Here is a 141,027-nt window from a genome sequence, read left to right on the forward strand (position 1 = left end):
AACCTTTTCATGCTTTTGTTGTGATTGACAACACAAAAGAGTTTTGTGTTTCTTGCCTGCTTGGACAAAGGTCAGTACTTCTACTGTCCTCCAAGAAATGTGCATACAGTTCATTAAAATTTCAGATGCAAGTATTTTATTAATGAGTATAGCATGAACAGCAAATTATTTCTAACAGTGATTTATAGTAGCACCAATATGATATATATACAAATGTGCACCACAGTAGTCCCCTCTTCTCTGCAGTTCTGGTTACCATAGTCAACTGCAGTCCAAACATCTTAGATGGAAAATTCCAGGCATCATTTGCTTCTGACATCCAATCATCGACATTGCCATGGCTCAGTTATCTAGGATCAATCAAAGTGGATGACTCTTCTTCTGACATACTGTCAGAAGGTCAATGGTGGCCTAACATGGCATCACAACACCTATGCTATTCCCTCACTTCATCTTAGCCCATAGGCATTTCATCATCTCCTGTCATCACATGAAGAACCACAGGATAATAAGATGTGAGGTGGGTGAAGAGAGACAGATCACATTCATATCACTTTTATAATTGTTATAATTGTTAGATTTCATCATTTAGTTAATTGTTCATCTCTTACTGTGCCTAATTTATAAATTAAACTTTCTCTATAGATAGGAGAAACATCGTGTGTGTTGGGTTCGGTACTATCTGAGGTTTCAGGCATCCACTGGGGGTCCTGGAATGTAGCCCCATGAGTAAAGGAAGGGGACTGCTGTATATTTTTTACCTTCCCCTCCATCTTTAATGGTGTTTGATGCATGCTAGGTTCTTAATCAATATTTGTTTTGATGAATTATTCTTCCAGGGTGAGTGCTTGTGATTCACACCATCTATAGGCTGAATTTGTCATTGTAGGTAGAAATTATTGGTTTGGCTCATCGGCATAGAGTTTACAGATCCTACAGTTGTAATATAATAGCCATAATATTTTTTTATTTCAGATTAATGTGAGGGTACAAACACATGAGGGAGATTGGTGTGCTCTCGCTGTGCCCATTAGGTGAGAGTACACCAATCTCCCTCTGTTCTCCCCCAACTCCCCACAGTCATAATTTTTTAATTAAATATTTATTGTGAGACTGTAATGTAGCAGTCATAAGACAAAATTCGCTGTAGTCCTTTTTCAAAGGACTATTCTCATTTGCTTGGAAGACTACCAATATAGACCATTAAATTAAATGAAGAAAATTCAGTAGCAATACCAAGACTGAACATGTGAAGTGTATGTATTTCTTTCATAGGTCTGTGGGCAAGAACAAACCTAAACACTGTCTGATAGAAGTAGAATCTATTTTGGTAAATGTTTTCTCAATTTCTTTTACCCCATCTCACAAATGCATGTCAAGTTAACTTTCCAAATTTTAAAGCTTTTGTTTGCATGGGGTCACAAGACTTATGTATCAAGATTTAAATGTCTGCCTTAGATAAGGACTACCATCCTCGCAGGATAGCACGTGGCAAAAATTACTTAGTAGAATATTAGTCTTCAGCCTCCCGATGTGCATTGAAAGAGTAGTGAATGAACAAGGAGAAACCAGTGAGGTTCTTGGAGCCTATTTCAGGGGGCAACAGTTATTCACCTGAAACTGAACCACTTATGCAAGCTTCTATTTTACCTATACTTAACCTGGCCTTTCCCACATGGTACCTCTTGCTACATTTTACTAAATTTACCAAGAAAGGTTGCTTGATGAGTCATTGGCAAAAGATATCCAACTATCGTTCCCAGAAAATGAAAACAGAAGCCTCAATAATAAGAGCTCTTTAAAAGGCCACATTCCTGCCACCAAAATGTAATCACTCTATGTCATTTAAAGCTGAAAGCTAATTTCACTTCCTCTTTAAGGATACATGAAACTGATGAGAAAGGATTTTTTTAATACTTGTGCTTTCCTAAAATCTCTTCTCTATTCCGCAGCAAGAGCAAAACATAAATCAGATCACATCTGTCCCCAGCATAAAAATCTCCAGCAGTTTTCCATCACACTTAGAATAAAATTCAAAAGAATTCTTACTGTGGCGTATAGGCAGCCTTGCCTACATCACACTCTCCCTCCATCAGCAGGTCCAGACATCCCAGGATTCTGTCTATTCCTGGACATGCCAAGCTCATTTCCATCCCAGGCACACGCTTGGGACGCAATTCCCCCAGATCTTCCAAAACTCTCCTGTTACTCAGAGCTACCCAGCTGCCCCTCACCTACAGCTTTCTCTGACCAATCCCTCTCAAACTCTCCTTTAGCCCCTCTCCCACCCTGGCTGCCCAGGTCATACTTGGGCCTTACATTTACAGAGTATATCCCTCTGCATTGACCCTGTTTGTTTTCCGTTGACCCCAGGTAAACTCCATGAAAATGACCTCTTTTCTTCAGCACAGACTCTCCAGCATCTACATCAGGTAAGACATATTTCAGGGGCTTGAAACCTATTGATTAAATAAAATGCTTGGTGAATCAAGTTCTGTAATGTAAAATTATAAATACTGTAGCATATGAAATATAGAAGTAGAGCTTGGGATCCTTCTTTTGATGGACTATAAGAAGAACAATCTGGAGTTTAGATTCAGAACCAAACAGTCCCCTTTGGTGAAGACGGTATACAGAAGAAAACACACAAGAAGGGTTGCCTGGTTGGGGAGGCAGAACTTTACAGCAGAGGATCCTCATCTCCCCTCAGCTCTTTCTAGATCATGTGTACATTCCCATAGACTCTCATGAAGCTGAAGGACTAGAAGTTAAAATAGATCTTGAAAAGAATGATTTTGCTCCTGTTAGCTGGCAGCTCTAGGGTGGACCTACACGATTGCATAGAGCATTGAGCAGATAGTGTCAAATCATTTACAGTACGTTCTTATTAAAAATACACTGCGTACTTAAAAGTAACAGTAGCATTTTCTTGTGCATCTACACACTGTAATATCAGGCAATACGGTACGTACCTCATGTGGAGGATTCAGGGATTTTTTGTTTGTGTAAGGCGGGTGATTATTCCCTGTTCCAGAGGAGAAAACCAAGTCTGAGAGAGGTTAAATAACTATTTCACAGCCTAGACAGGGCAGAGATGGCATTTGAACTTATTTGATCCATTGCAGTGGTCAAGGGGTATCCTCTTTGACTCCAGTATATTTAAAATGTTTAAAATTTATTATTGTTTTGGATGGCTTCAAATGAAACAAACATGCTCTTCCTCTCCATAGTTCCCACCGATCCCTGACGTGCTACACCCAGCCTGACCTAACATTTATACTAACATTACCAGCCTGGCAACTACGCAGGTGCTTAAGTTGTCGGTTTGTGTTGCTGACCTGAATCCTTTACACTCCCTGCTGCTCATTACAAAGAGGCCCCTGTCGTATTTGTACCTCTGGCAGGATGACATACGGACATTGGGTTGGGGTGTCGACAGATGTTGTGTTAGCTTTTGTCTCACATGGGATTTTTAAAGAGAAAAGAAAAAGAAAGGAGAGGATTGAGGGGAGGCAGGACGGAGTCTTCCTTACCAGAGGCAGAGAATGGGGAAGTGGCAGCTGGAAGCAGAACTCTAGGAAAAGAAACCACAAGTTTATAAGGAGCTTAGGAAAGATTTTGCTGTAATGTGTACTGTAACTCCTTCCTATCTCCCAAAGGTTTTGGGATTTTTGTTTTTTGATGGAACAAGACATTGAAAAAGGCCTCAAGGTGAAAGCAAGTCATCTCAAGAAACTTGTTGCATCTTCAGCAACAGAAACAGTAAGAATCTTGGAATCAGATGTCCTAGGTTTGCAAAAAGAGCTCTTTTTCACAGTCTTAGTCCCCACCCCCCTACACCCTTATATAATGGAGGGCAGGAGAATAAATAATATTTTATTTGCAAAGCTAGTGTGAGAATCAAGAGAACACTCACAAGGGGTCTTGTACGCAGCTTGGCTCATTCCCAGCAGAGTTCTTTTCCCCGTCTTTACAGTGAACTCAGTTATCTTCTCTGTAATTGCCATGAGTTGACTCCAGTTCTACTCTTCAGAACATTAAGTGATTCTGTAATCTTCCCTATGTGAAAGCACTCTAGTGTGTCTAGATCCTTCAAAAGAGAAAATGCATATTTACCATTTCCACATCTAACTGCTTTTGAGCTTAAAATGATTGTGTCAATTATTGCTTTTTCCAGCCATTAGAAAACACTTTTAGGGGAAAAAAAAAAAAAAAGATAAAGATTAGAAAGTTAAGCTAATTACTAAAAACATCCCTTAAGTATTCAAGAATAATACCAGTACACATCTGACCATGACAGCTTTTTTAAAGACAAAAGGTCTGATTTGGTGATTAACTTACCACGCTGAGTACTCTCTAGTGTCAAGGACTGACATAGTTCTACTGTATTTGGATGGTTTTAGCTACAAATAACCAAATACAAAAGTAAAAGTGGATTTGACAATGAGGAACATTTATTATCTCTCCTAAAAATAAGTTTCCAAGACAGGGATGGTCCAATGGTTCCATAATGTGAAAGGTCCAGCTTCTTTCTCACTTTCCGCCTTCCCCCATCACCTTAGTTCTTTGCAAGGTGGCCTGAAATTCCAGGCTCCCATTCAGACATGACAACATGTGGCTGAAAGGGACATTTTCTCTCCTGTGATTCTTTTCATTAGGAAGAAAATCTCTCCCAGACAAAAACCCTCAAGATATCTTCCAAGTCTCATTGTCTAGAATTAGGTCACATGTCCATTCCCTATGTCACTGCTTCCCAATTGTCTCACATCATGACACAGATAGAAAGATAATGTTTTTAGGACAGGAAAGAGTAAGGACCCAGGTCAGTTTACCAGAGGGCACCCTCCCAGGATTTCAGCAGCTCAGCATCACTTGAATGTCCCAAGGGCTTAAGGGATCAATCAACACCTTGTCACATCTATGACCCCCTTGAGACATACCAGTGCGTGCTGGTGTGTAGATTGTATACTCTGCTCTAAGCTGTAAGGGAGTGAGAAAGCCTGGATCCAGGTACCAGCTCCAGGGAGAGGAGGGTCTGCCAATGAGGAGGAAGCAGCGCGGTGGGGGGTGGGGGCAGCCAGCAATGTCAGTCATATTTTCAAGGGGGCCTTATCTATGCTAATTCTCATGATACATTCCAGGAGAAAGTATTTTGTGGAGGATAAAACTGAGGCTAATATTTTTCCTTTTTTTGAGACAAGATCTCATTGTCACTCAGGTTAGAGTCACAGAACCAGTAAGTGGCTCAGTTGGCTCAGCAGATAGAGTAGTGACCCAAACGTAGCTCACTGCAACCTCAAACTCCTGGGCTCAGGTGACCCTCCCATATCAGCCTCCCAAGTAGTTAGGACTCCAGGCACACATCATCGGGCCTGGCTAATTTTTTACAGAGAAGGGGTTTGCCATGTTGCCCAGGTTGGTCTCATACTACTAGCCTTAAGCAGTCTTCCTCTCTCAGTGTCCCAAAGTGCTGGGACTACAGGCATAAGCCACCACACTTGGCCTGAGGCTAATGATTTAGGTGACTTGCTTGAGGTCATGGAACCAGTAAGTGCCTCAGTTAGCACTTCAGTTGCAGATCCAGTGTTGTGCTGATGAATGCTTAGCAGCCACCTCTCCAAATGTAATTCTGACACAGCTGTTGGTTAACATTTTAAGATAAAAATAAACAATAGATACGTATCTTAAAACTTATTTGTCAATGATGTGACTTTGTTGCTGAATTGGATGTTTTTGTGCCATTCAACATGTAATAGACACAACATGCTTTTTAAGCTTAATCTGCGTTTATTTTCTCTGTCACTTAAATTTAGACCATCAACAATGTGGGATGGTCAGTCCTATTTTGTGGAGTTTGCTGATCAAGCTATCAAAATCGATGTGGCATTAGGAAGATGTTTAATAATACATTGAAGAGAATTTCCACCACATAGATGTGATATTTGCAAATTACCTAAAGATCATAGATAATAATAAAATGGATTAAAATAATTTGGAAGTAATATGTTTTTATCAAAGATTACCTTTAAAATTTATTTAATTAGAAATTTATGTAGTCTAATTTTTAATGACAGTTGTATTTAACAAACAGCTGAAAAAATTCCTGAAAATTTAACAATCTGTTCTGAGAAATCAGTACAAATCAACTCTGACTGCACATGACTGTCTGAAGCTAAGTCCAGCTCTCTTTCCACTCTCTGCTCCCTTTATTACTGCATGTAAAAGCTCGTGGTGCTCAGTATTATACAGGGGAAACGTGGGCACCTGCCATCACTTTCTGTGACCCTGGGTAGGTACCACCTCTCTGACACTCAGTTTTCTCTTCCCTAAAGGATGAGAATAATGGTCCTTGCCCCATCTACTCAAAAGGATTAAGACTAACCATTGAGACTATTAGCCTATGTGGCAATGCTTTGTAAACTGCAGAGACAGCGTAGATAAAAGGCTTTATTGTGATGACCATTTCATCATTGGTCTTCAACCTGGCCACCATTGTTAAGGATGCAAAGTGTGTTGCTGCTTTCAAAGGTATGGTTTAGTTTGAGAACTATTTTTTCAAAGCTTATAGTTTACTCTTTTCTTTTTTCTTTTCTTATTTTTGAGACCCTGGGTAGAGTGCCATGGTGTTATCATTGCTCACAGGCACCTCAAACTCCTCGGCTCAAACAATCCTCTTGCCTCAGAGTTTCTATTTTTAGTAGAGACAAGGTCTGGCACTTGCTCAGGCTGGTCTTCGAACTCCTGAGCTCAGGCAATCCACCCGCCTTGGCCTCCCAGAGTGCTGGGATTACAGATGTGAGCCACTGCACCTGGCCTGGTTTGCTCTTTTCTAGCTGTTGGATTGATCTGATGGGGCCTCTCTCTGGGGTTGCAGAATGCTTCTCAATTTCAATAGTTGAATAAAGGTACTTTTATTTTTAATTTTGATTTTTTTTTTTTCTTTTGGCCTGGGCCGGGTTTGAACCCGCCACCTCCGGCATATGGGACCGGCGCCCTACTCCTTGAGCCACAGGCGCTGCCCTAATTTTGATTTTTTAAAGTTACTTTGCTATTTGGGCCAGATCAACTCACTCAGTTATTTTCCATGGATTTTATATTATACCTCTACTAAGGCAGTTTTCTAAATATAGAGTAAATATCCCAAATATCCAAGTTGAAACACTATTTAAACTTGAACGACTTGAGTTTGCTGAACTTCTCTTTGCGCTGTACACAACTCTTCTCTGCCAAGCTGTTTTCCACGTTGAGCCCTTTGGCCATGCTGCTCCCTCTGTCTGGAGAGCTCCTGACTCCTTGCAAAGCTGGCTCCTCTCATCCACTAGCTTGTATGCTACCTTGTTAGAGAGGCCTTTCCTGAGCACCTGTTTGAGGTCATCACCCCAATCTATTTCCTTTTTTATTTCCTTCACAGCACTGATCACCAGCAGCAATTCCCTTTTGGTTTGCTTACTTCTTTGTCTATGTCCCTTATTATAATGTCAGCTCCTGTGGACAGGGGACCGTCATCTAGCCCACAGCATCCAGTACAGTGCCTGGCACACAATAGCTACCTGTTGACTTATCTGACAAGATCCATCGGAGTGTCGTAGGGCTGTGGCCATATCCTCTTGAAGTGAGAACCTGCCCTAAAGACTATCCAGGACTTGGCCTGTGGTGCTCATGGTTGCACATACGAAACCTGACAATTAAGTTTGTGACAACCCTAGAAAAAGTGCCACATACTTCCTTGCCGAATATCACTATGGTCACCTTTGAAGTACTCCCCTTGGGAAGCTGTGCACTGATGCCAACCTAGTCCACCTTTCAAAGAAATTCTGGAACTCTTTTTTCTGGAATGGCCATCAAAACTGTTTCCATACAAAGATATGACAATTAAGTTTGCAAACTCATCCTCGAAAAAGTGCTTTCAAGGGTGGAGTAGGCACTGGTGTTGGTGCTTAGCTTCCCAAGAGAAGTGAGTGCTTCTAAAGAAAGTGATATTTAGTAGTGGGGCATGTGGCACTTTTTCTATGATGTGTTCACAAAAGTAATTGTCTACCTCATATTTTTCTCAGACCCTTGGAAGAGCCATAGCCATGGCATAAGACTGTCGCCCCTCCCACACCCTCCAATGGGACTGTCCCAGTGATGTCACACAGGACAGGATTCTCTGATCCTTTGCATTCTGTAACTGTGCTCCGCACAGCTTGGTTTTTCATAAGATGATATGGTAATGGGGAGGGAGGAAGGAGGACCTGGGTAAGGGGGTATTGCCCCCTCCCCTGAATAAGATTAGTTTAGGGGCACTATCTGCTCACATGTTGTACTTCAGGAGAAAATGGGTAGCAGAATTTTCAATTTGGACTAAGCTAATGAAATCAGTAAAGAAAAAAATGGGCAAAAGGAAGGCAAAGAAGGTAAAACGAGAACAGAAGAAAGGCAAAAGAGAGATAAGAAGGAGAAAAACAAGAAGAGAAAGCCAAAGGAAGAGGATGTGTGTGAGGAAAAAACATCAAACAGGTAGTGAAGAGGAGGAAGGAAGAGTTGAACCCGCGTTCTGCTTGGTTTTGTAACTCTTGGGTAGTGACCGGCTTCAGTGTAAAGGGATGCATGGCTCAGGTGTTCTGTGTGTGTGGTGGGGGTTTCTCAAGTATTATCCTCCTGAAAAGTCACTTAATTTGTTGAGATAGATTTCGAGAGGCCCAGGTGAGGCCTCTCTTGGTGACTCTCCTGGATACATTCACAGCAGTAATTTAGGAATAAGAAACGTAAACTTTTTAAGTCTTGATTTGTGTAGAAAGTGGGAAAGATACTAAGCTTCAGATTCCCCACTCCAGCCCCTATCTCACCCCAAGCCTCGCAATTACTGGGCTATTTGCACACAGGATGTTCAGAACACTAAAGCCAATCTTTCAAATAAATTTCTCTTTGTTAACTTAAATATAAATATTTTTTCAAAGCAGAGTAGGATGGCTGTATATTAGACCTATAGAAATTAATAAAATACGGTCATGGCAATATATTCTTCCATTTCACAGAGACGTACCATGGACACCCCAAATACATGTAAGAGACCAAGCAAAGTCTTGCAGTTCAAAAGAAAATTTTCAATTCTCTTTTTAATGTTCTTTCTCCCTTTATAAATATTTAGTCCCCCCATAAAGGATTTAATAAGACAGAAGGGGATAAAATATCAAGTATATTTAATCAGAAAATATTAAGATATCCTTGCTGTAGATCAGGGGTGTCCAATCTATAGGGCCACATGCTGATTTTGTGAGGACTTTTTTTGCTTATTTGTGGTGTGAGATATCCCAAAATGTACAGACCTTGTGTGTGTGTGTGTATTTGATGTGTCCAAGACAACTCTTATTCTTCCATTGTGCAGCAGAGAAAAAAAGTATGACATCCCTGTTTCTAAATTTTTAAATGTTAATCTTATAACCTATGAGTTCCTACGTCATACCCAATTGTCCCTGAAAGCCATATCCAGAAATAACAAACAGTAGAAAGGTGCAGCTTTATTGGTAGTGTGTGGTACATGGTGCAGACTCCATAAAAATCTCTGTGGGTTCATATTTTCAATTTGATTATCTCTTCTGCAACAGTTGACCCAGATTCTCCTACAAGTGTAGGATACAGAGAAGGAAGGTGTGAACACCTAAAGGACAAAAGCAGAAAGATAGAAAAGACCTTTAAGTTTTCTATGGTCCTCTATGCCATCTGTGACCCAGCTTCTTCTGCCTTATGAATAAGAAAATTTGTGTTTTAAGAGCCCTCCTTATGGTGATTGCTACGCGTTTTTCTACTACACAATGTTAGTGGAGTCCACTGGCCTGCTAATCATGCTGTTGCTTGTCTGAAGTATTAAGGATTCCAATAAGGCAGAGTTTCAAAGATCTTTGATCTAATTTCCCTTTTTTGGCAGTTGTGTGGAGAATTAGGAAATGTATCTTCAGATGATACCGGGACCAAACGCATAGAGAATTTTATCTTTATTTTGTATATCTGGAAACTATCCATCTTCATCTTATTCTAACCCCAAAGATATTGAGTAGAGGGATTGGGGAGCTCCTTGAAGATTTGATCTGCCAGTGACTGGTGAATGTTTGATCCTGTTGTTAGGTTCCAAGACTAACTGTGAGGAAACCAAAGAAGTCAGGTTGAAAAAATAAGAGATGGCTTTTACAATTTTTAAAAGCAGCTAAAAAACGTATGCTGAACGGCAGAAAGAGGGAATAGGGTGCTTTTGGTCTAAGAGTTGGGGCAACAAAATGGTTTAGGAGATACAGAGTAGCAGAGTGCAAAGTGCTACAGTATGCTCTTGAGATAAAATGGAGAGGCCTTGTCAAAATTTACCGTTTTTCTGGTCAGAACTTAATTTGGCCAGTAGAACTTGCCTTCTACAATTAGGTATTTGGTTTTTCTTGTATCTACCAGAACATCATTTGAAAATACGGATTTTTCATTTAACTTCTGTTCCTGAGAATGAGGTGTAGGTCAGATCTGTGAACAGGAGGGAAAGACACCTCAGCCAATGGGAACCCGTGCTGGTGATGCACTGCTCCCCAATTCTGATTCATTGGCTGCCTGGAGTCTGTCATTCTATCCCTGGCGTCTGCAAGCAGCGTGGGTCGGGTTTTCGGTCGTCTAGCTAGCTAAACTCGATTTTGGCCGCCTGCACGTGGTTTCCATTAACTTTAGCTCATCTCCAGCTCTTAGAAGTAGCTGTTGTGTTTCTCTTTATCCTCCAGTTTGAAAAATCCTCTATTCCTTTAACTTCAATGGAGGTCGTTCGAGGTTCCCTATGACAGAATCACGTGACTGTCTAGTGCAAATAAATACAAAGTGGAATCCCCTGAGCTACCTAGGGAAAACCTGCCAGACACTGAGCACGTGTCCCGGTTGTGACTCAGTTGCCCTCGCGTGCAGGTGGGTGGCGAGCAGGGCGCGTGTGCTTCGGACTAGCGTGCGCCCCCTGGAGTGACGGGGCAGGGAGGCTGGAGCCTGCCCGGGCTGTGGCCAGACGGTGGCTGGCCACAGCAGAGGTTGAAAGCTCTGGGACACCATCTTCGCCGGGAGTGGGGTGTGCATTTGCAGGCAGGCCAGCAGGCGCGGACGCCCCAGGGCGAAGCTTTCCAAACCCAGACTAACCGAGAGCCCGGAGTAGAGAGGCTCTCGATCCACTGTGCTCCGAACACTCCCACACTCTGTCCAGGCCCCAGCCTGCGGGGCGTGAAAGCCCAGGTCCCGGCTCCGATCCGCGACCCGGACGCTCCCTTAGCCCTTCGGCCTCGGCCTGGGGCCCAGGTAGCCGGGCGGCGGCGGTTGGAGGCGCTGGGTAGGGCAGTGACGTCATATGCGGCCGCCCCTCCCCCGCCCTCCGGCCCTCGCCGCAGTTCCTGCCCAACGACATCCGGGTCTCTCCAGCTGCTCCGCCGCGCCGCAGCTGTAGCTGCGGAGCAGCCGGGGCAGCGGGGCGGGGCCAGCGGAGGAGTGGGGGAGGGGCGGCGCGGCGCCTTCGTGAGCGCGCCTGCGCGGGGCCGCGCTAAAGGCGGCGGTGGCGGTGGTGGTGGCGGCGGCGGCGCTGGGACGGGAACGCGCGCAGGAGCTAGAGAGCCTCGGTCTCCGCATTAGCCCGGCCCGCAGCTTCGGGTTCTCAGGCGGCTGCAGCTCGGGAACGGGTGTTTGGGGAGGGGGGTGGGGGGACGCCAGGCAGGCGGGACCCGAAAGCGATGAATCCTCGGCTCTTCCTCCTCCTCCTCCGGGACCCGCTCTCTGCCTGCCGCTCCAACGCCCGGATGATCTGAGCCGCGAGGGCGCCGAGAGCCGGCGGCCCGGACGCAGCCCGGCTCCTCCCCTCCTCCGCCCCCTCCCCGGCCTGACCCGGCCCGCCGCCACCGCCGCGGTGACCCCCTCTTCGCCCCCTCCCCGGCCGCCGCCGCCGCCTCGGCCGACCAGGGACCTGTCCGCCCGCGGCTGCTCCGGGTAAGCGCGGTGCTCGGGCCGAGGGCGGGAGGGCTGGTGGCGCGGGCCTGCGTGGGGGCGGCGGCGGGCAGGCCTGGGGCCTGTAAACAAGCCGGGCGTCTGCCCGGGCGCTCCCGGGAGGAGACGCGACAACTCCACCCCCTGGCCTGCCTCCTCCCCGGAGCCGGGCGGCGAAGGGTTAAGGCTCCGCGAGGGCGGGGGCGGGGTGTTTGTGGCGGCCGCGCGGGGAAGGGGCGCGACCCTCGGGCCGTCGGCAGTTCGCGGCCCGGCTGGGCGCTGTGGTGGCGCTGTGGTGGCGATGCGGGCGAGGGCCGCGGGCTGGCCCGGCCGGGCCCTAGACCGGCAGGCGGAACTTTTCCCGGGCGGGGAGGGGGCGTTGCGGCGCCCAGCGTCCCCCCCGCCCGGCCCCGGCTGTCCCGGGCTCTTACCCCGGGGCGGGGGGCGGCAGAAAGAAGGGGGGAGGGGGCTTCCTTGGAACCCGACTTCGCCTCGGAGAACCAAATTCTAGAGAATTTGCTTCAGGTTTTCTGGGGGCAGGGCAGAGAGGCTCCTCCGGAACTCAAGCCGGGGAGCGATGCCTCCGATTCATTCATTATTAAAGCGTGGAGCAAATCCATTGAAATAAACTCTACTGATTTCTCATCCTTTGGACCCTGTAAATTGGGTGAAAGTTCCTGCTGTTGGAGTTTGGTGGAGGTCTGGTTCTGTTCTACTTGTAGATTTTAAATAAACTTGTAGCCTTTTCTTGAAAGCTGGCTGTGGAGGGCCTTCTACCGACTGCAGTTTTAGATACGTTTTGAAAATCTCATCACCTGAGCTATTTTTCTTCTCTCTTCTAAGCACCAGGCGGTACTGACAAGTCCACAGAGGTCGGGCTTGGGGTGTCCAAGCTGAGGAGTCCCTGTGCCACCCCCACCTCCCCCCGGGTTTCCTGCGGATGGGAATAGCGAGCCGAATGAGGTTGAGAAAGTAGGAAGAGGATGGGAGATGAGTGTTACTTTCACAGAGTTAATTTATGTTGGCATATATTGAAAAAAAAGCATAATCTTTTCAAACATGTTGGGATTTTAAACGCAACCACCTTTTTAGATGCAGAGCACTCTGAAGTGTCAAAGGATTTATTTAAACAGTAGTCTGTGAGATTTAGGGGTTCCACCTGAGCAGGGCTTAGTCTGCAATTCCCTTTAACGGAAGCACTTCACTTTTACACTTTTTTGTTTTTACGTATCGGGCCTCTTTTTTTTGTTTTGTTTTGTTTTTTTTTTGAGACAGAGTCTCACTGTGTCACCCTGGGTAGAGTGCCATGGCATCACAGCAACCTCCCAGCTCCTGGGCTCAAGCGATTCTCCTGCCTCCACCTCCCAAGCAGCTGGGACTACAGGCGCACGCCACGACGCCCGGCTATTTTTTGTTGTTGTTGCAGTTGTCGTTGTTTAGCAGGCCCGGGCCGGGTTCGAACCCGCCACTCTGGGTGTTTGTGGCTGGTGCCATAACCCGAGCCTATCGGGCCTTTTCAAAGATTGCTTTTCTGTAACTGCTTATTTTACGGTAAAGAAAAACTGAGACTAGAGAAATGGTGACCCCCTCCCATCTTCTAATCTTAGATGTTACCTTTATTGTCAATAATGTGAAGCACAAAGTAACGTGTCTTGCCTATGTTATCGGTCTGTGTAAGGATGATTGTTTTTAACCCATAGGTATATAACAGTATTACATTATTGAAACTGTATCTCGAACTGCACGTGGAAGTTGCTTAAGACTTTTTATTTGATGTTAAACATTTTTATATCAGTGAAGTAATTATGTGAAAGGTGTGTTAAGGCTGATAACATTTGAAGTTAAGTACCTCAATAGATATTTGAGAAATGGGTCATTAAATTGCTTTTCTACATGACATGTATCTCTTTATATGTATTTATGTAGATTGTATCTTTTTATATTTTAACATAAAGGGCTGGAGTATAACCTGTTGAAGGAGCACAGCAGTAGGAGACAAGAATTGTTTAGTCATGGCTGCGCTCCAAAATATCTGTGTTCTGGGATAAGTCCTTTAATCTTTTGAGTCTCAGGTTCCAAATCAGTAAAGCTAAACAGATCATATTATGTACTGTATATATTAAACTTTATTATCAATATTGTGTGTCTGTTCAACATACATAAATATCTGTTATGTGCTAGGCACTTGTGTTTCAGCATTCTCAAGATGACTTTTTTTTCTGGGTTCTGTTTATTGAAAAGAAATTTAAGTTGTTGATTCTTCTTTAAGACAATCTATTCTTGGAGGTGACTTTTATTGATTTTTCTGTTGAAATTGGGAAGTCTGTAGAGAAACTCCTGGAAGGGAGGAGGATGGAGGTTTCTTGGGAGACAGAGTGGTTGAGATTTTAGGTTTGAACAAGCACAGGATCTTGGTGCTCCATAGTTTGTTGTGAAGGGCGTTATAAGAAGACATTATGAAGGTTATTCTGTCAGTGCTAGCTGGGTCTTAATTATTGTGTTGAACCTTTGGTTGAAAGTTTGTTCCTTAATACCTCATTTGTTTTTGAAAGAAATCTCTAGCAACATTATTTGTCATATGGTAAATATTTCTGAGCAGCTATTAAATGCCTGTAGTCTTTGAATTTGTTTACATTACACCTAAGCTGTTCATTATAATGGCTGAACGTATGTACAGCTGATTCTAGTTTAACTGTGTATGCTTATTTATAATTTTAAACCAAACACTGATGTGTCTGCAAGGAGCTGGTTATCTCTGAAGTGCTCACCTATAAGCCTAAGTCTGTGTAGAAATAATTAATTATAAGGTAATACTTTGATGATCACCTCAAATGATTTTGAATACTTTCCATCCTTGATCAAATCAAAAGGAGGAGACAGCCCTGTAATAAAATTGGCAGAGTTGTAAGAATTGAGCAAGAAGATAAAACAGGCATGGCTCTGTGAAATATATTGATGTTGGGGGAGAGGAAAAGGTGTGAGGCAACTAGGTAAAAGTTGTGTCTTATTCCTTGGCTAATAATTTTATGTCACAATATGTCCTGTCTTATATTTTAAATAACAAAAAAGTATTTTAATTCCATTGCTTCATTTATTACTTCTTTTACTAGCCAGGATATATAAATTCTTTGACCTGGGATTATTAGCCATTCTTATGTGAAAGAAGCTTAGGTTAACCTATATCAAAATCAAAAGGTTGCTTTTCTGTATTCTTTATTCCTTCGCTGTCTCACTCTTTTAAATGGCTGATGTGTATGGATACAATGCGAGTAACAATTTTATATTTCATTGTGGCTCTACAGAAATGTATTCCTTAATGATTCTGACCTCCGCATGTCCTTGCTGTGTGCCACCTTCCTGGATAATCTCTTCACCCAGCTTTCCTGTTGAGGTTGGTAGGAGGAGGTAGAGGAAGAGACAATGTTCTGTACACCTTTATCTAAAGTGTGATACGTTTAGTAAGAAAGTGGATATTATCTATCAAGAAATTAAACTGTTGATACTTTGTTAATAATATACTAAAGGTGTTTTAAGTGTTCCTTGAGTAGAATGTGTGATAAAGAAAAGGGCTTGCATTTTTATAATTTTTAACATGTTTATTTGAAATCCATTGACCAATTTTATTTATTTATTCATATTTAAGATCTGGATTGAAAGTCATTAGTTTTTGTGGCTGATATGACATGAATTGAGGCAACTACTTTGAGATACAGAAGAAAGTAAATAATGAAAACCATACTTTATTGGACATTTTTGTGTGTCAGCCTTTAATTTTTGGCCACAACCTTCTCAAATATACAGTGTTCTCCATTTTACAATTAAAGAACCGTAGCCTTACAGAAGCTAACTGACATGCCAGGATCAGACCTATGTAGATATAAAAGTATTTTCAAAATATTCCTTAGTGGATTTTCCCCAATTAGGTGAACCTTCTTGTCCTAGGAACCAGAATTTTAAAATTTCTGAATTTTAACACTTCTGATTGTTAGATTCCTGAAGTTAAGAGTCCTTGTAAATTTGTGTGGTTAAGTCTTCCTGTGCAAGAATACCTTCTAAAATATTCAAAAATTTAAGAAATTAGATTTTCTCATTTCCAAAGTTTTAGAAGTTAACACAGCTAAACATTTTATGTCTTCCATTACCATTATTTAGATTGAGGAATGGAATTAATGTTTAATTCTTTTTTTTTGGCCAGGGCTGGGTTTGAACCCACCCCCTCTGGCATATGGGGCCGGCACCCTACTCCTTTGAGCCACAGGCACCTCCCGGAATTAATGTTTAATTCTTAAATGGTTGATATACTTCATGAAGGACCTAAGAACATGTTTCTTGGTAGATATAATCAATAGAGTCACATTGAAGGCCCTAGAGGAGAGAAGGTGGTATAAATAGTCCTTGAAATTCAGAAGGGTCTGTTCTCCTACTTCCTAGTGGGGTGTTACTGAGTAAATTACTTGATTTCTCTAAACCTCAGTTTTCTGTATCTGTCAAATGGGAATACTTTTCTCATAGGGTTATTGTGAAGCCTCTAGTAATGGTGTGAAGTACTTGACATACTTTCTACTGTGAAGAAAGCGCCAAATAAATAATAGTTGCTATTACTGAGTATGTGAAATCTTGAGATACTTAAAGGAATATTGACTTGCTGTGTTCTAAAGAGCTGTCTTTTGAGTATAGCTTTTGCAATGAGCCTGGGAGCCAAACTGCAGATTGAGTAAAGCATTTATAAGAGGTTATAAAGACTGTGAGTTATATAGAACTTGCATATGGATAGACTAAGGGTTACAAGGTAATAGAAGAAAGAGAAAGTTGAATATGAGTAGATTTATTTGGCTGTATGAAGCTTGAAAGAAGTCACGGTTTGGAGTTAATGATTAGGTGAGAGTAGATGGTTAAATTGCAGATAAAGAGTAACAGTAAGAAAGCAAAGGTGAATGTTCAGACTAGAGTGATCAGTAGGTAAGGAGGGACAAGGGTTGGAATTTTGAAGAGGAGTTCTAGTTGGTGCTGAGACATCACCAACAAGATAGCATTCCTACAGGAAAAGATGTGAGCGAGAGTAAGGGAACTAAATCATTCTGATTGACTCGGTTCTTCCAGTTTGTTTTTGTTTTTTTTAATGGAGTCTTTATGATATAGGTGCTAAGGTTTATATGTGGGTTCTGGGTTATTTAAGGTTAAAAACCGTCTTGGAACAGTTGAGTTCTAGCTGCTCCTACTCCAGCTGGTGTCCCCCGCTCCAGTCTATAAACCATCCTAAAATTCTTCCTAAAATGCTGTTTTACCTCATATTTCTTTTTGTAATACTTAAATGACATCCTTTTACCTCTAGGAGATGGTTCAGAATTCTTGGTTTGGCTTTTGACACTTGCCATGAGCAGACCTCAGGACTTGATCTATTTCACCCACACCAGCACTTTTGCCATCTCTGGAAAGCACCCTTTACTTCATGGAGCTGTACAGCCTGGAATTTTTAACTTCTCTAGCTTTTGTTTTCTCTTTTATTGAAGCTCATTTCTGATATTTCTTTCTCCATAAAGTCTTCTCTGACTACCATACTGTTTGATCTCTCCTTTATCTGTACCTGTGTAGTGGTGTCTGGTGTATCATTCGTAGGCTTTAATCATACGTTTTACTTCTCGCTATTTGTGTCTTAATTATAATTGTGTTCAGTTCTGAAGGGAAAAATACGGTATTTTACCCAAAGGCTAGTGAGTACTTTGTGGATATTGGGACATTCAGATATTTGGAGAGTATTAAGGAAACTATCTGGGAATGCGAGTGATTGGTATAGGAGGAGGTAGTACAGGTAGTTATGAACTTTCTGGGGGCAGACATATTTAACTCAATTCCTGTATGTTATCTGAACATGGATATTAAGTGCGAAGATTATACAAATCTCAAGTTTGGCAGAAATATTGATATAGAAGATTAGGTTGACTTATTCTGGACCTGTAGGTTTCATTTTAATTTCCTACATTTTGGCTTTTATGATTAAAAGGTCATCCATAATCATGTATCTCTTGCCAGAGTACTTTTGATTTACAGATATTATCGTGAACTTAGTATCCTTCTAACTGGAGAGGAATTGTGGGATCACAGGAGTTAGGCAGTGTTTTAGAGAAAGAAGGTAGTATCAACTGATTTAATTTGAATCTAGCATAGGTTTAATATGTAACTAGTCTGTGGGCTTACAGACCTCTAAGCTAAACTTTGAACATTTTGATAAATGTTAAATTATTACTGTTTCTGTTTAGAAAATACACAGTAAAATTTCCTTTATTGGATTTTTAAATGGATAATTTCATGTAGTCGGTGGCTGCTTAGATCCTTTTATTGGATCGTGATGCTAATGAGACGAGAATTAAGAACTGATTCTCTGTGTGCCTCTTAATGTTTTTCTAGCCTTAACATTAGCTACTAACAGTGATAGCTAACATTGAGCACTTATGTGTCAGGAGCTATTATAAGAAATTTTTAATTGTTTCATTAAATCTTCACAACACCCCTATGAGATAGAATTATTACCTATCTCTTAACAGATGAGGAAATTGAGACAGAATGGTTATTTGCCCACAGTCTCATGGGTACCAACAAAAGCCAAATACATGCCCTTGGACTTTTCAAAAATAATTATATATGTGGGTCACTGCAGTTACATTGCTGCTGCTCAAAGAAAGTGTTGGCAGTTGTGATAGGTCAGAAAATCTCTGTTAGGAAGGTTATGACTACAGTTCTATTACATCCAAAGTGCAAATCTTACAGTGTGACTGCATTGGGATTTGAGGTGGTAATGTATAGTAAATTTGTATCTTACATGTCAGGTCAGGTCCCTTTTGTACTTTTCACCAAAATGAGCTATTAGAGTTTTAATACCAAAAAAGCATATAACATGTACCTATAAAACAGTTCCACGCGCCATACACGGTTTTTTCATATGGCTCATTTTATTCATGTTCACTCCTTTGCAACACGCTAATATAAGTTATTTCAGTGGTCATTTATTTAAATGAAATTCTTATTGAGTTTAAGAAGATAATCTGAAACACAAGCTTCCTAATTGGGTTTACAATAGAGATTATACTATAAATGAAAATTTCAATGTTATGTTTATTGAAAATAAATTTTAAATAGGTTCTTAATATATGAACATATGACAGAGAAAATTGAATGTGAGCCAGAAATATAGCAGACTGTGAGAAAGCATAGGTCATGTATAATCTGGTTTAAATTTAGGCTGGTGCTTTGTATTCAGCTATGATACGATTGTCTCAAGGATGTAGATAAACATTCTTTTTTGAGTCATGCTATATGTGGCTTAATCATTTTAGTTAAAGAATATGTTATTCAAGAACATGTTATTCTGTGCTGTGTCAAAGATTCTTTATAAGAACGTAATTCATTACTGACTTTACATCTTTTTCTTTAACATAAGTGGTAGAAAATTGCACCAAATTTGATATGGCAATAGAAGATGCAGCTTGCTTACCTTTGTTACCAAAATTCAGAAGTGAAAATATTACTGACAAAAGATGAGGTAAGGCTGTTTGTTTTGTGCTTGTTTTCCAAGCAGAATCTCAAAACTTAACCAGGCTTTCCAAGAACATCTTTGCAGTATGCAGTCGTGCTTCAGAATCACTTTTCTTCATAAAGCAGTAGTATATTATCCTTGCTGAGAGCCTGTAGGGCTGTTTTGGATGTCAGGAGGCAGATCTTAGAAGTGGCAGCTTTTGTTGTACAGTCAACCCACAGTTTACCCTGTGTCATTCCCTATCTGTCCTCTTCCTTTTCTCTGTCTGCATGCTTCCTGACAGCACAGGCAGATGCTTCAACAACTGATCAACCACCTGTGTGATCTGGTGGTGGTTTGCTGCAGTCAGCAGAATAAGGAGCTCCTTAAACGTAAATAAGATTGTTTTATATAGTAAAAACTCAAAGACTTAAGTTACTTTTGTTTAGAATGCATTGAAAGTGGATTTCCTAGCGCCCAGAAATTATTCCTCTTTGTGTCTAAATGACCTTTCTTCTCATGTAGAAAAAACTTTTTTAAAAACATTAAGCCCTCCATGGATGTTGAATCAATGAGCAGATGCATAATTAAAAAAAAAAATAGCTCAGGGAAAGAAAATGCATGGACTCTAATCTTTAGTCATAACTAGGTCTTTTCTCTTTTGTATCTTCAAATACGTTTTATGTGGCACTTTTCAATAAAGGAAGTGTATATCTAATTATGTTGGTAAACTTTTTAAAGTCATTGATAAACAGTAATCTGAAGATCAAGTTTTTGGTCGGTAAGCTGCAGCTTTGTTTTAGGGTCTAATATTTTCTTAATATTCAATTATGCTATTTTTATATGCTATTAGGAATCGATTATGCTGTTTTTGTAGAGATAAAAAATAAAACTATATATGGAAATGGTAGGACAGAGTTTGTTGGCAGGCCAGCTCTCTGGGAATACCTTTCCCTACATAGATTAGAATTGCTGTTGATGAGAAAAAAGGCAAGATGATGGCAGTCATCCATTTCCCTCCTATACATCAAGTGTCGTGTGCAACAAAAAAGGCACGATCTCTTTCCTTATGGATCTTGCGATCTAAAGTGAGAAATAATTCTTAGGGTGAGAATAATTCTTAGATTATTGCGATCTAAAGTGAGCAATAATTTCTTAGATTATTGTGATCTAAAGTGAGCAATAATTTCCCGCTATGTTAAGGGAAATATAGGATCCTGTGAGTTTATGACTGATGATAGTTCTATTTCCCAAGACAAGGTGCTAAGAAGTGACAGGAAATTAAGTTAATTTGGGGCCATCTGATTTGAGATATGGCTATTCCAGTATAGGAGGTAGTTGAATATAACATTCACTTGAAAAAAAAAATTATTCCCTCTTATTTTTCCCAGCACTCATTTCCCTACACACAAAGCACCTCCTATCACAATTTATGGACTCAGTGAATGATTCTGTTTTGGAAAGTGTTAGATTTTTACGGAAAGAAGTCTTTTAGTGGTGAACACTTTCGGTCATTTTTTCCAGCACAGGGACATTTCATATGTGTAAAATATTTGAGAATCCCTATGAATTTTGTGTGTGTATCAACCTGTTACCATCTTAAATGTTATATTTGTTTATCTTCTTTCTATTTAGGTATACAAGTTTATCTCTTACAAATGCTGTGTGTGAAGGTTTTGTTAGTTTTAATCAAAAGAGAAAAAGGATGTATTGGCTTAGGAAGTCAGTTATTGTTTTCTGGATTAATCTGAGTGTGAATCCTCAAATAATGCAGGGATTAAAAAGAAGCAAACTAGAAATTGAATCCCCTTCTTAATCTGCAGACAAGTTATCCCAAAATAAATTTGAATTATCTAACAGGCTGATCAAATTTAGTTCATAAATACTAGAACATTCATAGAAAACTTAAACATTAAATAGCTTTATGCCATCTAAATCTTTTTGAAATCTTGCTTGTACTTTAATTGCTATAGTGAAAATAGGTCAGTATCTAATTTTTATAGTCACTAGAGCCCTCAACCTAAATTTAATTATTTTAGATATGTCTCACATAGTTATATACTTTTGCAGCACATACCTTTGTAGAAATTTAAGAATGCTACCTTGTAGAATCTGTCATTCGCATCACAGCACGTGTCTGGAAGATGTGAATACCTTCAATTGAGAATCATCAAGGGAGCATCAGAAGTGGCAAGCTGTGCCTTACCTGACGGCTGTCAGTGTCTGTACAAACTATGCCTTGAATACTTACAACTTTTAATCTAATTTAGCAAAGACTATCTTTGAATAATTTGGCAGGTAGAAAAAGTCTTTTCATTGAAATGCTTTATCTGACTTATTTTGATGGGTTCAGTTTGTTAATTTTGGTTTGCTTTTTGAAATTATGGTCTTAATTTTGGGCATTTTGAATTTAACAGCAGTTAATTTGCATTATAATTTATTTGGGTGAAGTTTCTGTTGTTGGAGGAAGTTAACTAAATATTTAATTGAAAAACATGAAGTAAATATTTAGGACAGGCTGAAAAAATATTTGTCAGCCAAGAAATTTTCAGGTAACTTTCTCAGTCTTTAAAAAAAATTAATATGTATAAGTGTTTTTCATATTACTGTGTATAATCTGTAATCTTTTTATGAAAAAGAAAGAAATATAGAAAATAATATAAAGCCATAGTAATTTTTAAAATGACTTTATAACTCATAGCATAAAATTAATCATTTAAAGTTAACAGTTCAGTAGTTAGTGTATTCACAGACTTACACAACCATTATCACAATTTAATTTGAGAACATTTTCGCCAACCTGAAGAGAGACCCTGGATTGCTTGGGACTCACTCCCCATTTTCCCAGCTCTGTTCAACCACTAACTCTACTTTGTCTCTATAGATTTGTCTGTTTTGGATAGTCATGTAAATTGAACACTGGTAACTTTTTTGATCCGTGGTTTTTAACCTTACATAATACATGTCTCACACGTGTTGTGAGATAATCAGCTATGAATAAGTTAGCCTTCTTTAAATAACAAATGTTTCCTTGTCTGAGCAGGAAAAAATATTAAAAGTGTCAGCTTTTGTTTTGCAATCAATCCACGGTTTACCGTTTGTTATTTCATATCTGTCCTCTTCATTTTGGAAGACTGTAACCCAGTTTAAACCAAGAGTTAAGCTCTTTACTAGCATTGTAACTCAAAAGAACACACACCCTAAGTCCTCACTTCCAGTAGTGCTTTTCGCTGTGGACTGCTCAGCAGCTCTGGAGCTTTCCCTAAAATGACACTGTGGTGAAATTGCTATTTTTCTTCTACCTCTCCAACTCAGACTTGCATGCGTTTACTGAAATAAGTTTACCTTTGCTGCTGGCTTGTCTAGGCTCCACCTTCTTACTCTTCTGCTAAGTCCAAGAATGAGGAAGAATTAAAAACAAGAAAGGAAATATAGAAAAGATCGCTCAGGCTAAGGAAGGCACAGTAGTAAGAGCAGGATTAGAAAGGGAATATTAAAATTACAAGGCCCCTGAACTTGTGGGTAGCAGAATAAAACTCAGAGGCTGTTTAACAGCAAACAAGGCCTCACGTGAAGAAACAAAAGCCAAAAATAATACAATGTGGAAAATTAGGTGAAAAGTTTTAAATTTTCAGATCTGAATTTTGAATTTTAGTCATACCTCAGTGAAGCTCAAAAAGATAGCTCCCTTTTCTGATGAGATTGAGTACCCTTAAGATACTTTCGTTCAAGAGCTTTGTGTAGGAATCTTGAAAGTGAATCATTATCATGTGTTCCCTTTGAGTTGTTACAAGATCTTCAGGTTGGACATGGAACAGTGGGAAACCCATATCTCTTTTGGATTATTTTTCAGACATCTCTTCCATAAGATTGAATGGCACCTTCTCCCTTGGGTTTCCAGGTTGGAAGGTCAGAGTCCTTTTCTGGATGCCACCGTAATCATTGGTCCACTTTGGAGGTGTAGCGTTAGTTAGTGGAGCTAAATGAGAAATTGTAGTTGCCGGAGAAAATCTTTTTTTTTTTTTTTTCATTGTTGGGGATTCATTGAGGGTACAATAAGCCAGGTTACACTGATTGCAATTGTTAGGCAAAGTCCCTCTTGCAATCATGTCTTGCCCCCATAAAGTGTGACACACACCAAGGTCCCACCCCCCTCCCTCCGTCCCTCTTTCTGCCCCCCCAACCCCCCCCCGTAACCTTGTCATTAATTGTCCTCATATCAAAATTGAGTACATATGATTCATGCTTCATGCTGGAGAAAATCTTACCTTGGTGGGATACGTAAGGGCTTTTTGGTTTGATCAGATTTATTAGTGAGATTTTAGGAGCAGTCACTAAAAGTGCCCCAAGAGAATCAGAAACCCTCATACTAAAGTCAATAAAGTCCTGTAGTTAGCAAGCTAGAAATTTAGGGGAAATGAAATGCCAACCGTCTGGGATCCTTCCTTTTCCCTCCCTCACCTCTCTCATCTCTCTCTCCCTCCCTCATCCCTCCCTGACCCCCTTAGTAGCCACCTAATCTGGTTTGATTTCTGCCTATTTGAAAAATTCTCTCTATTCTTCTTTCCACATTTGAAGTTATTTTCAGATTTTTTTCTTCTGGATTGAATGTTTAACAATTTTTGGCTGACCATCTTAGTTTAGTTTTTCTCATGTTTTGGAGTTTGGTTTATAGTCTTAATATTAAATGGAAGTTGTTTTGTTTTCTCTCTTTTCACTCTTATCTAGTGTTTTTGCCTGTACCTACATATTGACCTTGGGGCTTCCATCTGAAACCATCTCTTTTATTGGAGGCTAGGTTTCCTAGATTCTCTGTAACATCAGGATCAGGCTTAGTGCTCCAAGAATAAGACACAGACTAAAAACGTCTGTGTTTCTTTTCATTGAACAGATAACATTATTCATAGCCCCAGGCAATAGTTAGTAATAGCTTTTTCTGGCTTCTTTCACTAGGCTGGAAGAGCCCCTCACCCCGGGCATTGGTTTCAAGTGAGTCTGAGTTCATCCCAGCCTGGCGTGGGGACCTTGTTAGTCCCTGTTACTATCCCTATAGAATGTGGTCTTCCGGCTGTTACTTGAGCCCAGAAGGCCCACAGTTTTAGCTTCAGAAACTGATTTATATATTTAGAGTTTATCCTTTGCAGTGGCTTGGACTTTAAATTTTCTGTTTTTTTAGTTAGTCTATTTTTAAAGTATGTTTGGGACAGAAGTACTATATCAAAGTGTGATACAAAACCATTTGGTTGGAAGGTGTTTTAGTCCCCTGCATGTTACTATTGCAGAAAGCCACAGTCTGGGTGATTTGTTTTTTTTTTTTTTTTTTTTGGCCGGCATATGGGACGGCGCCCTACCTGCTGAGCCACAGGCACCGCCCGGGTGATTTGTTTTTAATTTCAGATTAATAGGCGGGTACTTGGCATTAGGTTACATTGTTTGCATCTGTTGTGGTTGTGTCTTTCACCCAGGAAGCGTGCCATGTACCTGTGCGCTGTACCTTCTCCGACCTCCAGTGAATTCAATTGCATTTTTCTCTCAGGTGGGCCTATAATGGTTAATATCCTATTTTCAATTTAGTATTAAGCACATGTGATGCTTGTTTTTTCATTCTTGTGATACTTTGCTTAGGAGAATGTTCTCCAGATCCCACCACGTTGTTACGTATGGTATGAGTCCTTCTAGGTTGTTCTGTAAGATATAAAATCTTCATCTTTTTTATGGCTGAGTAGCATTCCATGGTATTCATAGTCCACAGTTTATTAATCCATTCATGTGTTGAAGAGCACTTGTGTTGCTTCCACATCTTTGCTATTGTGAATTAAACTGCCCTAAACATTTGAGTACAAATGTCCTTAAGGTAAAATGACCTTTTTTTTCTTTTGGGTAGATACCCAGTAATGGGATTACAGGATCAAATGGAATGTCTACTTTTAATTTTTTTTTTTTTTATGTAGAGACAGAGTCTTACTTTATCTCCCTCGGTAGAGTGCTGTGGCATTGCAGCTTACAGCAACCTCCAACTCCTGGGTTTAGGTGATTCTCTTGCCTCAGCCTCCCGAGTAGCTGGGACTACGGGCACCCACCACAACGCTTGGCTGGTTTTTTGTTGCAGTTTGGCCGGGGCTGGGTTTGAACCCACCACTCTCAGTACATGGGGCCGGTGCTCTACCCACTGAGCCACAGGCGCTGCCCTTCTACTTTTAATTTTTTGAGGAATCTCCATACTTTTTTCCATAAAGTCTGTTGTGGTTTGCAGTCCCACCTGTGGTGTATGAATGTCCCTTCTCTCCTCACCCATACCAGCATCTCAGCTTTGAGACCTTATGACGTGGGCCATTCTTACTGGGGTCAAGTGATAACTCACAGTGGTTTTGGTTTGCATTTCTCTGATAATTAGGGACAATAAGCATTTTTTCATGTGTTCAATGATCATTCATCTGTCCTCATGAGACAAGTCTGGTCATGTCTCTTGCCTAGTTTTTAATGGGTGGTTTGCTCTTGTCTTGTTGATTTTGCTTGGGTTCTTTATAGAGTCTGGTTATTAGTCCTTTGTCAGTTTGTGGCATGCAAATATTTTCTGCCATATTGATGATAGTCTTTGTGTGGATTATGTCTTTAGCTGTGCATAAACCAGGCGTCCTCAAACGTTTTAAACAGGGGGCCAATTCACTGTCCCTCAGACCATCGGAGGGCCGGACTATAGTTAAAAAAAAAAAAAACTATGAACAAATTCCTATGCATACTGTACATATCTTATTTTGAAGTAAAAAACAAAACAGGAACAAATACAATTCACACCACTTCTTGTGGCCCGCAGGCCACAGTTTGAGGACACCTGGCATAAACTAAGTTGATCAGGTTCCATTTATATTTATTTTTGTTGTTGCTGCAATTGCCAATGGGAACAGACTAATTTAAAAAGAGCATAGGTAAGATGCTCTTAGGGTACACCACAAAAATTTTTAAAGATCATTAAGTTGTTTTCAAGAGAAAGTAGAGTATTTTTTTTTTTTACTTTTTTTTTCTTGATCAACGTAATTTAAGTGTGCCACAGAAGTTTAGCTTTAGGTTCAAGTGTGCTATCAAATAAAAATGGTTGAAAAACACTGTAATAGAAGTGTATTTGGCTCACAGTTCTGAAGGCTAGAAAGCCCATCATCAAAAGGTTCATCTGATGAGGGCCTTCTTGCTGCAGTGTTTAATGGCAGAAGGTCAAGAGAACAGGAGAGCAAACAAGGGCAAGGGGGCCCAGACTCACTTCTACCAGGAATCCGTTCCTGAGAAACCCATTCAGTGCCCTAATGGTCTGTTCACTTCTTACCAGTGCCACCTTTTAATAACTGTCACAATGGCAGTTCAGCTTCAACATGAATTTTGGAGATGAAATTCAAACCAGAGCAGAAAATTAATGTATATCCTACATTTTCTTCAGAAAGACACCAGTTTCTTAAGATACCCAAGAGAAATGTATTTTTCACTTTTTTTTTCAATATGGGCATTATTAATTTTAAGCTTTGAAAAGGTAATGTGTAAAAACTAAATCTGTGTTTAATGACTAGTGAGGGTGATCATTGCTCCATACACTACATATTTTATCAGCTAGTTATATTCTATTATTCACTGAATGCCCTGTTCATGATCATTGCCCGTTTCTTTTACTATGTTCGTTTTTATTGTTTTGTAAGAGTCCATGATGTATTGTAGGAATGTTAACTTCTATCATATATTAATATGTGGCAAATACTTAAAAGATGTTTGCCTTTCAGGTTTAGGAGCTTTGTTTTATAGTGTGTTAAGTTTTATTCCTCGGGAATCAGTCTTTTCCTTTGTGCCATTCTTGTCATCTTCAGAAAGTCCTTCCCTATCATAAGATTATAGAAATATTTGCCTAAATGTACTAGTATGGTTTCATCAGTAGTACTTTAAACTTGAGTCTTTAATTTTTTGTTATGTATTTTAAAGTGTGGGGTAGGGATCCAGCTACCACCAACAGAGGGCAGGGGTGGAACAGGCTAGCGTCTAGCTATTCTAATACTATTTTTTAATATCAGCTATTGTAAGTTATCGTGTTTTAAAGAATGTTTTGGCTTCCCACATTTATTTGTACGTATTTTAGAGTTCTGGGAACAAAAAGGTCCAGTGCGATTATAATATATTGAATTTGTAGATTAATAAAAGGAAGATAATCATTATTACAACATTGGATCTTACTGTTTGAGAAGGAGTGTCTTGTATTCCAAAGCCCTTTTCTTAAATGTCCTGAATATTTCTTGTTATTTATTTAGATATGCATTTATTACTTTTTGCCATTAATTTTCTAAGGGATTATTATTAATAGCTTTCTCGTGATTTTTCTGTAGTCAGATAACCTTATCGAATTTTTCCGTTAATGTTTAAGTCTTCCATCGCATTAGCTATAGACAATAATTTAATCTCTTATATGCCCTACTTTTGGCTTGATTTACTGCATTGACCACTATTTCTAACCCTGTTCTTGCTTCTTTCCTCAGAATTATCCTAATCACTCTGCCTTGTCTTTGGCTTGAAATATGTATTATCATATTAAGGAACGAATTATATCAAACCCCTTATAGCATATGATGAGCAGATCATATGGAAGGTTTTCTTTTGAACTTTTAAAAAAGATGACATTAATAAGCTGCATAATGTTGACTCATAGTCATGTGCCTAAAATGAACTGTTTGATGATTTGCGATAGATATTTTACTTAGGAGCTTTGGCATCTGTATTGATGAATGAGTATATTTTGACTGTAGTTTTATTTTTAGTGCTACCTTTGTCGAATTTTGTGTAAGGTCAGTGGAAACTTTTTACATAGTTTGGGTGATTTAAGAGTTTTATGTTCCTTTAGGGCTTGAAAGATCTTGATTTTGAAATTGTCTTGGTTGATGCACTTTTATTTTTAATAGCTTTATTTTAAAAATGATCCAAACATCAAGAAAATTTGCAAATATAGTATAGTGAACTTCCATATTTATTTAAATGACCAGTCAGTAACATTTTGGCACTTTTGTCTCGTACCCCCCTTTCTTTTCCCTCTGTACTTGGATGTCCGCATGCATGTTCTCTTGGTGTGCACATACACATTTGTTATTTTGTAGTTTTGCTGAATCGTTTAAGACTAAGAACCGACATCATGAACCTTTACCCTTGAATGTTTAAACATGTATCCCTAAAGAAGAAGAACCAGGACCTTCTCTCACAGAGCCATAGTTCAGTTGTCAAATTTAGGGAATCTGACATTTATGCAATAGTGTCATCCGATACACAACCAATGGAGTTCCCCAGTGGTCCCCATAATGTCCTTTACAGTCATCCTCCCATCCCCACTTCTCACGCCTCATCCCTTCCAAGCCAGTCCACAGTCACACCTTACAGTTTGCTGTCACATCTCTTTGGGTTTTTTGGCCTTTTTTGTTTTTCATAAGTGTTTGAGTTTTTTGAGAGATAGTTTTCTTGATAATCTTATCATTTTGTCCCAGAGTTACTGATCTTTATTTTAGCACTTGAAGAAAAATGGTAATTTGTTTTCCAAGAGTCATTTTCCTCCATATTTTCAAATTTATTACAAGAGAATTATAGTATGATTTACTTTTTTAAAGTTTCTGTATATGAAGTGAGTATAGTCTGTTGCTAATTTTAAATAATTTTTTTTAGTTAGACTACTAATGGCTTACCTATTTTAATTATTTTCCTATATAACATGCTTTGCCTTAATCTTTCATAATAATATATATTAATCTTTCCTTGTATTTTGTGTGTGATTTTTTGAGGTAAATATTTTATATACTGCTAATCTTTTTAATTTTTTTACTATGTACAAGTTTTCTTAAGGTTTATAACATCTCATAGAATTTGGTAGATTTTTCTCATTGTTTCTAAATATTGTATAATTATAGAAATGCAGTTTTAATGTAAAGGGCTTAGGAGCATGCTTTTTAAAGCAATTTGTAGATGTATGAGGATAATGTGATAAGTGTCATTTCATCTTAAGTATATTTGGACAGAATATATAGTCTTGAAGTGTTTTTGGTAGGTCTCCTTTGTATTGTCTGGCATAAAAGTTTGCTTATAATTTTGGACTATATCTTTCACCAATTAGAAAATAGCTGCTGTTCTGTTTATTTCTTTAGCCCTTGGGATTTCCTTTGTCTGAAATTAAAATTGCAGTCCCTGATTTTGTTTACATTTGCCTAGTATATTTTGCCTACTCCCAAACACTTTTATTTTGACATCTTCATTTTCAAATTTCTTGGGTTTTTTTGTTTATTGAGAGACAGTAGGTCTCGCTCTGTCACCTAGGGTAGAGTACCCTGGTATGATCATAGCCTACCGAAGCCTTGAACTCCTGGACACAAGCAGTGCTACAGCCCCAGCCTCGCCAAGTAGCTAAGACTACATGTGTGTGCGCGCCACCAGGCCTGACTAATTTTTAAAATTTTTTGTAGAGATGGGGTCTCGCTATGTTGCCCACGTTTGTCTCAAATTCCTAGCCTTGAAGCTCAATTTACAATCGTCAAGAGGTGGAAACAACCTGAATGCCTATCAACTCAGGAATGTAGTAACAAATTGTGGTACATACATACCACAATTACCATTTTTATGGTAATTCAGCCATAAAAAATGATGGTGACTTCATGTCTTTTGTGATATCCTGGATGGAGTTGATACTTAAAGTATCACAAGAACGGAAAAGCAATTATCCAGTGTACTCAATACGAATATGAAGCCAGTAGGCCATCTGGTACATGCCCACATAGGAGAAAAACTCACTTCAATTCAAGTTAGGGGGAGGGGTAAAGAGAAGGGGGTGGTCTCACTGAGTGGGCACCGTGTGGGGGTGTTTGGCACGCCTTTTGTGTGGGGCATAACCACAAGATGAACTCTACCTAAAAAAATGAAATATTCTGACCTGTTTGTCATATTAACCTGAAATCAGTTATTTTTCAGAAAAAATAAATTCCTGACCTTAAGAGATCCTCCTGCCTCGGGCTCCCAAAGTGCTGGTGTTACAGGCAGATAACATGAAGTTTTGGTTGCATGAAGTTTTCTTTAAGTTGATTTTTCAGAAATGGAACATGGATAGTATTTCTTTAGTGCTGACATGTTTGGTAATGACTTTCTATTGTGTTCACAATGCTAGTGTAGAATTCTTGGAATATACATATCTCTTAATCCTGAGAGTTTATAGGCATTACTTTATGTCTGTCATCTCGTGTTGCAAACAAGTCTGAGGCCAGCCTGATAATTTTCCCATTTTTATTTATTTTGGGGGCATGTTTGTTTTGTCTGAATTGTTGTATTCTTGAAATTTATAATATTAAAGTTATGCTTTGGTGTTAGTCACTTTTTACTAAATTTATTTAGTACTGATAAACCCTTTCAACCATCAAGTTCAGTCTTTCAGTTTAGAATTAATTTCTTCTTTCATTGAAGTTTAATTTCTTTTTCATTATTTGGTTTTCACAATGTACTAATTAAACTGTTGGATCTGGATTGTTTGTACAGTCTTTTCACCAATCTACTCATTTTTGGGTTTTTTTATGCTTAGTTGCATACTGGATGATTTTTCACTTATAATAATTTTTTTTTTAAATCCATGTGTATTTTTTGCTATAGTATGGAGTCTTCCCTTGTTGCTTCTCATGCCATTTAAAATATTACAGCATTTTTTATCTCTTATTTATTTTCTTAGCTCTGTTAATGTCTTATATTCTGGTTTCTTATTTTTATCTCTTATTTCACAAATCAAGTTTCTAATTTTCTCATATGTTTAGTTTTCTTCTGTTTTTTGGGTTAAATCTTTCAGACAGTGAAGTCATGTTCTTGAGTACTTTTTAAAAATTAGTATTTCTTATTTCAGAATTTCAATATTGTTTTATATAAATTTTATTTCTGTTTCTTCTTGTTTGTCCCCAAAATAGTATGACTAGATACTCCCTTACCCTCCTTTCAGGATGCCTGGGTACCATTCATATCTGTTCTTTGGAATTTTAACTTAACAGGGTGAATCATGAAGAATTATCATACCCTGTTTCCCCGAAAATAAGACCTACTTACAGGAAAGATAAGACGTCTCCTGAAAATAAGACCTAGCGCATCTTTGGGAGCACACCTTAAAATAAGACACTTATTTTCGGGGAAACAGGGTATTAGTTGTGATGCTCAGTTGTTTAAGATAAGGAGTGATTGTGTGAAGCCTCTGGGGTGAGCACATTCCTTCCGACACCCTAACTGTGGCCCAGGAAAACCGATTTTGGACTTGTGCCCACCAGAACTATTAGAAAAGAAATCTGTATTGGTTTAAGCCACCAAGTTGGTGCTAATTTGTTAAAAACAGCCATGGAAAATACACCTGCTGGGAAAAAAAGAAAAACTGCTAAATTAGCAGAGACAGAAATCTCTGGTACTTTCAGCAAGCATTAAAAGAAACACAAATTGAGACGATGTTTCTTACCAGGAAAAGGCTAAAAGGACCAGCTCTGTATCATTTCTCTTAAGAAACTGAGTGATTAATGGCGACCGTCAGCCACATCACTTGCTTTCAGTCATATCCCTGCAGGCTTCAAGGCCAGCATCTTTAAATGTCTGTCTTCAGATCACCTCCTGGACATGTATCCAATCTTCCTCTGCCTTGCTCTTCTAAGGACATGTGAATACATTTAAAGAGCTCCAGATAATCCAGGATTCTCCCTCCACCTCAAGATTCTCAGTCATGTTTATGGTATTACGTGTTGGTCATTTATAGTATTATCACCTGGTACTTTTCAGGAGCCATTATCAAAACTACTACAGGCATCATTTTGTTTTGCTACTTTGAGGTGAGGCAGCCATGTTAGTCAAAAATCAGGTTAGAGTCTCAGAGTCTGCTGTTTGTTAAATTCAAAGGTTTTTGTTTTGTTTTGTTTTATTTTTTTTGAATCTCAAGCTGCTGTCGCCCTGGGTAGGGTGCCGTGGCATCACAGTTCACAGCAACCTCCAACTCCTGTGCTTAAGCGATTCTCTTGCCTTAGCCTCCCAAGTAGCTGGGACTACAGGCACCTGCCACAGTGCCCAGCTATTTTTGGCCGTAGTTGTCATTGTTGTTTGGCAGGCCAGGGCTGGATTCAAACCTGCCAGCTCTGGTCTATGGCTGGCACCTTAGCCAAATTTGCAGCTATTGATCTGTTAAATCAATGTTGCAAACTCAGGTGCCATAGTGAGAAAGAGGATGAAATGAGCTGGATGAAAGGAGTTGTTAACTCTGGAGAATGCATGTTGTTCAGGGGAGAGATTCTAACGACGTATGTGAAGATCAAATTCAGGTTATCAGTTTCTAGTTCTAGTTTGGAGCTGCCTTTTTTTTTTTTTTTTTCATTTCTTACAAGTTGATCTTTCTATAGTAAAATAATCTTGCATATTTCTTAAAAATCTTCATCTTGCTATTGAGAGTAAGAATTTTTTTAATGGGAATTCATCAGCATGGTTTTAGACTAAACCAAGTGATTTTCAACCCATGTGCCCCCTGGTGTGCTGTGAGAGGATCTTAGGTATGCCAAGAAAATTTTTAGAGATCATTATTTTTTAAAGAAGTAAAGCACAGTAAGTATATGCTTTTTTTTTACTCTTTTTGTTGATCAGCATAATTTAAGTATGCTATGGAAGTTTATACGTTCAAGTGTGCTGTGAGTTTAAAAAGGTTGAAAAATACTACTGTAAAATATGAATTTAGTAATGTGTAGGTATTCCTAGAATTTTGGTCTTCTCACTTATAAACTTAGACGGCTCTCAGAAGAAAGTGATTGCCATGTAATCGAAGTTACTTATTTGTTAATGAGGAAAGACATTAAGCTAAAGGAGTTATCTGATGTCACATATAATAATAGACCCATAGGTTTTTAACTTTAATCTTATGACAGATACTTCCCTTTTATTGATGGTTCATATGTGCTTTGATGTTGGTATGAAAGGAGTGTCTCCCTCGTATTAAATTGGACAAGTGGACAATTTTCTAAGCTTTTTTTCTTTATATTTGCAATTTTGTTCTTCTAGATATTGTTACTTTTAGGAATTCAGGTTACTTCTGACTTTTTCTATAGTGTTGGTGGAGAGTTAAATCAATGAAAAGGCATAGAAAAATGAAGTTGGGTTAAAATATAATTAGTTAATAAATGTTTGCTTGGCTGGAATTTTTTTTTTAAGAAAACTTTTTTTAAATAAAAAGGGTATGGGCATATTCTCTGTGTTCTTGTGTATCTTAAAATGAGTTCTACCCTCTTCCGACCCCTCACTCCAGTGTACCGCCCACACACTCAGTATGATTATGTAATTCTACGTTCATGAACCTTTTTATTCTTAGAACCCTGATTATTCTGTCTTTAGCATCCAGTTTTGCAGTTGAGATGGCTAATACCAATTTGATACTCTTTGACAATTACTCATGTTTTCTGTTCAGAATCTTACATTATTTTCTCTTTCTTTTTAGTATCTATAGTTGTGGGTTTAGGACTGTGTTTTTAGCAGTTAACCCAGTGAGTTTTTTAAGTTTGAAAGATTGCAATTGAGGAAAACTTCTTTCTTATTTTTTTGATTATAGTTTCTCTGTATTTTTCCTTCAAAAAGTCATACTTTATATATATTTACTCTCTGTTATTGAATTTCTGTTATTTGCATCTGATTTTTTTTTTTCAGTTCATTTATTCAGCAAATACTTATTGATGGCCTCCTGTATGCTCTGTGATAGGGAACTGACCTAGGGAATTCAGAGGAAGTTCTCCTGTAGAACTGATGCTTGAGTTGAGATCTGAAGAATGAGTAAGAATTGACTAACTGCAGTCCCCAACCTCCTGGCTGGGGACTGTACCAGTCATGGTATCCAGTAACAAAATGTGAGGAGCTGGGCTGCAGAGCTTTGCCTCTTGCACAGGCCCTCCATGCCCCCACCCCTTACCCTTGTCCCTGGACAAACTGACTTCTGTGAACCTTAGGAATTGGTGCGCAGCATGAGGTGAAGCGCTGGCAGTGGAGCTCAGCTTCATCTGCGCCTCCAGCTGCCAGCTGCTCCCATTGCTTGCATCCCTGCCTGAGCTTCGCCCACCATCCCCCCATAGATTGCCTTCTGTGAAACCAGTCCCTGGGGCCAAAAAGGTTGGGGACTGCTGGATTAAGAGATGAGGGGGGAGGAATAGCTGTTTAGGTAGAGGACATAGCATTTGTTCATATAGTTGGAGGAAGGAATCATGATGAAAAAGCCTTAAAGTTGAAGTAGAGAATGGAGGGGGATGAGGCTGGGGAAGGTAGGTGAGGTGACTGTTCAGGGCCTTCGTGTGAGCTATATTAAGCAGTTTGTTATCCTCCATAACAGTAATGAAAAACTTTTAGTACACTGAAAAACTTTTAGTACAGAATGATATGGTGCAATTTGTATTTTGGAAGGTTTATTACTTAGGCTGCAGTTTGGAGAATGAATAAGAGGGATGCCAGCATGTGTGTGAAGAGACAAAATGAGCTGGTATTCTATAGTGAGAATGATGGTAGCTTAGAGACTGGGATATGATAGAAAAAAGTGAACAGATTCGAAGTACTCAGGAAATAGATAATCCATAGGATTCGATGATGGATTGAAGGGAGATAAAATAGAAGTGTCAAAGATGTCCTTGTTTTCTATTTACCTTGGTAGTTGACGGTGCCATTCACTGGTAACAATATGTGCAGGAATGTCCAGGGAAGCAGCATGGAGTGGGGAGAGGGCCTAGGTGTAAGCCCCGAGTGATGCAGCATTTAATGCCTTGGAGATAAGGATAAGCGTGCAAAGGAGACAGACAATGAGGGGAAAGTTAGAGGTAAGAGGAAAGCTGGGAGGGCGCAGCATCTTGAAAACCCCAGTAGGAAGAGTGTTTGAGAAGGGAGTGTTATGCCCCTGGGAGTGAGATGAGGGATAAAAGTGTCCATTAGATTAAGTGACGTGGGTGAACTTGATTTGTTGGAATGGCCAAGACTACATTTTGGAATATCAACGTTTTTTTTTTCAAGAGTTTAACTGTAAAGAGAGGCAGGTGAGTAATCAAAGGGAAATGAGTCACATGAAGACTTATTTTTAATGAATGACATGGGAGGCACTTGAGTGTCTTTAAAAGTCACATTCCAGCTGAGAGAGGATGATAAAAGGGGGGAGGAGGACAGTAGTGTCCTCTGAATTCCTGAAAAAGACAGGTACGTTGTTTAAGATTCTTTGAAGCATTGGTGCCCAAGCTCTAGAAGAGGGATGTGTCATTGAAGAGAAAGGACAGGGGATCTGCTGCTGTAACAGAAAGGTGGAGGATAGGGTTCTAAAAGAATTTCTTTATTAATTGGTTTTTTCTGTGGTATCTAATCTGCTATTCATTATCTCTATTGCGATTTTAGGTTCAGTAATTGTTTTTCATTTCCACGAACCTATTTTCAGAGTACCTTTTGTTGTTAATTGACAGTCTGCAATTGTTTCATTTGTTCAGTGTCGCCCACCATATCTTGATAGGTAATTTCTAATTTTGAGCTAACAAATACTGAGTTTCCATTATTTTAATTTTGGACATTTTTTATGTCATGTTATTTCTCTCTGGTCATTTTTATATTATATGTAGCCCAACTACCTGAAATAGTCTTTGCTGGGAATTATAATTAGTTCACTGTTTTCTTTCAGTTAAGTCTCAGCTTTGTTCTGTGACAACCTTCCCTATCTTGTATGTTTTTAAAACCTGCATATTTAGATTTTTATTACTTTGTAAGTATACAGGACAGCAGGTGTAAGAGAGTCCAGGTGTAAGTGCAGAAACCTTAACTGCTGAACTAAATTTGTAACTTCTGGCAAATTATTTTATTTCTCTGAACCTTTTCATTTGCAAAATAGGTTTAGACAGATTGTTTCTACATTTTGGCTTTAATTATGTAAGTTATTAAAATCAAACGTTTGAATATAAATATGTGTAATCATTTTTTAAAGCAGTGATTGGTGAGAAATTTCAGACTCCCAAGTGGGAGAACAATTACCCAAAGATTCCCCCCATCCAAATTTTCTGTAATTTTGCCAATGTGCTTATTTGTCATTACCATGGATAAGATAACCTTGAGATGGCTGCCTTGGATTACAAAATATTAATATATTACTGTGTCACAACTTGAGAAGTTAAAAGTAGTTCATATGGCCTAAGTTATGCTTTACAGAGATGTGGCTGGACGGGGCATGTGTTTCTGTGTGTTTCACTGAACCCCAGCTATGCAGGTATGTTGCTTTAATATTCTATTGTTCAATAAATGTGCATGCCAGAGGTGCGCTTACCACTTGTCTTTGAGGACAAAGTCCATTCACATAGAAGCACTAGTGAGCCCTGGAAACTACAGTGTTTTGGTAATAACAGAGTTTGCATTCTGTACCCACTGCAGATAGTTGAGTCTGGCCAGGGTGTGCACTACTGCTGTGCTGTTAGCTGGGGTCCCTTTGGTTCCTACTTTCCCTAAAGGGCATCTAGTCAATATTGCTATCTGTTATTTTTCTCTCTAGATTTTCCTTCAGTCTTCAGATTTCTTGTGTCTTATGTAAGTCTACTCCTAATTTTCTTCCCACATTTTTAAACCAGACCCATCTTAGTGCTCATCAAACAAAGGTACTCTAGTTAACAGCATCCACCATCCTTGGAATGCCTGTTTAGCAGTGATCTTTAGTTATGCATCTTTTGAGCCTTACCATCCCCTACTTTATGTGATCAAAGTGCTTTTCAGAAAAAGGGCTTGCTCTAAGAATAGTTCTGGTATTATTTGCTAAGAGAGGATAATTTTCTCCACATAGTATATATGTATGTGTTTTTTTCCTCAGATTATGGAGCCCAGGGGAGCTCTATGTATCCATAGGTAAAACAGAAAAATACCTTGTGGAGTTTTATTTAGTTTTTTAAGGGCTCTGGCCCAGATTGTTGCTTGAATAACGTTTGTTTCTTTGAGGCCAATATATTGCTTAGAGATCTTAACAATAAAATGGAGCTGTTAAAATTATTTTTCTTCAGTATAATTCTGAGTGTATTAAATCAAATGACCAAGTTCAGAGTTCTTCTGTGAGATCAGCTTTGTTTAATAAAAGGCAGTGGCTGAACTTCAGTGAAGGACTTCCTGGTCCTGCCTTAGGATCTTTCAGTTTAGGAGTTGGGTTGATTCTGAGAGACACAAAATGTTCACCAGATTTTCTGATTATATCAAAGATGAATTCAGTCTCATGATTGTCATAGCATGAAGTTTAGGTTGACTGGTAATATCTGTGGTGTGATTAGACTCAGCATATAATCAATAGTAGATTTAAGACTCAGTGAGACCTAAAATTTTTCTCAGCAACTAAAACTTTCATGAGCAAAGTGCATCCTCGTGGGATTTACTTTTTATAGATACATGCCAATTTAATCATTTAACTAAATAAAACAATCTGTAGTAGTTCACTTACGGTGGTATTTTGGATAATTACATAACCAGCTGCTGTATTTACATAGCTTATAGTTGGCCATTTCACTGAGACTCTACAAATTACTCAGAACCCCAGGAGGTTTAAGATTTCTGAATTGCCTGTTTTTGCTATGTAAGAGTCTCACCACAAAATTAGTAATTTGATGATGATTGTATTTTTACAATTGCTATGGAACTAGACCTAAAATTTTATCAGATGGTTGACTTGCTCTATCACATTTTTATATTTCAGTATACTATATGTTTTCCAAAAGTCTCGGATTTGTTTTTACAAAATATACTCTATCTTCAAAGAATTATTTACTTGATAGTTTTGTATGTGTGTCTGGAAAATAACTATTGGACTTATTCCTAAAAGGCCTGTCTGGCAGTGTATATAGGAACATAGTAATAATAAACATTATCCATTTGCCGAAACTATTACTTTAGTTAAACCTGTAGCAACATCTAGAGGTAAGTGTTAATATGCCCATGGCACAGATGTGGAAATTTAGCACCTCATTATGGCTCAGTTTGTTCATCCATAAAACAGGGATCATGGATCGTGGTAGTACTTATTAAGATTGTTGTGAAGATTAAAGAAGTTAACACATGGAACTTTAGAACAGTGCTTGGCTAATGGCAATCCCTTCATAAGTGTTAGATGTTGTTATGAAGCCTGTACCCTCGTGTTGTCTCATGTTCAGTGGTAAAGATGTGGGTACAGAGAAGAAGAAGGGGAAAGCCATGCTTTTAATCCATCCAATCTAGAGGTAAATCTTAATGAAGTTTTTAAAGAATCCTATGTGCTTTAAATTTTTTCTTTCTTAGTTGCTTTTGTTTGACTCCTGGTATGGTTTTGGCTCCTTGTTTGGTTTGGTTTAGACTTCTTAGTAAAAGAAACTTTTGAAGGGAGTTCACTTTACATGAACCGAAGAAAAACTATTAGTAAAAAAGATAAAGCAGAGGTTAGGTCCAAAATTATGTCCCAAAATTCAGGAAACAGCAGTTGCAGATAAAGCTGACTCCTCTGGACCCTTCCCCGAAGGCATTCTCTTCTCTCTTTATATTCCCAGAAAGAAACAAGTCATTTGACAAATAATATTGAACTTCAGCTGTGTGTTAGGCTCTGTTCCAGGTGCTGGAGAGACACCAGTGAGTAAAATGAAAAGTCCTCCTCTCTTGGAGTATGTATTCCACCTATCCTTGCTTTTTTATTTTTACCAAATATGTTTTTATCATAGGATTGTTTTGCTGGATTATTTAGCATATTTTGAGAAATATCCGTGTTGTTTTATTAAATCTAAATAGTATTCTATTGTTTACCCATTCTCCCTTATAATCAGCAGTTTATTTCCAACATTTGCTATTACAGTTCTCCAAAACGATCAGTGAACACATCACCTTGGGCAGATGGGAGAGTTCCTTTAAGGCAGCATGCTTGAAGCTTTTGGGGTTTTTTCTTTCTTTTTTTTTAATTGAAAGGGAATCTCTCTCTCTCTCTCTCTCTCTCTCTCTCTCTCTCTCTCCCCCTCTCTCTCTCTCTCCCCCTCTCTCTCCCTCTCTCCCTCTCTCTCTAACTCTTGGGCTCAAGCAGTCCTCTTACTTCAGCCTCCCAAGTGCTGGCATTATAGGAGTATGCCAGTGAGCCTGACTCAAGCTTTTGACTGTGACCACAATCAGAAGTGTATACCGCTGTTTAGTAAGTACAAATAGACATCTGGAACAAAAAACTTCAAGAAACAGTAGTTACCTTTACTACTGAGATGTGCCCGATTTTACCTTTTTAAAATACAGGTCACACACACACACACCTCTAAATTGATTTCATCGCCCATGCCCACTGTTTGAAAACACTGCTTTAGGATATGTAATTGTAAGTGGGATTGCGAAGTAGCTAGTTATGTTCATCTTCACCTTCACTGGCTGTTGTCTATTACATTTCAGAGTAGTGGAACCTCTTTATACTCCCATCAGCAGTAAGGGGGTGTCTGTGTCCACACTTCCCAACCAACTCTTGATGTCATCAGGCATATGAGAAATGGCATTTTGTTTACATTCGCCTTCCCCTATTTACTAATGAGGTGTTTGAAGTGTGTTTTAAACTACATCATGTAGAAGGTTTTTTTATTTGTTTTTTCAAGATAGTTTCACCATGGTCACCCTCCGTATATGCCGTGCCGTCACAGCTCACAGCAGCCTCAAACTCTTGGTGTTAAGCGATTCTCTTGCCTCAGCCTCCTGAGTAACTGGGACTACAGGCGCCTGCCACAACACCCAGCTGTTTTTTGGTTGCAGTTGTCATTGTTCTATAGCGGGCCCGGACCGGGCTTGAACCCGCCAGCCTCGGTGTATGTGGCTGGTGCCCTACCCACTGAGCTATAGGCGCCAAGCCTCAGGTAGAAGTTTTTACCTTAAGGGTAGTCAAGGCTGATGACAAGAAGGGAACATTACGATGACTGAGTCCTCCCTCTGGTAGAAAAATACTGTAATAACAGTGCAATAATGCCTATCATATTACTTGTTTGTTAATGTGCTAGACACTGTACTAACTGCGTTGTGTACATGATTTCATTTAATCCTTGTAAGAGCCCTGTAAGATTAGTACCTTCTTATTTTATAGGTGGAGAGATTCAGAAGGGTTAATTAGTCACACTAAGTAGTAGAGCCCAAATTGTACTTTTGTCCTACTGGAAAATCTTAGAAGAGGAGACTTTGTCACCACTGCTCTCTTTTGTTGATTTGTCTGTTAAATATGTTTTCATTTTTGAGTTTCACTCAGATCTTTTTATTTTCTTCTCTCAAGATAGTGGAGTCTTTCCTCCTGTACGACTTCTCCTTGGTATTTCTAGCCTAGGGTTGTAGTCGTGGTCACGTTTGGGTTAATTCCTCCTCTGATGGCCTCTTCCTGCTCATCTTCTTCCTTAGACATCCCATCTGATCTTTCCCAGCAGTTTGCTACCTTGCTGTGCCTCAGAATCACATGTGAACATTTTAAAACACACGGATGCCTAGGTTTCAACTCTCCCTTGGGAATTTTGATTTGGAAATACGTATTTTTGCAAAGGCCCATAGATTTCTGTTGCATAGCTATGGTGGAAACCCACTGCATTAGTGGCGAATGATGCTTGAGGTATAGGCAGACTGATTCCTTCTAGCTTATTAGTTGAGTGATCTTGGCCAAGTTCTTTAATCTTGGCTACAGTTCTTCATCTATAAATGGGAGATAATATTATTACACAGTGATCGAGAGCATTAAACGAGATAACACTTTTAAAACAACAGAGTGATTTAGAATTATTCTTAAACATTGTCTGCTAAGAAGGTGTCATCATTTTGTTGTCCTTTCTGTAGTCAAATATTCACTCTTGCATTAATGTGTATCAACTTGGTGTCAGAAAAGTAATCTGATAAATACTACCATAAGGGATGTATGAGAGCTAGTTTTCATTTTTTACCTTCCTGTAGGGGAATTGTAGTACGGAGCACAGGAGTAGACAGGTTGTTTCATCACACCAATCACCCAGTCTTCTCTGCCTGGGTAGTTTGAACCAATGAGGAAAAAAGAAGGGGAAAGGGGTTGCTGGGAAAACAAATGTTTTTATTTCCTTCCTAGGGACTGTTTTTCTTTCCCTTTCTCTCCCAGTTTCTTCTGTGAACTTGGCATCACTTACAGTGTCAATCTCCTAGTCTCAAAACTGCACAGTGATTTACCTAGGTACTTTTTCTGACCCTTATCCTCCCTTTACCATCATTAAATCTGTTTATCATTCTATCCTTTAGCTTGCTTGTAGTTCAGTTGTAATTCATTTGATTACTTGAACCCTAAGTCTCTACATTCCTAAACTATTACTCAAATAAGGGCCAACCTAATCCTAACCAACTGTCTCCCTGCCTTGTATGACCCATTCCCAAACATGGGGTTTTAACTTTTGAGGACTGGGAAAGGCTTAGATTAACTGAGCTTTGAGGCTTGTGAGCAGAGTTGTCACTACACGGTTGGATCTTCTTTACTGTTTATACCTGATGGTAACAGAGTACAGTAGTGATATGCTTTATTACCATTAGATTAACAGATTACCTGTAGATTAATTGTATTATATTTGTATATAATACATTGTTATTTATATGTATTGACTGCTTAACAACTTAAAAATTGAGGCTAGACTATTTCAGACCATTTGTAGTAATTTCATAACTAATTGGCTTTGTCAAGGACTGAAAGACCTTATGGAAGAGATGGGATTGAACTAGACTTTAAAGGATGCATTTTTCTGTGAGTAGAAAGGAGAAGGAAGGGATGGGACAAGAGCGAAGGCTTAAAAGAAGAAGATGCAAAATTTGAACATTTCGATTTTTCAGAGGGTTCATGTATTGGGAATAAAACTAGGTACTTTGGAAGCAAACTTTAGAAATTTGGGAATGTTCAACTAAGTTGTTTTGCATTAGTAGGCTTTTGATACATCCTGTACATTCATTTACCTTTTCTTGATTGATATGCACATAACTTAGTTCTGAGATTCCCAAAAGATTGCACATGTTCAGTGTGGCCTGGTTCATTTAAGTTGCTGGTCACTGCCAGGTCTCATTTCTCTCTGCTCCTCTTTCTCCCAACTCTTTAACCTTCTCTGCCTATTGATCTGTGCTTGGTCAGCCTTTACCCTCAGTTTTTCCTTGTTAATCTCCAGATTCTAAGTCAGCAACACAATAAGAGTTGTAAATTCTTATTCAACACTTGCTGTATATCTACTTCACTCTTAAAAATAGTGTTGGGTACATATTTTGTTTATAAGAGAGTTATTGACTTGCCTGTTGCTCTTCCTTTACAGACCTCGAGGATCAAGACATAATGGGAGCATTTTTAGACAAGCCAAAGATGGAGAAGCATAATGCCCAGGGGCAGGGTAATGGGCTGCGATACGGGCTCAGCAGCATGCAGGGCTGGCGTGTTGAGATGGAGGACGCACACACAGCTGTGATCGGTTTGCCAAGTGGACTCGAGACATGGTCATTCTTTGCTGTGTATGATGGGCATGCTGGTTCTCAGGTTGCCAAATACTGCTGTGAGCATTTGTTAGATCATATTACCAATAACCAGGATTTTAAAGGGTCTGCAGGCGCACCTTCTGTGGAAAATGTAAAGAATGGAATCAGAACAGGTTTCCTGGAGATTGATGAGCACATGAGAGTTATGTCAGAGAAGAAACATGGTGCAGATAGAAGCGGGTCAACAGCTGTGGGTGTCTTAATTTCTCCCCAACATACTTATTTCATTAACTGTGGAGACTCAAGAGGTTTACTTTGTAGGAACAGGAAAGTTCACTTCTTCACGCAAGATCACAAACCAAGTAATCCGCTAGAAAAAGAACGAATTCAGAATGCAGGTGGCTCTGTAATGATTCAGCGCGTGAATGGCTCTCTGGCTGTATCAAGAGCACTTGGGGATTTTGATTACAAATGTGTCCATGGAAAAGGTCCTACAGAGCAGCTTGTCTCACCAGAGCCTGAAGTCCATGATATTGAAAGATCTGAAGAAGATGATCAGTTCATTATCCTTGCCTGTGATGGCATCTGGGATGTTATGGGAAACGAAGAGCTCTGTGATTTTGTAAGATCCAGGCTTGAAGTCACTGATGACCTTGAGAAAGTTTGCAATGAAGTAGTCGACACCTGTTTGTATAAGGTAGCTAGACTTTCTTTTTAAAAAAAAAAACCATACAATTATCTTCATTAATTATTGTAGTTTTTAATTATCATAGGACCTGTAGTTCTCAAAAACAAGTTTTTGGCACAATTAAAGAATACTTGGAATCAGTCATGGAAATAAATCATAGGAACACTTTTTAGAAGTAAATTACCCCATTACCCATCTATAATCTGAATGTTTAGTCTTTCAGTAACCATGACTATTTGAGCATTGTAATAATGTGAGGTTATCAAAGGTAAAAAGATTACATGTTTTGAAAGAAAGAAAGGTAGAGTTAGGCCTTGATGTCTATAATCAAAAGGCATTTTAGAGCTGTAGTATTTTTTACTATGTGATATGTCAGTACAGTTATGATATTCATTACTTGAAGGCCATGGTTTAATGAATCTGTATGGCTTATAAAGGGACTTCAGTGATCCTTTGGTGTGATGTTAATAGAAATAGCCTTGGACTATGACTTAGAGTAAGCTAAAAAAGGGTGAAACAGATCCTATCCCATCATGGGGTTGTTGGGAGGCCAAATTGGGATTATGAGCATAGATGAGCTAGCTCAGCCCCTTCGTTTTACAGACAAGGAAACTGAAGCTAGAGGAGACTCTGGACTTAAGAGTCAGACAGCCCTGGCATCAAGGCTGACCTCTGTTACATTTATACTCTACAGTTTTGAACAAATTGTTCAACCTCTCTCAGCTGTATAATAGTGTAATATCTTACTTACAGGACTTCTGACGAATTAATGAACTCACTGTACTTTTAATACAGAGATACCACTTACTGGGGGTCATTGCAACCATAGTAGCAGCATCAGCATTACTAGCACTAGAATATCCAGGCCCTTGACTTAGGTTTGGTATTCTTTCTACCACACTGTTCTATTTTGTTAATAATGCCATTAACTCGTTTCTTGATTTTTTTTTTTTTTATGTTGATTTTACAAAACTGAACTGAGGGTAGTATTTGATATTTTAACATCTGGAAATAAACCAACATTATATTCTTTTTTTTATTTTGAATATCAGCTTTTTTTAAAGTCTTTTGTACATAGATCATAAATGCATTTATGCCAATTTCAGTGTGTTGATTATTTGTACAAATTGGAGTGCTTACATCATACTAATCAATATAGCTTTCACCTCATTTACCCAATTATAACATTAGGACATTTGTGTTCTACACATGATGGATCCAACTTGTACTTACAATGTACTCCATAGCCAACATTATATTCTTTACAGTTTTAAATATAGCTAGCAGTGTGCATATAAAAGCTTAATTAAAATCTGATTGTACTTAGATGTCAAATTTATGTAACATCCAACACATATGTTGAAAAATCAAGAGTAACAACTTTTTAGAGCCTTCTGTCAATTTCTGAATTTTAGGAGAACTGTTTTGTATTGTTTGTTGTTTAAACTAATGGTGTAAGGTCAGCTTTTCCATATAGCTGATTTAAATGTGAAATCGCTGATAGGGAGGCCAGCACAGGTTCAAATCCAGCGGGACCTCCACGGTTGGTCACTCTCATGTCATATTCAAGTTACATGAGGCCTGGGGTACAACACACAGGATGACAAACACTCCTGGTGTATACTGAGTATCACAATCTCAGTTTAGTTGTAAAATGCGTGCACATATTTTTTTTTTGGCACCCTCTGTTCATGTATAACTGCAAGTCAGAGCTTATTGGAAAAGTTACCTCTAAAATTTCTGTCTTGCATGGAATGAACGTGTGTATATGTGTGTATTTGTGTTAGGTATCAATTCAGGTTAAGTAGAACACAAGTGAATGTTTAGCAATAGTTTTGCTTTATACAATTATAAAAAATGGCTATTATAGTGGGATTTAACCTGTAATATTTCTCTCCTGTCTGATAGAGTGTTGGTTATACTGAATTCTTTTTATATTGTGTGGGAGGTTGGGGCCAGTTGCCCCGTGCATGTATGTATTTTTTTTCCTTCTTAAAAATAACATTTTCAACAGAACATGTGTAACTAATTGGCATAGCTGTAAAGGTTCTCAATGCTTTGAAGAGCAAAAAATAAAAACCAAAATATTCTTCACCTTTTTTCTTCGCAGGGAAGTCGAGACAACATGAGTGTGATTTTGATCTGTTTTCCAAATGCACCCAAGGTATCGCCAGATGCGGTGAAGAAGGAAGCAGAGCTGGACAAGTACCTGGAAAGCAGAGTAGAAGGTGGATCCTTTAACAAAAATAAGTAGCCTTATTAAGGAAAAATCTTCAAAACAATCAACTTTAACATTTTAGCTTTTAGATCTTTACGTGCCTTTGACATCTAGCGTTTAGTGTCCAAAAGTGGGGAAGGGTATTTCTGTAGCCGCTATTTAGATGTGTACAGTTGTCCTGACACAATTATATTAGAAATAACAATTAGTGTGAAAAGTATCCTACATTCTGTTCAGGGATACTTTTGTTTTAAAAGGCTAAAATGTTTGCTTCAGAATTCCGGATGAATTCACTGGCATGAATTATTTTATGCCATAAAAATCTGATATGTGCTTTGTTTAATTACAAAGAGATTATTATGGTGGTGATAATTTGAATATCATCTTTCTATGAAATGCTGTGTATATTAATTTTGAATCTTTAGGGTTTTTTATTTTCCTGTTAACTTGAAGGTCACAGCCTGATTATTAGCAACTTTCATTTACCACAGCTTTAAAAAAATTGCTTTAAGCCAGGCAGGGTGACTCAAGCCTGTAATCCCAGCCCTCTGGGAGGCCAAGGTGGGCAGATTTGCCTGAGCTCATGCGTTTGAGACCAGCCTGAGTTAGAGCAAGACCCCACCTCTAAAACAAAATAGTCGGGCGTTGTAGCAGGCACCTGTGATGCCAGCTATTCAGGAGCTGAGACAAGAGAATCACTTGAGCCTAGGAGTCTGAGGTTGCTATGAGCTATGATGCCATGGTATGCTACTGGGAGCAGCAAAGTTAGACTCTGTCTCAAAAAAAAAAAAAAAGTTTGCTTTGAACTGTTTTAAGGCTTCTTGCCCGAACCATCAGTTGTCTCGCCTAAACAAGATAGATCCGAATAGAAGACATAATAGTTCTCTTACCTGGCAGAAATTTAAGTGCTGAGTAAGATTAAGAAATTAATTAATGAATTCCAGGAGTGTATTTTTTATAATTCTGCAAATTACTTTGAAACTGTTAGAAGGGTTCAGATCTCTCACATGTAATGCCTTTAAATAGTTGAAAAAATTTAAAATGATTTAAATTGGTATAAACATTGGCTCCCTAGAGAATTCCATTAATTGCACATATATAATGTAGTTTCTGTAAGCAGAAAAACCTGACGTAACTTTAATAGTGTTAAAATGCATTGGGGGCTTCCTTGATGTCAGTAATTTGCACGTTCAAAGACCTCTCGTGCGTGCACCTATCATGCTGTTACACCCACTGTACCTGCATTATTAAAATGAGTATTTTAATTTTGTTTCTCCCTTATTACTATTTGATATCAGTCCTAATCAATTTGATAGTAGAATCATGTTTGGTTCTGATTTTCAGTACTGTCAAGAACTGTTTTTCTGTTTTTGTTGCCCTCCTCCACTTGACAGTGACACATCTAGCATGTGCTTGTACTATTTGTATTTCATTCACTGGACATACTGTTCAGTGAGCTTATTTCCTTACTATTACCAAAGGTCTTGGGGTTTTTATATTTTTAAGCTAATCATTTCAATATAGTCAAATTTAAAAAACTATTTAGAATGCTACAATCATTGATTCAAACTATTGACTAGTGGACATGTATGAAACCACAAGAATGATATGTATAAGGATAAGTTGGTTTTTAATGCATTGGCACTTTAAAGTGACTTGGGCATACATGTTGTCTTAGTGGCTTAAAGAACTCAATACTTCAGTATTTGCTATGAAATAGGATGAAATTTTAGAAATGAATTGCTCTTTTCTCTTTAGTATGTACTCTTTAGGTTTTAGATGGCATTATGAAATATTTAGATAATTTTGTTACCATATTGTTTTATATTATTATCAAGCAGGAGATGCCATCTGGACAGAGTTTACATTAATACTTAGTATTTTTGATATGTTGAAGTGTTGTTATACTTGTACCATTTAATTAGAGATTATGTTATAAATATGGTATTTTTTACTCAGATTTGATGAGACTGCAACTAGAGGATAAATATATGCTAATTAAAACTGTTGCTATTTTAAAACAGAAAAACTGTAACTTTGTATTGTAAAAGTTGTTGTATCTCATCAGTGAAAAATCCTGCAGTTTCCAAAGTAGTCACCAAATACCTACTTCTTTTTTTTTTTTCTTTGTTCTTTTAAATAACATGCCTTCGTTATATTACTGCGGTCTACTAAGCTTCACTTTGCTTCAACATTTTTGACTCCTCTGTTCACATCATAGGAAAAGACAGAGGCTTTGCAGCTTTTCTTTTTCCTCTTACTTGTTCCCTTCTAAATACTTGGCTGTCTGGATATATGAAAAGATTCAACTCATAATTTAAACCAAATTGCTGTTAAGTTTTGTGGTCCTTCTAAACCAATTTAAGATTATGCTTATATGTGTGTGCTTTTTAAATCTTTGCTTCAGACTACCTGAGCTTTAAAGTTGATAATTTGGAGGTAACCGAGAATCCCTCAAACTTGGAAGGGAGTTGCAGGAGACCAGGATGTATTTTTATATATGTACGTGAAACATGGATCTTCTATCAAAGCATTCAGTCTTAAAGATTCTAATTAAAATGTACAGTCAAAAAACATTTAAAGGAATATTTCTTAAAATGTATTTCTTTTATTTTTTTGAAAGCAGAAAGAGGCAAGACTAGTACAGTGTTAACGGCCAGGTAGATGAAATGGCTTGTCCTAGATGGAATAGGAGATAGTAGCTGTTTTTACAGCCTTATGTTTTTAAAAAAGAATTTGTTTTCCTGTGATTTTCTTCATAGTTAAAATGGCCTAGTTTATATTTTAACAAAAGAGATATAAAATACATCAAACAGAGATGATTTAAGGTAATGTTTCTTAGACCTGAAACCGTAATTGATTGGATTGATCATCAGTGTTCATTTCTGTTGTATCTAGTTCTCTATCCACTATTTGTATTGGCTTAGCAGAGATTGTATGTTGAGAGTGTTACAGTTTTAGATTGTGATGTTGTGTAGTTTAGGTAAACATCAAATCCCTTTATTTTTGTACAGTAGATTTCCAGCATTTAGAACCATGTAGAATAAATATACTAGATGTTAAAGATTACACAATAAAAGAACTTGACAAACCAAATCTGAGATCTTTGCTTTTTGTTCAGATTTAAGACTGGTTTTTTAAAGAAGGCAAAACATAAGAGATGGTAAAATTTGGCCTTTATTCTAAAGAGGACAATTCAAACCATAGAAAGAATATTATGGGTAGCCATGTCTGTCTTAATAATTTGAGGCTTGATCAAAGGATGAAAGATCTTTATATGCAGTGTTATTTTCAAAGGTATTTAAAAACCGAGAGGTGTAATGATAATTTCTTGCCTCAGATAACAAACAAAATACCATTTCTTGCTATAAACATTGAAAAATAAAAACTGAACAAAACTTGAACGTATAACTTACAAATAGTTTTGGCTTGACTTTGCACATACAGTTAAGTGTGCTAAAATTCCAAGTGAAAGCTTCTTTTACTTAAAGTGGATAGTTTGAATTCTTTGTAAGTTTCTTCGTTCATGATTTTTTATACTCCGTGATATAAATAGCAGTGTGCATCTGCATGACCCGACTGCAGATTCTATCGCTATCCCCATCTGACAACTGGATGTTTTGAAGTTATTTTAAATGCATTTGTATGGTTTATCACATCTTTCTCTTTTAGAATTTTTGTAATGAAGTTTAGACCTTTTGTCAAGGCTTTGTTCAAGTAATCAAAGAAGGAAATGGTATATCCATACAATATATTGTTTAAAAATACTTTAGAGAAACGTTAAGCCGAGGGTGATGTTCAAGTGTATAACCTAACTGTACACACTGCTTAAGTATCATCTTGCAGATACAAATGTATACATAAAAATAATTTGGGTTACTGGATAATCGATACATTCCCCTATACTTAAGGGTTATTCTTTTCCAAATTTTGAAACATTTTTTTGTTGTTCAAATCTGTCCAATGTATTTTATAGGGCAAAGTTCAGGAAATATGTCCGTAGTCTAAAGAAAGGAGTGATCTCAGGAATAACCAGTTGACATCTTAAGAAGGGATGTTTTCACTTGTACACACATATGCCTTATTATATAATACATTGGTTTAACATGAAATACTTTTTCTTTCCCCATTTTTATCGTCATTGTTTTCATTCTCTGAAGTTAATCTTTTATGTCATTTTCTGCAGCCCTTCATCATCAATTTTGAATGGTCAACCTGATTTTTTTTTTAAGATACCACTTTAGAAAATCTCAGATGTGTTAAATGTCATCTTTAAAAACCTAAGTTATCTTTGTTTCGGTTTTCTTTTTAATTAAATTTGATAACACTTACAAAAAAAGTACTTCTGATTCCCAGAAATCATAAAGAAGCAGGGGGAAGGCGTCCCGGACTTAGTCCATGTGATGCGCACGTTAGCCAGCGAGAACATCCCCAGCCTCCCACCAGGGGGCGAACTGGCAAGCAAGTAAGTTACGTTCTGCACGTTCTTACCTTTTATGTCAGTCTATGAAAATTAGGTGTCTGTTAACCAAATGTGTGTTTACCTAATTTCTAAAATTATGTACTTACCTGTGTTATAAAAATATTTAACCTGCGACTTCAGTGTTTTTTAGTATTAGGATGTCTGATGCTTATTCAGAAGAGACATCAGAATGTCATTGTTTTAACTTAATTATATTGAGGGCTGTCATTAGTGCAAGCTTGGGCGACACTGATTTCCTCCTAGAGCAGGCATGAAATACTATAGTGAAATACTTTAAACTGAATTACACAGAACTGCAAGATTTTAAGTGTCACTAGTAACATTATAATTTGATTTTGTCCAATTCTGGAAAACATAAAACCCCAGTGATTCTCTTCTTTCATCTGGGAAATGTTCCTATATGTGATTTCCCAGCATTTTTAGTTATTGATTGCTGGTTGGTTTTTGGTGTCACAAAAGTTACAGGAGGATACATGTCTTTTCTTTTTCCATTTCCACTTACATTCATAGCCCTGGGCTGATTTGTTTTAAATATTAAGCTTACATCCCTAAACTAGAGAATTCAGGGAATTTTGTCATTCAAGGCTTAAGATGTTTTTACTTCAAATATTCATATAATTGACCTACAAGGATGTATTAGTAAATGACTTCCTTGATTCTCCACTGTTTTGCAAATACAGCCATGTTGTTTGTAATTGTTTCACTAAACAGTGTTTATTAAAAGTTCCTTTTCAAGCTTTTATCTTTGGGAAACTTTTATTCCTACGTGACTTTCAAGGAAAATGTTGATAAAACTTCTTCAAATCCATTTGGCAAGTACAGATACCTTATAAATACCACTCTAGGTTTTTTAATGAAATACTACTCAAAAACTAACTCTGAGACTGTGGGAGGTCAGGGAGGATTGAGAAAAGCAGAAACTTGGGTGGCGCCTATGGCTCAGTGGGTAGGGTGCCGGTGCCTTATGCTGAGGGTGGCAGGTTTGAACCTGGCCCCAGCCAAACTGCAATAAAAAATAGCCGGGCGTTGTGGCAGGCATCTGTAGTCCCAGCTATTTGGGAGGCTGAGGCAAGAGAATTGCCTATGCCCAGGGGTTGGAGGTTTCTGTGAGCTGGGACACTATGGCACTCTACTGAGGGCAACAAAGTGAAACTCACTCTCTAAAAAAAAAAAGAAAAGCAGAAACCTGAAATATATCTGAATTATTTTACTACAAAGATATTGAAGTTACTTCTTCAAAATTAAGATGCAACTTTTAGCTACTAATATGTATTAGTATTATATCTTAAAAACAGCATAGCTATTGCTGACTCATAACCAGTGAATGCAGTTTAAATAGAAGTAAACAATATATACTGGCCTTTTTTTAAAACCATGATTTTTAGCTTTCTGTTATCTGGGTTGATGAAATCTTAACATTCTAGAGTAAATTTACCTTTACTTTAACATTGGGACCCGAATATCTTTATATTGGGCTTACTTATTGACAGCAAGAAATAGAACTAAAATAATGTCTGAGTGTAAGATAGTTTTTGAAACTTTAATGAACACCTGGCAGTGAGTCACTAAGCAATGTTGTGCCTTCTGAAGAATTAATTTTTTGCCTTTCTTAAATTTAGGCGGAATGTAATTGAAGCCGTTTACAATAGACTGAATCCTTACAAAAATGACGACACGGTGAGTAGCATTTTCGCTCCCTCTGCTTCCCCTTCCCTCCGCTCTAAACGCGTACCCTTCCTACCTGTTTTTTTCAGAGCTGTTCACTGTACCCATTCTTTTCCATACACCCCTGATTGATTGCTCTGATCTCTGCCTGCACCCCAATTCTAGTGATTGAGGACATAATCATGGTGAGTGGCCACCTCTCTCAAAAATGGGTAAAGTCCTTCTGAATTATCACTATAGTCCATCAACTTCAGAAGCTTTCCCTCCACTAATTATTTTTTTTTAAGTTGGGGATAGTATCTCTACTCAGAATCTTGAATTATTCTGAGTTTTGTGATCAGCTGTAACTATAGAACATCAGAACGGCCGTCTCTAATAAATAGTTTTTGTGGTTGGAAATACCATTGTCAAGCATCCTGAACTAAATATACTTCATTCAAATATTAACATCAAGGATTAGGTTTATATAAATAGACATTAGAATGCCATATTTTCCAATTAAATTTTCTATTGCAGTTCTGTATGTGGTGTTTATGGAAAAGTGGTAACTTAAAATCATTTGGGCACTGCTCTGAAATATTTTATGTATTGTAGTATGAAGCTTCCTCAAATCTCATATTACCTAATCTTTTCTGGTACCATAAAAGTTTATATAAACATGGTGTTCTAAAACTAGATTATGTTTTATCAAAAAGAAAATTCCTTTTACTAGATGTATTGATTTAGCAATACATTTTCCAAAAACAAAACAATGTGTTAATTCTTTTTTTTTTTTTTTTAATTGAGACAGAGTCTCACTTTGTTGCTCTTGGTAGAGTGCTGTGGCATCATAGCTCACAGCACCCTCAAACTCTTGGGCTCAAGTGATTCTCTTGCCTCAGCCTCCATAGTAGCTGGGACTAATGGCACCCACCACAATGCCGGCATTTTTTTGTTTGTTTGTTTTAGTAGACCCAGGCAGGTTCAAACCCACCAGCCCTGGTGCATGTGGCCAGCACCCTAACCGTTAAGGTATGGGCGCCCAGCCTATGTTAATTCTTTAAACAGATTAAATATTGCTATTTCATATACACTCATACATGCTTATATACTTTTTAAAAGCATTGACCTTCTAAAAGTCAACTTTACAAAACCTTATCTTTTTGCATTATCCAGAAAGGTAGTATATTTTGGCATCTCTAAACTTTAATTTAGTTCCTTGTTTTGTTTGTCTTTTGTAAGGACTCTACATCAACTGATGATATGTGGTAAAACTGCTCATCTAGCCAAGAAGTTTACCTTCACCTCCAAAGGAGAGGACAACTCAACTTGGTTGACCTTTAACATCCATCCTCAGCTTTCAGGAAGGGGACCTGACGTGGGTGAGAGTGATGACACCAGGGAACTTCAGCAGTACAACAGCTAGCCCAGAACCGAATTTTTTTTTTTTTTTGTAAATTTGAGATTTATGTAAACGTGATTTCAAACCATAATTCATGTTGTAAATCAGACTCCAGCAATTTTTGTTGTATGATTTTGTTTTTTTGTAAAGTGTAATTGTCCTTGTACAAAATGCTCATATTTAATTATGAACTGCTTTAAATCACTATCAAAGTTACAAGAAATGTTTGGCTTGTTGTGTGATGCAACAGATACGTAGCCCTTTCAAGTCATGTTGTGTTTGGACGTGGGGTTGGGACAGGGAGAGCAGCAGCAAGCAGTTAGATGTTCAAACGTGCACGTGATTATGGAGAATAATTTCAAAATCTTACAAAACTGAACATCCAAGGAGTTACTGAAAGCTACCCTAATGTTCTGGTAGGGGATTGGCATTGTTGGCAAAGCTGGTCCCTCCGTCTAACTGTCAGGATGTTCTCTCCTTGTTGCCATGGGTATTTGCAGGTAATACGGTATATTCATAAGAATATCAATCTTGGGCAAAAAAATGCCTTGATTCTTTGCACCTCTTTTACAAGTCCTTACATTTAATTACTAATTGATAAGCAGTAGCTTCCTACCTATCAAAGGAGACTGCCACATTTTTGCTATCATGATTGGCTGGGCCTGCTGCTGTTCCTAGTAAGATATTCTGAATTACATTTTTCAATAAAGCTTGATTTAACAAACAAGAAATTTAATCATGTATGTGTAATTCCTCTTTTACCCCGGCCTTTTAAAACACCATGCCATTGTAAATGAGATGTTTCTCTTAGGGGAAAGATGTTAGTCTCTTTTAATTGGTCAACTCTGTTACTCAAGGCATAGATGGAACTGTTTCCCTTACATTAGAAAGACTAAAAGATTTAAGTTTCTGTTGTTCCTTAATCTGTTTTTCAAATAGGTTTCTTTTGGGCTGCTTATTTTTCATTAAGATGTGCATCAGCTTGAATTTGTCTACTGTTCAATTAAAATAATTGTCAAAGTTTGGCAATCTAACACTCTGTGGTAGGGGTGTGTGTGTGTGTGTGTGTGTGTGTGTGTGTGTGTGTGTGCCTTTGATTTTTAATTGACACATGTAGAATTCAAGTGGTTAAGACATATTTGTGATTTGAAATATAGCATGTTGATAATGTTTAGCTGTTGGCCTTTAAAAATAACTTTCAAAGCTTATGGAATTGTAGATATAAAAATAACCTAATTTACTTTAGGCTTAAATTTCTCTGAGTAAGCATGTGAAAGTAAGTTTTCAAATCTGTCACATTGAAAAGACTACTGTTCTGTGCCCTTCTGTATTTTTGTCTCTTTAAGTTGAATATTGTATTTATCACCGTGTAATTTTAATCATTCCGTAGGCAGAGTCCCCACTAGAAAACTACTAAAATGTAAGACTAAAATACAACATTGAATACAAAATGAAAACTTTGTGTATAAAAGCTAGTATAAGCCATTTTGTTCTATTTGTTTTTTCCCTATCTTGGAAATATACATATTTGTATATATATAGCCTTAAAACTAATGTAAAGTTAGGGAAGTAGTGGGAAAAGTAATGTGAAATGTCTCAGATTTAAGTAGTTACATACCAGCAAAATCTTTTCATTATCCCTCTTATTTGTGAGGTGATTAAATGTAATTTAATTGTATTTAATTTATATCTTAATCCAGCATGAATGAAGAAAAACTGAAGTACTATTTATATTTAGAAATTCCTATCAATTGGAATTACAGAAGCAATTCCATGCTTACAATAAATGCTTAATGTCTAAATCTGTGGTAGAGTGCAACATATGATAATGTTCTAAGTTATGGCTTTGCAAGCATCTAAATGTGCATTTAATGAATACCAGTGCTAGATTGGTTACTAGACATACTAGTACTGAAAGCTAAATCCCTATTGGTATAAGCCAGTTCCTTAATTTTTTAAGTAGCCTGAAGTTTTTAGTTCCAGAAATTTCAAAACCTCAAACTAGACTGTATAATCTTTTGAGATGCAAAACTTAAGTCACAAGTAGAATTCATATTGGAAAGCTGTATTTCAATCCGTAACAGCATATTTAGAGCCTTTTTAAATGTGAGTCATTAAACAAAAAAAAATTAAAATATTTCTCTGATAAAATTATGCTTAAAATTGAGAGAAAACTGTATTTAAGTATGATTTACGAAGACTAAATCTTTTCCACATAGTCGGCACTGACATCCATAATAAATATAATTCTTCGTTATAAAAATACAGGAAAGACGTATGCGTTGTAACAGCAGGTGTGTGTTCCTGATTCCTGGGGGCAGTGGTGGGGGAGGGGAACCAATCACTTTTTAAAGGCACTTTTGCACCTCTCTTGTGCACTTAATTTTTGTACCACTTAAATTCTTAACCCCTCACCCCCCTTTTTTGTGCAAATTAGCATCTCAGGGCAATGCCTCAAAAATGTTTGATGTGTTCTGTGTTCTTTGGAAGAAGAAAGTTCTTGTGTTACAGTGATAGAGTGTTCAGATTATACTTTCATTTAAATGTCTTATTTGCTGTTTTTAGTAGGAAATTCAGTTTTATATAGCAGGCTCTTTACTCTAACATTAAAAAATTTCATTGATCTCACTGATCTCTTACCATTTTAATGAGACAGGATCTCCTAATTTCAACTTTCTTGAGAAATATATTCTTAAAGATGACAGAAGGAGTTCTAAGTATCGACACTATCTTTAAAACATGAGTGATACTTGGCTTTATAAGTATCTCAGATGTATCTTTAATTGTAGTGGATTAACTTCAAGAATACTATGCAACTGCTGTGGCCACTTAATTTTTACATAACTTGAAGATATTTGAATGAGGCTGGGCTTGAGGGCTCACACCTATAATCCTAGCACTCTGGGAGGCCAAGGCGGGTGGTGGATTGCCTGAGCTCAGGAGCTCAAGACCAGCCTGAGCAAGAGTGAGACCCTGTTTCTACTAAAAATAGAAAATACTAGCTGGACATTGTGGTGGGCACCTATAGTCCCAGCTACTCAGGAGGCTGAGGCAGGAGGATCACTTCAGCCCAGGAGTGTGAGGTTGCTGTGAGCTATGATGCCATGGCACTCTACCCACAACAACAAAGTGAGACACTGTATCAAGAAAAGAAAAAAATTTTTTGAATTAAGGAATAAATTACATAATTCAAATATATGAATTATAGCAGTACTCTGAGTGATCATCCTTTTGACTGTGTGTTAATCCAGCTAATAACTCAGCTTTTCCATAAAAAGTTTTGAGTGTTATCTGGAAAACACTTCTAGCCTAAGCACCTTGGGACTATAAAGAGACGAATAGGTTCTTGTCTTCAAGGAGTTTACATTAGGGCTGAATTTATAATCTAGTTATGTTAATGTTGTGACTGGATTATTCATTTTAAAAAATAGTTATTGTCTACCTATTATCTGCCAGGTACTTGCCTAAATAAAGCAGGCCCCTACTCTCATTAGCCTGTTTGTACTTTATTCACTTGAAATTTTTTCTTCTGTTTATTTTCTTCTCTCCAGACTTAAAAATATCAATCAATAGAAAATTTTGCTCAGCATAAGAATAAAATTGTACTGATGAGGCTTAAGTCCGTTCATTATGCTTGATTGCCTGTAACTGACGGCCTTTACTCTTCCTGCTGACAGCAGTGATCAGAGAAATAGGGAATGGATTTCCTAGATTCTCCGACCATGGAAGGCAGGTGGGGTTGAGCTTATGTTATTTAAAAATATAAACAGCTAAATTTATTTTATTTAAGTAAAACTCTGTTCTTTATAACACACTGCCATTGTCGTATGAAATTTTAGCCAAATGATTATTATGTGTTTTAATATTTTAAAATAATTTCACTGCCCATTTTTATTGGACAAATACATTTGAGAATTCAACTTGTAATTTCTGGAAGAACTGATGAAATTAGTTACTGCTTTTTTGTGTGTTTTAATTTTTAATCTTGTGGTGTATACTTTTGGCTCATACTTTGCTATTTTGTACAGTATTATATTAGGCCAGGGTATCAGAAAAGATAATACTCCAGTGTATAAAAGTGTTTCTCATTTGAGGTTTTCCTTTGCATAAAGTTTAGTATACTTTTACTTACAGACAGGTGACCATTTTTGAGTGTCTAATCTTCTAGTTTTCCTTTTAGGCATTAGGAAGTCTTAAAATGTTAGAAGCCTAATTTTAACATATTCCCTTCAATAATGTGCCATGTGTTTGGTTTGTATTTGTTTTAAATTGTATGTTACTTTGGAAAATGCTTGAAATATTTAAGAATACATTTTCGAAATGTATAATACTATATTGTCTTGTTGATTGAAATTATAAGTCTTAGTTCAATGTTCATTATTACTGATACTTAGAATGTGCTACAGAAATGAGAGACATTGTTCTACTTCATTATCAAATGAACATGTTCCACTTTTGTTCACCTCAACACAGATTCTTTCCCTTTTACCTGTTTTTTATTCTGAGTGGCCTCTGCTGTCATTATTTTCCTATTTATATCACCATCAGGTAGGAGTGCCAATGAGGGAAACCCAGATGGTATTGAAATTGCAGTTAACAGCTTACACTTTTACAAAGGGAGAAAGATTAAGTTCATATAGCAACAAAGTGACTTTTTTTTTCCTTATTCTACGTGAAATGTTGCTCTCATTTCCTCTACTTCATTATAGTGTCTTTTTTCAGACTGAAACAGGCCAATTCCATTTTCTTGAGCAAGGAAGTTTAGTGCATTACCTCATCAAGGCCAATTAATACTGTTAATACTGTGTTAAACTGGGCTGAAAATACGAAGTCTTGGGAGATGGAAGAATGGGGAAATGGCAGTGAGACAGGCAGGGGAGGGCTACTCTTCATCCTTAAAAGCCATAGCAAAGTCTTCCTTGGACCTGGCTGTACATTTTTTTTAAACTTGTGTCACATAAACCAGCAAGAATCAACTTTTGCTGCTTCAGATAACTTGGTTTTTCTAGCAAGGAAGATAATGATAAAACTTACTGATTATTCGAAATAGAAACAACTGAGAAAAAATAAGTGTGCTGTTTCTCCGATACAGATCTGAACCTATCATTTCTTTTCATTGCTCTAAAACTCAGTTTTCTATTAATGGCTTTCTCATTAAACTAAATGTTTAGGAAATTTGGCATTTTTTTTGTTTGTTTGTTTGTTACCTTTTTCACAGTCCTCCTGATCCAGTGAAAGGCCACTTAGCTTTATGTGGTGTGTGTGTTACTATCTAAATAAATCTAGATTTGCGTGAGACTGGGCAGCTGCAGAGCAGAGCTGGTTAGATCCTGATTAGGTGCAATAAGTGGCAGAGAATCATTTTAGCAAAGTTCCTTATCCTTTTGGAGTCACTGGTCCTTTGAGACTGATGAAGCCTGGGGACTCCCTTACCCAAGAAAATGCATCTAATATACATAACTCCCCAAAATGTATAATATTGCAGTGGTTCATTGACCCCTTGGTTAAGGTCCCATTCTGAAGTATAATGGGGCATCATCTTTTGTGCAAAGCCCATATGTAGATTGCAAAGTAATAACTTGAGTTTATCTTAAGGAATAGTTCACTCTTTAAAAGATAGAGGAGGTGGATGGGGGCCTGCCCAGAATCTGATATATTAAAATATACTTTTAAAAAATACTAAATTGAGGGGAAATGAGTGATTAAAGGTAAAAAGAAACATGGTATCCAGACTAGTTTTGGAGGGTAACGTCTTTCTCTAAGATTTGCCACTTTTAAAATTCTGCAGAAAAGAAAGTAAAACAGAAATTGAACGTGTCCAGAACGCATCTCACCTCCGTGTGCACATACGCTGTGTTAACACGTTTAACTGTCAGAGCTCGCTCGGGTTTTAGCATCTGGAGCTTCCCGGTAATAAGACTTCGCTGTATGTTTAATTCATTTCAGATTCTAAAGAATTAGGTGTTTACTAATACAGAATATTAAAACAGAATCTCAGGTGGACAGCCATCAGTGTGCAAGGTTAATGATCTTTCTACTAAAGTACAAATATAATGAAAAAGTGTTGCCAAAATTCATGTTCAATTACAACTTAATTCCCATTTGTGAGAATTTTGGAACATAGAAACTATTGTTTTACCTTGTTAGCTGTTGACTGAAAATAACTTATGTGCAGGAAAATACCTTGTTTGTAGTGATATGCCCCAATACTAATTGATTTCACCTTTGAAATGATTTATTTCACTGAATTTGTATCAATGAAATGAGTGGAGAGACATGTACGTGTTAAAAGCATGTTGCATTATAGATTCCTTTTTTAAAAAACTATAAATGTCAAACTAACACAATTGCAGAAATATTTTTCTTAAACACAATGTGTAACAAAATTCTCCATATTAACTCAACCAGTTTGTAGTTTATGTGATCCAAACTTTTAAAGAAATTCCATAAGTGTGTATTTTGTATTATGTATCATTTCCTGGTCCAAAGAAAATATGTGAACTCAGTTTTGACTTTAAGAATGTACTTTTTGTTTTCAAGTCCATTGGAGAAATTGCATTCAGCCTGTCAATGGTTGGAGATTGTATTTGAAAAGTAGAAATAATTTCTAGTTTGCAAAACTGGTGTCACTAAATAAACAGGCAATTGTATAATGTATGTGTATTTATGATTGTTTGATACTGGAAGCAGTATTTTTGTTCTGCCAAGAAGCCTGGAAGTTTTGAAATCAGCTATTGGGATACTTGGAGAGCATATTCTTTTCAACTGAACTTGGTTAATTTTCTTAAGTAGATAAATCTGATGGTTACAATTTGAATCAGACTTTTCCTTTCCTAATTTTAGGACTGAAAGCAAAAATGCTTAGACTGGTGGTTATTGCCATGAAAACATTCCAGAAATAAGCCAGCGTTGTTTCTTTTTGGCAAGAACATTTCATATTTGTCTTCTAATAGATGGCATATTTCTTACTCCCTTGAAGAGCTGAGATTAGGAATTATAGTTTTGTGTGTATGTGTGTGTTTGGGGGTTATTCTTTTGAATGCTGAGGTAGGTTTTAATTGTTCATTTCAGTTATTTTTTCCCCTTAAATCATTCCTGAGAAACTAATATTGGAGTACTCTTTTCTTTTTCCTGTTATCATTTGATAGCTCAGATTAAACTTTCCATCGAGTCAAACTTGATTCTAGTTTAAAAGTACGTGTTTTTGATGAACTACCAGGAAAACTTGTTCTGCACACCCTCGAGAGAGCTTTGGTTGCTTGCTACAAACTGACCACTTATACCAGATACTAGCAAAAGGTTCTGCTGTGCTGGCTGTCTTGTGTCTCCGTGAGATTCATATTTACTTGCTCTGATATCCTATCTAAGGTATCTCAGAGTATCTAATAACTTTATAAAATTGTGTTCTATTAGCAAACATACTCCTCGTGTCTGCCATAATTTCGGTACAAGCTTGGGTCTCTCAGACTAAAGCACTTCCTGTGGCTTTTTTTTTAGCTATACAAAAGTTGTTCCAGACATTAACTTGAGCCAGCAAAATTCCCAATATTTGACTATTTGTGATCTACAAAAATGGCAGTTTTATCGAGTTCAATTTAATAATTTCCAAAGTTATTCTTGAATGGTCAGAGAACAAGTCAGCATTTGGTACTTCTCTCAGATGACAGGTTTAAAGGAAAGCTATATATAAGGTTTGATAACATAAAAATCAGATTTATACAGCTGCTCTAATATTAAATCAACAACTGCTTAGACCTTGGTAAGGTATCTGGGAAAGAAAATGATACTGAATTCAAGTTAAATGTTCAGGGCAAGATTACAATAAAGACTGAAGGTGAGGTGGGAAAATAATTTTAAGGATTTATTTTAAGTTACATAAATTAGGTGAGTAGAGAGTTCCCTGTCTAGTATTTTATTAGGGTCTGCCTCAGTCTGTGATTGACATCACTGAGGGATTCTGTAATGATAATTGTTCTACCAAGCTCAAGTCTTCGTTATCGGCGAATTGGGTCCTGCTTGGGTTCCAAGTGTCAGCCTGACTGACTCAGCCTATGGCTGGACTGCACCTTTTCTGAGGATCTTTTTTCATGTTATATTTGATTCTTTGTGTTCTATTTTGGTAACAATTGACTAAAATGGTCTAGTAGTATTTAAAAATCAAAGTGTTTACTAGAAAAGTTTGTTAACCATTCGGAGTTAGAGGGGTTTGTGCATACCTTACATTAACATACGGAAACTGGGGATGGTTTTTCTAATTCTCAGCATATTAATCTTGAATGTATATTTGATTCTATTTAATGAAGAAAATGTTTTTGCAAAGATTCACTGTTTATTATCATAAGAACAGAGTTATTTTAGCCATTGAGCTTTTAACTGCTTACTAACTACCTGAAAAGCTTTTTAACTAAGATTTCCAGAACATTCCTAACAAACTAAAATTTTCTAGTGACTAGATGTAGTAGAGGCATATAGGAAGTGACTTTTTGTCTTACTTTAAAAGACATAGCAAATAAGTCTTCGTGTGATTGGTATAAATTTGATTTTTATGACTGTCCACTTTTCTGATGTATTTCCGTGGACACCCTGCATGATGACCCTTAATAAAATCAAAGAAGTCCTAGCATTTGATAACATCACAGGAAGCTTGCTGGTGTCTTTCTTATTATTTTATGTCTGAAATCAGAATGCTTGCTGTGTTTCTTGTCTTTAGTTTTGTTTTAAATAATAGGTCCCCCCCGCACTACTTTCTTCTTTATGACTTCTGTAAATAGCCTTAGAAGAGTCTGAAGTCATTGAATTCTACATCCCTGCTTTCCATAAAGGTTTGTTTGCTGTGTGCTCTGTCTTGATTTTTGCAACTTATCAAAAGGGTGGACGGTTGACTCGACAGTGCGATTTTAAGTGTATTACATGTGCATATATAAATATCCTTGTTCGAGGTCAACTCTACCATGACTGCCAGTGTTATTGGTTCAACTTGACATTCAGAGAGGTTTGCCTGCTTCACTACCAGTTGGATTTGGCATTTGACAGGATCTCAGTGTCAGTAAAAGCTTCATCTCAAGAGGAGCAGGGTTCCAAGAAGGAAACTTCCTGGAGGGCAAGTGTCCATAACTTGAGATGAGGGAGAATGCAGTGGCAATTTTTGGAGATCACATGATCGGTTCTCTTCAGCCTCTTGGAACTGTCTTGATGTTTTAGTTTTTTTTGGACTGAATGTCAGACACTTCTGTTCAAAACATCATTTGTTCGGTATAAGAATTTGAATCCTTTATATGAAAATTAGTATACTTGGGTGGCGCCTGTGGCTCAAGGAGTAGGGCACCGGTCCCATATGCCGGAGGTGGCAGGTTCAAACCCAGCCCTGGCCAAAAAAAGAAAAAAAAGAAAATTAGTATACTTTTTAATGTTAGAATCTGGTTTTCTTAGATTTTAACATGAAATCATTTAATGAAGTTGGCATTTTCTATTTGGCAAGAAAAGAAAAGGAAATGTGGAAGGAATGAAAAGGAGGTAAGACTACAGGCAAGAAGAGAGGGGTGAGGGTAATGAGTTTAGGTGCCCTCAGGCACTGGTTGGTTAGTCCTGTCTTTTTTTTTTTTTTTTTCTTCAAAGGGGGTAAGGGTAGAGGGAATGATGCAGCTTCGATTGTCAACTATCACTTGTTGTTTTGCTCAGGAAAACAATTAAAATGAGGCTTAAGAGAAAATACTGCAGATTTATTTTCTGTTTATTGGTTGTCTGGCTTCCCTGAAGCAGTGATTTTCAACCTGCCCGCAAGATAGAATGACCTGGGAAGCTTTAAAAATTCTTCCACAGTGAGGGTCGAGTGAAGATTACCCCTCCTCTCATCCCCAGTGAATCTTTGTCTTCTCCTCCGTCCCTGCCCAGGTCATGTCACTCCTGTGTCCGAAACTCTGCCATGGTCGCTGTTTCATTCAGAGAAAACCAGAGCCCTATACTGGCCTGCAGAGCCCCTGTACGATCTGATTCCTGAGTCTCTTGGGCTCACCTGCTTTGCTTTAGCTATTGCTCATCTACTGTCTGTCCTCAGAACATGCCAGAACTCTAGTTCTTAAAGGCACTTGTCCTAGCTCTTCCCCTACCTGGATCATGTCACTGGACAAAGCAAGTCACGCGCAAGTTCAAGGGAATCTGAATAACAAACCAGAATGTTGAGAAACAAGTGTAATCACTACCTTGGTGCCCAGTACGTATTTGATGACTGAAGACTGTGTGCATCTGCAGAAACTGAGATTGGTGTTACGCTGTTTCTTATTTATAAGACACTTATAAAACATTATGTGTCTTATTTTAAGGTATGCTCCCAAAGATGCGCTAGGTCTTATTTTCAGGGGACGTCTTATCTTTTCTGCAAGTAGGTCTTATTTTCTGAGGATGTCTTATTTTTGGGGAAACAGGGTATGTGTTTGCCAGGAGAGGTGGTCTTAGTTGAATTGTACCATTGGAGACCAGCGCTGGTGGCAGGGAGGCTGGGACCGCGTGAAATGGTCCCATTTCAAGCACTCATAATTCTGAAGACGAGCTCAGTGATCGTCTTGTGTGGAAGAAGTGGCACTCCTTGGCTTTGAGGGTGAGGGTGGATTCACAGGGCAGGACTAGAGAGTTTTCCCTGCGGAGGATATAGGTGAGCAAAAGAGAACAAGGTGGAGAAGGCCGCAGAGGCCAGTGTCGGGGCTGGTTTTGTCAGACCTTGAAGGGGTTGAGAGAATTTAGATAAAGTTGTGTCCCTAAGAAAAAACCTGTTTGGGGGAAGCTTTCACTTAGTTTCCGGGCACCCCGTTTATGAGCAGGCCTTGCTTGTCTCAAGTCAGCTTTACTGTCACATCCGGTGCCATTTTAATGCTACGTGGAAGAGCTGGCGTCCCTCACACACCACCCAGGGCAGTGCTGCCCCATAGCTGGCAGTCTTTAAATAATTTGGTTGGTTGCCCAGTCAGGAAAATGCACTTATGAAAGTCCTCCACCCGAGTGGAGAGTTCTGGAAGAGATGTGGACTGGAAAGAGACTTGGTTCTGGCCGACTTGTGTGTCTACGGGAGAACATAACCACAGCCCAGTATCACGTAGGTGGCCTGGCAGTGCCTGGCCTGCACATGTGGGAGTTGTGCTCTCGTCCCGTCCATGCACCTGCCTCAAGTCTGAACTGTGCGACTTTGAGGCCAGGTGCATGGACGCAGAGGCCAAGACTCCGTGAGGTGCTGTTTAAGGGTTCCTGTCAGCTCTCGCTCTGCTGCCACGACCACACCCTCCAAGCCAGAGCAGAATGACATTAGCCTTCAGGGGATGGAATTGGAGCTAAATGCATTCAAGAATTTGATAGTTTGTCTTTTTCACATTTTCCAAGTTCAGGATGGACAACATATATTTTATAATTTGAAAATCTTTATAAAACAGTGCTTCCAATGTATCAGTAATTTATTTCTCATGTGGCTATTCTAAGATGTGTAATTACATGCATATTTTTGAGCTCCTTCTAAAGTTCTTACACAAATCCATTCATTTGGGACAAAAATGTTGCAAAAGCCTTAGTTTTATCAGAAAGCTTCCCTCTACCCAGTGTACTCTTCTTCTATTCTAAAAAAGTCACCTACACCAGCTGTCGCTAGGACCTGAGGTCAAACAACTTGGTGAATGTGATTTTGAGAGTAGGAATTCTCTGAATGTAAGTGACAAGCCGCAGAAACCAAGCTCAGCAGAGTGGGCTCTGCTCACACAGGTGCTTCCTCTTACTGCTTCTCCGGCTCTCCTTCTCTGCTTTGCTGGGAGAATGCGTAACCCACATTAAATAAATAAACCCCTGTGTTGCTAAGCCTGAAGTGTGTGCCAGGCCAGGCTGCTCCTGTCAGAAGCCTCTTACTGCCCAACACCTGCAGCTTTGAATTCCAGCCTCTGAGATGCGTCAGCCAGTTGCTGCTGTGCTCAGCAGACACCAGGGCCCCTGGTCCCTCTTCTGTGTATACTGACTCCTTATCTCTGTGGTGCTTCTGGGACCAGCGATGTGAATTTTATGTTTTCCACAGAGTCTGCATTTTAACTGCACATGCAGCCTTAGTGACAGTCTTCCCAGTCACATTCTTGTGATACAGGGGAAAGAAAAATTAGTAAGTGGTATGGATTATTGTGTAAGTTGATTATTAATAATGAGGATTCACTATACTTACCTCTCACTATAATTTAAAATAACCTGTTCAAAAAAGTTTTTCAAAGCTGGAAAAAAAACTGTGCCAATCCCCTGTGATCAGCATTTCTAGACATAATTTTTTTATTATGTTAAATACACAGAACAAAATTTACAGCCTTAGTCATTTTTCAGTGACCATTTGTTATCGTCAAGTATGTGGACGGTGCGGTACAGCCATCACCACCATCAATCTGTCCCATTAAGCGGTAACCCCCCTTGATCCCTCCCCTCCGGGCATGGTCATTGCTTTGTCTCTAGGACTCTGCCCGTTCCAGATATTCTGTACAAGTGGACACGACAGCCACGTCGTCTTCACTTACTGTGGTCAATAGGTTCTTGGAAACTTTAAGGGAATCTGCATACAAGGGAACCAATTTTGCCACAGGCCTTGTTAAGGTCCTGACGTGTATTCCTAGACACAGAAGTATCACAAACTTGTAAAGAAAGATGCCAAACACTTCCATTAAACCTTGAAATTGAGCTTTACAGACTTCTCAGAAAGATTAGTAAAACACAAAAATCATAATTTACTCACTTACTCCAGGTCATGGTTGGGGATGGCTGCAGCCTACCCGGCAGCTCAGGGCTCCAGGCGAGGGACGCAGCCCCTGCAAGACGAGCTCTCACACCCACACATCCATGGGGACACGCCAGGTCCTCAGCTGTGGGGTGTGTGAGGACCCGGAGACATGGACGGGGACAGCGTGCAAACTGCACAGACAGGCCAGATGGGAAGTGCTTTTCACCCATCATTATAACGAAATGTCGAACAAAACATTTCCGCGGGCCTGCTATCCACTCTTTGGCCTTTCATGTCTGGCTTATTTCACTCAGTAGTTCATTTCATGCAGCACCCTGTGTGCAGAGTTCACTCCCTCCCCGCAGAGCAGCCAGCACCTGCTCCAGGGCCGGCTTTTTCCCCCTTCCTGCACTGTGGACAGTGCTGTGAGCATGCAGGCAGGAGTTTGAGGCCCTTTTCTCTGCTGTGAACACCATGCCTCGATGGTGTCACTTTATGTGCAAAAGTTTTTATTTTGGGTAAAGTTCAACTAATCTTTATTTTCTTTTATTGCCTGTCTGCTTTTGATTTCATAGTTAGGAAATCATCAATGAATCCAAGGTCATGATAATTTTTCACCTATGTTCTAATCTGTATTCTAAGAGTTATATGTAGTTTCAGCTCATTAAATTTAGGTCTTTGATCCACTTTTTCTCACCTGCTTTGGGTTAATGTTGGTACCTCATGTAAGCTAAGGGCCCAGCTTCCCTCATTTGCACACGTTCCATTTTTTCCTGGTGCCACTTGCTAGAAAGATTGCCCACTTTGTTCATGACTGAGCTACTGAGCTGTAGCCTTTCCTGCCTCCTGCAGGGCTAAGGTAGAAGAGAGATGATGTGGGGGCTAAGGTGGGAGACAGAAAGCCTATAAACCCTGCTTCCCTCTGCCTGTTATCCTGGCTCCTACAGTAACAATGCTCTCACTCTCTCCATTTAAAATTCCTAATTAGCCAAGACAAACAGGTTCTGTGGTTCCGATCTGCTGGCAGTTAGCCTTTTCCTGACTGTCTTCCCCATGACATGGCAAGTGACTGAGAATTGGTGACAATGAGTGCTAGGCCCCCAGTGCAGCAGCCACACAGCAGGTGGTCAGGTGGGCACTGAAGCTCCAGGCAGGGCAATAGATCATGACTCTTGTCAACCTAAGCAAAAAGTAAAAGGCACAGAAAGTCCATTAGGAGCTCATGGATTCATAATCAACAGGAAGGCTGGAAAACCAGGTTGGGAATGGGCTGGAGCCAAGGTACTCCGAGGAAAGAGCTGGGGTCCTCTCAGCCTCTGTGGTTTGACAGACACCAAAATTCAGCGCAGGGCCGTGCTCTGAGAGAACACAGCCTGCTCATCAGAGACTTTGCAAAGAAAATCAGAGCGCAATTAGGAAGACGAGGAGAGCTCTGCAAACCTTGGTGACAGCTGTCTGCTGTGGTTCACCTCAGTGGTTTCCAGCATCCACACCCACCTCCTTCTTGTTCATGTGCTCCCCAAATGTCCCTGCCCCACATAATGCAATTTTCCAAAATGCATCAGCCCTTCCCAGAGGGAGATAACACAAAGTGCTGTCAGTTACAGCTCCGAGTCCTGGACATCTCTGTGGTACCCACCCTCAGCCTGTCACAGTCCCTGTCCCCCACCCACCACCATTCAGTACCTTACATGCAAAATGGCAAATTTAACCAACAGCTGACTATAGTCTGCAAGCAAGTAGGAGAAGAAATAAAGTGAAGGATCTGAGAATTTAGATGTGTACACACCAAACTCTGTACCGGAGTCCGTCTTCCCCGTAGTGGTCCGGGTCGCTTCTGTGTTCCCAGTGCTCATGGGCCATCCTTAAAGGACAGCTCCTACAAACACTCCCTGGTCCGTCCATTGCCATCTGATTGGCCTGGGGGTTATTCTAGCCAGTTGGACGTGAACTCAAGAGACTTGTGAAGAAGCCCTAATTGTGTGGTTGTACCATCCTTTTACTCTGTCCTGAGCTCAGTGCTGCTCCAAACAGGATCTTTTCCGTCACTCTGGGTCCGAGAAGGAAGGGTACAGGGCAGAGCTGCAACTGTTGATTCACAATTGGCCCTTTAGCATGAGTGAAAAGTAAGCCTTGTTGTTGTTAGCCATAGAGAGTTGGGAGTCACTGGTCAAAGCATGATTAGACTTTACTGATTCATCAGCCAATAACAACACTTAGTCCCCAACCCAGCCTTTTAAAAAATGTCTTTGCCCACTGGAATAAGGGGCTCCAAACAGGTTGGCAGTGTCACCTTCCAGCCTGGTGGAGCCATGATTCTACTTCATTTAAGTAGTCATGTCGCTAATGGCTACGATACTTGCAGCACAGTTCTAGACCCTCCTGTCCAGCTTTGGGAAAAAGAAGATCGGGTTCACTCACTGGTTGAGAAAACAAATGCAGTCCTAGGAGGTGGCACCCCATTCCCTCAGGTGCTGCTTCCCCGCTGGCCCTGGGACGGGAGCTGATGGTCTTCCATAGCCCAGCCGACTGCTCCGCAAGACTGCATGCTTCTGGGTGATGGATATGGGATGGAGCCGAGGAATCCGAGTGGATTAGCCAGTCTCCAACTGGGCGCTGTAATGTGAAAGGAGATACGTGTCCCAGAGGGCTTGGTCTTGCTCCAAAACCCTGCCTATCTCAGCCGCTCCAAGCCCCAGTGTCTGTAGACTTCTGGAGTCTGGCAGCAATTTTCACTCGTTTCAGTTTAGGCCATTTGGGATCCGTTCTCTTATGCTGGGCTCCACTCAGAGCTAGACTTTTGGGATTCCCAGTAAATGGCTTTAAAACAATAGCAACCACAAACCTTTAAACAAGGCAGATAAGTCTGGATCTCTAACCCAGCGGTTCTCAACCTGTGGGTCGCGACCCCTTTGGGGGTCGAACGACCCTTTCACGGGGGTCGCCTAAGACCATCCTGCATATCAGATATTTACATTACAATTTATAACAGTAGCAAAATTATAGTTATGAAGTAGCAACAAAAATAATTTTATGGTTGGGGGGTCACCACAACATGAGGAACTGTATTAAAGGGTCACAGAAGGTTGAGAACCACGGCTCTAACCTATGGAATCTTGGGACCCTTAAGGCATTCTGGTGCTTTCCTGAAGGTTCTCGCACTTCTTTGCCTCTATGTCTGTGAAAACAGTCTCTCTGGCACAGCAGAACACACAAATTACTAACTCGTTATTTGGACTGAAAACTTTTAGGTGTGTGTAGTTTTTTCTCAGGCAAACTGAATGCTGAGCTTAGTCAACAGACAGGGCTGAGGTGGTTCCTAAAGCACATGTAATCTTTAGGGAACCTGTCCTTGTATTTATACTTAATCTTGTGACCCTAAAATCAAATGTGTACCACTCAACTTTTAAATTGGTAACATTTTATAATACACCCTCTCTCCCCCACCAAAAAAGCTGAAAGAATACAATGAATTCCCAGTAACATTTACCTATATTTACCAATTGTTTATATTTTGAACCTTCATTTTTATCTCTTTCTTCATATACATATATATACATATAAAATTTTCTTAACTGTTTAAGCAGTTGGAAACATGAAGCTTCTTTATCCCTAAATACATCAAGGTGTATTTCCTAAGAATAAGGATGTTTTCTTATAATCACAGTATAATTATCACAAACAGGAAATGCAGTGTTGATGAAATGCTGTTACCTAATTCACAATCCATATTCACATCTTATCAATGATCCCAGAATGTCTATTATAGCTATTTTTCCCCACTCCAAGGCTCAACCCAGAATTATGCGATTGTAGTCAGTTGTCATATTCCTTTATAAGGAATACGTTTCCTCTGGAAAAGTCCTTCGATCTGTCTTTATTGACTTGGACACTTTGGAGGCACAGAGGCCAGGTACTTTGAGAGTATCTCTCACTTGGGGTCTGTCGACTGCTTTGTCGTTATGAGTTTCAGATTGTGCAGTTTTGGCAGGGACCCCAAAGAACCTGCGTCCTTCTCAGCACCTCCCGTCAGGAGGCACGGGCTATCTACTGTTCCGTTACTGGCGATGATAGCTATTCTTACCTGGTTAAGGTGATGACTGTGAAGTCATTGTTTTTCTTTCTGCCATTAGTATGTAATTAGTGGGGAGATGATTCAAGGTTGTATAAGCAGCCTGTTCCTCATTCCTCTCAGTTGATTTTTCTAACTCCATTCCTTCTGCTTCACCTTTTCTCTCCAACTTTAGCTTTTTGGAAGTTAACAAATGCCCCTGACATAATCTTACCCCATCCTTTCCTTCCCCGGTCCTGAGACTCACCTCACTGTTGCTTCCCACTCTGACGTGAGCTCATTTCTCACTCGCAGCCCTTTCCAACTCCTCGGCTCTGAGCTTCACCCATCCTAAGTTTCCTGTCTCCCCCTCCCCTCCTGTCTCTGGCCTTCAGTCTGGACAATGTGCCCTGGGGAGGACGCTGAGGATGCACTCTGGCAGATTTAACTCTGAGGGAACACGTCAGTCTTCCCATAGGTGTGTTTTATTCCCTCTTTGACATTTCGTAGATTTTTATTATTTCTCATCTATCCTGAACGATTTAGACAAACTTCCACTCTTAATCTTTGTCTCACTGGCTTTTCAAAAAATCAAAACTAGACTTTTTCTTCAAAACACAAGTCCTGGTTTTACTATTTGTTTATACCTTATTCTAAAAGGTAGTTTTCAAAAATATACAATCTGGTAATTTTTTTTTTTTTTTTAAGAGAGAGAATAAAGATTAAGGGAAGCAAGAGGAGCCTAAGATGAGGCCTGAAGTCGGGAAGGTGTAAAGTGCGTGCCACAGTGTCACAGAGTCACAGAGGCTTCGACTGGTTTGGGTCTTCCAGGCAGCCAGGGCAAAAGAGAACTTTGTCATCAACTGATATTCTTTATTCATCAAATAGAAGGCAATACTTTGTAAATCCCCCAGTTAAACTGGAGTCATTTGACGTCAGCTCCGGAATTGGTGGCCTATTTACATCACTGTCCAGGGCTGGACAGTTCCCTGCCAGGTTTTGGGTGGTTTCCTCCTGTGCTGACTGGAACTTAGCTGACCACCTGCAGGAACTTGTGTGAATTTCCATCTTGGGTGGAACCGGAATTTCCTTGGTTCTTGACAATACCAGACCTTCAAGCCCACCTGGGCCCATCAGGAATTCTGTATAATGAGCATAGGAAAAGACTGCAAAAATGAAGGTTAATAGGAATGGACAAGGAACATTCCACATTGGAAGGTGTCTGTTGTTGGGCACTGCCTAGGAATAGAAGGCCACATGCTGGTCTCAAAGCTCCTCCAGGAGCAACTCGTGATAAAACACAGCTTGATTTTTCAACCCACAGCCCCTCTGGAGAAGGAGGCAAAGGCCTGTAGTCTGGGCACAGTAGTCCTAGACCCCACTCTGCAGATAGCAAGAGGTACCATCCAAGTGGGAGAGGAGGGAAGGTGCAGGCGTGGGGAGAGCTTGGTCTCATCCTGAATTTCAAAACAGTGTACTCCGATAAGAACTATTGCTTGGGGTTTTTTTTAATTTAGATTTATGTTCCCAAACTATTTGACAGTGTTTACAAATTTTGATGATGGTTCTAGAAGAGTAAATTATGTTTCTAAATATTGCATGTAATTTTATCTAGACAAATAAAGCCTCAAGGTCACATCATTCACAGATATAATAGCTCTAGCATCTCACACAGGGGCATCAATTGCTGCTCACTCTCAAGATTACACCACATGTGTCACTCACCTTGTTTCTTGCTGCCACCAACTTGATGGCTAACTCCACAGCTTTGCTTCTTAAACCAATTCCTCACAGAGAGAGGATGTGACCGGCCAGTCAACCTGCATCAAGAGTTCTTGTTGGACAGGACTTCTCTTCAGGGCCACCTCAAAGCCACAGGCCAGTCTGTGAGACAGCACCTTGGACTGGAGTGCCAACCTCAGATGCAAGGCCGCAAGGTCACGTGGCTTAAAGCAAGATGGAGCCACCGAGAGAGGCAGTGAGTGTGGCAGGTGCTGGGTTCCCCACAGACAGTCTGTGAGTGGGGTATTTTACTTAACGTTTTCAACAGCACATCTGGGGCCCTGAGCTAGTCTCTGCAGGAGATAGAGGCCTGAGTCCTGTTACTGAGGAATAGACAGATGCTGTGCACAGTTCTGAGACAGGCCAGAAACCAACAGCAGAGTGGAAGGTAGAGCCAGCTGATGGGCAGCTTCACAGTGAGGGTACAGTGAGTGGCTGTTACTAAGGAGAGGACAGATACAGCCCCTCCCACGGCCTCCCAGGAATGCCCTCCCATCCAACCTAGTTATGCTGGACCAGGAAGAGTTGGAATGGCAGGGACAGTCCCTGGTGGTGCAGTAGCTTTTGCAAAATGAGAGAGAGAAGGACAGGAGAGTCCACAGCTGTTCCACCAGGGCTGCCCTGGGCCCAGCTGGGCAGTTGGACTGGCCTAACGTGAGGGGCGTACCTGAGACTCCTCCTCTTCTCCTGCGAGGTGGCACTTGAGGAAGTGTTGTCGAGTGGATCAGTGCTCTGATCTCCATACCCTGGGCTTCTCCACAGGCCAGCCAGACCATACTTTCATAGAGCAAAAGTCAGATGTCAGCCTTGGGATTTGTGGATTCAGAGGGACTCTTGCTGGGTTCTCTGGGGCACCTTCAACTTCATCAAAGCCATAAACCACAGTAGTTGGTTTGAAGTTCCTCCTGAACAGTAAGTGGCTTTGTCTGCCTGTCACCAGCTCCTGTAGATCTGACCTTGTGATCACCAGGAGCAGAGGGAGGCTCACAGGGACCCCGCCACTGTGCAGGCAAGTGATCCCTGTCCCAGACATATTCCTCTTCCCAGGCCAGGGTGAGCCAATGAATGACCAGCAAGGCATATTTCACATGGCACGGCAGATACTGCTTCTAAAGGTCATGTGAGTCTTAAGTTCTAATTGGCCAATTCATCTTTTAACCACAGAAAAAGTCACCATGGAAGCATGACTTTTGGAAAAGTCACCTTTGAGATGTATTCAGGCAGGTTCTTGGTGTTTGGGGAGCACAGAAGCCAGCACTGAGCTGTGAGGCTCATGGCAGAGCCACAGCAGCCCTGGGGAGACAGTGGCTGGAGGCCACGTCCTCAGTAACTTTTTCTTCCTGGCCAGGGTAGTTGGCTTCCTGGGATGTGAATATGAATTCTATTCCTATGACTAAATGTGGCCTCATTTTTGACTTGTAGACCACGACTGGTTGCTTCTTTTTTAAATGGAAGATGGCAGTGTCTTCAGCTGGTGCAGGGCTAAGACAGTGCAGTGAGCAAGTCTGGGAGACAGTGTGGCTAAGAACCCCCCTGTCTCCCTCCCAGGTGCCCCCCCATCACCACTCCACCTTCTCCTGCAGCCTTGAGTCAGCCCCTTCCGAGGGAAGAAGGAGCATGCCCAGGGGCTGGCAGTCCCATCATGCCCTCAGGGGCAACCCAGGCCCCAAGATGGCCCTGGGTGTGGGGGACTGAGGGGAGGCAGGGATGCCTGATTTCTAGAGTAGAACTGCTGAATGTACTAGAATTGGCTTCTTAGAAAATGGGTTGGTCCGCAGAGGCCAGGAGCCCCACCCCTGCAGGTGGGGGATATGTAGCCACAGTAGCTGGCTTCTGGGCATCGGCTCACCGAGCAGGAGGCTGTCTGTGCACAGAGCTGGCAGCCCAGGTCTGACTTGTGATATGTAGTTTGTTCATCCCTCCACCATCCCAGATGAAAGGTATTTCTTGTCTCTTTTACTTCACTGGAGGGGACTGTCCAGCAGGTCTCCTGAGCTTGGTGTGACTGTGAAAGGAGGGAGGGGTCCTGTTTAGTGACTGTCCTCAGGACAGAGGCCTGCACAGAGGCCCAGGCTCACTTCAGATGCCTCGTTCCCTTCAAGACAACACAACAGGCTCAGCGGGGCATGTCCAGAAGAACGTGGCTACTCTCAGCCACTTGGCATGGGGCCAGGCAAAGTGAGCGGGGCTGACACCATCCATGGGCAACGTTTAGTGTGTGCTCATCCCATGCCAGGCACCCTTCTAAGTGCCTCCATGTACCATCTCACTTAATTCTCCAAAACAACACCATGATGAAGGCATGAGAATCGTCATCACCATCATTCCGATGGCAAACTGAAGCTTAGAGAAGGGACAGGACCTGCTCCTGGGTGCACCATTACTAACTGGCTAAGCCGGGATCCGAGCCAGGATTCCACCTGTCTCCTTGCCTTATCTCCGGTGTTACAGCAAGTGCCCGCTCACAGGTACTGAGCACCCACAGGGGCTGCCCCTGCAGTGAACTGCCTGCCGGGTCTAGGCACAGACTCTGCCCCCGAGCCCTACCCCTACGCTGTTCTACAGTTGTCTGGGGCTAAAGAGAAGTGAGCTGCAGATTCTTTTGTTCCCTGGGTAAATTCCATTTCCTTTTTTATTGTCTGGGGCTTCTTAACTATGTAACATGACACCCAGCAAATCCTGCTTTTAAAGGAAACTTCCATGGAGATTGGCAAATTACCATTCACAGCTCAGTGGATGGTAAAGTCACCAGAGCAGAGTGGAAGCAGCCACCTGGCCTCCCTAATTACAGGCCTGAGGAGGGAAGAAAGCCGGGCGGGCCAAACACAGCTGCCGGGGGAGGCTGCCCAGAGGGGACTGGAGAGGGCTGCAGTGCAGAGGCCTGCAGCTGAGGGTGTGGCCGAGCAGGGCCCTGTGATCCCCCTGCTGGCCAGGCTGGCACCTCCACCTGCTTCTCACCTTGGGTTTCTTTTTTTGATCTATGTTTCTCCTGATCTCTGCTCTCTGCCCATCTCCCCACCTGAGCTCCAGAGGGGCTGGGAGGATAGTAATGAAAGCTCTCAGCTTCTCATCCTCAGGTCTGTGTTCGGCTTCTTCAGTTACACCCCAAGAATTTACTCCAGAGTTAGTTACTATGGGGACTAGAAAACAGGTGGTGGTCCATGTCCCTTACTATAGACTTCCTCTGTTACGCCTTTTAATCGTGGAGTCGTGTTAGTACTTTTTATACCTAGAAAATAATCTAATCTCTTAGACAAGTGTTTGTGGCTATTTACAACCAATGAGCATTAGGTAAATTAAAAATATAATCACCCGGTTGCACTAGTCATACATTTCAAGCAGTCAATATCCACATGTGGCTTGTGGCCACCTGTGGGGGCCGTGCAGACCTAGGACGTTCCCAGGAGGTGCTGCTGTCTCAGACCCCAGCATTATGGTCCTGAGGCCGATGACACTTTGTTGGGCAGAACTTCCAGGAGCGGCTCTCAACCTGTGGGTCGCGACCCCTTTGGGGGTCGACCGACCCTTTCACAGGGATCATCTAAGACCATCCTGCATATCAGATATTTACATTACAATTCATAACAGTAGCAAAATCACAGTTATGAAGTAGCAACAAAAAAATTTTCTGGTTGGGGTTCACCACAACATCAGGAACTGTATTAAAGGGTCTCGGCATTAGGAAGGTTGAGAACCACTGTGAAGGATAAGTTGAAAGGCACCATTCACGGTGAAATAAATATAAACCCTACACACATTCTACTCAACTCTGGAAAGCATTTAGCCAACGATTCTGCCTTCCATTGCCTTCTCTGTAGAAGGAATCTAAGTTCTGAGGGTATAATAGGGTTCCTTGAATGATCCTGACACTTGGGGTGACACCTGGGACCTGTGCCCCTCTCTGGTGGTATTTGGACATTGCCTCTGTCCCTTCTGACATCTTGGGTCCAGCTGGGGCCTCCAACACCTGTGTCTAGCGTCTCTGTCCATGGCATTGACACATCACAACTGGGAGATTTTGTCCGGTCTGCTGGCCCTGTCACCTCCAGCACTCTGTAGGGAACAAAGAAAGCTGCTAGATACTCCGGTAGACCACCCTGCCTTGAGGTTACCTTCAGAGTCTTCTGACTGGTCACCTCCAACTAAGATTCCTCTGCTTTCTAATTCCTTTCAAGTTGATCTGTGGCCTCTATTTCCCACTTTCTCCTAGTCCCAGAGGGCTCTAAGCTCTAGTCACCTGGCTCCAATTTCTCCTATTCGGCTGCAAGTTCAGACCGTTATGTTCTTTGGGGGGGAGCAAACATCTGTGTGTTCTTCTTCCTTTCTATGGTTTATGGTTTCGTACCTAGAAAATGATCTGAAAGTCCAAATGCCAAAAACCGGGGGTTAGCAAACTTCCTCGAAAGAGCCAAGTAGCAAACATTTTAGGCTTTGAGGGCCACACGGCCTCTGCTGCGGCTCCTCAGCTCTCTGTTCCATAGCTCCAGCTATAGACAACACACGGCAAGGGAGGTGGCTGTGCTGTAGTAAAACTGTATTCACAAAAAACTTGCAGGCTGTAGCTTGCTGACCCTTGGTTTATAGGATGAAGTTGAGCTCTAGGTCCTCTTGTTATCCGTCCTTCATCTTTAAAAACAAGCTTTTAGAATTAAAAAAAAAGAAGAATTATTCTAATACCTGGCCCTTACATGTGAAAATCAGCCTAACCTGTAGATTTTAAACATCTGTCTCTGAACTCAAACACCAAGGATTTCCTTCTTGCTCTTAGGCATATCGGTGGAAGGCATGTAGAAAGTCCCCAGGGATGTGTGAACGGTAACAAGTAAAGGGGTTGAGAAATATTTAACAACCATAGTATTTCTCAACTACGTCTAAAAAATGAACTAGCAATTCTTAGCCAACTGGGCTGGTGAGGATTACTGAAAAAGGGTATTTTGTAAAATGTTCCTCACCTGTTTCAGGCACATGAAAGATGTTCAATAAATACCCACCTCTCTCCATTCTTACACCTCTAGGGTTCCCACGGTGATGTCATTTGGGCAACAGCTATGAGTCTTTCTCAAACTTACTGAGTTCAAGGGCACTTCTTTTCTCATTCTCATGAAAAGTACAGATTTTCCCCCAAAAAGGAAAGTTTAATTCTTAGCATTTTCTTAAAACTGGGGGCCTCTGGAAAGGAGCCATTATCAGTCAGGTTTTCAAATGGGAGAAAACAAGGGTGCCCACCTTCACCACTTTTGTTCAACATCCTACTAGGCATTCTCATCAGAGCAATAAGGCAAGAAAAAAAAAGACATCCAAATTGAAAAGAGGAAGTCAAATTGTCAATGTTTACTGAGGATATGATCTCCTATCTAGAAAATCCTAAAGACTTCGCCAAAAAAACTCTTAGATTTGATAAATGAATTCAGTAAAGTGGCAGGATATAAAACCAACGCCCAGAAGTCAGTAGCATTTCTATATACCAATAATGATCTGGCCAAGAATCAAATCAAAAAGGCAATCCCATTTACAATAGCTACCACAAAATAACACAAAATAAAATAAAAGTACCTAGGAATATATTTAACCAGGAAGCGAAAGATCATGGCAAAGAAACTACAAAAGCCTAATGAAGGAATTGTAGATAGATAAATATCACATGCTATGGATCAGAAGAATTAGCGTACAGGTTTAATGTAAATCTTATCAAAATACTGGCATCATTTTTCAAAGAATTAGAAAAAGCAATTCTAAAGTTTATAGGGAATCAAAAAAGAGCTTGAATGGCCAAGCAATCTTGAGCAAAAAGCTGGAGGCATCATATCACCTGACTTCAAATTAAACTACAGTAACCAAAACAGCATGGAACTGGTATAAAAATAGACACATGGGCCCATGGAACAAAATAGAGAACCCAGAAGTGAAGCCATGAAGTTGACGAGAGCACACACTGGGGAAAGGACATCCTTTTCAATAAACAATGCTGGGAAAACTCATTCACTGTGATATGCAAAGAATGAAGCTGGACCCTATCTCTCATCATATTAAAAAATGAACCCAATATGGATTAAAGACTTGGATATAAATTAGTGCAACCTCTAGAAAAATAGTATGGAGATTTCTCAAAGAACTAAAAATAGAACTGCCATCCGATCCAGCAATCCTACTAGTGGGTATCTGCCCAAAGGAAAAGAAATCAATAGGCATATATATTTATGATACATGCATTCATGTTTATTTTAGCTCTGTTCTCAATAGCAAAGGTACAGGTTCAACCGAAGTGTCCATCAATGGATGCATGGATAAAGAAAATGTGGTCTGTGCACACACACACAATGGAATACTATTCAGCTGTAAAAAATGAAGGAAATCATGTCTTTTGCAGCAACACGTATGGAACTGAAGGCCGTTGACTAACGTGAAAGAACTCAGACCCAGAAAAACACTGCATGTTCTGGTAAGTGGGAGCCAAGTAATGTGCATCCAGGGAAGCAGCGTGTGGAACAATGGGTAGTGGAGGCTTGGAGGGGCGGAGTCAGAGGCAGGTTGATGACAGCAGGTTGCTTGGTGGGTACAATGTGTGTGGCTTTAGTGATAGATCAGTTTAATTGTTTAGAGGCCCAGACTTCATGACAGCATTATGTATCAACGCAGCAAAAAGGCACGTGTATCCCATGAATATCTACAGATAAAAAATAAATGAGAAAGAAAAAAGTAACTTGGGAGAAAACTGTCACCTATAGAAAAGTACTATTTGTTCACTTTAGAGAAAAAGGTACTAAACTGAAGTGGGAGAGGCTGAGATCAAATTCCGCTCTGAAGGAACCAGGACTTTCTTGGTTACAAGTGATAGAAACATAACTCGGGTTAGGCCAGGGGAGAGTTTGTTAGCTTGCATCATCCAAGACTGAACAGTGAAACTGTGGTCGGTCAGGAGAGCAGCTGGGCCACAAGACCTGCTACCAGGCGTGTGAGCCCCTCTCCATGCTCTCCGGGTCCTACGCTGGTCAGATGAGCTGCCTCCCCTTGGGGCTAAACGGCTGCTGGAGAGTCACAAGCCTCAACCCCAGTAAAGATGCCATTTCTCACCTCCAATTTTTAAAAATTCAAAGGAAGGACTCTGGTTGGCCCTGTTGTGGTCACATATCCAGCCAGTGGGAGCCATGCTGGGAGGGGGCACCACAGCTGTTCCCACTCCAGCCTGGGGCAGGGAAGGGGCCAATGCAGCAGCCGCCAGCCTGTGTCAGCGCTGGGCCCCGGCTTGGTTCAGCTGGCTCTGTCTTCTCGGGACTGCCACGCTGTTCTATGTTTGTCATGTGTAAAACTATTTGTTACAGTGTTAACGCAAAGCTGATAGATTTTTGTTTTCAGACTTTGTGCTTTAGATTGGTATCTTGGAAATCCTTCGGAAAGGGTTCTGTGAACTGTGGAACTTGCGTGTCTCTGCAGGAAAGGCAGAGATCAGTGGGATCAGCCCGCCCTTCCTGGCAGTGGAACTGGGCTCCTGTCACGCTTGGTTTCTGCTCTGATCATCCAGTCGGCCTAATCAGCCCCTCGGCGGTGAGCCTGGTGTTTCCTGGGGCTGAGGATCTAATGTCAGCAGGACACGATTCCATTCACATTGAAGATGGATATTAAGTCTTTTTACTCCAGGTCTTGTCAAGAAAAACAAATCTGCCTGCTATCAAAAGCATAGAAAATGCCCCTTCCGTCAGGGCAGTTATCTGTGTTCACTGATACTGAAGAGACCGTCTGCCCCCAAGCCTCAGAGGCGGTATTGTCAAGGTCAATTCCTCTGATCTTTTTGAACGATAACCCAAAGAGGATTAAGTTAACATCTGACCTTTAAAGAGCTTTCTCTTTGGGGAACCAAGCTAATTAGAAAATTAAAAGGCTGCTTTTGAAAAATTTTTAGACCAAGGCCTAAGGAAAATATGAACAAACTGCAGACATAGCCATAGACAATTCCAAATGGCAAGCTAGATTCGTTATCACATGGGTGAGCTCAATGTGGGGATTCTGAAATCAAACAGAAGTGGGTTCCCATCCTGGTTCTGCCGCTTTATAGTTGTGTGGCCTTGAGCAAATGTCTTGCCTTCTCTAAGCTCTGTCATCTTAGTTGTAAATAGATATATTAATAATTATCCATAAAGTTATTGAGAGTATTAAATGGCATACTACATGTAAAACCCTGTCATTTAGGCTAACTCTACCCATTACTGTGGATGTTTTTAATTTAAAAATTTTTAAGTTTGACTGTACCTATGTACGCCAGCCATCGTGTTGACAGCTGAATGAGACCTCTTGGCAAAGTAGCTGGTTCTCTCAGAACTCCCAGAAACTGGGTTCTGAGACCGCTCAGCACTGGCCCCGGCATTACTGAGCGTGCAGAATGCCAATACCCCACCGCCCCTGCCTTAACCACCTGCTCCAGTCATTCACTCACACTGACGGCTCCACAACTACTAAGGCCATCTTGAGGAACCGGTAACGTGAGAGTAGGTATGTACGGTAATACCGTGTGGAGATGTTTCTTCCCCTTCAATTCTCCCATAAATAACTTCCAGTTCTAGGAGGCATCATTGGTTGTTAAATGCTTTCATTCAAAGCATTGTTCTTTACACTGGTTTTCTTTTCATTGGTTTATGTGATGGTTCATGTTTTCTCTCTTGCACGTTGGCCTCTGTCATAAACATAGAGACTTTGAGGTGGCCTAAAAGGACCCTTCCTGAGAACTGAGTCCAGCTTCCAACTCTTCTAGCCTCTTGCTACTCAAAACCTTGTCTATGGGCCAGGACTTCCACATTACCCAGGTGCTTTTAAGAATAGTGGAAACACTGGCCCCACTCCAGACCTGCTGAATCAGAATGACTTTAAAGTTGCAGAAACACTAAAGGGGAACTGCACGTTGGGCTCACCTGCAGGCTTGGAAAAAATGCTGACACCTGGCTTCCAGCCACAAAGCCCCAACTTAATTGACTTAGGATTTGAAAATCTCCCGGGTGGTTAAAATGCACAACCAAGGCAAAGCTTGTGGTGTGGATACAGTCTTTCTTCTTCTTACACTTATTACTACAATATTTTTTTCCGTCTTAAAGTAAAAATGTCTCAAGCTACAATTGAGACTCATTGCAGGCCCCTTTTCTAGATAATGCCATACAATCTGAAGATTTGCTTTGAATTTAAAAAATAACCTTTGCAAATTTCTTCTCCACTTCTGCCAAGATCTCCACATCCCTTTTTTATTGTGAAGTCCAGAACGAGACACAGTCCTCCAGGACAGCACTGTGCATTAAGAACAAAGGTCTTTTGTGTCCCTGTGAATGAAAGTCAGAACATTTGAATGGGGTGGGGGGTGGCTTTGATGGCTAAGCAGAAGATTTTCTCAGGCCTATACTCAGCCTGGGAGGGAATGAGCCAGTTACATAAAGAGAAAACCTCCTTCCTAGTTGTGAGCCTCCCCACTTGGAGCACTAACTGTGTCATTATTTTACTTAATAAGTGAAATAATAAGCTTTCTTGCATCTATCCCTTGAGGATGACGACACAGATAAACTCACCTGTACTCAACTTTTAAGATAGTTCAACTGATTGAATAAATTTGGCTGATGCCATGTCTGCTGAACCTCAGACCTTAGAGATCAGTAATCTCTAAACCTGACTGCTCAACTTATAAGAATCGCTTGGGCTGCTTACTAAGCAGATGTCTCTGCAAGGCTATTTGTGGTTTTAAAAAACTAGATTGGGGGTGCCGCCTGTGGCTCAATGAGTAGGGTGCCAGCCCCATATACAGAGGGTGGTGGGTTTGAACCCGGCTACGGCCCAACTGCAAAAACAACAACAAAAATCAGGGAGTTGTGGCAGGTGCCTGTAGTCCCAGCTACTTGGGAGGCTGAGGGAAGAGAATCGACTAAGCCCAAGAGCCAGAGGTTGCTGTGAGCTGTGATGTCACAGCACTCTACTGAGGGTGACAAAGTGAAACTCTTAAAAAAAAAAAAAACTAGATGGGGAGCAGTCTAACAGAAACTCTCTCCAAGGTTGCAATCATCAGTAAGACACAGAATGAAACTAACTTTAATTCTCTAAGAAAGAAAGAAAAAGAGAGAGAGAAAAGGGAAGTAGAAAAGGGAAGGAGGAAAGAGAGGGAGGGAGGGGAAAAGTCTTGGCACAGTTGCTCACGCCTGTAATCCCAGCACTTTGGGAGGCCAAGGCCAGAGGATCACTCGAGGCCAGGAGTGTGAGGCCACCCCGGGCAACACAGCAAGGCCTCCATTTCTACAAATAAACCCAAACAAAAAAATAAATAAAATCAATTTTAAAATAACCCTAAACGATAACCAAAAAACTAGCTCAGTTCTTCTCAAACTTTAAAGTTAAAAGTGTAGATTCCTATGGAGAAGGTCTGGGGGTTGCTGCAACTCTATTTCTAACAGTCTCAACAGTGAGTTTGTCCTGCAGCTTCATGGAACACACTTTCAGGGGCAAAGCCCTAGAAAATTCCGGTAAGAAACTAGTTTGGAAACTAGAACCTTAGGCCTTGTGAATGTTGCCTGAAATATGAAAAGGCTCTTCTCCACTCGTGGCACGCAGAGGGGAGGGCGCGCAGGCTGATACAGAGTGCGAGTGGGCAAATGTGAATTCCAAATGGTGGCAGAAACCTGGATGAAAATGTTTAATTATGTTCATGCTCTGCCAATGCCAGAAGCAAGTGGAATCTTAAGTTCCTTTATTTCCCTACTGATCTATTCTTTAGAGTTCACCAACAAGCACAAAGGCAGGAGGAGCCATTACTTTAAATTCATATTATTTTAGTTGATGTATCTGGAGCACGCTGATAAATTAATCATGACGTCTGGTCTGATTCACGATCATATTCTAGCCCAATTTACACTTCGCCTTGGCAGAACTGAAATGTGATGCATTGAAGTGGTGCACACGCCTCGGTTTCTCTCCTCACTGACCCCACCGAGGCCAAAGGTTTTCACCGTGCAGGGAGGAGCCCGCCCTCCTGTCCCGGAGCACCTGCCCTCCTGTCCCGGAGAACCTGCCCTCCTGTCCCCGGAGCTCCTGCCCTCCTGTCCCGGAGCACCTGCCCGGCCCCGGGAGCACCTGCCCGGCCCCAGGAGCTCCTGCCCTCCTGTCCCCGGAGCATCTGCCCCCCGGGCAGGAGCGGGGGACGCTGCGCCCCGGACTCCCCGGTGCGGGCCGGCTCGGGGGAGCCTGCTTGCCAGAGGCGAGCGGCGTCCTCACAGAGGATCTTCCTGGCTTAATGGCCAAGACCGGCTTCTTCTCGGGGAAGGGGGAGCGGCGGGGTTTCTAAACTTAACAGATGGCAGCTGTCGGTGGCTATATAGGGCGGGCTGACAAATCCCTCTGGACGGCCACTCGGCGCGGGGCTGCGGGGCTGGGGGGCGTGGGTACCGGGCCCCCCACCGGGAAGACTCGCGGGAGGAGGGGACCCCCGGGTTAAAGGCTGCCTCCTGCGAAGCCCCGAGTCACCCGCGCACCCCGGGCCGCCCCCACCCGGCCGTCCGGGCGGAGGGACGGGGTCCAGGCCTGCCCGCAGGTCGCTGTCCCTCGGCACCTGCCACCCGCCCCCAGCTGCAAGTTCCTGAGGCCGATGTTAATTCACGACGCCAGTATTGATCCCGGGCTCGTAGGTCTGGATGCAAGCACTGGATCAGTATTGGGCAAGGGCGAGGGAGAGAACGGTCGCCCCCTCGTCCACTACCCCAGGCTGAAGCGTGGCCGGCTGAGTCCCCCACACGCAGTGCATAACCCGTGAGACCGAACCAGGCCCCAGCGGCGAGTTTGTGCAAAACGGGTCTTGGGCATGATTTTCCAATGTGTTAAAACTATTTTCCAAATACCATTATTAAGACATAATATGGGTCCAATGACTGTTTTCTGTAATTTGGAGATTTATTCCAATGAGGGAAATCTTACGAAGCTGTAAAAAATTAAGTTGATTTTAGAGATACATTTAAAAAATATTCCTTATGAAAATAATAGGTGAGTGGAGTAACTCACACCTGTAATCCACCACTTTGGGAGGCCAAAGTAGAAGGATTGCTTGAGGACAGGAGTTGGAGACCAGCCTGTACAACATAGCAGGTTTCTCTCTGTAAAATACTTTTTTTAAACTAGCAGGTGTGGTTGTACAGGCCTCTAATTCCAGCCATTCGGGAGGCTGAGGTGGAAGGACTGTTTGATCCCAGAGTTGGAGTAGGCAGTGAGCAATGATCCCTCAGTGCCCTCCAGCATGGGTGAGAGTGAGCCCCACCTCTCTCTAAAAAATTAAAGTAATGAAACTGGACAGTATCGAAGCAGTCAGGGAACTATGCAAAAGACAGGGCTGAAAGAGGTTGTCAGCTCTGACTTGGGTTGGAGCAAAAAGGGGAGAGATTTGAGAATCCCTGAATAGCAGTAAGTTATGCTTATTTTCAAGCTGCAAAGACTGTTAAAAGCTAACACCAGATAAACTGGTATCAGACAGTGAATCTCTCAATCAGTGGAAACTGTCCCAGGAGGGAGCAGGGGAGCTGCCTGCACTTTTGGTGCCAAGGCTCTAAGTAGCTGAAATGGGCTGCAAGGACCCCCCACACAGACCCAGGGGAGAACTGTGAGGATCCTTCGTTTCATCCATGGAAAAGTCTCTTCTCCACACGTCTCACAGTCACTTTGTAGGGCTTGTCATGGACCCTGGGAATGGCTGAGGTTCATTCATTCATTTAACAATCGTTTATTAAGAGCCTCCTGTGTGCTAAGTCCGGATGCCTGGGCTCTGAGCAAAACAGAATCCCTGCCATGGGCTTTGCAAGCAGGGAGCTAACAGATAAACCTCTGTGGACTGTGTCCACAGGACCACGGCTGGCACTGGCTTCCTGTAAGTAGAATCCTTGACTTCCTGAGAATTCTGACACGTTGAGGGTCGGCTATAACGGTGGAGCTACCACTATGATTACTCCTAATTTCAAAGAAAGAGGCACAGCTTGCGGAGGAACCGATGACTGGAAGTCTAGAAGGAAGTTTTAATTCTTTTTGATGAATTTGTCTGGTGGTGGGGACTTTGGTCACATGCAAACCTTTTCCAGGCATGTGGCTCTGTGGGTAAAATAGGGAGTTGACTGAGGCTGTAAGGAGCATGGACTTCTGTCTCTATTCCCAGGAACCTTTACGTGGATGGGAAGTGCAGGGCCTCTGGTGCCTCCCTTCCCTGGTGCCACACTCCATGTGCCACCTGTCAACACACGGAGTGGTGTCCTTCTGGTGTCCCCACTTTCCTCCTTACTCAGCTGCCATTCTGTGGCCAATCATTATACTTATTCCCTTCTCTCCGCCAAAGGATCTGAGAGTTGTTTCACTGATTTCCAAAGCCTAAAAGAAAATATACCCACCTTAAATAAGCCAGAAAAGACTTACCTACGTGTCCTATTTCTTGCTTTGGCTACAACAGCAGTAATTCATTATGGCACACTGGCTAAGTGTTTTATCAGTTACTTATAAAGGGGTATTTGGAAGTTAATGCAAGAACGCCACACAAGGCCACAGTGATTGTTAGGTATAATTAATGTTATCCCTCTCACACAGACACACACAGACTCACACATTCACACTCATGCTTAGGCCAACTCTATCCCAAACTTGTATGCACCCATTTTACAAACAGAGGTTTTTATGTATTTGTTAATCCTCCTGTTACCTATATACTAGGGTTGCTAAAAATATATATACATGTTTTAAACGATATTGTCTATGTAGTACTTTTAAAGTTGAATTGAATTATGGTCACCATGTGTAATATAATGTTCACTCAAAAAATGGTGTTTATCAGATGAACACCCATGTCACCACACGACAGGCAGGACAGTCAAAGAAAATGGAAGGAATGTGGGTGTCATTCGAGGAGTGCAAGACCATTTTGCAGTGGTATTTGAGAATGTTGTGGAAGTACGATGACAAAGGAGGGGCGAGAGGCCTGAGTATGTGGCAGAACCTCCCCCACGCACACAGCTGCCCACACTCGTGACCAGCGTGCGACGCACCGTGCTGTGTGTGACGTGCACAGGGGAGGTCTAGGAGGCCTTGCACAGCAGCAATCCCGCTGGTGCTGTGGTGTTGGAACAGTTCCCCCCTCCCTGTCCACCAGGCAGTGTGCACGTGGGACAGGAGTCAGCAGATCAAGTGTATGACACATTCTGGAAAAAGTGAAATGGACAGTTTTTACTCCAAAATCATTACAGGCACTGAGTTTGAAGTTGACGCTCTATCCAGGACAACAGAGTGAAACTCTGTCTCAAAAAAAAAAAAAAAATTAAGATACACTGTCCTTAGATATGGCAAAAATAACAGGGTATGACAAAAATAAACAAAAACTAAAAATAAGGAATGACTAAATTTAAGTCACAGATTCATATACAATCCAAGGGGACCAGAGAAGGTGACTGCAGTTGGCCCTACTCAAAGGCCCTAACAGCGTGCTCCAGCGTGGCTGTGTGAACATCCCACCAGCCTTCAGTACTAGCAGGCAAATAGCAGGTACCAAGGGCCTAAGGAAAGAAATGTATTTTTCTGGGTGGCGCCTGTGGCTCAAGGAGTAGGGCGCCGGTCCCATATGCCAGAGGTGGCGGGTTCAAACCCAGCCCCGGCCAAAAAAAAAAAAAAGAAATGTATTTTTCTACAGCTCAGGAAAATTCTGCCGTACAGTTTTATCAACAGAACAATTTCTGGCTCATAGGACATCTGTGTTTGATGTGATCATATCTTTAAGGCTGCAGAGTTCCCAGGCATTAAAAATGTGCCAGAAATCTTCCGGTCATAGCAAAGCTATTTCTTTAGAAAATTGCACAGAATTGAAAATCCTGTTTGAAAAGCTCCATACAAATCATGAGCTATTTATTGCTTACCTTTAACATTCTTACACTCTACTCCAAGAAGCCCATTTAACAGAACTTCAACATTTAAAGTGGATTTATATGTAAATGTGTACATATATATGTGTATTTATTTATTTGTTTATTTTGAGACAAAGTCTCACTCTTTGGTCAGGCTAAAGTGCCTGGAGGTTGCTATGAGCTACGATGATATATAGCTCCTGGGTTCAAGTGATCCTCCTGACTCAGCCTCCGGAGTCTCTGGGATACAGGTGCCTGCCACAAGGCCAGGCTAATTTCTCCAGAATTCTTTTTATCTTGCAAAATGAGAGTGAGGTCTATCTATGTCACAGCATGAGTCAGAATTTAATTCCTTTCAAGGCTGAATAGTGCAGGAACATTGTATTTGTCTACTCATCTATTGATGGACATTTGCGTTTGTGAATAATGCAGCTATCAACATTGGTGTACAAATACGTTTTTGAGCCCTTGCTTTCAGTTCTTTTGGGGTATATAGTCAAAAGTGGAATTACTGAATCACGTAATAATTCTATATTTAACTTTTTTGAAGAACCACCCTACTGTTTTTCTTACTCAGCGACAATACATAAGGTTCAGCAACACGTAAGGTTCTCATTTCTCCATATCTTTGACTTCACTTGCTATTTTTTGGTTTGGGGTGTAAGGTGGGAAACTCATCCATACTTAGCCTCTCATTTTGTGCATGAGGAACTGAGATCCAGCTCTTTTTTTTTTTTTTTTTTTTTTTTTTGTAGAGACAGAGTCTCACTGTACCGCCCTCGGGTAGAGTGCCGTGGCGTCACACGGCTCACAGCAACCTCTTAACTCTTGGGCTTACGCGATTCTCTTGCCTCAGCCTCCCGAGCAGCTGGGACTACAGGCGCCCGCCACAACGCCCGGCTATTTTTTGGTTGCAGTTTGGCCGGGGCTGGGTTTGAACCCGCCACCCTCGGCATATGGGGCTGGCGCCCTACTCACTGAGCCACAGGCGCCGCCTGAGATCCAGCTCTTTTTAAATAAATTGTCCAAGATAATGCATACTTGAGGAGTAAATTGGAGTGGTTTAAAAATTGGGCTCTGGGCGCCCATAGCTCAGTGGTTAGGGTGCCGGACACATGTACCAGGGCTGGTGGGTTCGAACCTGGCCCAGGTTTGCTAAACAAGAATGACAACAACAACAACAAAAAATAGCCGTGCATTGTGGCAGGCACCTGAAGTCCCAGGTACTAGGTAGGCTGAGGTAAGCCCAAGAGTTGGAGGTTGCTGTGAGCTGTGATGCCACAAAACTCTACAGAGGGTGACAAAGTGAGACTCTGTCTCAAAAAAAAAAAAAAAAATTGGGCTCTGAAACTAGATTCCAGTTTGTTTGAATCCTGGCTGTGCTAGTGACTGGCAATGTTACCTTGAGCAACTTACTTAACCTTGCTGTCTTAGTTTCTATGTCTTTGCAATGAATACGACTGAAAGATACCTGCCTCATGGACTTGTTGTGAGGATTAAATGAGATGACACCTGCACAGTGCAGCATGAAAATGCCCACAGAGGCTTTGAAATTCCTCCCGTGGGGAAATGGGATCTAATTCCCTTCCCTTTGATTCCAGGCTGGCAGCAGGTGCTCATTGGTCTCTAATGAAACACATCTGGAGTGATGCTGCCTGGCTCCCCAGTTCAGGTCAGAAGAAGCCTTCCAGTTTCTGCCTTGTTCTCTCTGGAGGAACCCAGCTACTGTTTAAGAAGTCTGACTACCCTTCTGGAAAGACCTACATGGAGAGGAAGAGGGCCCCCACTTAGGCCAGCTTTCCTGCCATGCTGACAAATTACCAGGCATCAGAGTAAAGCTGTATGGACCCCAAGACCAGACCAGCTATCAGCTAACAGGAACTAGTGGCCACAGAGGGTAGCACATGAAGCAAAAGAATTGCCAACTGAGTTTTGCCCAAGTATATTTACACTATTAACTTTGACACTAAATTACACAACAATCAACAACCAGAGTGGTATGCTATATAATACACACCACTAGAATGTAACCTCTACAAGGGAGGGGATTTTTGTCTTTTTTCCTCATCTCTGTTTCCCCAGGGCTTACAGCAATGTCTGGCATATAACTGATGTTCAATAAATATTTGTTCAAAATGTAGAGTCATCACACTACTTAACTTTAAAATATATTATAAAGCTATAGTAATCAAAACAGCATGTTGCATAAAATAATGCAACAGTAAACAGAATCCAGAATTAAATCCACATATCTACAGTCAAGTGATTTTTGACAAAGACACCAAGAACATTCATTGGGGGAAAGGACATCTTCTTCAATAAATGGTGCTGGGAAAACGGGATAGTCATATGCATAAGAATGAAATGGGATCCCTATCTATTACAATATACTGTAATAGTCCACTCAAGATGTACTAAAGACTTAAATATAAGACCCAAACTAAAAAACTACTAGGAGAAAACACAGGAACATTGGTCTAGGGGAAGATTTTAAGGCTAAGACCTCAAAAGCACCGGCAGCAAAATCAAAAAATAGACATATAGAACTATGTTAAACTAAAAAGTTTCTGCACAGAAAACCATCAATACAATGAAGAGACAGTCTGTTGAATGAGAGAAAATATTTGCTAAGTATTCATCCAACAAGTGACTAATATTCAGAATATACAAGGAACAATTAAAAAAAAACATTAAAAAGTGAGCAAAGGACATGAATAAAAACCTCTCAAAAGAAGATATACAAATGGCTAATAGGCATATGAAAAAATCCTCAGTATAAAGACAAAAAATAACATATGCTGCTAAGGATGTGGAGAAAAAGGAACTCTTATGCACTATTGCTGGGAAGGTAAATTAGTACAACCATTATGGAAAACAGCATGACTATTTCTCAAAAATCTAAAAGCAGAACTACCATAAGATCCAGCTACTGGTATTTCTCCAAAGGAAAATAAATCAGTATATCAAAACTATACCTGCATTTACATGTTTATTGCAGCACTATTCACAACAGCGAAGATATAGAATCAAGTAAGGTGAATACCATCAGCAGGTGAATGGATGAAGAAAATGTGGTATATACTGCTTAAACAATGGAATGCTACTTGGCCATAAAAAAAGAATGAAATCATGTCATTTGCAGCAACTTGGATAGAAATGTAAATTATTATGTTAAATGAAGTAAGCCAGGTACAGAAAGACAAATATGTCGCATTCATATGAGGGAGATAAAATAGTTGATCTCATGCAGGTAGAGAGTAGAATAACAGACACCAGAGGCTGGGAAAACTGTGGGTGGCGGGATGAAGAGAGGTTGGTTAATGGGTACAAGCATACAGTCAGAAGGAATGGAGTAAGTTCTAATGTTTAATAGCAGAGTAGGGTGACTATAGTTAATAACAGTGTATCATATATTTCAAAATAGAAGACTTGAAATATTCCCAGCTCATACAAAGGATAAATACTTGAGGTGATGTGATGTGATGTTCAATAAATATTTGTTCAAAATCTAGAGCCATACCCTACATACCCTGAGTTGATTTTTACATATTCTATGCATATAACAAAATATTACATGTATCCCATAAATATGTACAAATATTATGTATCAATAAAAGAGACTCTGGATTATTAAAATATTCATAAAGCAATTTCCAACTCAAATTTAACTTTGTTTAAATTTTATTGATTGATTGATTGAGACAAAGTCTCATTCAGTCCCCCTGGGGTAGAGTGCCGTAGCATTACAGCTCACAGCAACCTCAAACTCTTGGGCTCAAGTGATCCTCTTGCCTCAGCCTCCTGAGTAGCTGGGACTACGGGTACCCGCCAGAATGCCAGCTACTTTTTTTCTATTTTTAGTAGAGATAGAGTCTTGCTCTTACTCAGGCTGGTCTCAAACTTCTGAGTTCAAGACATCCACCCGCCTGGCCTCCCAGAGTGCTAGGATTACAGGCATGGGCCTCTGCGCCTGGCCTACTTTTTTAAGAAACAACCACACAGACTATTAATCACCTAGTGTTTTCTCAACAGGGGTACTAATGGCATCAGAAACGCGTTTAGCATCGCCGCCTCTTGGGTGCCGACTGCCAGTAGCACCCCCCCCACCGTGTCTGTGACAACCACAAGTGTCCCCGGACTCGTCCTGATGGCCTCGGTGGGGCAGTCCCACCCTCACGAGACAGCCACAGGTGCCCTGCCGTGAAGAAACCCAAGACCCAGGACGGAGAGGGCGCTAGGAATTTGGCCAAGGCCCGACACCAAATTGGTACCGTTAGACTTTCAGGCTGAAAAGCAGCAAGAGGGCTGCAGGCCACCTCCCTCCCAGGCTGGGGGTCACGGAGAGTTTAAACCCAGGGCGAGGAGACCCAGGACACCATCTGAGGGGTCTCCCAGCAGAACTCAGCGCTGCACAGTCGCAGCAGACGTGCGGTCCCCTCTGGGGACGTGTCCGCTGTGCTGTCGCCCCCGGGTCCGGTGCACTGGGGACCTGGCCCGCTTCTGACCACATCGCCCTCGGTCTCGTTCTCCTGCTTTGCTCCCCTTAAACTGTTTCTTTCCTGCCTCTGCTTCTGCTCCCCTCTTTCTGGTTGTTTTACATGCACATTTTCCTCAAGAAAAGTGCGGACAGCATCATTAAATTTGGCGGATACAAAGCATGTTTTCGGAGCGCAGGGCTTTGCGGGGCTCTCCCGCAGGTGACCGGCGTTGGGCCGCCGGCTCGCGGTCCCCAGCAGGGGGCAGCAGAGTGCAGGGCGCCGAGGCCCGGGGCCGCTTCGCAGCCAGACTGCCGGGCTGCAGAGCTGGCTCCACCACCAGCAATCTGTGCCTCGCTTTCTCATTTGTAAATCGAGACATTGATTTTAAAAGGAGACTTCAGAAGACGTGTATGTATCGGCAGGGGAGGGACGTTTAAGCGAGAAGGCATTATTAAAAAGTACTTAGTTCGAAACAGCAATGACATTCTTCACATAAATAGATAAAACAACCCTAAAATGCATACGCCCCACAAGAGACCCTGACTAGCAAAAGCGATCCTGAGTAAAAGAAAAAAGCTGGGGCGGCGCCTGGGGCTCAGTGAGTAGGGCGCCGGCCCCATGTACGGAGGGTGGCGGGTTCAAACCCAGCCCCGGCCAAACTGCAACCAAAAAATAGCCGGGCGTTGTGGCGGGCGCCTGTAGTCCCAGCTATTCGGGAGGCTGAGGCAGGAGAATCGCATAAGCCCAGGAGCTGGAGGCTGCTGTGAGCTGTGATGCCACAACACTCTACCCAGGGTGATAAAGTGAGACTCTGTGGGAGGGGGGGAGAGAGGAAGGAAGGAAGGGAGGGAGGAGAGGCGGGAAGGCAGAAAGGAAGGAAGGGCATTACATTACCTGACTTCAAACTATACTATGAAGTTATAGTAACCAAATCAGCCTGGTACTGCTACCATAAACAGACACACAGACCAATGGAACAGAAAAGAGAACCCAGAAATAAATCCACACTTAAACAGCAAATTCATTTTTGACAAAGGCACCAAGAACAGACAATGGGGACAGGACACTTTCTTCCATTAACAGTGCTGGGAAAACTGGATATCCAGCGTTCTGTAGAAGAACCAAACTGGACGCTAATTCACAACGCATAAAAAAAATCAAATTGAAATGGATTAAAGACTTAAATCTAAGATGTGAAACTATGGAATTACTGGAAGAAAACAATGGGGAAATGCTCCAGGACATTGGTCTGGGCAAAGATTCTTATGTAAGACCTCAAACACCCAGGCAATAAAAGAAAAAAGTAGAAATATAAGACTCTTATCAAGCTAAAACATTTCTGCAAAGGACACAATCCACCAAGTGAAGAGACCACCCACAGAATGGGAGAAGATATTTCTAAGCTATCTTAATAACCAGAATATAAAAGGAGCTCACAGCTCAGTAGTTAAAAAAAAAAAAAAAAAAAAAGGCAACAGGGCAGTTCCTGTGGCTCAAAGGAGTAGGGCGCTGGCACCATATACTGGAGGTGGTGGGTTCAAACCCAGCCCCAGCCAAAAAATGCCAAAAAAAAAAATAAAAAAAACAACAAATGGCCAACAAACATATGAAAAAATACTTATTGTTCCCAATCATCAGACAAATGCAAATCAAAACCGCTCTGAGATATCACCTGGCCCCAGCGAGAATAGCCCACATCACAAAGTCCCAAAGCTGCAGATGCTGCCTTGGATGTGGAGAGAAGGGAATGCTCTTACACTGCTAGTGAGGCTCCAAACTAATATAGATAGCCTGTATGGAAAGAAGTATGGAGAATCCTCAAAGAGCTAAAAGTAGACCTTCCATTTGATCCTATAATCCCATTACTAGGTTTCTACCCAGAAGAAAAATAATCATTCTACCATAAGGACATTTGCACTAAAATGTCCATTGTAGTTCAGTTCATAATCACTAAGACAGGGGAGCAACCTAAATACCCATCAACTCATGAATAGATGAATAAACCTTGGTATATATACAGAATGGAATACTATTCAGCCATAAAAAAGATGGAGACTTTACATCTTTGTATTTACTTGGGTGAAGCTGAAGAACATTCATTTTAGTGAAGTATCACAAGAATGGAAAAGCAAGTATCCAGCGTATTCAATAGTAACATGAAACCAACAGCTAAACAATGACAATCCCACATCAGAGAAAAAGAAAATTAAATTCAAATGGAGGGAGGGGGAGGAAAGAAGGGGAAGAGAAGAGGAGAGGAGAGGAGGGAGAAGGATGGATAAACTCTCACCTAACTGGCTCACGTAACGGGATACAGCACACTCCCTGGGTGAAGGGCTCAACTAAACTTGAACTTTACCTAACAAATGCAAAGAATATAACCTAATCACTTGTACCCTCATATTAATCTGAAATTAAAAAAAATAAAATAAAAAGTAAGCAACCAAGTCATCCAATTAAAAAATGGACAAAGGATCTCAATAGAAAGTGTGCAAATGGCTAACAGGTATACAAATAAATGCTTAACATCACTAATCATCAGAGAAATCAAAACCACAATGAGATATCATCTCACCCCAGTTAAAACGGCTTTTATCAAAAAGAAAATAATAGATGCTCACGAGGAGGTGGAGATAGGGGAACCCTGTTATACTGTTGGTGGGAATGTAGATTAATACAGTCACTATAGAAAACTGTATGAAGGTTCCTCAAAAAACTAAAAGTGGAACTACCATATTGCACTCCTGGGTATATAATCAAAAGAAAAGAAATCAATATATTGACAAAATATCTGCACTCCCTTTTTTATTACAGCACTATTCATAGTAGTCAAAATATGACATCAACCCAAATGTCCATTAATGGTTAGATGAAGAAAAGAAACTAGTATATATAAGGGCTGTCCAGAAGGTGTCCAGCCATGCATGTCTCTATCTTACATAGTATACAGCTGGATACTTTCTGGACTGTCCTTATGTATATAATGGAATATTATTCAGTCATAAAAAAGAATAAAATCCTGTCATTTGCAGAGACATGGATGAAACTGGAGGTCATTATGTTAAGTGAAATAAGCCAACCACAGAGACAAATATTGCATGTTCTCACACATCTGTGGGGGCCAAAAAGTGGATCTTATGACTACAGAGGGTATGTTGTTCACCATGGCCAGTGAGGGTGATGGTGGGGCAGATAAAGCAGGGTTGATTAACGGGTACGAATAAAAACTTATTAGAAGCAAGACTGTGTGTTTGATGATCAATACTGTGACTATAGTTAACATTGATCAATTGTACATTTCAAAATAGCTAGAAAAGAATAATTTGAATGTTACAGAAACGTAATGAAAAAATAGGCCAGGTGTGGTGGCTCAGATCTGTAGTCCCAGCACTTTGGGAGGTTGAGGCAGGAGGATCACTTCAGCCCAGGAGTTTGAGGTTACTGTGAGCTGTGATGCTGCCACTGCCCTCTAGCCAGAGTGCCAGAGCAAGACCCTATCTCTAAAAAAGTAAATAAATAAAAAAGAAAAGATAAATATTTAAGGTGATAGGTATCCCAGTTACCCTAATTTGATTATATGAGTATCAACATTGTCACAGGTACCCGCCCCCCAAAATGTACATCTGGTGTATATATATAATAAAATATATTAAAATTGTTTAAGAGTACTTAGCGTTTAGTAAGCATTTGGTGACTATGAGCTGTTACTTTTGTTGCTGCTCTTGCTTTAGAACTTGCATCTCCTAACTGCTCGTCCCCCCACCGCCAGGACTTCTCAGACTTTCCCACCCCAGCGCCTCTGCTGGCTGAAGGCAGTGAGGGGACGGTGCAGACCCCAGAAGGGCAGAGGAGAGATGAGGCACTAAATGTCCCTGCACAACTCTGAAATGTCTTTGAAATTGTTTATCTTTGTTTTACGTTCAGTTTCACAGATCATGTATATACTATGAATAAATTTGATGTGCCTTTTTAATACTCTATTTCACAATATAGTCATATGGTCATGTCTGGTTTAGTATGTTTTAAATTATAAACCAGTTCAAATATTTGATTTTTGCCCCCCAAAATCTGATTTACCACATTTGTCTGCCAGTACATGCTGGGGTACGCTTATCTCATTCTGTGTCACCATAATTCTCACCCATTCAAGGTTGGAGGTTGTCCTTCCAGAAAGATCAAATAGAACGACAAGTAGTCAGTCATTCAATGGTCGAATACGTCCATCATTTTATTTCGTGGAAAACACGTCGTGAGGACTACAGAAGATTCAACCACGCACCGCCGCTGTGCTGCAGGCTTACCACAGCGACGTCTTCTGTGTGGGATCCACACACCTCAGCCTCCCCAGCGGGTGAGGAAGTGACAGATGCTCTGGGGAATTTGTTTACTGCAATTGATTTTGATTATAGCCTCGTATTTCCAGATTCCAATTGGGTGAGGATAAACTTTTTCACAGGAGGTTTCTCAGCCTTATGTGAATCAGTGAGTACGAACAGCCCCAGGCAGCTCTTCCAGTCCTCAGGACGTACCACCCTCTGCCCTTCTATCTGTCTCACCTCTCCCCTGTCCCTTCCTTGGCCATTCACGCTGAGTGATCCCCATTCTTCTTTCAGTTCTCTTCCCTGCCCCCCTATATTCTGAACTGGGTTCTCTTCACATAAACTTCTCAACTTTCCTTTCCACAGTTACACTTTTATTTCCCTTCTCATTGTTATGCTTGTTTGATGGTGTCTCTTCCCTGAAAGATTTAATCCCACGAGCATGGGAACCATAACCCTGGAAAAGCCAGCACTTGTCTAATGTCCAACAGAGAGAAGTCATTGCCATAAAGGGATGCAGGTGCGGAGAAATCTGTGTCATAAAGAGAGGAGAGGAATCATTGTGTGGGCAGGATACTTGCTTCTGATCTGAGTCAGGTCCGGATGAGCAAAAGTCAGTCTGGGTTGCTTAGGACTGTCTTAGCAAATAACAAAACGTCAGGAACAGAGAAACTGGTTGATAATACAGCTCATTATCCACAACCAAGGGTGTGTCAGCTACTTAGTTACAGTGGGTAATACTGCCTGTGATAACTAGTGCTTGACCTTGGAGGACTTGAACTTAGGAAGCATTTTGTTTGCAACTTTGACCTAATGGTAAAGCTCCCTCTCCACTGCCTTTGCCAATAGTAAAGCGGTTAGTACAGCTGTCAGTACAATGGGCGTGTTTGTGAAGGGCAGAAAGAAGTGGATGGAGCAGAGAAGAAAGCAGGAGATGGTCCCAACCCCGCCCTTCTCTGCACCCTGCCTTCTCTAGAAAGATGAGCAGAACAAAATGAGCTCTGGCTGCACTGAAATCCTGTCTCCATGCTGGGTAAAGTGCCCTTCAGACCAGGATCTGGCAGTCACAGAGCTCACTGCACCCGACCTTTCAGGGCTGGAAGCTGCACAGCAGTCAGGTGTCTGGGCATCGGAGTAGCCTCTTACTCACTCACTGACCTTGGCCTGTTCTCTTGTGCAAGCCTGTTTCCTGATTTGTAAAATGCAGAACAAGCGCCAGGCACAGAGTACATTCTCAGCAAATGTTGCTGCTAGGATTAGTAACCGTGCACAGATTGTGTGTGTGTGTGCTTTACGCTGGAGCAGAAGGTGGGGCTCTCACCATTAGTAACAGAGCCTTTCTCACAGAGCAGTGCGTTTCTGCTCCCAGACTGTCTTTGGTTCTGTCCAGTTCCCACTTCCCAAACACACATGACAGTTGACATCTACGGTATTGAAAATCTACCTTGGGACAGTGCCTGTGGCTCAAAGGAGTAGGGTGCTGGCCCCATATGCTGGAGGTGGCAGGTTCAAACCCAGCCCCGGCCAAAGATTGCAAAAACAAACAAACAAACGAAAATCTACCTTGGTAGAAAATACTATCAACTCCCATTATTTCCATTTTAAAGAAGCCTTTGTGGAAGTCAGGTAATTGTGCAGCATTTTAACTGTCTCAGGAACTGTGATATTTTACGTTGAAAATTAAAATACTTATAAATTATTTCTTTTAAAGAAAGGAAACTACAGTGATTATTTATTCGTAGCATCACAGTGTATTGTAAAAGTAAGAGCTCTTTTTGAAACTCATTTTTAAGAAGAGATATTTTTCTCTGTTGGTGAAGTACGGAGTCATACTTCACACGGCCACAGACTGCCCGCCATGTGTGCCAGCCTTTCCTGATGGACTACAAATTTTCTTTGGTATATCTTCTGGGTAACATCCAGGAAATAGAAATAAACAAGATCTGTACTTAGCAAAAATTAGACCTTCAGACTTTCAGGACAAACTTATAGTTAGGTAAGACAGGCAGCAGTTTTACAAAGAAACATTCTACAGGAGCAGAGTGTAGTAAAGACACCAGCTTTCTTACGGGAAGGCAAGGCATACTCTCTCACACTTAATCTATACGTGGTTTGTATCCTAAGGAACAACTCAATCTGTGTTGTAAGTTTATTGACTTGTAAATTCAGTGAGTGAAACTTCACCATAATTTGAGAATGGTTGGGAGGAAAAGTCAGGTATGTAGAGAAAGGGGGGAAGGCTTTTACTTCTTCCTCAGTAATAGAAATACAATCTTTTGTCTTCATTGCCTGTATTCTTGGTGGAAAGAAATCTGTGAAGTCACCAAATATGTTGCCCATTGTCTCTAAACTCCAGGGGGGTCCGTATCACTGGTCAGAAAATCACAAAGGGACCAAATTTCATAATATTTCTTGCTAATTATATTTATTTTTTATTTTTGGCAGGGTCACAAAGGCCCAGAGGAAAGAACATGTGACAAAAGAAAATCATTTTTTCCATTCCTTTAACTGATAAGGTTAAGAAAATCTTTCAAGAGGTTTTCCAATCTCGTCTGGACACAGAAAAGGGTTGGGTGAGCATTAGGGTTTTCAGATACTTCTAAGACTATAAAGCACTTAGCTTACCCTGTAAATCAATTTGCCCATGTTTCTGGTCGATGATAACTAGAATTTGTTACATGATAACTATTTGCTATAATGATTTTAAAATAAACCAAGAAACCATTTTCAATTCAATGCAGAATTTCAAGTCCTTATTTTAAAAATCACCCCCTCCCTACACACTGCCCAGAATAGATAAGAATCAGTGAAATGCTACCCAGGTTTGTCACTGACAGCAGCGAGTCACTCACACAGTCTCCCCGGCGATGTTCTTTCTTACACTTGATCTTAGCAATGAAAGTCTTTCTTATATGGTGTTAGCAATAAAAATGATTGTCAACAACGTTATTGGAAATTTTGACTGATGGAATTGCTGTTTAAGCTATAGATTCCCGATAAGTCCATGTCAGTTTTATTGTTTGCATGGAAGCAAGTTTTTAGGGGGTGATTGGGTCTTGCTGTGTGGCCCAGGCTGGAAATGAACTCCTGGATCAACCTCCTGAGTACCTGGGACTATAGGCACACACTACTGTGCCCAGCTAGGAGGAAGGTAAAAAGTTAATACTTTAAACATGTTCAGCCGTTACCGGCATTATTCTTTTTGTACTCTAGCCCCCACAGTAAAATTTTCCAATGATTTAATCAGTTTTCCTCCTTCCACTCTTACTCTGGCGGGGCCTTCTTAGAAGCAAGCCTGGTTCTGTCACCACCCTGCACAAGACACCTACCCACAGGATTAGCACATGCTTTTCATGTTGCAATTTCTTTCTCTGCAATAATCCTGAGCCACGCCTTACCTTGCCTCAACTCCGTACCCCAGCAAACTAGACCATTCACAGAAGGGCACTTTCCCAACTTACAAGCTCCACCAGTTCTCTGAAACGTGACTCCCTTTCTCCATTTCCACCGTTAAAATCCTAGCCATTTTCATAGCCAAGAGCCCCGGTTCTCTCTGCTCACAGCCTGTCAGGCATTGGTTGTCCTTAGCACATTATCCACATGGTTCTGTGTAACACCTACCCTCGGCCTGAGGAGAGGGTAATACCACTAGACGTTTTACAGACGGGGAATCTAAAACAGAAAAGCAAAGTCACAGTGGGTCAAGTGCTAGTGTGTGAGGTGGAGTCGGGACTGAAGCGCAGTCCGTAGGCTCCATGTCCAAATCACTTGTACCCCCTTGCTGCTCTCCATGTTTCTCTAGAACTATCTCAGCGACAGTGCCCCAGCTGCTTTTCACACATCACTCTTTAGAACTGAGGGCTATTTTTTGTTCAACTCCATGCCCACTTGTGGCATTTCACACAGGCTCTTTCACATATGGGAGTTCAGTAGGCCTCTCTTAAATTTAACTTACCTGGAGAAAAACTGGTCACAAAGTGGTCCTGAGGTGTGCTGATGCCTCAGGTGTGCTAATCATCTAAGTGAAGTCAAGCCAGAAGGTGGATCCTGGCATGTAAGAGGAACTGTGAAAAAAGCAGTGCCTGGTGCATATGATGACCTAATGTGCTTTGGGGAAAGATACGAGATTGGCAGATTACATGGACTTTATGGACAGACAGAGAAGTGTGGGCCTAATGCTAGCTGAGGTTTCAGACCTTCTTCTGTGACCCTGCGCTCCGGGTACCCACTATGCTGCTGTGTGTAGTGTTGGTTAATTCATTTTTAACACTGGAAAGTATTCTGAAAATCTGGGGCAAAAAAATCATTTTTTTTTTTAAGCAGAGTTTCCGTTCTTCTAAATTTTGATGCTAGAATGCTATCGTCTATGTTCCCAGCGCCTGTCATATACTTCCCCCTGGCTACGTCTAAGGGCCGGGGCACATGGTCTACATGTCTTTACTTTTTTTTTGGTAAGGCTGAATTTGTTTTCCCAAGTGATTGTGACAATTTGCACCCACCAGCAGTGGGTAAGAGTTTCCTTCCCTCCACATTCTTGCCGATATTTGGTTTGTTTATACTTTTAATTTTTTTCTAACTTGGGGAGTATAAAATGTTAACTCAAATCTTCACTTCCTTTCCAGTATTTTGCTATAAGTTATTTTTTATTATTGGTCTTGTCCTTCACAGTTTGTGTTTTTAGTGTCTTGTTTAAGAAATGGTTTCTCATCCTCAGGTTATAAAGATATTCATCTTTTATTTTTTATTTTTTTTGTAGAGACAGAGTCTCACTTTATAGCCCTCGGTAGAGTGCCGTGGCCTCACACAGCTCACAGCAACCTCCAACTCCTGGGCTTAAGCAATTCTCTTGCCTCAGCCTCCCAAGTAGCTGGGACTACAGGCGCCCGCCACAACGCCCAGCTATTTTTTGGTTGCAGTTTGGCAGGGGCCGGGTTTGAACCCGCCACCCTCGGTATATGGGGCCAGCGCCCTACCGACTGAAAAGTTTTATACTTTCACCTTTCACATTTAAATCTCTGATCCACCTGCACTAGCCATTGAGATGTACATTTGAGAGAATTCTCTTTTTTTTCCACACTCCCTTAAAGTTTGGTAAACTACTAAAAGTGAGGAAGTCTGGTGTTTAATCTTTATGGAATTTTTTTTCTTTTTTGAGACAGTCTCATTATGTATCCCTCAGTAGGGTGCTGTGATATCACAGCTCACAGCAACCTCAAACTCTTGGGCTTAAGCGATTCTCTTGCCTCAGCCTCCTGAGTAGCTGAAACTACAGGCACCCACCACAATGACTGGTTATTTTTTTGTTGCAGTTGTTTAGCAGGCCTGGGCAGGGTTCAAATCTGCCTGCCTCGGTGTATGTGGCCGGCGCCCTACCCACTGAGCTACGGGTGCTGCCCATCTTTATGTGGAATTTTTAAACTACGAATAAAATTTCTTTAATGGTTGTAGGAACACGCAGATCTACTATTTTTTCTTGAGTAGGTTTTATGATTTACATTTTTCATAGAATCTATCCATTTTTCTTAAGTTTTCCAATGTGTTTGCAAACAGTTCATAATATTCCAATTTTTTAAAACCCCTATAGTATCTACAGGTACGTTTCCCTTTAACTTCTAACATTGTTTATAGATATCCTCTGTTTTTTCACTTGATCAATCTTAATGGAAATTTGTAATTTATAAGTCTATTCAAGTGGCAAATATTCGGCTTTGTCAATTTTTAAATTTTCATTTATTTCCTGTTTCACTAATTTATGCTTTTATCTTTATTTTCTTCCCTTTCTGATTTATTCTGTAGTTCTTTTTCTAACTCGTAACATTTAGCCATTCTTCTTATCTAACACAAGTATTAAAACCTGTATTTTTCCATAGTTATCAATTTAGCTTTATCCCATAAACTTTAATATGTAGTATTTTGTTGTTATTCCATTCCCAATTTTTTCTCATTTTTATTATAATTTCTTATTTGACCTATGAGTTGTTTTAAGCATATTTCTTTCTTTGTCTTATTCTTTGGTTATTATTCAATAACCGAAACCTCAAAGATCAAATTCCCCTAAGTTTTTATCCCATTACACAGTTGGACAAATTTTCCTAGACATTTCAAATCATAATTATAAGTTCAGTATATCCCAAACACTTCAAACACCTGAAATGGCAAACTTATACATCAAAATCAACAAAAACTTCCTACCTGTGAAGTTTTGCAGTTCTAATTCTCTTAACTAGTTTGAATATCTGAAAAACATAGATCAAGCAACACAGGAAACACACAATGATAGCAGAACTCACAGGTATATAAAAGTGTAATTATTATTTTTGAAAATACCTTTCTTAACACTGTAAATCTATTCATACAAAAATGGGACAGACTAGTCTTCCTAAACCAGCCAAGGTCACTTTGTCACCTTGCTGTTTACAGTCCACAGACCAGCACCATCAAAAGCAGCTAAAAATTTCTTTAAAATGCAGATTCCCAAGCCCACCTGACACCTCCTAAGTCAGACTCTAACACATTCCCAGGTGGCTGGTATATACGTCTAAAGTTTGAGAAACACTGCTTCCTAACATGCAGAACTATAATACAAAGTGTGGGAAAAGGTAATTAGGTGACAACTTTGTATTATGATGAGCTCAAAGAAACTCAAAACTCCTGGGTGGACCGCCTAAGACCAAGGAAACCAGCCTTGAAAGTGAGCTCTTTCTGTGTTCAAATTCTGCCTGGCACGCTAACTGACCTTTCAGATGAGGTAATAACCAATGACACACACTTTCTTTCCTTGCAATGTAGGGTTAGGCTTTCCTGGAAATTTCCCCTTTGGTCTGTATTGTAACCTCCTCTTACATTAAGACCGAATGTGTCTCCGTGGAATTTTGGACACAGGCCTCCGCTGCCAGGTTGCACCTCCTCCTGTTCCTACTGCTAATGTGTCTCAGTGACGTCCACTCTTCAGATGATTTTATGGTTACAGAAGAGGCTGGCACTGGGCTGTGAGAAGGGAAATGGGGGTAGAGCCAGGACCAGTGTCTGGCATCCAATGGAAAGCAGAGGAAATTCCAGGCAGTTTCCGGTGCAGAATCCTCCTTTCCTATTCCCAGATGCCAATATGCGTAGGAGAAAATGGGCAGGCAGAAAGAACAGAGGAAGCAAGAACTCAGGCTCCCTTGTCTGACGCTAGACCATTTCCTTGACAGAGTCAGCCGGGGGTGACACCTGATTTCCTGTGTCAGGTGAGCACGTGTCCCTTGCTGCCTGATGAGAAACATTAATGTCAGAAACAGATTCTATTTCCATTTCAGTTGCCCTTTTCACCAACGCACAAGAAGCCAGACATGGCAAGGTCATTAAATTTCTGGCCTAATTGATTAGCATAATTACATTCATCTAGGAAAGAAAAATTAGTTACAAGGATTAAAGAGGCACTGTCTGTGAAGCAGTATTTCTGGATTATCATCTTATAGCTGACTCTGACCTTACTGGGAAAACTTGAACAAATCTCCTTTAATTTCTCGGGACCACAGATTACTTATTCATGGAGCAGGGGGACCAGTTCCAAAATAATTGGTTTTCCAAGTCAGAATTGCAGTCAAGACTTCCTGACTGTAGGCCTGTGCTTCTAGAATCTTCCCATGCCATGTATTAACTAATACTGTGGTAGCGCAGGGCTGTTCTCATGACTCTGGGCTAGGCACAACAAGAACTCTTGGAACTTTTTGCTTAGTTACCGAAGCTCTCTCTTTTGCCTCAAATGAAAGCACATGTAGTGAGAACAAGATGGAGTAAGTCAGGCCACGGCCAGCAGGGCGCAGCTGGTCTGGTCGGTTTAGGGGCTAAGTGACCTTTACCTCCCGTCTCCCATCCTTATTGTTTTGTAAATTTAGCTCCCACCCCAAAGATGCCTATCTTGAATAGTTTAGGAGGATTGATTTAGGAGATTAACTTTTGAATTGGAATGTTGTTTGGGTCTTGGGGTTATGCTATTATTGTTTAACATAAAGATTAGCATGGTTTTTACTTTGAACTTTCATATATAAAACTGTGATTTTGAAATGGAAGAACGGAACGGTCTTGGAGAGGCTACTCTCACTATTCTCCACAATCACTGGCCTTCTGACAAAGTTTGGTGGACCTGTCCCCATCTCTACATCTTGGCTGACAGTGACAGGCAGCCAGACCCTCTTCATCCAGTAACACAACCCACCCTCAGTAATCAGGAAGAAAAGCTCTTGGAGAATAGATCAGTGTTGGACGACTAAAGAGCTGTTGATTTTTAGCAAGTGAATGGTATAAACAGAAGTCACAGACTCTGAACTCTGCTGCCTGACTTTGAATCCTTACTCAGTCACTTCTCATCCACCCTGAATATGTTAATTACCCTCTTTCTGCCTGGGCTTCTGAACCTCTAAAACAGCTGTTCTCAACCTGTGGGTCGCCACCCCTTTGTTCCATTTGTAACAACGTGGCAATTAGGAAGGTTGAGAACCACTGCTCTAAAATATCTTTTATAACAGGAATGATCTCATCCTCACAGGTTGGTGTGAGGATTAAGGGAGACGGTACCTATAAAAGTGTCTGGTATGTGGTAAGCACTCAATTATTATAAGCTATGTTTATGAAAACCTATAAACGGAATATAAAATACCATATTAAATTCTTATTTTTGGTATATTGGTTATATCAATATCTTTTAAAAGCAGATTTTTCCATGCACTCTGCTAAAAAAAAACTGCTTTTGCATACTTAATTATGGTGCATATCTCACAGAGCATGAAAAATTCCAAAATCAATTGATCTGGGGTTTCTTACCTGAACTCACTACCTTGAGAAGAAAACAGCCAGAATATGGCTGACTCCTGCCTTTGCCTTTTTCTTTTATCAACAGTGGGACTTTTAATCCTTGCATTCAGTGTAATACCTGTCAATCACCTTTTTCTAATTAAATTTACCTGGAGTTCATTTTAAAGAAAATAATTTGTTCAGTCCAAAATGGTTGCATATTTATGCTACAATTAGTGAAGAACTCCACAAACGAGCCCCTCCCTCTGAGCCCTGTAAAGAAAGGAGAATGCAGTTGAGAGCCTAGAAGATTTCAGAGCAATTAAGCCTAGAAATGCAGGTGTTTGAAACACCTGTTTCCCCCTCCCTCCCACGCCCACTGCCCAGGCCACCCTTCATCAGTAGGCTAAAATAATTAACTTACCCGTTGGGAGAAAAGCCCAGAGACTGCTAAGGGCAACAAGTCTTCTTTTCTCTCCTTTCTCAGATTAAATGAGAAAAATAAAAAGGTTCATGGGTGGTCTATAGGGCAGGAGGGGAAACAACTTTCCTCTTCTTAAAAAAAAAAAAAAAGACAAAACCACAAGACGAGGAATACATTGTCTCCCTCTAACAAACTCTGCGACTTGTTTCAGTTCAGAATTCCATGTTTGTTTTGTGAAAGTGGCTGCAGTGTAATTTAGGAGCATGAAAAAACCCCATTTAAGGAATATGTATGTGAAGAAATAAAGCAATCGGGAGGATGTGGTTTTGTCTGACCTGCCTTTTGTGAATACCTACAAATTTATATTAAATCTCAACAACAGTCCCTCTTCTGGGTAAATTGTGGAAAATGTATTTGGGTTTTTAAAAACAGAATAGTTCATAGCTAGGAAATCAGGAAATTGTTTAAAAACAGGAAAGAAAGTTCCATGGGGCAACTGGATTCAATGCTTGCCTTTACGTTTTGTGTTTCTCAGTTTTGTTTCCCTGAGTTGCATTATGGCTTCTATGGGGACTGGCACTTTCCCTCTCAAACACAAATTTGGGAACCTTAATTATTCTAACCGGAATATATGTTCTTGGCAGACGTGAGGATGAAACAGGCCAGGGAATAACAAGTATGCATGCATTTATGCGTTTCCATTTTTCTAAAGATAACCTCAGGGCAGTTAGATTCTGGACTCGAATGAAAGCTTTGTATAACGTCCACGTGAAATTCACACTGCTAGAAGCCAACGGACTACTGCACGCTGCTAATTCCACTCACAATTCTGACCAATATGTAGTTTTTCTAATGGCTGGTGGTTTTAAAAGCATTTTCCCATTTGAGGCAAGGTTGCATAACACCTGTCTATTAGTGAACAGCGGCTAAGTGCTGGGGAGAGGCAGAGAGCAGCTCTGATTGCGGAGGGAACCGGCGAGGACGCAGCCAGCGGGCCACAAAGACCGCCGCAGAACTGGGGCTGCAGCGCGACCGCCCGCACCCCAGGCTTTCTCCCGCGCGCCCTCTGCTGAACACATCGGCCTCCAGGCGGCGAGTTCCTCCCCGGAGCAGCGCAGCCCTCGGCAGACCGGCCCAGGCTCGCTTTGGAACGTGGCGGCTGCTGAGCGCAGCGTTGCTTGTAAACGGCCAGCAGGTGGCAGGGTAAACCCTGGTCCCAAATCTACGCTGGTGGACTTAAGTCATCAGAAAACTAAAGGCGGAAAATGTTCACTTATCAGTCCAAATAAATCTGGCATTCAAGGTTTCATTAAAATATCAGCAAATATATATATATATCAGCAATAATAATATTTAACATAAAGACTCAACCCCACTGTCAAACGAAAAGCTGACTTATATGCCGGTTTCTTTTTTTCCTTAGCAGTTGCAAAGTAGTTTTTTTTTTTTTTTTTTGCTTTAATTGTTTTTCTCCTTCTACGTTTAGTCTATGATGAATATGGGCTTACTCCTCGTTTTAGTTCATTTTCTCATTAAGGGAATCTTTGTCATTGTTAGCGGGGTGTGGCATGGATCCAGGAACAGTAGAGCTTTTGCCTGGGTCCAGGATGTCTTTATTAAGTGTCACTATCAAGCCCCAGTTTCCCGGCGCTCCGGGGAGACGACCTCCGGGAACCGCTCTGGTTACATTCCAGGTCTCGGCTCCATCCTGAGCTACTCTGGAGGGAGGGAGAGAGACCAGGCCCCCTCGCCAGAGCGCTTCCCCGCACAGCCCCTTACCCCACAGCGTCAGGATTGAAACGATCTGCAAAGCTTGAGCTTTCCAAACGCCTTTGTTGAACACTTTCTTCAGCGGCTTTCATGCATCCTTGGCAAGCACCTATAATGTTTCCAGAAAATTCAACTTAAAACACATTCTTAAATATGAGTATTACACCTGTACATACGTACTAATTTCCATACATACCCACATTTCTTTTTGCATACACATAGAGATGTAGGCCATTATGAAAGTTTTGAGATACACAGAAATCCTGAAAAGTAAAATTCACGCAGACAGAAACAAATGAACCCTCCCAGCAACACCGACACTGGGCAAGTTGAGACTTGGACGGGTGAACCAGAAAGGCCAACTGTGTTTCTTGGAAGTGAAATAATGCACCGTAGCAGTCTGCCTCAAAACTTTAGTAGTGACGCACGTATTTATATACAATTGTACAAGGGGAAAATCTCATTATCGTGAATTTCATTGCATTATTCAACTCCCCGTATTATCTTAGAATTTTGTTGCCTCAAATATATGCTAATTAAATTAAAGGAAGTGGGTTATAAGTGGTAGGAACTGAGTATACACCAACTTCCAGTTACTTATAACTTAGGAACTGGAAGATATTTTAGGTGAACTTTGATTTTTTGATATGAGATTTGCTGCATGTTCATAGGCAACCATGAATCAATTAAGGAAAAAGTACATTGAGAACATGCATGTGAGTATCCGTGTTTTACCATTATTCAGAAAAAAGAGATTTCAAAAGGACTTGTAGAGTTACAAGTTACACATATTTTAACATAATTAGCTGCTAAGTTTTAATTACTAGGCATTAACTGATACTTCTAGAATTACATAATACTTTTTACAGGTTGATACATATTTCAAATGACCAAATAAAGGTACATGTAACAGTGTGAATTAGCTATCTCATTGTCAATGTGCTCCCCCAGGCCCCCATTCACCCCAGTCAATAGTTGAAGAATGGGGCTTATTTATCATCTCTCAAATCCTGTAATAACACTATTCCTTTTTAAAATGAATTTAAGGGAACCAAACAGGACAAGAGAATCTAGTATGGCAGAACAAGTGTGTTGGTGGTAATTTTAAAAGTCATTTTACCTTTCTCTGAAATTGCAAATTCCATTTCTTAACTGTGTTAAACCTGTTCGGGGCCCAGTCCCCCCACCTCCCCCCACCCCCGGTGGAAAATCACACATACACATTTTACACTGGACCCTGAACCATCACTGACAGGGTTATTTATTAATGTATTTTTTCCGGGGGGGGGGGATATTATACCTGCATAAATCTGCTTCTAAAGTGTTCACTTTTTGCTTTTTCCATCATTATATGTTTATTTTATAGATTGGGTTGAGAGTGTGAAGATTTTTTTTACCCGTTATTAAGCCTAAGGATCAATGCCAATTGTATACTCAGATATCAAGGCAACTTTTCCAGCTGTGCCTTCACTGTTTTCTATTGTGTTCTTTACCATGTCCTTAGTGTCATTTTTCTGGTTTGGGTGAAACCTATGCAAGACATTAATTGCGTCTCATTGCTGGTCCTTGCTCCTCTTTCAATCCTGGTAGGTATAAATGCTCCGAAAGAAATACAACCAATAAACAGAACAACAGGGTATTTCTCTGTACATTGTTCATGGACAAAGAATGTGTGAGAAATTCATATTTGCTATGGTATTTCAGTGTATTTTGTGGGGCCCTTCACAAAGCCCATGGCTCTATTTCTAGCAGTTCTACAATACTACTTCGGATCTGAATATGGGATGATCTAACCAAAAGGGCAATCATTATTAATTCTTTCCATTAAATATTATAGGATTTTCTCCATCCATGTTCTAATGCCAACAGAATAAAAAAGTCTGCTATTGCAAACCTGGGGAAAATTTTTAAATAGAAAAATATAGGTGTTGCTAGGATAGTTACTGAATAAATTAATAAATTAATAAAGCAACATTTTGGCTGGACTCAAAGCAGTCAAAGAAGGAGTGAGCTAGTATAACTTACATCCAAGTCACATTTAAGTTTCTTCTAAATCTCTGGTATAAAAACGCTAATTTTGGGCAGCGCCTGTGGCTCAGTCGGTAAGGCGCCGGCCCCATATACCGAGGGTGGCGGGTTCAAACCTGGCCCCGGCTGAACTGCAACCAAAAAATAGCCGGGAGTTATGGCGGGCGCCTGTAGTCCCAGCTACTCGGGAGGCTGAGGCAAGAGAATCGCTGAAGCCCAGGAGTTGGAGGTTGCTGTGAACTGTGTGATGCCAGGGCACTCTACCAAGGGCTATAAAGTGAGACTCTGTCTCTACAAAAAAAAAAAAATAATAATAAAAAAATAAAAACGCTAATTTTGATTTTAAATTTGATAAATGCTTGTTAATATAGAAGTCACAAGACGGTCATTACTAAATTATGTAAAAGTCACTTATTCCTTTTAATTTCTAGAGGCAAACCATCACTATGAGGGCCAAACTCTTCAACCATTATGGAACACTACCTTGAGAGTAATTTGCTCTTTTGTTCAGCCAGAGGAACCCGGGGTTATAAGAAAAGTGAAGTCTATCAGCTAACTTCAGGCCTGACTAAATAGGAGCTAATATAATTGGAGCACTTTTACCAGAGTGAAATTGCTGGAATTATATATAGCAGAGCAAAGCTGTAAGAATTACAGAGGACATTAATTCAAAGCTATGAAATTTTGGGATTCTAACATAATCTTCTAAAATTTACATATATTTACCCATGTCCCATGACTGACAATCCCCATTGTTGGGTATGCAGTGACAAAGTATAATACTTGACATTTTTGTGCATCAACATGAACTTATTTTAACACTAAAAATTATGTAAGTGTAAGTATATTTCCTATAGTTTTATTCGCTGTGAAAACACAAAGAAATATATTTTGTGTAGGAATAAAAATTCATCCTCAAAAATAACATCATTAAGGGTAGACATCTTTTGAGAATTATTAATTGATTTTGGTAACATGTTCATTGTACAAAAAAAAGGTGGGTATTTCTTGGGACCAATGGCCTGAAATTACACTTTCTTGTATTGAAAAAGGTTAATTAGGAATTGAGCTCAAAGTTAATTTTTTGAAGGTCAGCTGCTATGCTATTGGGTTCTCTGACCCTGTCTCAAGTAATCACAGCATTAACATACAAGTTATAGCTTTCCTTTCACTTGATGACATAATCTCTTTAATTGGTGTCGGGAAGCCTGTATGTGAAAGAACCGTGGAAAACACCTAGAGACTATAATTTTACTCAATCCATTCACAGGGCAAAAGAAACAAGCCTTAAGAATGTACTAGAGACTCATTACAACTCCTAGGCTGTCAACACAAAGCCCTCACGTTTCAACCAAGAGTTTTAGAAATGATCAAGTCTGTTTAGTTCTAACTTTGGCTGCTGAACTATTAACCTTTTCAGAAAAACCAGTGAATGCTACATGTCAGATAATCTTCTACGAGAAAGCTATGAGGGGAGATAATGTGGTTTAACTAATTAGACATAAATGTGAGAAGATAATATTCACTAAGTTATTGTGTGTTCTCTGAAAAAAAACTTACTGGAGTGTGTTTCCCTGCCTCTTATGTTTCCATAACCCTTTACGTAATTCTCTTTCATAAATTCTCTTGGGCTCAGTATGCAGACTTGATATGCTCCATTTTCATTTGGGAGTTTAAATTCACCTTTTATAGCTGACCTTCCCCAAGGTCAACACAGTTGTGATCCTGTTTTCCCAGTGAATTCTGCCAAGTTAAGAAGAAAGCTACTGTGGAGTAGCCCTGGAAATGTCCACTGTGAAACTTTTGCAGGGGAGGAAGGGAGGGAATGCTGAATTTTGCTGGGCCTGTTAGCATCAGTGTAGCAACTGCTTGCTGCCACAAAGGGCAAAAATGGACCCTCTTCCTGTTAAGAAACTAGTCCTTGGGCGGCACCTGTGGCTCAGTGAGTAGGGCGCCGGCCCTATATGCTGAGGGTGGCGGGTTCAAACCCAGCCCCGGCCAAACTGCAACAAAAAAATAGCTGGGCGTTGTGGTGGGCGCCTGTAGTCCCAGCTACTTGGGAGGCTGAGGTTGGAGAATCACCTAAGCCCAGGAGTTGGAGGTTGCTGTGAGCCGTGTGACACCATGGCACTCTACGGAGGGCAATAAAGTGAAACTCTGTCTCTACAAAAAAAAAAAAATGAAAAAAGAAACTAGTCCTGGTTTGAATAAATGAGTTGGTATTTTAAAATGCTTAGTTTTATTAAAAGAGCAAAATAAGTACCAATGGGCTCTGGAAAGGGAACAGAAGCAAAACATAAAGTATGAATTCTATTTGGATAAAGTTATTTAATCTCAGAAACCTCTGATGTAATGCAATGGTAGAAGGAACTATTGAAAAATTCTGGGCCAATGATACCACCTTCCTCAGGCAGAGAAAGAAGAGTGAGCGGCTTTGCTTGTGGAAGGGCTCATAGACCATTAAATCAGCTCCTGCCCTTAAGGCATGGAATACAGTCAATTCTGTTACCTTTTCATGTGCTTTAAAAAAAATTAGGCAGCCATCCAAACAAGAAGCACTGTGCCTGGAATGCACTGTTTGGGGTACCATTAGCAAGCTGGCCAATGCAGGGATTTGTCATCCAGGAGAGACAGGAAATCATCATTTAGAACTGATTTGTCTTTGGTTCTGATATACTAGAATCTCCTTCTTGTGCTCTGTCTCAACAAAACTGTGCCCAGAGTGTGTGGGGAGAGACGGAGGTATAAAGGGCAGACGGGTGCTCGTGATTACGGACATACACATGCCTGTGTGCTGTGATGGCCACTAGACGCTTGCTGTGTTGTGTATTGATATGTCTTTAATCTGTCTCTAAGTAATAAACTAGTGTTTGGGGGCATGTTTTGTGTTCTATATTACTTTGCATTTTTTCTGCCCAGATGTGCAGTGCACACAACCAACCAAACGCCAGTGTTTTTCCATGATAGGGACATAGCAATTTTTAGTCTTGAGATTTTCAAGGGAGAACTCATTTTATCATTTTTGTCCTCTTTCTCCCAGACAGTCACTAACCACACACCTTTAGGCATTAGCTTTGATGTTATCTCCAGAAAGTCTTACTTGTGAGCATAGTAACTACTTCCCCTGCATTCTGGGTCATCCGTCACTCTAGGGTGCCCTAAACACCCTGTGCAAACTCCAGCACTCTTCCCACCTACTATCACTGTATGATTGTCCTCCATTTCTCCTGAGGGCTAGGTCTGTGTATTTTTAAATCTCTGGATCCCCAGCATCTAGAATAATGCCTGGCACAGACAAGTGCCTTATGAACATTTGTGGAATGCATGTTTCAATAAGAGTATTTTGCTAATCTGTGGGGAACCATTTATTTTTTTCTGAAAATCATTTAATATGATAAAATCCCTGAAATATAGATTCGGGAGGCTGAGTATCTTAATGCTTACTAATCTATTTAAAACTAATTTCAGTATTATTTAAAAATTCAAAAATCCAACAATCTGGTTTTAAAACAAGTGAGACGGTGCTGGGTCGGTTTTCACAAAACCCCAGCGTAAACTTTTTATAGGAAATCAACGTAAGCCCCACACAGGTCACTCTAATTGTGTCCTCTAGATGAGGAGACTAGTCATTCTGCTCTCCCAATGTCTCTACCCGGTCCTCCCATCCAGGTTAAAATTTTAATGTGTGTTTAAACCCCCACGTTAGAAATGCTGACCAGCAATTTAATGTCTCTTCACAGAGGACACCATCAAGAAATGAAAATTCTCTCTGGCATTTTTGTCCAGTTGCTGTGCAAATCAATGACCGTGCGTTTGTGTGCCTTCAGCAGAGCAAGCATCTGTGACAGCAACTCTGAATAGAAGTTTTCCTGTTTACCTTTTTATCACTTATTTCAGTTCTAAGGAGAGAGACCTGGCCGTTTTGTTACAGAATGGGTGTTTTCAATGCAAAGAAAAAAAAAATCACAGTTTTGAGATTTTACAATGTTTGCCCCTTTTCCCAGCAGGGATGTGTTTTGAGTGCCAGGAGACAAAAAGTGTGGCCTCAACAAGCAGAATTTTAAAAAGAACATCATTTTCATTATGTAGTCAATCTCAATTACAAGCAAATGTTTTCTCTGTGGAGACTCTTCCCCTTTCAGGGCATTATGTGAGGCTCTTTTGTGGATCGAGAGAAAGGATCAGTGGTCAATAGGGAGCACAGTGCTGTGTACAGTGGAGTTTTGTACCCCTCCGTCTACAACATAATGCGTTTTGTCAGGAGAACAGCCCGCCATCCTGAGCAGATTTGCTGAATTAAAGAGCACAGCGGGGATAGGAAACTTGTTGCTAGGTGACTGACGGCCGCTGCCCGGCGGGTCTGGGCCGAAGGTGACTCCGCTTTTCTTCCACTACTTAATCTTGCCTTTTAATCTGCATCTATAATTAACTCTGTTAATGCCACACATCCATTTGTTTCTTCTTTACTGCACTTCAGGCAACCAATTTGTCATTATTTAGTCTTTTCACTCAAACAACAAACTATTTTTTCTCCATTAGCCTCATATGAGGTGAGCCATTCTGCAGTAGAAAAGTGCCGCACTTCCCATGAGGATTTGTAAGATACTTTTTGCTAATCTGCATGGAAAATACATCCTTGAGGAAACACTCCTGTTGTCTGTTATCTCTACAGCTTGATTGTGGGTAACTGAAATGTTCTTGGTGATTTAAAATTTCTCTCGGTGCTATAGCAAGAATTAAAAACTGCTTTCTTTCTTAGAGTTTATATAATTGTTTACCTCCAGTATTTTTGCAGGACAGTTCTCAGTGATTGTTACCGCCTTGGAGGCTGGACTCAGAGGCAAGAAATAGGGATACAAAGAAGTAGGGACTTTACAGAACCGATTCCAGCAGCAGCATCCAGAATTCAGCTTGGCTGATGTCAGCAGTACAAGTGTGATGTTGTGCCCAGAGGGAAAATTGAGGTGACTTTAAAGGACTGGGTCTGTGGCACAATTATCAACACTGTTCCTTGCTGGATGGCTCCGCACCCACCTCTCTGATCTTTGTGGATATCCTGTGTGTGAAGATATAATATAATAATCCTTACTGATACGGGCCTTGACCCGCATTTCTGTTCATGCAGGCAGACTGGTGTAATAGTTAAAAGATCTGACGTAGGGACAGACCCCTGGCTTCAAATCCCAAGTATATCAGGGAGGTACCTCATCTCTAAAATAGTGGTAATAATACTGCCTGTCTCATTATGATTGTATACCTCATATAAGATTAAGTAGGTTAATATATGCAAAGCAATTAGTGCTTATTAGCTATAATTATTATTACATTGATAACGTGAGGAAATGATCATCTACTCATTTTTTCATGTCGTAAGGTAAAACTGCATGCCCAAGGTCAATAAAAATGATAAAATGTGGAGACTGTATAATACCTTTTACCCTACAGTTTTCACAGCAGTTTAATCACATGATCTGATTAATCCTCCAACTCTAGTTTTCAAAATTCTCTGTGTACAAAGACAAGTTACCCTACCGAAGTTAGTCTAAATGCATATTTTTCTTAACACCATATATCTTGGGTATACTATAATGTTCTGCCACAATTTGGATTTTTAAAAGTGTTCAACCTGACCCATTTAAATTAAGGGAAGATGGGTTGTGCAGGCTTTTATCCCAGACATATTTGGAGAGCATTAGGCTGTAATTAGACTAACTGGGGCTAGTTGGAGGTTGGATGGCTCTATTTCTGTGGTGCATAAAAGCATCTTGCGTGCAGAGAATTAGGAAGCCAGAATAAGAACCATTAGGATGTCATTCACTACATTTTCATTTGATCAATTTATGCGCTTTAATGTGAAGGTCTGGTTTGCACCTTTTATGCAGGTGTTAATTCTTTGCCTCGATTCTATGAAATGTGGCTGACTGCAAATCTATACATGTGTGGCGATGGAGATGTGATTCCATTGTTGGTGAAAGTGGGCCCAGACTATTGCTCCCCACCACCACCAAACACAACAAGGGCAGTACTCTGAGGATGAGCTAAGAGCCCTAGTTTTTTAATGAAGAATGTCTAAACTTACACAATAACTTGGGCTTGACTTTCTTTCGGGATATTGCTTCCTTTTCTTTCCTATTGACTGGCAATGATAAATTACTGTACAATAATGCTTGAAGTAGATGGCTCAACAAGAGCACTCATATGTGCTCTCACTTCATAGATAATACAGAATTCTTACTTTATTTTATTTCTTTTTTTTTTTGGCCGGGGCTGGGTTTGAACCCGCCACCTCCGGCATATGGGACCGGCACCCTACTCCTTAAGCCACAGGCACCGCCCTATTTTATTTCTTATTACTTTATTTTTTGAGACAGGGTCTCGCTCTCTTGCCTCAGCTAGAATGCAGTGGCATCATCACAGCTCACGGCAATCTCAAACTCCTGGCCTCAGGCGATCCTCTGGTTCAGCTTTGGGAGTAGCTGGGAAGTAGTCCTCCTGGCTAATTATAAAACAATTCTTTTTGGAGTGTGGAGATCTTGCTTATTGCTCAGGCTGGTCTCAAACTCCTGTGCTCAAGCAGTCCTTCCGTTCTGGCACCCAAGTGCTAGAATTAAGGGAATCAGCCATAACACTCAGCCAGAACTTCCATTTTATAAGTGAGAACATGTAAGTCCCCTTGTCTTCACTGCACAAGATGATTTGGTGAGTCCAGAGCAGGAATTCAACGAAGCACAGACACATTTTCCTTTAGGCCCTGCTCCATGCCGCCTGGGTGCTAGTTCTCCTGGCTGACTGAAGTGTGGCATAGTAGGATAAATTGTTTCTCTTCTTGTTTCTGAGAAAGGTTGATCCTAAATGAGCCTATGGGATTATTTCATACTTTATTTGGATGCTTTTACAAGATTCTTATCTCCAAATACAGATAATAAAACATGCTTTAAATCTACAGTCAGTTTGTGAGGCTCCAGGGCATGTTTCCTAGTTTTTCAGATAAGGCTTCTTGGGAGAGTGAAGCTGGATGGGGGGGAGGAGGGGAGGAGGAACGGGGGCGGAGACCATGGGAGGAGTTGTCTCTTCTGAGCTCCTCAGTACAATCCAGCCTTGGGCACAGTGCTCAGTACATGGTGGGTATCAAGGTGTTCATATCCTATCTATTGAACAATAAATTAGTGAGTGAATTAATTAATAAATTGACACATTTAAAAGGAGAAGCTGGTGTGCCTAAGACTCATTCTTTTCCAGTAGTTTTCCTAAAGTGATTAAAGTCTAACTCTTTAAAATCAGTGTGAAATATCACCATAAACTTGACATTTAATTTTCTCATTTTTATTTCTACTCTCCTTTTTAATACATTTTAAGCTTTTCAGAGGACTGTGTAGAGATTTGATTGCTCATTGGTTTTTTTTTTTTTATTATTTTATTTTTTTTGTAGAGACAAGAGTCTCACTTTATGGCCCTCGGTAGAGTGCCGTGGCCTCACACAGCTCACAGCAACCTCCAACTCCTGGGCTTAAGCGATTCTCTTGCCTCAGCCTCCCGAGTAGCTGGGACTACATGCGCCCGCCACAACGCCCGGCTATTTTTTGGTTGCAGTTCAGCCAGGGCTGGGTTTGAACCTGTCACCCTCGGTATATGGGGCCGGCGCCTTACCGACTGAGCCACAGGCGCCGCCCTGCTCATTGGTTTTAAATCATGGAGTAAAGCGAGCTCTGTGATGAGAAACTATCAGTTTAATTTTTCTCTGTATCTATGGTAAGATGGAACGGCAATAAGACCGGTAATTCTAGAGTCTTTCTACCTACTGCCACCCCCGAGGAAAGGCAACTACAATTTTGAAATGTTTTAAAAATAAAAAATTTTCATCTTAACTATCTAATATTTAGGTGATTTTGATGAGTAAAAGTGAATAAAAAACTCAAAATCTACATTTAAGCTTGAAAGTATAGAATTTACATATCTTTCCCTTTTTAGCCCAGTGATTTGTTAAAGTAATATAAATGTCTTAACACAATAACTAAGAAAATACCGTGAAGGCTCTGTTAACCAGTTAGATGAAAATATTTCAAATTGTATATAAAACCAGCACATTGTACTGCACGATTGCATTAATGTACACAGCTATGATTTAATAAAAAAATAAAATAAAACATTAAACTTTCAGCTTAAAAAAATAAAACTAATGTAACAAATAGTTATATTTTTGTACCTGGAGACACTATTGAATTAGTTTTGTCATTCTAATATAATCAGAGAAAATTATCATCAAATAAAGTCCATTAATAAACTTGGCTGATCATCTTTGATTTTGCAGCAAAGAGAGTCTGTTTTTCATTTATTGCTAAAAATTTACTCTTTGGCTAATAAGTTCTGCTAATTGGCATAATATGCATAATGGAAGCTATGCACTAATAGGTTATATTAATATTCCCTTTTCATTTGTTAAAAACTTAACAACACTAATTATTAATCATTTTTCTGCAATAATCCTTTGCAGTTTTTTCTAAAATTTATGGATATTTGTTTGGATAAGGCTTTCTATTTTGCTATTTTCCCCATATTTTGTGTCTGCTCCATGTTGATGTTATTATTTTTAGTATGATTCCATGTCTAATAAGTAAATATTATTTAGATACAAAAAATACAATAACAGGGAAGATGTTTTATAATGGTCTTGCATTTAAAAAGGAATATATCTTAACAATTTGATACATCTTACCATAGAGTATACTTCAGTCCCTTCAGGATCTTGCTGAAAATCAATATAATTCTAAAAGAATTTAAAAATTATGTTTATCATTGCACAACTTAGACTCAACAAGTGGTATTCCAACTCAAAAGCATCTCTGCAGGGTCGGGGACCTCATGCAGCTTCATCACAAATAGAATGATATGCCGATTTGTTCTACTGTCTTCAGTACATAATGCTGGCATCGAATCAAACAAAAAATTCAGTTGCTCTTGCCAAATGTATCTCTTTTGGAAAGTAATTTTTAAAAAATATAATTCTGCTTGTTTGTCCTGTGTTTGTATGATGCTATTTTATAGCTAAGAGACTTTACTAATTTTTTAAAAAGTACTTCTCTTAGAAAACCTTGCATGCTGACCTAATAAGCCAAATAAATAAAGTTGTACATTTTAATTTTAATTTTTATTTTGTTTCTTTGTTTGTTCAGCAGGTCCAGGCTACGGTCGATGTTCTAACCATTAAGCTATGGGCACATAGCCTAATTTTCTTTCTCGTTTACTCCTTATTCTGTGTTAAGTGTTTTTGATGTGTAGTTGATAACATTACTATTGCAATGCAAGACAGACTGTGCTCCGTTCTAGACTCCACACAATTCTTTCATTCTTTCCTTCCCTCCCTCACAAATATTTAGTGAGAATCTCCTACGTGCCAGGCAGGTAAAATGCTGAGTTCTGAGGTCTCTCTCTACATATAGAAAACAGTCCCTTTAGGCATATTTTTCCCTGGACCTCTTTACAAAATGAATGTATTGTTTCTATACCATTTCTTCCCAAGATATTCAAAACTCTTATAAAGTGATAATTCTACTTTTGAACATAAAATTTTGACTAATAGGGCGGCCCTGTGGCTCAAAGGAGTAAGGTGCCGCATATGCCAGAGGTGGTGGGTTCAAACCCAGCCCCCCGGCCAGAAACTGCAAAAAAAAAAAATTTTTTTTTTTAATAATAAAATTCCTTGATACGGTATCACATTTTTAAAACTTTTTTTTAGGTGATAAAATGAGAATGTATGTAGAATGAGAAAATAAATGACAACTAAGTACAAATGTTAAAAAGTTGACATGTAGCACAAACATCACAAAATCTGAAAACATAATTTTTGGACTAACTGCCTAAAATGGCTCTACAATACACTTTCTCCTGTATTTTTGTATGAAAATTTTGGAAAACCTTCATCAAATTTCTGTCATATCAGCTATAAAAGATGTGTTTTCTGTTCATAGGTTTCTTATGGATTTGTCTGCAAATATGAAAATCCGAGAGCTTCTATTTCACATTATTCTTTTTTGTTGTTGTTGTTGTTGCAGTTTGGCCGGGGCTGGGTTTGAACCCGCCACCCTCAGCATATGGGGCCGGCGCCCTACTCACTGAGCCACAGGCGCCGCCCAATATTTCACATTATTCTATTTAAAAAGTTCCTTTCCACATGGACCTCTCCATGGAGCATTTCACAACATGGTGCGGGCTTCACCAAAGCAAGAGGGGACATGTTAGCAAGATGAAGCCATATGACAAGGAATTAATTACTACAATATATATAGAGTCCCCAAGAATTCAAGACCAGCCTGAGCAACAGCAAGACCTCATCTCTACTAAAAACTGAAAAAATTAGCAAGGCATGGTGGCATGCTCCCATAGTCCCAGCTACTCCAGAGGCTGAGGCAGGAGGATCACTTGAGCTCAGGAGCTTGAGGTTGTTGTGAACTATGATGATACCACTGCACTCTAGCATGTGTGACAAAGTGAGACTGTCTCAAAAATATATATATATATAATACATACATACACAAATATATATATACATACATATATATAGAGAGAGAGAGAGCACTCCACCAACTCAATAGGAAAAAAATCAAATAATCCAATTTAAAAATGGGCAAAGGATCTGAGTAGATGTAGACATTTCTCAAAAGAAAACTTACAAATGACCAACAGATATATTAAAAAATACTCAACATCATTAGTCATCAGAGAAATACAAATCAAAACAACAATGAGATATCATCTGACACCAGTTAAAGAAAGGTAACAGTGAATGAGGAGAGGATGTGGAGAAACAGGAACCCTCATACACTATGGGTAGAAATGTAAACTAGTGCACCCACCCTGAAGAACAGTATGGAGGCTCCTCAAAAAACTGGCAATAGAACTACCACCTGACCCAGAAATACTGCTGAGTATTTATCCAAAGGAGGGGAAGCCAGTCTATTGAAAAGATACGTGCACTTCCCTGTTTATTGCAGCACTATTCACAGTAATCAAGATTTGGAATCAACCTACGTGTCCATCAGTGGATGAATGGATAAAGCAACTGTGGTACATGTACACAGTGGAATATTATATAGCCACAAAAGAAAGAACCCCGCCAATTGCAACACCATGGATGGACGGAAGAACATTATGTTAAGTGAAATAAGCCAAACATAGAAAGACAAATCTCAAATGTTCTCACTCTTATGTAGGAGCTAAATATTAAAAACAATTAATTTTGGGCGGCGCCTGTGGCTCAGTTGGTAAGGCGCGGGCCCCATATACCGAGGGTGGTGGATTCAATCCCGGCCCCGGCCAAACTGCAACCAAAAAATAGCCGGGCGTTGTGGCGGGCGCCTGTAGACCCAGCTACTCGGGAGGCTGAGGCAGGAGAATCGCTTGAGCCCGGAGTTGGATGTTGTGAGCCGTGTGATGCCACGGCACTCTACCGAGGGCCATAAAGTGAGACTCTGTCTCTATAAAAAAAAAAAATAAATAAATAAATAAATAAAATAATTTCATGGAGACAGAGAGTAGAATGATGATTACCAGAGGCTGGCAAAGGTAAAGGGGAGAGGTACAAAGTGTGAATGACAAATGAGTGACAAAATATAGTTAGATAGTTAGACAGAATGAACAATAGTTGATAGCGCAACAGAGTGACCCTAATCAACAATGAGTTAGGATGTACTTTACAATAACTAAAAGAGCAGAATTGAGGGCGGCGCCCGTGGCTCAGTGAGTAGGGCGCCAGCTCCATATACCGAGGGTGGCGGGTTCAAACCCGGCCCCGGCCAAACTGCAACAAAAAAATAGCCGGGCGTTGTGGCGGGCGCCAGCTGCTCGGGAGGCTGAGGCAAGAGAATCACGTAAGCCCAAGAGCTGGAGGTTGCTGTGAGCCGTGTGACGCCACGGCACTCTACCGAGGGTGGTACAATGAGACTCTGTCTCTACAAAAAAACAAAAAAAAAAAGAGCAGAATTGAAATGTTCCTAACAAAGAGAAATGACAAATGCCTGAGGTATTAGATATTCCAATTATCCTGATTTGACTAATTCAGGTTGTATGCCTTTATTAAAACATCACATGTACCCAATAAAGATATACAACTACTAGGTACCTGTAAATAATTTTAAAACTTATAAAAAGACAAACTTACAAAAAGGAAGATGAAGCTGGGCAGTGCCTGTGGCTCAAAGGGATAGGGCACTTGCCCCATATGCTGGAGGTGGTGGGTTCAAACCCAGCCCTGTCCAAAAACTGCAAAAGAAAAAAAAAAAAAGAAGAAGATAAAGCTACAATCTCTCTTGTAACTTACTTGTAGAAGTGAGGCTCTGTCACTATTCAGATGGAAGAAGTCCCAAGACCACATCACACTCTAGGGCAAGGGATTACACAGGGAGCGTTACACAGGAGGCAGCGTCCTTGGGGACCGTGGGGGAGCTTCCTGTTACAGCAGCACAGGACACTTCCCCTGGCCTTGTACCTTCCTGTCATGCACCGACTGAGCAGGCACAGTGGGCCACAGGAGCACAGCGAAAGCCATTCTCATATCATTGTGACATCCATCCCTTCCCTAGATAGACACTCAAGTAACCGCAAACCACCTCGACATACACCATTAAACTCAAAGAAAATGTGCCCCCAGCTCTCCTGCCTCTCATCTAGATCCTAAAAGTGCCTTAGGCCATTCTAACATAACATCGCAAAACTGGCCTTAATGAATTTAAGTTAAAATATCTTATTCTTGCAAATTTTGCAAAAGCATAACTGTGTGAATACATCAGAAGGGGGGTCAAAGAACGCTTAAGCTTCAACAGTTTCACTTTAAATCTGCCTTTGAGCAAAAGCCATTATTACTGATTAGGTTGGACCAGAAAAAATGCCCCAAAGGAGGTAAAATTTAGGAATTGTCTTGAAGAACTTCTTTTTTTTTTTTCTGCTGCATTTAAACCCCTAAAACTCGCTGTGACTTGAATGGAAACAAGCTAATCAATCAATCCTATTAAAAAGCTAAAGAAGTGTTTGGGGAGATGTTTCTAAGATGCTTCTGTTCTTGCAGCATTTTAACATGTATTTATTCCTGGTTAAACCATCAAAAAAAGAAAAACCAACAGAAATCTGGAACTGCTCTTATCCTTAGGGGAAAAAAGTCTTAATCCTGAGGCATAGTCTCAAAGACTAAGAGTCAAGAAAGTGTTTTTGTTTTTTTTCCCCCAGTTCAGTGTTTGCTCAAGTGAAAAGTTTGAACCACTCAATTATCCTTTGAGTCTCAGCTTCCACACCTGAAAAATTCATTCAAGCTTTAAATTAGCTGAGCTCTCTTGATACTTTTATAATTTGTCCTTTTCTATCATAGTACGGTGGTTTTAAAACATGTCTGCAATTTTTTTGACACTCCCCCATCAAAGGTGAAATTTAATTCCTCTCTCTTTGAATATGTTAATCTGATGATTCACTTCTAAAGAACAGAATGCAGCAGAAGAGACACTGAAACGTCTGATGTTAGTCATAAAAAGTGATACACCGTCTCTGTCTCTCATTAAGCTGACAGGGCACAAGTCTGGTCGCCCTGAAGCCACCTTAGCAGAGACCACACAGAAGATGCCTCAGGAGCACCAGCACCAGATCCTAGCACATATTGTCCCAGCCCCATCTCCAGAACTGGTGATGGATGATCCCGGCACCTGACTTCAAGTAGCTGCAAATAGAGAAGAGAGGAGGTACCCCTAAGTGAGCCCTGCTACACTTGCAAATTCAGGAATAAAATTAATTCTGTTGTTATTGTAATAAGTAACTATACTTGAGGTGGTTTGTTAGGTAGCAATGGGTAACCAGAACTCCTGGTAAAGCCTCGAGGTGCCTGGAGTCCCTATTTTATTAGCTGAGGCACATACTTGAAACAGGACTAAACACATTTTGGTGGGGGGTGGGGGGGAACTACATGACTGAAGTTTCAGCCAGTTATTCTGTGTGCTTCACTGGTGCTTCAGGGATCCAGGTCCCAGGGTGGAGAAGACATGGGCCCATCTTACGTGGAAGTCAGGAGACAGCCTTGGAAAGAAGCCATCTGCACCACCCGTGCACCCGAGCAGAGTGAGGGTGGCAACAGGGACCACATATTGTTCCACACATTTCAGGGACCAAGAGGGCATCCCAAAGTTCTCACGGATCCAAAGTGGGGCACTTACCACTCCTGCTTCTGAAAAACATTTCCTTCCTTCCGGGGAACTGCTCTCTCCTGTCGCTTCCTGGCTGCTTATTCTCTATACCCTCTGCAGATTCATCCTTTTCTTCCTGGCCTTTACAGGTCAGAGTTCCTCAAAGTTCGGTCCTGGGCCTTCTTTCCTCTTCTCTTTTGAACTGCAGACTTGCATACCTGACTACTCCACCTAAGCAGAATGGAATTCATGATCCTGCTCTCCCTGTTCCTCCTCAGCCATCCCGAGCCAGCCCCTGCCTCTCCCCAGCGGCTCCTGTCCAAAACCCAAGTCAGCTTCAGCACCCGACCCTCTCTTCCGCCCCTGGGTTTTTGCTCCTAAATAGTTTTCACATCTGCTCATCCACCACCGTCACCGCCACTCTCAGCCTGGGCACGGTCACCTTCCCTTGAATGACCGCAGGAGCCCCCCTAACGGGTCCACTGTGGTCGTCTCTGTTCCCTACAATCTATTCTTCCATTTTTTTTAAGTTCTGAAATGATTTTGAGTTGGTTCATGTGGTCAAAAACAAGATACGTGACTCCTGAACTTTGGGAATTAGGAAATAAGATTATCATCTGAGAGTTAAAATATGAAGCAATCATAATGGTTTGAAACCAACAAAAAGAAAACCCTCACATTAGAGGCATTGAAGATAAAACTGGTGTTAGACTTCTTAGATTCAAATCCCAGTTCTGCCACCTTGTAGCCATGTAATCTTAGACAAATGATTTTTTTTGGTATCAGTTTCTTCCTGTATTATAGGGCCATAAGAATAGTGCCTACTTTGTAGGATTTTGAGAATTAAGTAATTTATATATATGTAAAAGCAGTCTGAATAACACTTGTATGCTAAGTATCTAATAAGTGTTATTATTTATTATTAAAGTTTTAGTGCCAAACTGGTAAGGTTATTAGACGTATTAAAATACCTCAAAATAATTGAGGAAGTTTGGCAGTAGTAGAAAAATTTTAAATGGAGTCATTTATTCATACAGCAAAAGTTTTTTGAGCCCTAATCACATACCAGTCACTACCATAAGTGCTGAGGATAAACCATGAACAAAGACAAGCATTTCTACCTTCATAGAGCCTGTCTTCCTTCGGGAAGAGGTACGGCAGAAGTGAGGGCATCTGTACATGGACCAGGCATGAGAGAGGCCAACTACCTCTGACTGGAGTTGGCATGAACTCCGACCATCAGGGTGCTTTTATTGAATAACAGCAAATCAAGTACATAAAACCTTATCATTGGGAAAATATAAATGCCAAAATAAAGCTTTGATAGTTATATCAAGTTGAAAAAATTACTACATAATAATAAAATGCTCCGTTGACTAGAAAATATAATGTAACTTTGAAATATGTAAAGCAATAACTTAAAGAACTATAAAAATACGATTATAATTCAATCTTCAAAGAAATTTCAAAGAAACTTCAAAGAATTACATTTTTGATCACAGGGTAATTAAGTTTGCAACTAATAACACAAAAAGATTTAAACCCTATACAGTAAAAAATTTTAACACAGTTCTAAATAACTAACAGATCAAACCAAAATCACAATAGAACATTTCAAAAATACTTAATACTGAACAATAACTACACTATAAAATTTGGGAGGTACAATAACAGCATACTTCAAGAAAAGTTTGTAGTCTTATTTATTTATTTATTTATTTTGTAGAGACAGAGTCTCACTTTATGGCACTCGGTAGAGTGCCGTGGCCTCACACAGCTCACAGCAACCTCCAACTCCTGGGCTTAAGCGATTCTCTTGCCTCAGCCTCCCGAGTACCTGGGACTACAGGCGCCTGCCACAACGCCTGGCTATTTTTTTGTTGCAGTTTGGCTGGGGCTGGGTTTGAACCCGCCACCCTCGGTATATGGGGCCGGCACCTTACCGACTGAGCCACAGGCGCCACTTTCTTAATCTGATAATAGAATCTCCAAAAATTTATAGCAAATATCATTTTAAATGTCAAAACATGAAAAGAAGTCCTTTTAAAATCAGGAACAAGAAAGAATGTGAACTATCACCTTGGAGTTTTTAGAGAATCCTCGAGGTTAAGCTCAGTATAAGAAGTACTAAATATTTCTACAGGCTAAATCAGGTGCTATGACATTTATTCAGGAAATGATAAGAGATGTGTACTTCTGTAAACATCAGCTATTGCTCATCTACAATGTAGATCAAAAACCTATTGGAAGATGCCATCTAGGACTTTTTCTTAGTTAGAGAGAAGTTGCCATCTGACCTCTTGCTAGGGACAACACACTGGTGACTTTAAGTTGTAGCCAGTGCTCACTTAACATTCCAAAAATCCTAGTGCCCTTAAGAAATATGCTGAACCTACTCTGCCTCTGCTTTATAAATGGAACAACATATCCTGGATGATAGCACATGGTTTATTGAATATTTTAAGCCCACTTTTGAAACTTACTGCTCAGAAAAAGATTCCTTTCAAGATGTTATTGCCCATTGACAATGCACCTGGTCACCCAAGAGCTCTGATAGAGATCTATAAGGAGAAAAATGTTGTTTCCATGTCTGCTAACACAACATCAATCCTGAAACCCATGGATCAAGGAGTAATTTTGACTTCCAAGTCTTATTATCTAAGAATTACACTTTGTAAGTAAACTTCCATGGATGATGACTCTTCTGATGAATCTAGAACAAGTAAATTGAATAGATTCTGGAATGAATTTATCATTCTAGATGCCACTAAAAGCATTCATGAGAGGAGGCCGCAATATAAATATTAACAGTAATTGGGAAGAAGTGGATTCCAACCCTCATAGATGACTCTGAGGGGTTCAAGACCTCAGTGGATAAGGATGTGGAGAAACAACAGGAGAATTAGAATTAGAAGGACAGCCTGAAAGTATGATGAATTATTTCAATTTTATAATAAAACTTGAACAGATGAGGAGTTGCTTCTTATGGATGAGCAAAGAAAATGGTTTCTTGAGATATAATCCACCCCTGTTGAAATGACAACAAAGGACTCAGAGTATCACAGTAACTGTGTCAATAAAGTAACAGCAGGGTTTGAGAAGATTAATTTCAATTTTGAAAGAATTTCTACTGTGGATAAAAAGCTATCAAACAGCATCACATGCTATGGAGAAATTGTTCGTGAAAAAGTCAGTTGATGCAGCAAACTTCATTGTTGTCTTATTTTAAGAAATTGCCACAGTCAAGCCCAACCTTCAGCAACAACCACCCTCATCAGTCAGCAGCCTCCATCAGCAAAAAGATAATGACTCACTGAAGGCTCAGATCATTTTTAGCATTTTTAACAATAAAGTATTTTTAATTAAGGCATGCACATTGTTTCTTAGACATAATGCTATTGTACACTTAATAGACTAGAAAACAGCATAAAATAACTTTTATATGTACTGGGAAACCAAAAGAATGGAACTGTATAAATTGCTTTATTGTGGTATTCACTTTATCCTGGTGTCTGGAACTGAACCCGTGCTATCTCTGAGGTTATGCCTGTAGTCAAATCCATAGAAACAGAAAGTAGTGGAATGGTGGTTACCAGAGCTGAAAGAAGAGAGGTGGAGAGTTGTCAGTTGATCTGTAAAGATTTTGAGATTTGTGAGGTGAAAAAGTTTCTTCAGAAATATTTCACAACAATGTTAATATATTTAACAGTGCTGACCTGAACATTTGAAAATGGTTACGATGATATATTTCATGTGTTTTTTCTAGCATATAAAAGGCTAAAGAATTATTTTGCTCTTTTCTATTATAGTGTTGAATTATTGAAAAAGCCAAGAAACTCTTGCAGGTTTTATAACAACACTTTGAGTATACAAGGAATGGAAATTGGGGGAAAGTATTTGGAAACAACATGAGTAACTCAGCAACCCAGAATAACATTTTTAAAAATGTGTATTGTAGAACACTAATTCCTCGGGATGTTAATATAGGTTAAAGTTATGCAGTCTAAATGGTTTGAGAAATGCTAGATTCAACACACATAAGAACATAAGTTCTTAATTGTGGAACTTCTTAGACAGTGGTTCTTCCTAATGCCACAGCCCTTTAATACAGTTCCTGTGGGTCGTGACCCACAGGTTGAGAACTGCTGTCTTAGAATCTTATACATTCCAATATGCATTTTTGAATCTTTTGAGAGAAGGTACATGTTTCCAAAACATATTTGACTACAGAAGCAATTTTTATTTTCACAGAGCATCTCTCAGGATAAATGTCATGAAGAATACATTTGGGGCAACAATAATAGAATATACAGAAACAAAAAGCTATTTAGTGGGTGGCGCCTGTGGCTCAAAGGGGTAGGGTGCAGCTCCCATATGCTGGAGGTGGCAGGTTCAAACCCGGCCCTGGCCAAAAACTGCAAAAAAAAAAAAAAAAAAAGCTATTTAGTTCAAGCAAAATTTTAATTAGACTGTTGACTAAAACACAGTCTCAAATAAGTATTGAAAAGAAAAGGCATCACTGCTAACCAACCAACAACCAAACAAATAACAGATTCTATTTAAAAAGAACTTCAGTAGGACCTCTGTTAGTTGACCACCCAAGGGACTGTAGTAAACTGGTCAACATACAGAGGTGGTGAACATAAGGACCTAGGCCTCCTGTACTGATACACACGTGGTGCATGTCCGGTCTGTGAAAGTTGGGCCAACTTAAGGAAGTGGTTAGTATAGGGAGGTGGTCAGTTTTGGAAGTTCTGTACTATGGAAACAATCACTGGAAATACACTAAAAGTCCATAGAATCCTCTCAGAGCACAAAGGGCTAAGTTGTTAGCACAAGGCCAACCTTGTAGCTCCAACTCTTTTGTAAGATATTGATAGCTGATCTACTGTTTTCTTGTGGGTTTTTTTTTTTTTTTTTTTGGCCGGGGCTGGGTTTGAACCCACCACCTCTGGCATATGGGACCAGCGCCCTACCCACTGAGCCACAGGCGCCACCCTGATCTACTGTTTTCTAAAATATCTTACCCTATAACCATTCTCATAGTTGACTCGTAATAGAAAAAACAATAAGACACTTAAAATATTTGTTTATAAAACTAACCCCGGACACATTTGTATTATTTTTCTTTATGCATTTATGAATTTGGAGACATCACAGTATAGAAAGATTCTTATTAGTGGTTTATAAATATGTGCTTTTAATCTGTAATAAAAATACATACATTTGTGTCCAATTTTTTTCTCAACTTACAAAGATGTGGTAAAATCACTGACCATCAAATGTCATTTCTTATATATTGACAGCCCAGAGAAAAGGTAACTATATTTGAAGTTCTGGAAAAATTCGTTAAGCCTTTAGCATTCCCTTGTCAAAGTAATCATTGTGACTAACGAGCAGCAAGAAATGACAAAAAAAAAATAATAAATAAATAAATAAAAATAGTTGTTTTACATTATGTCAGTACTTAGAATTAATTTAGCTTCTGTATTTAGTATCTGATGATCTAAATTCTGAATGGTCATTTCCTTTAAAAACTAATGGAAAATAGAGTATATATTAATGTCCCATGAAATTTCAATTAGTTATTCTAGATTGGTCTTAGTTTTACAAACAAGAAGAAACAGATCATGAAATGTATTAAATTATGTAAGTGAAAGAATTAATTCTCTTATACATGTATCTTCCTTTGTATTCTCCCATTATCTACACCAGAGAACACTCAGTTGTATTTATGGATAGGAGAAAATTCTTAAGAAGTAAAATGTCAAAAGACATAGCCCATCAGTATACTTTCTATAATCTTTGTTCTGTTCAAGTCCATAAGGAGTAATTCTTCTTCTAAGATGAAGAAAAACTTGTCTGGGAGCAGTGGCTCAAGGCTATAATCCTACCATTCTGGAAGGCCAAAGTGAGAGGATTGGTTGAGGCCAGGAATTTGAGGCCAGCCTGGGAAACATAGCAAGAACTCATCTCTACAAAAAAATAAGAAAAACTAGCTGAGTGTAAGAGTGTATAACTGTAGTCCCAGCTATTCAGGAGATGGAGGGAGGAGCATTGCTTGAGCTCAGGACTTTGATGCTGCAGGAGCTACAATTGTACCACTGCACTCCAGGCTGGGCCACTGTCTCTGAAAAGAAGGAGGAGGAGGAGGAGGAGGAGGAGGACGAGAAGACTTGCCTCTTAGTTACCTTTTTCCTTTATATATGGAATAGAGAAACTTGCTTCTTACTCAATGAAAAAGAATCAACAGAGGGTGGCGCCTGTGGCTCAAAGGAGTAGGGCGCCGGCTCCGTATGCCGGAGGTGGCAGGTTCAAACCCAGCCCTGGTCAGAAACCGCAAAAAAAAAAAAAAAAAATTAATGGAAATTTCTGAGGCATATTTTCTAGGTCCTATTGACTATATATTTTAGTAGTTAAAAAAAAAAGAACTTTAATCATTCTTAAAGAAATATTTATTGAGCCAGGGGCAGTGGCTCATGCCTGTAATCCTAGCACCCTGGGAGGCCAAGGCAGGTGGATTGCTTGAGCTCAGGAGTTTGAGACCAGCCTAAGCCAGAGCAAGACCCCATCTCTAAAAATGGCTGGGCATTGTGGTGGGTGCCTGTAGTCCCAGCTACTTGGGAAGCTGAGGCAAAAGAATCACTTGAGGCCGAGAGTTTCAGGTTGCTGTAAGCTAGGAGCCCTGGCATTCTACCTAGGGTGACAAAATGAGACTCTGTCTCAAAAAAGAAAGAAAGAGGAGGAGAGCAAGATGGCAGCCGAGTAACAGCTTCCTTGCATCTGCGCACTGTGAGTCCAGGGAGATAGGACTCCAGGCATCTCTGGCTGGTGGGATCTGCCTATCATCACCCCTGTGAAGATACAGAGAGTCAGCGAGAGACTTCTGGACCCCAAGAGGAGGACTAAAACAGTGGAAAACCAGCAAGTGTTCAATCCGTCTAAACCCGCCCGCAACTGTAAGTTCAGTAGCAGTGAGACTGCAAACCGGAAAGGTCTTACCTGTGAACTGTTTTGGTGTCTTTGGACTTGGCACTCAGTTGAACTGCCTTGGGGAGAGCCTGGGCGGGAATGCAGAGAACTTTCGCCGATGTCTGGGGCCCCAGTCTGATCCGCTGCGCCAGACGGAGCTAATAGTGTTTGGCTGTGTGCCACAGGGAGCCATTGTGAGCAATCTGCCCTGGCAAGCTCCGCCCTCAGGGTCGCAGAGATAGAATGGGGTGGGAGCTGGTAACCCAGCACCAAGTAGCCTAAGGGTGGGGTCTGAGCTGCCTTGCAGCCCTAAACCTCAGGGGCAGAGTGAGACCGGTTTTGGCACACTGGGTAAGTGGATAGCCACTTCAGCAGTGATTCCAGCGACAAGCACTTTCCTGGGAAGGCTTCTGCTCAGCAAGTTTACAAGTTCAAAGTGCCTTTTAAGTGGGCTGAAGAGATATTTAGGGTGTCTACCTGCTGGGGTTTGAGAAATCAGCAGCCTCCAGTCGTATCAGAACTGTGATTAACATCTCATACTCCAGAAGACCACGTGTTGCCCAGACAATATTCAATCACATATACATACTGCTTTGTTTTTGACTGTGTTATGTTTCTTTTTCTTTGGTTGTTTTTGTTTATTTTGATGTTGTTGATGTTTTTTTTGTTTTCTAATTTCAACCTTTTCTGTACAGATCTTTTTTCTTTCTCAATTTTTCTAGTTTTTCCCATTGCTGGCTTTTTAAATAACTAGAACTTCATTTTTGCTATGTTTCTATGGCTATTATTTGGTTTTTCACCCAATATTACCCTGTAAAGTTTTCTGTTTGCTTGTTTTGGTTTGATTTATAGCATTTTTGTCTTTCCTCTCTACTTGGTGGAGGTGGGGTACTGTGTCTGATCAGGTTAGCAAGGAGCTGCTGACCTCAAGGGAACCACCCAACTAGGCACCCCCAGAAGGTGGGTTTCTAAGGTTGTGTCAAAGTACCCTACTGTACACCTATATTGCTCTGTCTCCCTCTTTCTGTGCTTCTCTTCTTTTGGTCAATATTCCTTTTACCCACCCCCTCTCTTTTCTCTATTTTTTTTTTCCTTTCACTCGGTCCTCCTTTCTTTGATCCCTTTCTTGCTCTTCAACCTTCTCACCCTTCTGGTCCTGTACCAAAAGGATTCATCAAACCCTTAGTCCACAGGCACGAGAACTTAAAGAGCAAGAGGAAGTGAAAGGAAAATTAGGGCAAGGAAACAGATAAAAGAAATCACTCATGAGGAAGAATCAGCAGAAAACTCCAGGCAACATGAAGAACCAGTCCAGAACAACCCCGCCAAGGGACCATGAGGTAGCTAATGCAGAGGATTCCACCTGTAAAGAAATGTTACGAATGACAGAAAGGGAATTTAGAATACACATGTTGAAAACAATGAAAGAAATGATGGAAACAATGAAGGAAACTGCTAATAAAGTGGAAAATAACCAAAAGGAAATCCAAAAACAGAATCAAATAAGAGATAAACGATATGAAGAATATAAAAAGGATATAGCAGAGCTGAAGGAACTGAAACAGTCAATTAGGGAACTTAAAGATGCAATGGAAAGTATCAGCAACAGGTTAGACCATGCAGAAGAAAGAATTTCAGAGGTAGAAGACAAAGTTCTTGAGATAACTCAGATAGTAAAAGAGGCAGAAAAGAAGAGAGAGAAAGCAGAACGTTCACTGTCAGAATTATGGGACTTTATGAAGCTTCCAACATACGAGTTATAGGAATCCCAGAAGGGGAAGAAGAATGCCCCAGAGTAATGGAAGCAATACTAGAGAATATTATAAAAGAAAATTTCCCAAATATCACAAAAGATTCTGACACACTGCTTTCAGAGGGATATCTGATCCCAGGTCGCCTCAACTGTAACCAAGCTTCTCCAAGACACATTGTGATGAACCTATCCAAAGTCAAGACAAAAGAAAAGATTCTTCAAGCTGCCAGGAGTAAGCGCCAGTTGACCTACAGGGCAAACCCATCACAGTGACTGCAGACTTCTCTAATGAAACTTTCCAAGCAAGAAAACAATGGTCATCTAACTTTAATGTACTTAAACAGAACAATTTCCAGCCCAGAATTCTGTACCCTGCTAAGCTAAGCTTCAAAATTGACGGAGAAATCAAATCATTTACAGATATACAAACATTGAGAAAATTCACCACAACAAGACCAGCTCTACAGAAAATACTTCAACCTGTTCTGCACACTGACCACCACAATGGATCAGCAGCAAAGTGAGAACTCAGAAATTAAAGGACAGAACCTAACCTCCACACTGATGCAAAAGATAAAACTAAGCAATGAACTCTCAACAAATAAGATGAATAGAATACTACCACACTTATCAATTATCTCAATAAATGTTAATGGCTTGAATTCCCCACTGAAGAGACATAGATTGACTGACTGGATTAAAAAACACAAGCCATCCATTTGCTGTCTGCAAGAAACACACCTGGCTTCAAAAGACAAATTAAAGCTCCGAGTCAAGGGTTGGAAGACAATTTTTCAGGCAAATGGCATTCAGAAGAAAAGAGGAGTTGCAATCTTATTTTCAGATTCATGTGGATTTAAAGCAACTAAAGTCAAAAAAGACAAAGATGGTCACTTTCTATTGGCCAAGGGAAAAATACAACAAGAAGATGTTTCAATTCTAAATATTTATGCACCCAATTTAAATGCTCCCAGATTCTTGAAACAGACCTTACTCAGTCTGAGCAACATGATATCTGATAATACCATAATAACAGGGGACTTTAACACTCTTCTTACAGAGCTGGACAGATCCTCTAAACAGAAATTAAACAAAGATATAAGAGATTTAAATGAGACCCTAGAACCACTGTGCTTGATAGACACATATAGAACACTCCATCCCAAAGATAAAGAATATACATTCTTCTCATCACCCCATGGAACATTCTCCAAAATTGATCATATCCTGGGACACAAAACAAATATCAACAGAATCAAAAGAATTGAAATTTTACCTTGTATCTTTTCAGACCATAAGGCACTAAAGGTGGAACTCAATGCTAACAAAAACGCTCGACCCCACACAAAGGCATGGAAATTAAACAATCTTCTGTTGAATAACAGATGGGTGCAGGAAGAAATGAAACAGGAAATCATTAACTTCCTGGAGCATAACAACAATGAAGATACAAGCTACCAAAACCTGTGGGATACTGCAAAAGCGGTATTGAGAGGAAAATTCATTGTTTTAGATGCCTACATTTGAAAAACAGAAAGAGAGCACATCAACAATCTCACAAGCCATCTTATGGAATTGGAAAAAGAAGAACAATCTAAGCCTAAACTCAGTAGAAGAAAAGAAATATCCAACATCAAATCAGAGATCAATGAAATTGAAAACAAAAGAATCATTCAGAAAAGGAGTTGGTTTTTTGAAAAAATAAATAAAATAGATAAACCATTGGCCAGACTAACGAGAAATAGAAAAGTAAAATCTCTAGTAACCTCAATCAGAAATGATAAAGGGGATATAACAACTGATCCCACAGAGATACAAGAGATCATCTCTGAATACTACCAGAAACTCTATGCCCAGAAATTTAACAATGTGAAGGAAATGGATCAATATTTGGAATCACACCCTCAACCCAGACTTAGCCAGGAAGAAATAGAGCTCCTGAACAGACCAATTTCAAGCACTGAGATCAAAGAAACAATAAAAAATCTTCCAACCAAAAAATGCCCTGGTCCAGATGGCTTCACTCCAGATATCTATCAAACCTTCAAGGAAGAGCTTATTCCTGTCTTGCAGAAATTATTCCAAAAAATTGAGGAAGAAGGAATCTTCCCCAACACATTCTATGAAGCAAACATCACCCTGATACCAAAACCAGGAAAAGACCCAAACAAAAAGGAGAATTTCAGACCAATCTCACTCATGAATATAGATGCAAAAATTCTCAACAAAATCCTAGCCAATAGATTACAGCTTATCATCAAAAAAGTCATTCATCATGATCAAGTAGGCTTCATCCCAGGGATGCAAGGCTGGTTTAACATATGCAAGTCCATAAACACTATCCACCATATTAACAGAGGCAAAAATAAAGATCACATGATCCTCTCAATAGATGCAGAAAAAGCATTTGATAAAATCCAGCATCCTTTTCTAATTAGAACTCTGAAGAGTATAGGCATAGGTGGCACATTTCTAAAACTGATTGAAGCTATCTATGACAAACCCACAGCTAATATTTTACTGAATGGAGTAAAACTGAAAGCTTTTCCTCTTAGAACTGGAACCAGACAAGGTTGCCCTCTGTCACCTTTACTATTGAACATAGTGCTGGAAGTTCTAGCCTATACAATTAGGCAAGACAAGGAAATAAAGGGAATCCAAACGGGAGCAGAGGAGGTCAAACTCTCCCTGTTTGCTGATGACATGATCTTATACTTAGAGAACCCCAAAGACTCAACCACAAGACTCCTAGAAGTCATCAAAAAATGCAGTAATGTTTCAGGATATAAAATCAATGTCCACAAGTCAGTAGCCTTTGTATACACCAATAACAGTCAAGATGAGAAGCTAATTAAGGACACAACTCCCTTCACCATAGTTTCAAAGAAAATGAAATACCTAGGAATATACCTAACGAAGGAGGTGAAGGACCTCTATAAAGAAAACTATGAAATCCTTAGAAAGGAAATAGCAGAGGATATTAACAAATGGAAGAACATACCATGCTCATGGATGGGAAGAATCAACATTGTTAAAATGTCTATACTTCCCAAAGAAATCTACCTATTCAATGCCATTCCTATCAAAATACCAACATTGTACTTTCAAGATTTGGAAAAAATGATTCTGCGTTTTGTATGGAACTGGAAAAAACTCGGTATAGCTAAGGCAGTTCTTAGTAATAAAAATAAAGCTGGGAGCGTCAGCATACCAGATTTTAGTCTGTACTACAAAGCCATAGTGCTCAAGACAGCATGGTACTGGCACAAAAACAGAGACATAGACACTTGGAATCGAATTGAAAACCAAGAAATGTAACTAACATCTTACAACCACCTAATCTTCAATAAACCAAACAAGAACATACCTTGGGGGAAAGACTCCCTATTCAATAAATGGTGTTGGGAGAACTGGATGTCTACATGTAAAAGACTGAAACTGGACCCACACCTTTCCCCACTCACAAAAATTGACTCAAATGGATAAAGGACTTAAATTTATGGCATGAAACAATAAAAATTCTCCAAGAAAGCATAGGAAAAACACTGGAAGATATTGGCCTGGGGAAAGACTTCATGAAGAAGACTGCCATGGCAATTGCAACAACAACAAAAATAAACAAATGGGACTTCATTAAACTGAAAACCTTCTGTACAGCTAAGGATACAATAACCAAAGCAAAGAGACAACCTACACAATGGGAAAGGATATTTGCATATTTTCAATCAGACAAAAGCTTGATAACTAGGATCTATAGAGAACTCCAATTAATCCACATGAAAAAAGCCAACAATCCCATATATCAATGGGCAAAAGATATGAATAGAACCTTCTCTAAAGATGACAGACGAATGGCTAACAGACACATGAAAAAATGTTCATCATCTCTATATATTAGAGAAATGCAAATCAAAACAACCCTGAGATATCATCTAACCCCAGTGAGAATGGCCCACATCACAAAATCTCAAAACTGCAGATGCTGGCGTGGATGTGGAGAGAAGGGAACACTTTTACACTCCTGGTGGGACTGCAAACTAGTACAACCTTTCTGGAAGGATGTATGGAGAAACCTCAAAGCACTCAAGCTAGACCTCCCATTTGATCCTGCAATCCCATTATTGGGCATCTACCCAGAAGGAAAGAAATCCTTTTATCATAAGGACACTTGTACTAGACTGTTTATTGCAGCTCAATTTACAATCGCCAAAATGTGGAAACAGCCTAAATGCCCACCAACCCAGGAATGGATTAACAAGCTGTGGTATATGTATACCATGGAATACTATTCAGCCATTAAAAAAATGGAGACTTTACATCCTTCGTATTAACCTGGATGGAAGTGGAAGACATTATTCTTTTAAAGCATCACAAGAATGGAGAAGCATGAATCCTATGTACTCAATTTTGATATGAGGACAATTAATGACAATTTAGGTTATGGGGGGGAGGAAAAGCAGAAAGAGGGACGGAGGGAGGGGGGTGGGGCCTTGGTGTGTGTCACACTTTATGGGGGCAAGAAATGATTGCAAGAGGGACTTTACCTAACAATTGCAATCAGTGTACCCTGGCTTATTGTACCCTCAATGAATCCCCAACAATAAAAAAAAAAGAAAAAAAGAAAAAAAAAACTTCTTTAAATAAACATATGATCTAAAGACAAAAAAAAAAAGAAAGAAAGAAAGGAAGGAAGGAAGGAGGGAGGGAGGGAGGGAGGGAGGGAGGGAGGGAGGGAGGGAGGGAGGGAGGGAGGGAAGGAAGGAAGGAAGGAAGGAAGGAAGGAAGGAAGGAAGGAAGGAAGGAAGGAAGGAAGGAAGGAAGGAAGGAAGGAAGGAAGGAAGGAAGGAAGGAAGGAAAAAAGAAAGAAAGAAAGAAAGAAAGAAATATTTATTGAATATTGTCATAGGAAAAATCCTCTCCTAGTTGCTTGGAGACAGAAATGCACAAGACAGACTTAGTTCGTCACCTGTCAATGTAATTAATATTAATTACATTTCTGTTTAATGTAAGCTATCTGTTAAAATATACTCACAAGAAGTTATACTTGTTACGTTATGTTGAAATGTAGCAATAAAAAAATTGTATTTTGATACTAGGTTGACTCTATATATAAATAAATTCAGGTTTCTTAGAGAGGTGCTACTATTGCTGTGAGGATTGATTTTTGTTTATTAAGATAAGCTCTATCACTATTTCCACCGTCTTTCCGCTCTGTCATTGCCTATACTCTAGTACCATTTAATTCCACTTCCTAGAAATGCCACATTCCTCCCTTAGGACCTTTGCCCACATTATGCCTATTTCCTAAAACACTATATTTATACAAGCCTTATATACTGCTTATTTTTTTCCATTTATTAGGCTTTGAAATTTTTTCTTATATTTATTATTAAGTCAGCAACATTTTTACTTCTGAGATCCTTTTATTTTTCTACCAATCAAGAACAATGAAAAAGAGATGCATGAATTCAACTGAGGTAGAGTATCATTAATAATTTTTAAAACCTTTCATAATTAATAATTGAAATGTTTATGCATTATCAGGATACATCAATTATTTAAGAAGGGCAAAAGAACAAAAATGAGATTAGATTGTATGTATTTTAATATTATTCTTTTAGGATGTGGTGGAATATAAAATTATTACTTGTTTGACTAGAGCAAATATGCATAACTATTGCAGATAGTTATTTTTTCAGATCCATTGGGACCAGGGTGTAACTGAGTTAATATAAAATGCTTTCCTATTGAATATTTACTTTATCATTGAAAAGATTCTAAAGAAAGTTACTTGAAAATATCTTTGTCTCATCGTTTGATGAGTGTTCAGTATTTCTTAAAAAATGTTTTTAAAATCTGATCATCAAATTATCTTATCATTTTTTGCCTGAAAATTGCTATCTTCTATCTCTAAAACAAATTTGATCATGATTCATCACTGACCAGTAGCTATACACTGTGTCAACAGTTTACGTGTATCAAATCATTTCATATAACAATTGTCTATGAAAGTGTCACCAACCTCATTTTTAAAATGAGGAAGCTGGCAGGGTGCAGTGGTTCACACCTGGAATCCTAGCTCTCTGGGAGGCCGAGGTGGGTGGATTGCCTGAATTCACAGGTTCAAGACCAGCCTGAGCAAGAGCGAGTCCTTGTCTCTAAAAACAGCTGGACTCCCTAAATACCCCCAGTTTCCCCCTCCACTCTCTGCCTCTTTCCTTCTATTTTCTTGACTTTAGTTATGTTTTACCATTCATATGAATGTGTAGGTGATTACATATTGATTTCATAGTAGTATTGAGTACATTGGATACTTTTCTCCCCATTCCTGAGATACTTTACTAAGAATATGTTCCAGCTCCATCCAGGTAAACATAAAAGATGTGAAATCTCCATCTTTTTTTATGGCTGGATAGGATTCCATGGTATACATATACCACAATTTGTTAATCCATTCATGGGTCTATGGACACTTAGGCTGTTTCCCTGTCTTGGCAATTATGAATTGGGCTGCAATAAACATTCTGGTGCAAATGTCTTTTTTGTAAAATGATTTTTGACCATCTGGATATATACCTAGTAGAGGAATTGCAGGATTGAATGTTAAATTTGTTTTCAGTTCCTTGAGTATTCTCCAACCTTCTTTCCAAAAATGTTGTATTAGCTTGCATTCCCACCAACAGTGTAGAAGTGTTCCCCTCTCTCCACATCCCGCCAGCATGTGTTTTTTTGGATTTTGTTATGTGGGCTAATATTACTGGAGTTAGATGATATCTCAAAGTGGTTTTGATTTGCATTTTTCTAATGTTTAAAGATAATGAGCATTTTTTTATGTGTTTATAGGCCACACACCTGTCTTCTTCCGAGAAGTTTCTGTTCAAGTCTCTTGCCCACATAGAAATGGGGTTATTTGTTCTTTTCTTATTAGTTTGAGTTCCCCGTGGATTCTAGTTATCAGACCTTTGTCAGAAGCATAACCTTCAAAAATCTTCTCCCATTCTGAAGGTTGTCTGTTTGCTTTACTTACCGTGCTCTTGGCTGTGCAAAAGCTTTTTAGTCTGATCAGATCCCAGTAATGTATTTTTGGTGTCGCTTCAATTACCAGGGAGTCCTCCTCATAAAATATTCTCCCATGCTGATTTCTTCAAGTGTTTCCCCTGCATTATCTTCTAATATTTTTATAGTTTCATGTATTAAGTTTAGATCTTTTATCCAGTGAGAATCAATTTTTGTTAATGGTGAAAGGTGGGGGTCCAGTTTCAGTCTTCTACAGGTCACCAGGCAGTTCACCCAGCACCATTTGTTAAATAGGGAGTCTTTCTCCCCACTGAATGTTTTTGATAGGCTTATCAAAGATCAAATGATGGGAAGTAGCTGGGTTCATCTCTTGGTTCTTTTTTTTTTTTTTTTTGTGAGACAGAGCCTCAAGCTGTCGCCCTGGGTAGAGTGCTGTAGCATCACAGCTCACAGAAACCTGCAACTCCTGGGCATAAGCAATTCTTTTACCTCAGCCTCCCACATAGCTGAGACTACAGGTACCCACCACAATGCCTGGCTTTTTGGTTGTAGTTGTCATTGTTGTTTGGCAGGCCCAGGCTGGGTTTGAACCTGCCAGCTCTGGTGTATGTGGCTGGTACCTTAGCCACTTGAGCTATAGGTGCCAAGCCTTGGTTCTCTATTCTGTTCCATAAATCTACCTCCGTTTTTGTGCCAGTACCGTGCTGTTTTGATCACTATATATTTATAGTATAGCCTGAAGTCTTGTAATGTGATACTTCCTGATTTGTTTTTATTTCTTAGTAATCTATTAGCTGTTTGAGGTTTTCTCTGATTCCATATAAAATGAAGCACTATTTTTTAAAGCTCTTTAAACTATGACAATGGTGCTTTAATAGGGATTGCATTAAATCTGTAGATTGCTTTGGGTAGTAGGGACATTTTAACAATGTTGATTCTACCCAGCCATGAGCATGGTATGTTTTTCCATTTATTAACATCTTCAGCTATTTCTTTTCTTGGAGTTTCATAGGTCTCTTTATAGAGATCTTTCACGTCCTTTGTTAGGTAAATTCCTAGATATTTCATCTTCTTTGGCACTACTATAAAAGGAATAGAGTCCTTGACTATATTTTCAGCTTTATTGTCATTAGTATATATAAAAGCTACTGATTTGTAAGTATTGATTTTTTGCTGTATTCCTTGATTGCTTCTAAGAGTTTTGTAGCTTAGTTCCTGGGATTTTCTAGGTATAGGATCATATCATCTGCAAAGAGTGAGAGATTGATCTCCTCTGACCCTTGATCTTCTCTTGCCTGATTGTGATGGCTAAGACTTCCATTACTATGCTGAATAGCAGTGGGCACAGTGGGCATTCTTGCCTAGTTCCTGATCTGAGTGGAAATGTTTTCAATTTTAGTCCATTCAATATGATACTGGCTGCAGGTTTGTTGCAGATGGTCTCTATTAGTTTAAGAAATGTCCCTTCTATGCCTATTTTCTTAAGTGTTCTGATTATGAAAGGATGCTGGATATTATCAAAGGCTTTTTCTGCATCAATTGAGAGAATCATACCATCTTTTTTATTTGTGTGATGTATTATATTTATACATTTGTGTATGTGGAACTAACACTGTAACCATGGAATAAAACCAACTTGATCATGGTGTATAATTTTTTTGATGTGTTGTTGAATTCCATTTGCCAAGAGCTTATTGAATATTTTTGCATTAATATTCATTAATAATATTGGTCTATAATTTTGTTTGTTGGATTCTTTTCTGATAAACAACAAATAAACCAATTCCAACCTTTTGGCTATAGTCAATGCCTTTATTACATCAAAACTACCAATTCATTCAATCACAGGGGTAATAAAATACTAATGGGAAAACAAAAACTCCAGATTTTTAACTAAAATTTTTATACTTTGGGCAGCTGTTGAATGTTTGGGTTTTTTATTTTTTTAACATGCAGTCAAAACTTTTCTTAAATTCATTACTTAGATGGACCATTCTCTGCAAAGTCTTTCGGAAGACTTAATTTAATACAACTGTGGTAATTTGTGGACACTCTAAAAAAGCAAAATAGACCCTCAGTCCAAATTTGATTTGCATATTAAGACTAATGATGTCACACACACACACACCACAACAGGGTCTGAAAAAGGTTTTTCTTTTTTCTTTTTTGAGATAAGAGTCTCACGATGTCACCCTCAGTAGAGTGCTGTCGTGTCACAGCTCACAGCAACCTCCAAGTCTTGGACTTAAGTGATTCTCCTGCCTCAGCCTCCCAAGTAGCTGGGACTACCTACAGGCGCCCACCACAACGCCTGGCTGTTTTTTGTTACAGTTACCACTGCTGTTTCGAAACCAGCGCTGTTTCGAACCACCAGCGCTGGTTTCGAACCTGCCACTCTCGGTATACAGGGCCGACGCCCTATCCATTGAGCCACAGGCGCCACCCTGAAAAAGGTTTTTCTACTCACGTAGTGAGGCTTTTTAAGGATAAGCAGAGCAAGCCTCCTAAGCTAATCTGAAAATAGCTTGAGGAAGTAGAGATGGGA

At 40.2% G+C, this 141,027-nt stretch overlaps 1 protein-coding gene across 1 annotated transcript; it reads left to right on the forward strand.

Annotated features, from left to right (window-relative positions):
• Nucleotides 1-11,536: 11,536 nt before the first annotated feature.
• On the forward strand, nucleotides 11,537-60,004 carry PPM1A (protein phosphatase, Mg2+/Mn2+ dependent 1A). Its single transcript, XM_053602145.1, has 6 exons — nucleotides 11,537-11,967; nucleotides 42,766-43,619; nucleotides 45,721-45,838; nucleotides 50,185-50,293; nucleotides 51,931-51,988; nucleotides 53,198-60,004. The coding sequence occupies exons 2-6, from the start codon at nucleotides 42,786-42,788 to the stop codon at nucleotides 53,225-53,227; spliced, it is 1,149 nt and encodes a 382-aa protein (XP_053458120.1). The 5' UTR covers nucleotides 11,537-11,967; nucleotides 42,766-42,785; the 3' UTR covers nucleotides 53,228-60,004.
• The last annotated feature ends 81,023 nt before the right edge of the window (nucleotides 60,005-141,027 follow it).

The sequence above is a fragment of the Nycticebus coucang genome, chromosome 9, assembly GCF_027406575.1.
Source record: "Nycticebus coucang isolate mNycCou1 chromosome 9, mNycCou1.pri, whole genome shotgun sequence".
Taxonomy (NCBI): Eukaryota; Metazoa; Chordata; class Mammalia; order Primates; family Lorisidae; genus Nycticebus; species Nycticebus coucang.

Bases quoted from the DNA above. Each gene is read 5' to 3' on its own strand.
- PPM1A (XM_053602145.1), top strand. From the start codon at position 42,786: ATGGGAGCATTTTTAGACAAGCCAAAGATGGAGAAGCATAATGCCCAG. The intron at 45,839-50,184 runs GTGGATCCTTTA...TCTGATTCCCAG, and splicing joins CCTGGAAAGCAGAGTAGAAG to AAATCATAAAGAAGCAGGGG. The intron at 51,989-53,197 runs GTGAGTAGCATT...GTCTTTTGTAAG, and splicing joins CTTACAAAAATGACGACACG to GACTCTACATCAACTGATGA.